This window comes from Heteronotia binoei, chromosome 8, assembly GCF_032191835.1.
Source record: "Heteronotia binoei isolate CCM8104 ecotype False Entrance Well chromosome 8, APGP_CSIRO_Hbin_v1, whole genome shotgun sequence".
Lineage (NCBI taxonomy): Eukaryota > Metazoa > Chordata > Lepidosauria > Squamata > Gekkonidae > Heteronotia > Heteronotia binoei.
The window spans coordinates 46389102-46494374 of record NC_083230.1 but is presented as its reverse complement, the minus strand read 5'-3'; the positions used below and the strand labels follow the sequence as shown (position 1 = coordinate 46494374).

Below are 105273 nucleotides of genomic sequence, written 5' to 3'. Positions count from 1 at the left end.
GTTCTGACTCATGAAAACTTATACTATAACACCTTTGTCAGTGGAGAACTGCCATGGTGAAGGGCTGGCCTAGATCTCAGAAACCTGAGTTCTAAAGTTGCTGTGCAATGGAAACAACCCAAGTGACCTGGGGTGCCTCACCCTGTCTCAGCCTAACCAATCTCACAGGGTTATTGCGTGATTAGAGTGGAGAAGGAGGGAACAATGTCCTAAGTCTCTCTGAATCATGACTGAGAAGAAAAGTAGAATACAAATAAAGTGTCATTTATTTATTTATTTATTCGTGATTTATATCCCACCCTTCCCACGAGTGGCTCACGAGTCATAGGAGGCTCTGTTGAATATTGTATATTTATTGAATAATAGAATGTGTTTCTCTGGCATAACACTGCACCCCACCTCAAAGAAAAGGAAGCTGCTAGCTAATTCCATGCTTGAGAGGAGACAACTGGAGTGTTACAACAGTCTTACTCTTAACAATTAAGGATACTTTTACACATTAGTCGCCTGCTTTGACATATTTATTGCTCCACTGTTTTTTCTGTAATTAAATCCAAACAAATTGTGACCTATAAACTTAGCTTGCTATTTAGTCTTTGCATATGTCAAAAAATCTTCATTAAGTTGTATGAAAATTTGCTGTTCCCCTATGTAGAGGCATCTGCCTCTATATATGAACTGTTAACTTCCATTGCTATGCGTCTGAGAAAGTGTGCCCTCACATGAAAGCGCATACCTTGAATAAACTTTTGTTGGTCTTAAAAATGCCACTGGACTCAGCATTTGTTCTACTACTGCCCTTCTGAATTTCTCAGGATTGGGCAAGAATGTTTGTCAGACAGCTCATACAAATACAGTTCGTCTGAAGGAGGAAAATGCGGGAAATAACTTGGATAGGAAAGTGAAGGAATATAAAGTACATTACAAAGAGACGGCACTTCTTATCCTTGAAGGACTTTGAGGGACAAGTTCTGCAGGCACAGCTTCTCCCTGAAAGAGCTGTAGTGGTAAAAATGACATAGGCAAATGTAGCTGTGTCAGAGCTCCCAAAAAAGAAAAATATTGAATGCAGAGATACAAATTATTATGAACGTTTCATAACTACTTCTATTGCAGTTGCTTCCCACCTTTAACTCATTGGGTGGCTTTGTTAGTTAGTTCTCCCTCTGAAATTCTTACTTCTTGTCTCTAAGGTGGTACTGTACTTGAATCTAACTGTTTTGAAATGCCTCTTCAAAATAAAGTTTTGCTCTTAATATCAGCTCCAGATGTGCTTTTGATGACTATCTTGAGGTGTTCATCCTCTGTCTGCAAAATGGACACATTTTTGGATGCATTTTCAAATTAATTTTTATACATTGACAAGTCTAAAAGCAATTTGGATCCTCATTGAGAATAAAAGCAGTAGCATAGCTTTGCCATAATCAAAGCTATGTTAAAATAAGAAAGTTGTTTTGCTCTCTCTCTGCCTTAGCTCGCATTCCCTGCATTTTACTCTTACACCAGAGAAGATTTACTTCCTGAATGTGAAAGAAAGGGTTATTATTGCCTACAGCAGCTGATGCCAAAGCTGGATTAACAATTAGGCCAAGCAGGCACTAGTCTATGGGCCTCCACACCTTTAGGGGCCCTGGGCTGGCTTTCCTCCTGCTTGCAGCCCTCCCAGCCTGCACAAGCAGCCAGCAACTGAGCTGCTCTTTGCCCAATTTGCCTGGTGCAGCTGCTGTTAGTGTTGTCACCAAGTTTGCCTCTCCCCTGCAGCTTAGTAAAAGAGGTTTTTAAGAAGGTTCCTGCAGGCTGCAGTGGGGGCGGTGGGGTGGGCACTCAGACTCTGAGATGATTTGCAAGGCGGCTCCCAAGATTTTGACTGCCTAGGGACCTCCACAGGGTTCAATCCAGTACCAGGGTTATGTCTACAGCAGGGGTGGCCAACGGTAGCTATCCAGATGTTTTGCCTACAACTCCCATCAGCCCCAACCAGCATGGCCAACAGCTGGTACATGTCTCACTGTTCTGAGTGTTCTGGAGAGAAATGTATTTCCCTTTGGGCTATGTCACACTTTTAAGAGTTTGGGGTCTCCAAAACTTCAGCATTCATTCCAAGAAGCTTCTCTATTGATAAAAAGGGAAGGAGCAGAGTGGTTAGTGAATGTGAAGCTAGCATAGAACAGAAGACCATATTACACCCTTGGGGATAGCAAAGATTAGAGTAGACTGTATCTTTTCCTAAGAAAGAGGAAGATTGATTTGGTGGTAGGGCCACATGAAGGAATTAAATTCCATAGAAATGAGGGGAATGGAAGCTGTTGGAATATGTACAAGTTGCTTACGCTTTCAGTCATTATAGAGTTAACTTTTATTGCTACTGAGTAGGAAATTACATAACTAGCCTTGTGACCAATTAAGATAGACTTTAGTTGGACTGGAGGAATTTGTAGGATGTAGTAAAATAAAGTGGACTGTTAACTTTTATTGGTAGATCACTGTGTTGCTTGAAGAAATTCTTCGATACAGTTGTTTTACATGCAAGTTTTACAACGCTTTGTTTGTGAATAGAAAGCAGCAGCCATTAAGCAGTTTGCCTTTAAAATGTAAAGATGTAATCTACTTTAGGCTAGATAGAAATGTTATTTTCTTTTCTCCAAAGTTCCCTTCCTTAACTTGTAAAGTTATTTCTCCTTTTCAGACTCAAACATGATGTCTGGCTCTTGCTTATTAATCTACATTTAAGAGTCACTGACTCCTCCCTATGATGTCACTGGATCCAATGCCTCTGGCCGAGCCCTAGCCGTGCCCCCCCCCTTCCGGAGAATTGAAAAGGCTACACCCTTGCAGCCTGGCCAAAAAATCAAGGTAATGGATCTGGTAGAATACTTTAACAGTAAAGAGTCCACTCTAGAATAACAGTCAAGATAGGTTTAGCTTAGAGGATTGCATGCATGCACCTTTACTTGTAAACCTGGTGATCCATTGTGTTTAGACTGTGTGTGGACATTTCTTTAAATAAATGTCTTATTATTTTGAATGCTGGAAGTTTGTTCTCTGTAACCACAATAAACCCCACTCAAAACAGAGGGAGGGAGGGAGGTGGTTGGTCAGGAGATCACCAGATACCCAGCAAGTGCAGTAAGTTATCCCTGTGAAGGCAAATTGGAGAGACAGCAGGAGATATGGGTTCTAGGAAGAGAATGTAAACGACAACAAAGAGTGCTAATAAATAGGTAGTGGTAGAAACAACAAGGGACCACTGCAGTGGTGTTGGGTGAGCTTGGAAGAACAGTGCACTGCTGGGTAGAGACCCAGGGCTTTTCTACATTGTCATTTTATTTGTTGTTAAGTTCCTGTCTCTTTAGGGATTTTTTTTGCTCCTGTTCTGCATGTGCTTTGCTTTCTCTAGTAGTAATAGTAAATTTGACATAAAAACAGGTTCATTTGCTTGCAGGTTAAACTACAGGGAAACATGTCAAATTGACCACTAGAGGGAGAAAACACATGCTGAACACAAAAGAAACCAGAAAAAATAGTAATTTAACAACCAATAAAATGACAATGGGGAAAAGCTCCCACAATTCTTAATGTTCCCTCTAAGCTCCACAGTTGCAAGCAAAAACTCTACCTCATGAGCAAAAACAGCTAGAACCATTAAAGTTATGAGTGAGTCTAAATTTGCCTGTGACATAACATTAACTTTTTAGAAGATTACTTCCATAACCCCGTAAAAATCTCAGAATAAATTATTTTAAATTGTATTTGAACTATATTTTAAGAATAATTTAAACATTATAAGAGAAAACAGAATCAAGCAGGGGCAGCCCACGTGGTGCCCTAAGCAAAGCCCCGCCCCACCACCCTCCTCCGCTATGCCCCCCCACCGCCCACACCCTTCCATGCCCCCCATAGGCTGCAGGCAAAGCTGGAGGAGAGGCCATGCACGCGCCAGCCAGCCGGCATCACTCCACCTCCCTCCTGGTTCCGGATGCCTTCCTCACCCTCCTCCAGCTTTGCCTGTGGTCTGCGGGAGTGGGGGAAGGATGTGAGCGGTGGTGCAGTGTGGGTGCCACAGAGGAGGATGGCAGGCGCCGCAGGTATTTGCCTATGGTGCCGGGAGGGGGGAGGAACCAATTCAGCACCCTGGGCAAATGCCTAATTTGCCTAGTGGCATGGCCACCACTGGAATCATGTCAAATTTCACCCACCCTTCTCCACCCTAGTCCACCATATCCTCTGAAAAACAGAGCTACTCATGGCCTCAGATCATTCCTGTGCTGAGCTTTAGAAAACACACCAACATTTGTGGGGAGGGAACTCTTACAGTTTACTTTGTGGGGGGGTTTTAGTGAAATATGACAACCAGCATTACAGTTAAAGTAAAACAGAGGAGGAACAATCACTGTCAGAACCCTGCATAACCTAACAAACAGGAATCATAGAATAAAAGTTGGAAGGGACCTCCAGGGTCATCTAGTCCAAACCTGTGCACAATGCAGGACAATCACAAGTACCTCCCTTTGCCCTCCCTCTCATTATCTGCCTAAGTTCACAGAATCAGCATTACTGTTAGATGGCCATCTAGCCTCTATTTAAAAACCTCCAAAAAAGGAAAGCCTACCACTTCATGAGGAAGCCTGTTCCACTGAGCAACTGCTCTGTCAGGAAGTTCTTCCTAATGTTTAGCCAGAAACTCTTTTGATTTAATTTCAACCCATTGGTTCTGGTCTGATTTTCTGGGGCAACAGAAAACAACTCCACTTCATCCTCTATATGACAGCCTCTCACGTACTTGAAGATGGTGATCGTATCACCTCTCAGTCATCTCTTCTCCAGGCTAAATATACCCAGCTCCTTCAACCTTTCCTCATACGACTTGGTCTCCAGTCCCCTCACCATTTTTGTTGGCCTCCTCTGGACACATTCCAGCTTGTCTATATCCTTCTTAAATTGTGGTGCCCAAAACTGAACACAATATTTTAGGTGAAGTCTAACCAGAGCAAAGCTATACCATCACTTCATTTGATCTCTCTTCTATACTGTCCTGTTTATACAACCCAAAATTGAATTTGCCTTTTTAGCCACGGCATCACATTGCTGACTCATGTTGAGTTTATGGTCCACTAAGACCCCCAGATCTTTATTGTACAAACTACTGCCAAGAAGTCTCTCCTATAATTATGCATTTGATTTATCTTACCTAAATGCTGAATTTTACATATATCCTCATTAAAATTCATGTTATTTGCTTTAGCCCAGTTTTCCAGCCTGTCAAAATAATATTGTATCTGTCTTCAACCATATTTGCTACCCCTCCAAATTTAGTATCATCTGCAAATTTAATGAGCATTCCCTTGATTCATCCAAATCATTGATAAAGATATTAAACTAAACAGGTCCAGCACAGATCCCTCAAGCACTCCATTTGTCACTCCTCTCCAAGAGGATGAGGAACCATTCACAAGCACTCTTTGGGTGCAATCTGTCAACCAGTTACTGATTCACCTAACAGTAACAGGATCCAAACCACAGGATCATTTTATCAACAAGAATAGTATATGGAACCTTATCAAAAGCCTTACTGAAATCAAGAGAAATTATGTCTACAGCAGGGGTGGCCAACAGTAGCTCTCCAGATGTTTTTTGCCTACAACTCCCATCAGCCCCAACCAGCATGGCCAACAGCTGGGGCTGATGGGAGTTGTAGGCAAAAAACATATGGAGAGCTACCGTTGGCCACCCCTGGTCTACAGTATTCCCTTGATCCAGCAAGGTAGTTAACTTTCTCAAAAAATGAGATTAGTCAGATATGACTTGTTCTAAAGAAACCCATTCTGGCTCTTAGTAATCACCGCCATCTTTTCTTAAATGCTCAAGGACTGACTATTTGTTCTAAAACTTTTCCTGGTATGGACATCAACCTGACAGGTCAGGAGTTACCTGGATCTTCCTTTTTCCCTTATTGAAGATGGGGACATTTGCCCACCTCCAGTCTTCTGACACTTCACGGGATCAAGAATTCTTAAAAATAATGACCAAAGACTCAGAAATTAAGTCTGCACATTCTTTTAAAACCCTTGGATGCAGTTCATCTGTCCCTAAGGACTTAGTTTCATAAATAAATAAATTTACTTCATTTAAATAAACTAGTTTATGTACAACTATGCCAACTCCACCCTGAGCCCTACGAGGAATAGGCAGAACAGAAATATACTAAAAAATAAATAAATAAAATCCTAGGTTGCAACCCCCTTCCCTCATCATGTGTTTTGAGCACCTTTTGTCTCACAAGAGAAGACTGAGGAAAGCTAGGAACTAAGCAGTTCTGCCCTCTCTTCTTCACCTGTTACAATCCCACTTTTCTGTCCCTGAAATGGGCCTACCATGTCCTTGCTCTTTATCTTACTTTGTACCTAAGTTGTTTTATTTGTTGTTTTTAGCATCTCTCACTAGCTTAAGCTCATACTGAGCTTTGACTTTCCTAACTTTTTCTACAAGCACTGGTTATTTGTTTATATTTATCCTTGGTTATGAAGCCCTCCTTCCATTTCCTAAATGAGTCTTTTTTTATTTCTCAAGTCCTTAGAAAGCTGTTTATGGAACCACCTTGGCTTCTTTAGGCTCCTCTCAATTTCTCTTCTAATGAGAACTGTGACTGTGCCTTCAATAGTTTACTTTTAAGAACTGAGATTTTAGCACTTGTGCACCTCCAAGTACCTAGGAGTAAACATCTACAGGATTGTGCTATATAGTGTTACCAATAGATGTATATAAAAAAAATTATCCCTTTATGAGAGGCCTATTCTGTGGAAATGAGCAGCTGAAGTTTTTCATGATTTAAACAAGTGGAGACCTGCAAGAAACTTGTAGGGAGGGTGCATCCCATCTCTCCCTTTACTTACTTTCCTCTTCCTCCTTCTTGAACAGTCTTCCTCCTCTTTCTCACTGACTCCACTTCTGTCAATCTGCCCCCGTACCTCTTTTTCTTCCAGTCCCCAAGGCTCCATCTCACTGACCTTGCAGGTTGACAGCCACACAACTCCAAGCCTCCCCTCCCCCACCACACAAACATTGGCCTTGGGAGATCATTAAATGTGCAGTTCTTGATCTCCAAGGCTTCCCCCCCCCCCTCCACGATGGCCTTGGAGGTAGAAAGCTGCACACCTCCAAGCCTTTCCTCCTGACACTGGCCTTGGCGATCAAGAGCTGTATACCTCCCAATCTTTGAGGCTTGTCTCCCTGCCCCCCCCCCCCACACACACATCTCAGAAATTGAGAGCTGTGTGACTCCTGATCTTCAAGGCTTCACACTCACACGCAGAGAGAGAAGCCTCAGAGATTGAGAGCTCCATAGCTCCAGATCTCCAAGTCTTGTCCCTCCCACCCATAATGGCCTCAGAGGTCAAAAGCTGCACAGCTCCCAGCCTCCCAACATTGGTATCGCTATCACTGATGTCCTGCTCACAGGGTCATCCCTGGGGGGTGGCTGGACCCTAGGGCATCCATATCAATCAGCAGTAGCTGCTACCCAAGGCCTCAGACAGAGAAGGAGGAGGTTACAACATAGGTTGTCCTCCTCTCCTGTCACCAGCTTATCATCAAGAGGAGACCCTCTTCTCTCTGGACAACAGCACTCCAAATCTCGAGTCCAATGTAAGCTTTGTGACTGTAATTGTACTTGGCCAGGGTTTTTTCCAGTGTTTAAGTACAGAATACCCCATACACACCCAGGTGCTTTCCCCTCCCCCCCCCCCAAATCCTGGCTTCCAGAAGTCAGGTCAGGCAGAGGGCAACAGGTGTGGTTTGCTGCTTGCTTGGCCCTTTCTTCAATGGGCTTGGTGGCCTCCGGCCTTTCCTCCTTTCCCTGATGGCTGAGATGATCTGATAGCAGAGCTTCAGCAACAGACCTCGGGAACCCAGAACAGCGTCCTCCCCCCCTGGGCTGCCCACCAGTTGAGAGAGACCAGACCTGCTGCATGGTCCAGACAGCTGAGCTAGATGCAACTCCTCGTTTTCAGACCCAGCTCCAGGGTGTGAGAGCTGTTCTAGGCCTTTTTTTTCTCAAGGCCAATGCCATCACAGCACGCTGGTGCCACCAACTTAGAAGGGAAAGGTAAGTGTGCAGATAAAGCCTTTTATTGGAGGGGGGATTTAAACTCCTTCCTGAATGCATTTTTTTAATACTTTTCAGGTGTTTTTGCACTCATGAGGTCACGAAAGTTGTAGAAAAAAACTGTTTGGGGAAAGTGGATTTAGATATCCACAGATAGGGGGCACACTTGGGAATTATTAGATATATAGATAACATTTCATTAAGCCTTTATTAAAGGGAAAGGACCTTTTTCCTCCAAGCATTTGATAACCCTATTTTCATATCAGTCATTGGGTCTACCCAATGATGTGAAGAATGCTTCCTGTTTCTGGCTGAAAAGCACATATTTGTTGAGATCTCATTTCCTCATTTCTATTTTGTTCTTTATTGTGTGTCAAGCTTGAGTAGGTACAGCTTAAAAGATATGTGGTGGGGGGAGGGAAATCAGTCTTTTAATTATTAGGATGTTTAGAACAAGAACCCCGTGGCACAGAGTGTTAAAGCTCTGCTCAAGACCTGAGTTCGATCCCCGGCGGAAGCTGGGTTTTCAGGTAGCCAGCTCGAGGTTGACTCAGCCTTCCATCCTTCCAATTTCGGTAAAATGAGTACCCAGCTTGCTGGGGGGGAATGTAGATGACTGGGGAAGGCAATGGCAAACCACCTCGTAAAAAGTCTGCCATGAAAACGTCGTGAAAGCAATGTCACCCCAGAGTCGGAAACGACTGGTGTTTGCACAGGGGACCTTTCCTTTCCTTTAGAACAAGTAGTAAGACACACCTTTCACAGTGCCAAGTGCTCAGACAGTGAAGCACACCTATGAAGGACCTCAGTCAGCCATTGTACATGTTAAATAATGACTGGGAAGGATGTCAGGATCGGAATCTGGAATTTCTAAACAGGCCTGAGCATGATAAATCACATTCTGACTCACCAGCTATTGGAGGTAATTGTGCTGCCTCTGTTCGTTAAAATGGATGTTCTACCTTGCAAAAAATTACAACTTGAAATGGCTATTTATGATTATGATATTGGATTTATACCCTGCCCTATGAATCTCAGAGTCTCAGAGCAGCTCACAATCTCCTCTACCTTCCTCACCCACAACAAATACCCTGTGAGGTAGGTGGTGCTGAGAGAGCTCTCCCAGAAGCTGCCCTTTCACGGACAACTCTGTGAGAGCTATGGCTGAACCAAGGCCATTCCAGCAGCTGCAAGTAGAGGAGTGAGGAATCAAACCGGGTTCTCCCAGATAAGAGTCCACACACTTAACCACTACACCAAACTGGCTCCCAACCAATCCTAACTTCTTCTTATAGCCTGATCCCAAATATTTTAATACATTCCCCATCTCCTTGAACAGAAAAGGTACCCAGGCTGTTTCCCTCTGGAGGAGAGAACATTGGAAACTTATGATTTTTTCTAGTAATTGCTCTGTTTACACAGACAGAGCACACCTACTAACATGTAAAATTCTCAAATATTCTTCATTCCCTCCTCCCTTAAATACATACCCTAAGCGCTTTAGCCAATGCCTAGCAGTGGCTCTATCTTACTCAGAATCTAAACTGCCATTTCTTTTACACACAGACAGCCAACTATTCTTCTCCTTCACATAGGTAGAAAGTTTTCCACTTCTAAACACTGATGAGAGACTTGAACAAAGCCATTTTCTGACACCTGAGGACCATCTAGGTCAGGGGTGTCAAACATGCGGCCTAAGGGCCGAATTAGGCCCCCAGAGGGCTTTTATCAGGTCCGCAAGTCTGCTTCTTTCTCCCTCTCTCTTGCTTCTTTCTGTGTCACAACTTGTTTTGCCAGCATTTCTCAACTGCACAGAAGCTACAGAGTAAAGCCTCTATTTCCCCCATTTAGTTGAGGATCCTCTCTTGGGGAGGAAGTGGGGGGGGGGGAGAGAGCTTGCTTTGATACTGACCACAATATTGCAAGATGCTAATACTTTAAGCATCTTGCAATATTTTAGAGGGGTTTTTTTAAAAAAATTGTGTTTTGTTTCCTTTATAAAGTTTTTATCTGCTACCTGGCATTACATTTTATGACACACATCACACGGCCCAACAAGGTCTCATTTATGTCAGATCCGACCCTCATAACAAATGAGTTCAACACCCCTGATCTAGGTACTTTCTGTGGTGATTAAAACACATTCCCTCCAGTGTTCCCTCTAAGATGAGTTAGTGTAAGCTAGCTCACAGCTTTTTAGCCTCCAGCTCACACATATTTGTCTTAGCTCAGGAAGGATGGCCCAGAGCACAGTAATTTATGCAGTAGCTCACAACTTTAATACCAGTAGCTCACAACTTTAATGCCAGCAGCTCACAAAGCAGAATTTTTGCTCACAAGACTCCACAGCTTAGAGGGAACATTTTCCTCTCTTTTGTCATGTAGGACAAACTGGTCCACAGTGATCAAAGGCGAGCTAAAACACTAAATCAAAAACAAATCAGATATAACTACTTCAGACATGCATAGTCATTTCTTGATGTTGCAGAGTTAAATAGTTATTTGGACAGGTTCATGAGCCACCACAGATTAAAAAAATTACAAGTCTCATATTACTTCACACAGCATTTCTAATGCAGTCTGTATTGGGTTAAATGTAAAAAAGGAAAAATCAATTGCCTTGGAAGCACAGAAGCTTTGTACAGTATCCTTAATCCTCTACATTTCCTGATTAAAGGGGAAATGCTGATCGAAAAAATTAAAAAAATAACCCGACTGCAATGGTAACAAGAAAAAGAAATTTTACAAAAATAGAAGCACATCTTACGTGACATATTCATGTAAGTACATTTAAATAATTGTAAACAAATTAACTTCAAAAAAAGGTTAACTTGTTACAGCTCCTAGCCCTGGTTAAAGAGAGAAGGGATTGCAGTAAAATTCTGTACAAAGTAGCCTTTGAGCAGACTTCGGAGGATGGTAGAAGACAGGAGGGCCTGGTGTGATTTTGTCCATGGGGTCGCAAAGAGTCGGACTCAACTGTGCAAGTGAACAACAAGTAGATAATTGCACTCCACATCAATTAGTCTTAATCAGGAATCAGCCTAAGGTGATATTGTTGGTCTTAAAGATGTCACTGTACTTGGATTTTGTTCAGTTGCAAGCAACAATCCTAGCTGCTGGTCATCTGACTTCAGCAGGTTTGAAAGAAAGCCAATTGATTAAAAAAGCATAAACATACAAGCCAAATAATTTGGTCAATTTAAAAATTAACAGATATTAACAACTATACATGTATTTATTTCACAATAGATTAAAAAGATATTGGCCCTTACAATAGCCTGTTATCATTGATGATATACACCAAAGAGTGACAAATCCTGACCCTGACCAGATGTTCTGTGGCCCAGTTGCCATTCCTCAGTGGTCAAACTAATAGCATTGCAACAGCTACTAATAATATAACATTCATTTATCAAACTGACCAAGAAGAAGTTATTCTGATGATTGTCTATGATCAAGGGAAAGAATACTAATCAAAAATCTTGCTCTAAAGAATTTACAGCCATGAGCAGGTACACATATTCCTATAGCATTGATTCAATTTGCACCTTTCTCTTTGGTCAGAAAAGTTCTGTATAGCCAGGAGCCGATAAAGATGCCTTCCTCTTTAGCATTACTCCCTAATTTTACTCCACCATAATTTTTTGTGGCCTAGATGAGCATTCGAGTCCATGAAACATTATGCTTCTATAAACTGGCAAGCCTTTAAAGTAACCATCAGTCTAGTGGTAACTAGATCGTTTCAATTGGATAGCCAATAGCAATGTACTGACTACAGACCAAAACGTTCTTCCAGGATATAGTATTTTGCAGATCAAAGCTCATTTCATCAGATATACTGCTTTGAGTCAAGTAAGTTTATAACCTGAAAAATGCTGGTCTTTATAGTGTTCTACTGAACTCGAGCGGTGTTCTGTTTACTAGAACTTCGTTGTCGAAACCTTATGACAAGGATTTAATACTTCACGCGCTCCAGAGCTGAGTCTCCGGGCCGGCCCACACATACCCCCACCCCTCCAAAAGCTACGCATAACTTAAACGCAGCTACTGAAGTACAGAAAAGAAGCCTGCAAGTATCGTCTAGGGACAGCCGCCACTATAAGAAGTTTGGCCTGTAGAAGGCAACTGCTGCCAATACCGAGCATTGAAGAGATGGCGGAAATTGTGGCAACAAAGAACCAGTAGGCGGGATATACAGCCGCGGGGGGTGGGGAGGAAGTCTACCGGTCACGTGACAGCTCTTTCAGTTCCCCCTCCCTTCTAACATCGCTCAAGAAGGGGGCGGGGGACGTACGCATTCCTTGCCCGCTCTCTCTCGTGACTGTCTCGCGCTCAGGTGCCGGTCTCGCGCGCCGCTCTCTCCCCCTCCCCCGCGTCAAGCCGTGTTTGCAGAATGGCTCGCGCCGCAGGCTTTGCATGGTCTCTCTCGCTGCTATTGACCCTCCTTGGTTTCAGCGCCGGCGTCCATAAGGCGCGAAAGCCTAACGTGGTGCTTATTGTAACAGATGACCAAGACGCCTGCCTCGGCGGAATGGTGACTGCGCTTGTTTTTAAGTGTCTGTGTGAGGGGCCTGTGGGGGAAGAGGGAAGGCTGCGAGTGGCGGAGAAGGCTTTTGGAATTCGGTGAGGTGGAAAGTGTAGTAGCTTTATTTTGGATGAGGCCCAAGTCGCGGGAATAAATACTTTCAGGGCACTCATGGCCGGGGGAGAGAAACATCATTTCAGTTTGCTCTTTGGGATGCGTAAATAAAGGCCCTTTCATCTGTGAGCTTTAAAGCTTTACCCTTTGGGATTACATTGGAATTGGCAGCGACGGAGCACCGGGATGCATGGGGCACCCTAACTCCTTTTCTTATCCATCCTTTGCGAGATCCAAGTGTAGACAGCGCTTTGTTATGCAGGTGCTTTCAGGTCTGTGCTCAAGCACCTGGTAGTTTTGGGGAAAGGACTGAGAACATTTGCCGGTGTTGGCTCTTAGCTTGCAGTGACTTGGGGGGTGTATGCATGTGTAGATGGAATTGTGTGAATTGGTTGGTAACAGAGTTCTGCCTCTAGTATGTAGCCGCAATTGTTCAAAAAGGGGGGGAGGTGTTTGCATACAGCTGAATGTTGCATTATGGAAGCATACACACAAGTTTTATCCACAACTTCCCTGTTCCCTGGTTCCAGCCCAATAAGGTACATCATCAGTGATGTGCTGTTCATCCACTTATTGTTTCTGTTATTGTCAGTTTTCGGTTAGATAGTGTTGGCTATTGGTCATGGAGTACTGTCACTACACAAGGTCCATTCAAGCACTTGTCTCCTCACCCTGCAGTGTTGGCCACATGTGTATCTGGGGGTATTTCAAGTAAGGGGAATGGTACAGGTAAAACATAAGAGGAGCCATGTTGGATCAGGCCAATGGCTCGTCCAGTCCAACACTCTGTGTCACACAGTGGCCAAAAAAACCAGGTGCCATCAGGAGGTCCACCGGTGGGGCCAGGATGCTAGAAGCCCTCCCACTGTGGCCCCTCCAAGCACCAAGAATACAGAGCACCACTGTCTGGACAGAGCGTTCCAATAATACTGTAGCTAATAGCCACTGATGGATCTCTGCTCTTTTGTAAGCTTTGAAATTTACTTTAAAATGCCACCTTCCATTGTTAAAGTAAGACCAGTCAAAAAGAGTTTATTATTATTTGTATTTACAAATCACTCAACCTCTGTTGCTGCAAGGCTCTGGTTGATGTACAAGAAAGCTTAAGCCCCTTTCCTCACACACTGTAGTAGTGATCTGAGCCCAGCTCTCCTGCCTCATGTGTCTGTCTAAACTAGGACCTCTCAATGCCTGTCTGCTTGACAGAACTTAGAATGGTGGTGGGGTGTTTATGTTACCTTGGATGTTAAACTATAGATTTAAAAATTGCTTCCCTTCACAAGAAACCTTTTAAAGGAAAGTTTCAGATTATAATTGTGGATCTTGTATGTGAGGTTGACACTTTGGGTTTAATAAGAATTCAGTTGCTAGAGAAAATTGTTCTCCTTTATATGTTTATGTACAGTTTTAAACTCCCTTTTTCCTTTTCATGAGTTGGGAGTGATCAGTACAGATTCTGATTGGATCTTTATTATTTCCACCTTTTTGACCTCTTCCCCTCCCAGCCTGTGAATGTAGCGAGCAGTCAGAATTGGAGTTATTTATTATTCACTACTGGATGGCTATAATGTTCTGTAACTTGCTTTTTAAAATTGGTTTTATTTTGTTGTAGTTTTATATATGTTGTACATCAACCAGAGCCTTGCAGCAGCAGAGATTGGGTGATTTATAAATACAAATAATAATACTGTTTTTGATTGGTCTCACTTTAACAATGGAAGATGGCATTTTAAAATAAATTTCAAAGCTTACAAAAGGTTATGTTTTACTGTATACATAACCTTTGAAATATTATACTGTATACTTAGTTTTATAAGAAGTTTTTATATTTAATTTTTGGTAGGAAGAAACTATCTCTTTATTGGTTAGTTTTATTAAAATGTAAAAACTAGTTTAAAAACTAGTAGCAGGCTGTTAATGCCAACCATTTAGTGGAAAAGAGTAAGAGTCCTGTAGTACCTTACCTTAAAGACTAACAAAATTTGTGGTAGGGAATGAGCTTTCATGAGTCACTGTTCACTTCTTGAGCAGATACATCCCAAGAAGTGAGTAGTGACTAATAAAAGCTCATACCTTGCCACAAATTTTGTTAGTCTTTAAGATGCCGCTGGACTCTTAACTCTTTTCTGCTGCTACAGAGTAACATAGCTACCCATCTTGAGCTATTTAGTGTCACATAGGGAACATAAGAACATAAGAACATAAGAGAAGCCATGTTGGATCAGGCCAACGGCCCATCAAGTCCAACACTCTGTGTCACACAGTGGCAAAAAATGTTATATACACACATACACTGTGGCTAATAGCCACTGGTGGACCTGTGCTCCATACACTGTGGCTAATAGCCACTGATGGACCTGTGCTCCATATTTTTATCTAAACCCCTCTTGAAGGTGGCTATACTTGTGGCCGCCACCACCTCCTGTGGCAGTGAATTCCACATGTTAATCACCCTTTGGGTGAAGAAGTACTTCCTTTTATCCGTCTTAACCTGTCTGCTCAGCAATTTCATCGAATGCCCACGAGTTCTTGTATTGTGAGAAAGGGAGAAAAGTACTTCTTTCTCTACTTTCTCCATTCCATGCATTATCTTGTAAACCTCTATCATGTCACCCCGCAGTCGACGTTTCTCCAAGCTAAAGAGTCCCAAGCGTTTCAACCTTTCTTCATAGGGAAAGTGCTCCAGCCCTTTAATCATTCTAGTTGCCCTTCTCTGCACCTTCTCTAAAGCTATAATATCCTTTCTGAGGTGCGGCGACCAGAACTGCACACAGTACTCCAAATGAGACCGCACCATCGATTTATACAGGGGCATTATGATACTGGCTGATTTGTTTTCAATTCCCTTCCTAATAATTCCCAGCATGGCATTGGCCTTTTTTATTGCAAACGCACACTGTCTTGACACTTTCAGTGAGTTATCTATCATGACCCCAAGATCTCTCTCTTGATCAGTCTCTGCCAGTTCACACCCCATCAACTTGTATTTGTAGCTGGGATTCTTAGCCCCAATGTGCATTACTTTGCACTTGGCCACATTGAACCGCATCTGCCACGTTGACGCCCACTCACCCAGCCTCAACAGATCCCTTTGGAGTTCCTCACAATCCTCTCTGGTTCTCACCACCCTGAACAATTTAGTGTCATCCGCAAACTTGGCCACTTCACTGCTCACTCCGAACTCTAAAAGTACTTTCAAAGGAACTTTCAAAGTAGAGATGAGGTTATCAATTCAGGGACTGCTTATGTGTAAGAATTTCAGTGATTGAAATGTTGTTTGACTTACGTTGGGCTGTTCTTTTTTCTGAATTACCTAAATGAAAGGCAAACTTGGAAGATCTGTTTTAAGAGTAAGAAGTACTTGTCCCTAAAGGAGCCTATCCGAGCTAGCATCAGCAAAATAATTTAGAACAATCCTATGCAGTTTCTCCAGTCTAATAAATTGGCTCTGTCTGAATTAGCTCTGCATAGGATTGTACTGTTAATGTTTCATAAGTAAGCCACCTTGAGTCCTAGGTAAGAAATAGGTACAAATCTTCTAAATAACTAAACTCAGGGCTTTTTTGATAGAAAAAGCCCAGCAGGGACTCATTTGCATATTAGGCCACACCCTCCGACATCACCGGTGTTTCATATGGGGCTTTTTTGCAGAAAAAGCCCAGCAGGAACTTATTTGCATATTAGGCCACACCTCTACCACCAAGCCAGCCAGAACTGCGTTCCTGCTAAAAAAAAGCCCTGACTAAACTTAATATTTAAAATGTTTTGATGCTTAATTAAATGCAACATTGATTTTAACTAGAATAGTTCTGGTATTCAGTTCAGCCTCGGGGAAGAAATCCAAAACACGTCAGTTTCCCAAAGTCTTACCACATCTGTAGTTATTTATACTTTCATTCTGTATTGCAGACGCCACTGAAAAAGACCAATGCCCTTATTGCAGAGAAGGGGATAAGCTTCTCCAATGCTGTAAGTACTGAAATCAATACATACATTTGTGAACAATACAAGCAAGTGAGAATTTTTTGTGTGGATCCCATAAGAAAATCTAAAAGGGTTGGGAAAGGAGGTGGTGATCTGTGCGTAATTTAGTGAAGGTAGGGGCAGAGCTGTCATACAGCATCAGGTGGAAATGATGCTTTTTAATAGATGTGATATTAGTATATCTGGTTAAATTGTAGTTTTCTGAACTTTTTTTGCCAGAATGATTTTTTTTAACCAGTCAGAGATTAGATCATGTATTTTTGAGGGACAGAGAAACAGAAAAGGCACTTGGAGGTCTGTCCTGTTTTACATCCACATTTGTTTACTTGATAATCTTGGATTGATGATCATTGTATGCTAGAGGGCATTCCTCCACTTGCAGTAAGCATTGTGAATTTACTGTGGATACTACATCTCAATTTATCCTTGCTCAGCCATAATCTTAGTATACTTTTATAGTTAGCAGTTGTTTTGTGTCAGTTCCCAGGCAATAAAATAGAAAAATTGGTAGGTCTCCTCAAGCTGTTTAGGCTGAATATAGTATGGATTGTGTGTTCCTTTGCACATCATCTAGTGTCAGAAAATGCTAGAATATTAGAAAGGAAGATGAGATAGAGACTGAGATGGAATCATATTAGAAATAAAGCATTAGGAAACTTCTGTATGACCCAGGTTTCGATAAACTCTTAAATGGCTGAGCTGGCTAGTTTTCTCATACTTTTACGTTTTGACACTCATCTGCCATTGGCATTCTGTTGCTGCCTTCATCATCAGTCTTATACTTTTTAAATTTACAAATGAATATTTTTCTACATACCTGGAGAGGCTTCTGGTTATCCTTATCTTGGGGTCGCCCCCATTTTTCTACCATATTAATGGACATTTGACCATCTGTTGTAATGAGTGACATTTCTGTCTATTTCTTAGCTTATTTCCCTTTACTTTTGTTTTCTAGTATGTACCCAGTGCATTGTGCTGTCCCAGCAGAGCCAGCATTTTAACAGGAAAATATCCACATAATCACCATGTTGTCAATAACACTCTGGAGGGAAACTGCAGCAGCAAATCCTGGCAGAAGATGCAGGAACCATATACTTTTCCAGCTATTCTGAAGTCTATGTGTGGCTATCAGACCTTCTTTGCTGGGAAATACTTGAATGAGGTATCATTTTATATACTATGCTAGATATTGCCTGAGGGTTTTTAAAAATGTAAGTTATTTGTAGTTAGAGGAATTTAATACATTTTAAAGTTACTTCTGCATATTTAAGGGATTATTTGCAAAACAGAAGAAATAAGAATTTAATTTTCATGAAAAGGAAGGCTTGGTTTATTATAATTGTCCAGAACAGACAGAATAAATAAACTTAGTAAGGTATCAGCCAAACAAACAAACAAACCCCCCCCCCCCTGTTTCTGGATTCACTTTATAAGGTTCTGTGGCTTTTTTGTTCTACAAAATTCTGGAGACCTTGAGTATCTGCGGGGGGCAGAGGTGGCTACTAGGGAAAGGGGAGGGCAGGGACCAATCCACTGCCTGTCTTTTCTGTATCTGTCTTATATACTAAAGGCTACAGTCATTCTGCAAACCTAGATGTATGTGAGAGCTAGCAGTCAAATTGAGAAATTGCCACCAGTGTTTCCTCTAAGCTGAGTTAGCGTGATCTCGTTTACAGATTTTTAGCCTCCAGCTCACACATTTTTGTCTTAGCTCAGGTAGGATGACCCCAGAGCACAATAATTTATGCAGTAGCTCACAACGTAGAATTTTTGCTCACAAGACTCTGCGCTTAGAGGAAATATTAATTGCCACTCATAATTTTGATAGATTTGTAAGCCCATATATATGGGATGCAGGTGGTTATAGTCTTCCAAGCAACATAGCAACAGCATTTTAGCTTGCTGAAGACTCAAAAGCAAAAGTGTTTGTGTATGAAATATCTGCAGCTCTGTACTTTAACACAGTAATTGGTTATAAAATCTCTGCGATAGAGAATGCAATTCTTCTATTTCAGATGACAAACTAAGATGCATAATAATAACCTGTCATCCATGAGAGACTTAGTTGAGAGAATCATGCTTGTTAGTCATTTAATGTTTGATTCTTTCAGTATGGAGCAGATGATGCTGGAGGAATTGGCCATGTTCCTCCTGGGTGGAGTTTCTGGTATGCATTGGTAAGTGTTAAATATTTCTAGCTTACTTTCATGTATTTAAAAATCTTAATTTTATGGAACACTGACATACTTCTAGAATGATGGTAACAAACCTGGAAAAATGATTTTTAAAATTTCATATGATGTTCATTTTAATAATGCTTATTTTTGGAGACTATTAAATGCATTTTTATCCAAGATTTTGATGCATTGCAATCACGCTGCTTTAATCATAACTGACTTGTCCATGCAGTTCAATTTGTAGAGGACTGCAGTGACCCAATTGGAAATCTTTAATGCATATAAAAAGAGCTTTGGTTGTCTTCCACAGGAAAAAAATTCGAAGTACTACAATTACACACTTTCAGTAAATGGAGAAGCACGAAAGCATGGTGAGAACTACAGTGTCGATTACCTGACAGATGTACTGGTGAGAATTTTTTCAGTTGTTGCTCTGTAAAGCACATTACTGCTTGCTTCTCTGACCGTTATGGCTTCAGTGTTATGCAAGAAGCTCAACCTATTTAACAGGAAACTCAGTGAATCAAGTTCTTGAATGTAAACAGACTTTGTGAGTCTTATGGTGCAATCTGCCGCACTCTGCTTTTTTCAGATACACTTGTAGTGTAACACAGGTCTTACCCTGTTTTCTTCCTTACTCTCAGTTTTGCATGTTAGGGCTTTATTTCAGACTACTCCAAGCCTTAGTAAAGGAAGTGTGTTCTTTTGTTTGAATTACCAGATCATAGTTGGGGCCATTGTTCTGACTCTGGAATCTATACCACTTAGAGGGTGATGAAAAATGAAAGCAGATAAGCAGTTTTAAATGCAGATCTGTATGTACGTGTGGAAGCTCATGTCTTGGGTTCTAAACTGTGATATGTACAAATCCTGGTTGGTGCAGTGTCTGAACTGAGCCTATGTGATGGCTCTTAGTTCTTGTCAAAACTGAAATTTTGGGGGCAAGCAGAAGAGCTTAAGGAAAATGAGGTTTCATATATTTGCAAGTATTCAGTTGCAGTGGCTACCCCTCGTGAAAGATATGGAAAGGTTGGTTTAGAATTCAGGAAGATGTTTTTAAGTTATAGATTTGTAAACTGTTAGATCAGTACTTGGCACCAGTCTATAACAAATAAGTTCTTGATATATTAAGAACAAGTATTTGTTCAGGTGATGTTAGTTTTTGAAGTTTCAGATGCGTAGGACTTGCTTATATGCTAGGTTTACTTTCTTCAAAAGCAGCTAAACAAACTTCTGTAGTTGTAAAGTTCATCCATATATATTGGCTTTATTTTAGAGAATGGGCAGCAACATATTCATAAGAGGAGCAAATCATGCTTTCTGAGTATACCCCCAGATATGTCAAGATGCATGTAAAATACATTAATTTTTTTAACCATGGTATATCAAAATATTTGTGAAAAATTAACAGACAATGTTGGCCATCATAAGAATCTGCAAAGTCTAAACTGAACATAATTTAAGGAATTAATTTTAAGAGTTACTGAACCTAGAATGTCAGCCAAAGTCAGTTATGTCTTACTTTTGGAGATTCTGAAAGACTACTGTTGTTGTTTGAATTTGTTGTAATGAAATAGAATTTTCATAATTTATTGCAATGTAAGGGAATATTTGAATTTTGGATTATTTTGTTCTTTGGCGCATGATTCTCTTTTAAGCAAAAGTTTTTTTATTAGAATTATAACTAACTCTTTTAAACTGTTAGTAAAAACAGTAAGGTATCAAAAGGTAAAATCTGAGCAAATAATTCAGTTTCCATAGTGCTGTAATAGAAGCATTTTAAATTGATTTAAGTCAGTTCCAGCATATGATGTGGCAATGTATATTTGGTCAGATAATGACTGCTTGAAGTGGAGTTCAATCAACATAAATGTTTGAGGTAGGGAGTTCTCCTTTCTACCAGGGGAGGATATCAGCATGCCATGCTTTGACAAAGTATTTTTTTATATAGACAACTATTTTAATAATAGCATTGGAACTCATAACCTCAATCTGTGTTCAGGCCAACATGTCTTTGGATTTTCTGAAATATAAATCCAACTTTGAGCCTTTCTTCATGATGATAGCAACTCCGGCACCACACTCACCATGGGTAGCTGCTCCTCAGTACCAGAAGAGCTTCCAGAATGTCAGTGCTCCAAGAAGCAGTAATTTCAATATTCATGGAAAGGTATGAATTCTTCTTTTCAAATAAGCTGACATTAAATATGATGTTCACTGGAAGTAAGTAATAAGTCTTGATTTCAGTTTTTTAAGAGTTGAGAAAAATTATGAGTTCAAGACATAAATTATTCTGTGTAAATCACAGTGAGTCTGTGGAGTTTTCCATGTTTCAGTACTGACTTGGAAATATAATTTGTAAATGGGATAAGCATGGTGTTTTTATTGTTTATTTTGAACTCTTAGGTTAAGAACATAAGAGAAGCCATGTTGGATCAGGCCAATGGCTCATCCAGTCCAACACTCTGTGCCAAAAAAATTATATATATATATAAATTATATTATATATATATATATATATAAATTATACACACACACACACACTGTGGCTAATAGCCACTGATGGACCTCTGCTCCATATTGTTATCTAACCCCCTCTTGAAGCTGTCTATGCTTGTAGCCACCACCACCACCTCCTGTGGCAGTGAATTCCACATGTTAATCACCCTTTGGGTGAAGTACTTCCTTTTATTCGTTTTAACCCGACTGCTCAGCAATTTCATCGAATGCCCATGAGTTCTTGTATTGTGAGAAAGGACTTCTTTCTCTACTTTCTCCATCCCATGCATAATCTTGTGAACCTCTATCATGTCACCCCTCAGTTTACGTTTCTCCAAGCTAAAAAGCCCCAAGCATTTTAACCTTTCTTCATAGAGAATGTGTTCCAACCCTTTAATCGTTCTAGTTGCCGTTTTCTGGACTTTTACCAATGCTATAATATCCTTTTTGAGGTGCGGTGACCAGAATTGCACACAGTATTCCAAATGAGACCGCACCATCGATTTATACAGGGGCATTATGATACTGGCTGATTTGTTTTCAATTCCCTTCCTAATAATTCCCAGCATGGCGTTGGCCTTTTTTATTGCAGTCGCACACTGTCTTGACATTTTCAGTGAGTTATCTACCACGACCCCAAGATCTCTCTCTTGGTCAGTCTCACACCCCATCAACTTGTATTTGTAGCTGGGATTCTTGGCCCCAATGTGCATTACTTTGCACTTGGCCACAATGATCCTCATCTGCCACGTTGACGCCCACTCACCCAGCCTCAACAGATCCCTTTGGAGTGCCACACAATCCTCTCTGGTTCTCGCCACCCTGAACAATTTAGTGTCATCTGCAAACTTGGCCGCTTCACTGCTCACTACCAACTCCAAATCATTTATGAACAAGTTAAAGAGCATGGGACCCAGTACTGAGCCCTGCAGCACCTTACTGCTTACCATCCTCCACTGAGAAGACTGCACATTTATACTCACTCTCTGCTTCCTATTAATTAGCCAGTTTTTGAGCCACAAGAGGACCTGTCCTTTTACTCCATGACTCTCGAGCTTTCTAAGGAGCCTTTTATGAGGAACTTTATCAAAAGCTTTCTGGAAGGCAAGATAAACAACATCTATTGGGTCTCCTTTGTCCACATGTTTGTTCACCCCCTCAAAGAAATGTAACAGGTTAGTGAGGCAAGATCTTCCCTTACAGAACCCATGCAGAGTCTTCCTCAATGACCTGTGTTCATCAATGTGCCTACTCATTCTGTCCTTGATAATGGTTTCTACCAACTTTCCCAGTATTGAAGTCAGACTGACTGGCCTGTAATTTCCTGGATCTCCTCTGGAACCCTTTTTAAAGATGGCGGTGACATTTGCTACCTTCCACTCCTCAGGAACGGAGGCAGATATCTATGAAAGATTACATATTTTTGTCAGAATATCCACAAGTTCAACTTTGAGTTCTTTCAGAACTCTTGGATGTATGCCATCCGGACCTGGTGACTTATTAGTTTTTAATTCATCTATCAGTTGTAGGACCTCCTCTTTTGTCACCTCAATCTGACTCTGGTCTTTCAGCACCCCTTCCAAAATTAGTGGTTCTGGAGCAGGCAGACACTTCTCATCTTCCACAGTGAAGACGGAGGCAAATGGTATTCTGGATCAGCCATTTCCTTATCCTCCTTCAGTAATCCTTTTACCCCTTGGTCATCCAAGGGCCCCACTGCTTCCCTGGGTGGTTTCCTGTTTCTAATATATTTGAATAAATTTTTATTGTTGGTCTTTATGTTTTTTGCAATATGCTCTTCATAGTCTCTTTTGCCTGCCTGATCACAGTCTTGCATTTGATTTGCCACAGCCTGTGTTCCCTTTTATTAATCTCACTTGGACTAGCTTTCCACCGCTTAAAGGAGTCCTTCTTTATTTTTTACAGCTTCCATTACTTTGTTTACTAACTATGCAGGCCTTTTCTTATATCTGTTTATGCCTTTCCTAACTTGTATATATTTTATCTGAGCTTCTAGGATTGTAGTTTTAAATAGCCTCCAAGCTTCCCCAAGGGTTTTGACTGTATTTACCTTTCCTTTCAGTTTCCTCTTCACATGCCTCCTCATCTCAGAGAATTTACTCCTTTTAAAGTTAAACATGGTTGTGCTGGTCTTTTGGGGCAACTCTCTATTTATACAAATGGTGACATCAATAACATTATGGTCACTGCTCCCAAGTGGTGCGATCACTTTTACATCTCTCACCAAGTCTTGGGCATTACTTAGGACCAAATCCAGGATCGCCCCACCCCTGGTAGGTTCTGAGACCATCTGCGCCATAGCAAAGTCATTGAGAGCATCAAGAAACCCAATCTCTTTGCAATAAGACCAGAACACATATTGACCCAATCAATCTGTGGGTAGTTAAAATCACCTATTACGACACAGTTTTTACGTTTAGCCACTATTTTAATCCTTCCATCATATTATAATTGTCCTCTATCTTTTGATTTGGTGGGCGATAACAAACTCCTATAGTTAAATTTCCTTTTGGGCCCTCTATTTCAACCCAAAGCATTTCTAGAAGGGAATCTAATTCTCTGACCTCAGTCTTACTGGACCGTATACCCTCTCTGACATACAGAGCCAACCCACCTCCAACCCTTCCCTCCCTATCCTTCCGATATAACTTATATCTAGGAATCACCGTGTCCCACTGATTCTCCTCATTCCACCAAGTTTCTGAAATTCCCACAATGTCTGTGTTTTCTCCCAACACTAAACATTCCAACTCACCAATTTTACTTCGAACACTTCTAGCATTTGCTTACAAACATCTATAATTTCCCAGGCAAGCTAGACCCGCAACCTTCCTCCTGCCACCTCGAGACTTTGGCAGACAGTCCATACTGTTTGTCACCATCACAGTGGACAACTCTGATCCATTACCCGGTAGAAAAGTAACAGCTAACCCTTCATCTCTTTGAGATGAGTCCTTCCGAACCAGAGACATTTCATCTCCTGTCGGCTTTCCCCCAAGATTTAGTTTAAAAACTGCTCTGCCACCTTTTTGATTTTAAGCGCCAGCAGCCTGGTTCCATCTGGGGACAAGTGGAGACCGTCACTTTTGTACAGCTCCTACTTGTTCCAGAAAGCATCCCAGTGCCTAACAAACTTAAACCCTTCCTCCTTACACCATCATCTCATCCACACATTGAGACTTCTAATTTGTGCCTGTCTCTCCTGCCCTGCACATGGAACAGGTAGCACTTCTGAGAAGGCTACCTTGGAGGTCCTGGCCTTAAGTCTCCCGCCTAGCAGCCTAAATTTTTCTTCCAGGACCTCACGACTGCATTTCCCCACATTGTTGGTGCCAACATGCACCACGAGCACTGGCTCCTCCCCAGCACTGTCTATCAGCCTATCTACTACACACGTAATGTCTGCTTCCTTCGCAGCAGGCAGGCAAGTCATCATATGGTCAGTACGCGGTTTTGCCACCTAGCTGTCTGCTTGCCTAAGGATCGAATCACCAACTACCAAGACCCCCCCTCTCTCCCTGCCCAGGGATGGTTCCTTGGCTTGAAAGGATGCATGCTCACCAACTGAAGAAGACGCCCCTTCTGAGGGCGCATTCCCCTTATCCTCAGCACAGTGCCCTGTTCCCTCTCGACCCTCATGCTCCCTGGCAGCAACGGGGCTACCACGTTCAGAGCGGGGCTCATTTAATACACCCCCGAGAGTCTTCCCCAAGTGCCTAACTGACTGTCTCTGCTTCTCCAGGTCAGTCACCTCGACCTCAAGGGTACGAGCTCGTTCCCTGAGGACCAGGAGCACCTTGCATCGAGCGCACACCCAAGACTCCTGTCCTATGGGCAGATAGTCATACATGTGACACTCAGTGTAAAACACTGGAAAGTCCCCACCCCCCTGCTGGCATTCTGCCTTCATGATAGCTTTAAAAATATATATATATACAGTCCCCTTTAAATCCTGTTTGTTTATGTGGCTCCCCTTCTGGAGGGTCAACTTACCTTATAGAGAGAGCACAAGGAAATTAGGGATCTGGGTTCCTGGTCCTTACAGAGCCCCCAGGCTAAGAGCCACAGGCCCAGAGCCCTTTAGCTCTCTGGCAAGGCACAGCTTAGAAATGCAAAGAGGGTGGGGAATACAGCCACTCCTAATCAATCAGCAACAATCACCTTCACCTTCAGCCCACTCAACCAAACAAACAGCAGTTCCCCAGCAACCACAAACTCAGAATTTTCAGCAGTCACACAAACTCAGACATTCTCAGCAACTTCCCCAGCTGCTCACCCTTATATCAGTTATTCTCTGCTCTATCTCAGAGCTTCTCTGCTCTCTCTCAGAACTCTCTGAAATGTGCTCAGCCTCTGGCAAGGCGCAGCTTAACAATGCAAAGAGGGTGGGGAACACAGCCACTCCTAATCAATCAGCAACAATCACCTTCAATCACCTTCACCTTCAGCCCACTCAACCAAACAAACAGCAGTTCCCCAACAACCACAAACTCAGAATTTTCAGCAGTCACACAAACTCAGAAATTCTCAGCAACTTCCCCAGCTGCTCATCCTTATATCAGTTATTCCTGATATAAAGGGTGCCAGCCCTTTGAACAAGATGGCGGCGGCGGTAGAAGCCTAGCGCTGGGGCTCCCGCCGTTCAATAACTATAACAACTGAATAACTAATACTAACAGACATAGCAACTAAACTAAACAACATCAACAAAATAACAACAACCACTCGAACAACTGTGGTGCAGCAGCAGAGACGAAGAACAACGGCGGCCCGACCGGGAGCAAAGTAACTCACCGAAGACCGACTGGCCTAGCGCTGCGGTGGAGGTGAGGCGCGACCACGGACTGCCGTGGAGAGCTTGCCCCGGTGAGGAGAGACTGAGCTGACGAGGCCTAGCGAGACGTCGGAGGCCGGGAGTGAGGCCAGCTGAGGGCGCCGCGGACGAGCCGCGGGGGTTGGTGTATATCAGAGCCGCACGCGAAGAGCTCGCCCTGGTGAGACGTTGGGGGCTGAGAGCGAGGGCGACGGAGGGCGCCGACTTTGGGCGTCGCGAGCGTGCTGCGGGGGTCGGAAGGCAACAGAGCCGAGCGGAGAGAGCTCGCTCGGTGAGACGCTGGAGGCCGGGGTCGAGGGCCAGTTGAGAATGTTGTGGGCGAGTCTCGGGGGCTGCGAAGTGGTGGAGCGGCGCGTGGAGAGCGCGCGGGGAGCGGCGGCCAAACAGCGGGCCACCCCGAGAACGGAGACTAGGTGGAAACTAGGAGGGCGCTCTCTAGCCCCTGCCTTCGACCTCCCACCTCTTGCTCCCCCCCCCCTCTTTTTCATCAACCCGTCTTACCCTCCACCTCCCCCTCCGACTGATCATTAAAACGCCATACAACACAACTGACCAGCGACTTGGGCAACCCCAATAGAGAAGCCCTGTACGGGGCTCAGGGGAGCTCAGTTTGCACACGGAATAAACAACATTGGCGTGGATCAGAGAGACACAAATCATCAATGTGGAAGACCATAGAAGAGATCGCCTCCCTCATCTCTCCTCCAGACTGTAACACCTGCACTTGCACTTTAAAACACCCAAGCCTAATAAACCAGGCGGACAATGGACAACGTGCAATCTATTCCTTAACGACTGACCAATGGCCTGATTATCAACAGAACTGTCATAATTTTATTGTTAATTAATTTATTAGGATATTTTAACTCAATCAATTGGTAAATTAGATTTAATATATATTTATATATATTGGAATGCATTTATTGATTCTCAGTTTCTAAGAATGAGGGGTGGGGAGGGAGGATATTTATTGATACTGGGAGGATTAAATTTATAGAAGTTTTTGTAGCAATTGATTGAAATAGACTGGGGAGGGCAACTAAATTAATTAAATTAATTAATTCAAGGTATAGGAAGTGGGCCAAGTGGTGGGAGTCAGAGAGGTTAGTAAGAGGATAAGCTAAAACGACAGACCAGGAGAGAATTGGCAAATAAGATCTGAGAATTTTACCCAGTGCAACCGCAATGTCTGGCCAAGGGATTCCAGTGCTCCTGGGGAGGGGAAGGTATGACGGTGGGAGTAGACAGTTATTCAAAGGAAGGAGACAGAGACAAAAAGGGGCTCGGCCACCTTCCAGTCTACTTCCCATCCCAACGGTGGCAGGTAGTGGGGCCAAGAGGAATGGCTCGCCTCTGTCATTGGTGTTATGCAACGCCAGGTCCGTAAACAACAAGACTGCGATCCTGAGGGAGTTTCTGCTCCAACAGGACGTGGACCTGGCTTGCGTGACCGAGACCTGGGTGAGGGAAGGGGAGACAGTGGCTCTCTCCCAAATGGCCCCCCCGGGATACTCGGTCTTTCACCAATCGCGGACCAGCGGGCGGGGGGGAGGAGTGGCGTTACACATACGGGAGGATTACTCCTTTCGGGCCCTCCCGGACCCAAGGATCGATGGTATTGAATGTGCCGGTTTGGCGTGGGATGCCGGAGAGGGGTTGGCAGTCTGGTTGGTGTACCGTCCGCCTAACGCACCAACCGGCGCCTTACCATCACTATTGGAGGCAGTGGCGGGCTGGGCGTTGAGGTTCCCAAGGCTTATGGTCTTGGGTGACTTCAACGTCCATGCCGACGACACGGCCTCCACTCAGGCGATGGACCTAGTGTCTTCCATGGCGACACTGGGGCTCTCTCAATTTGTTACGACTCCCACGCACCAAGCCGGACACACACTAGACCTGATCTTTGCGTCCGGGATTTCAGTGAGCGATATCGCGCTGGAAGAGGTACCATGGTCGGATCACCTAGCCCTTAAGGCTCGTGTGGGGACGCCACCCCAACCCTGTATGGGCGGAGAGCCTATTTTGGCTCGCCCTCGGAGCCTGATGGACCCGGAACGGTTCCAAACGGCCCTGAGGGAACCCTGGCCCACTAGCAATTCCCTCGATGGCCTTGTGGAAACCTGGCAAGACCGACTAACCAGGGCCATTGACGAAATAGCACCCCGGCGCCCTCTGCGCCCTCGTAGGAGGTTGGCCCCATGGTACACCTTGGAATTGCGCCAACTCAAACAAGGGCTCAGACGACTAGAGAGGCAGTGGAGACATACTCGGGACGAAGCAATGAGAACATCCTACAGAACGCTTATGAAGTCGTATGAGATGGCAGTCAAGGCCGCAAAGAAAAATTACTTTGCAGCCAAGATTGCATCCGCAGATTCGCGCCCAGCACAACTGTTTAGAATAATTGGGGACCTTATAACTTTGCCACAAGGCAAACCAAACATTAGAGAATTGGAGATTGGCTGTGAGGCATTTGCGAAATATTTTGCGGATAAAATCTCATTGCTCCGCCAAGTCCTGCCTACCACCTTGGAAACAGTGAGTGAAATTGAGGCTCCGTGCCTGTCTTCGGGGTTGGTCCTGGATCGCTTCGACCCGCTCGACCTGGAGGAAGTCGATGGGATCCTCTCCGCTGCTCGCCCAACAACATGTGATTTGGATCCTTGCCCCTCTTGGCTGATTAAATCTTGCCAGAGGGAGCTCAGAAGTCCTCTACGGGACATCATAAATAGATCCCTCGTAGAGGGGCACTTCCCAACGCCTCTGAAAGAGGCGTTGGTTCGCCCTCTCTTAAAAAAATGTACAGCAGACCCGGCCGAATTGGCGAATTACCGTCCGGTGTCTAATCTACCATTCCTAGGCAAAATTATTGAGAGGGCAGTGGCGTTGCAGCTACAGAGGTTCCTAGATGACGCTTCCGTCCTTGACCCGTGCCAGTCTGGGTTCCGACCGGGCCACGGGACGGAGACAGTGCTGGTCGCCTTGGTGGATGACCTCCAGCGGCATCTGGATCGGGGCGGCTCTGCGGTACTGATGTTATTAGACCTGTCGGCGGCATTTGATACAGTCGACCATCAGTTACTAAAGCACTGCCTTGCCGACATAGGGGTTAGGGGGCTGGCCTTACAGTGGCTTTCCTCCTTCCTCTCTGATCGGGGACAAAGGGTGGCCATTGGGGGCGAGCGATCCCAGAGGCACACACTTGATTGTGGGGTGCCTCAGGGAGCAGTTCTCTCCCCAATGCTGTTTAACATTTATATGCGCCCCCTTGCCCAGATTGTCCGGAGGTTTGGGCTGGGTTGCCATCAATATGCAGATGACACCCAGCTCTATCTACTAATGGACGGCCGGCCTGGCTCCGCCCCAGGGAACCTGGATCGGGCCTTGCAGGCTGTAGCGGCGTGGCTTAGATTGAGTGGGTTGAAGTTGAACCCAGCGAAGACAGAGGTCCTTTGCGTGGGTCGCGGCGCCCAGGGAGGGGAAATAGCTCTCCCAACCTTCGACGGCGCACCATTGGAACCAGTGCGCCAGGTAAAGAGTTTGGGTGTTTTACTGGAGCCTTCATTATCAATGGAGGCCCAGATAGCAGCCACTGCCAAGTCAGCATTCTTTCATCTGAAGCGGGCAAGGCAGTTGGCCCCCTTCCTGGAACGCCGCGACCTCGCAACAGTGATCCATGCAACGGTCACCTCAAGATTGGACTACTGTAATGCCCTCTACTTGGGGCTACCTCTGTGCCGGACTCGGAAGCTGCAGCTAGTGCAGAATGCGGCGGCCAGGCTGTTACTGGGGCTCCCGAAATGGGAGCACATACAGCCGGGGCTGCGCGGACTGCACTGGCTGCCAGTTATCTACCGAGTCCAGTACAAAGTGTTGGTTATTACCTTTAAAGCCCTATATGGCCGAGGACCTGCCTACCTAAGGGACCGTCTCTCCCCGTATGAACCCCAGAGGGCACTGAGGTCAGCAAGTAAAAACAAAATGACCATCCCTGGGCCGAGAGAGGCCAAACTCCAAAACACCAGAGTACGAGCCTTTTCAGTTGCGGCACCTGCACTGTGGAACCAGCTCCCGGAGGAGGTGCGGGCCCTGCGGAACCTCGACCAGTTCCGCAGGGCCTGCAAGACTGCCCTTTTTAGACACGCCTATAATGATACGGACTGCTGAGTTGCAATGAACGAAGAACCGCCATCTCTAACACCATTTAAACTGGCAGATTCAGCGCCAGAACAGCTATTACTGCCAGATATATATATAATGTAATGTAAAATTAAGTATTTTAACTGAATTAACGGGTTTTTATATGTGTAATTTTAATTGCTAATCTAATGTTTTATTATTTATGTTAATATATTACTTACTGTTAGCCGCCCTGAGCCGCTTTGCGGGGAGGGCGGGGTAGAAATAAAATTTATTATTATTATTATTATTATTATTATTCTCTGCTCTATCTCAGAACTCTCTGTTCCAAATACATGCTTGATTTTATAATGCAGATAGATTCATAGAATACAGAGAATAACAGTTTGAAGTGGATATGAGTAATCTGATGCTGAAATTAGATGTGTTCGGAATCTGACGAAAGGACAAGCTTTCGTCAGATGGTTTAATGGGGAGAGGTTAATGGATGTCCCATATAGTATGTCACCCTATAGCAGCAGAAGTAACTGTTTATAGTATTTCACTGTGAATCAGATATTGGAAGATTCCTTATTGTATGTTTGGTTCAAGAAAATGATGCGCCAGCCTATCTTCTTTACAGTGATAATCATGTACCCAGTGTTGAGCTAAACTGGCATTCCAGCTTCTTCTGTTGCTAAATGAAGTGTCTTGAAAGTTATTTATCCTTTGATTACTGTTGGATAGTCTAGTATGAGGCAAGCAGTTGTACATGGTTTTCTCTGAAAAACAGATGCCCACACATATTCTTAACTAGTTTGGTGCAGCTCATGCGAATCTCTAAATGAAAATGAAGGCCACATAACTCTCCCCCTCATAGGATGAGAAGAATAAGATCTATCTCAAGTTCCTGGTGTATTCTGTTTCTTGGCTTCTGCTGTTCAAGGTCTTGTCTTCCTGTTCAAGGTCCTAGTATTGAAGGTCTTCTGATGTGTTTTTACCCCTGGGAAATCTTGTCCATAGCCCGGTGATAAGCTCATGGTCAGACAATATACTTTCTTTAAAGGAAAATGAGCATTGCTTTTAGGACTTCCATTATACAACTTTAGACCAAATTCCTTTTGTAGAAGAACCTGGTTTAACATAAAAATTCATGTTTAGACTTCTTGAAGTGAACTTGCTTCAGAGGAATATACCATCAGGAGGAGCAAGTAATAAACTGGTAAACTGGACAGTAGCAGTCGCTTAACACAAAAAGAGGTGCCATTTAGATTTTTGCATTGTACAGTATAGTATTGTAGAGTTTCCTGTATTACTGGATCCTAAACTGGATAGCACAGGCTTGCCCGATTCTATTAGATCTCAGAATCTATTCAGTCCTGGGTCTTAATGTGGAGACAGGTAATGGCAAACCACCTCCAGATGTCTCTTGCCTTGAAAGCTCTATGTGGTCACTATAAGTCAGCTATGATTTGATGGCACTTCCTACCACCTCTAGATCACCTGGATGCATTTGGATTTGTGTGTGTGTGTGTTTTGACTACAGCTATAAACTAGGAGTTGCATTTCTTACAACTTGGTAACATTTGATTTATAACCCTTTCCCAAGGACTCGGTGTTGCTTAAAATTCACAAGTACAGAGGCTACAACTCTTTTTACGCTATGCTGTCCAAAGGCTAGAAATAAAAAGGTTTTGCAAGGGATTTTTTTATTATGGTTTAATATGTACTAATAATTAATTATTACTGACCTGAAGACTTGAGTACAGGGCAGGAAATACATCTACAGTAATGTATTTGTGTGTCTCACAGGACAAACATTGGCTCATCAGGCAAGCAAAGACTCCAATGATTAATTCGTCAATACAATTTCTAGATGATGCTTTTAGGAAAAGGTAGGAAAGTTTACTATGTGTTTGAGTTTTCTTGCAAAACCAAGAACAGGTAGTGTCACATTGTCAGACACAAGCTTTGAAAAATGTTTTTGATTGCTTCAGTTTGGATAGCTGTAATAAGTTGACTGCTGTAACCTCTGTGAAAGTAAATAATTCACTTCCTTCCTTTGTCCTAACCAAAGAGTCATCCAGATGTCCAGGATTGTTGAATAATGTAGACACTGTGTTACTTACATATCTGTTAGAAGGTATAGGCTGTACTCACAGTTCTAGTGTTGGATAGATTAGCACAGTTTGCTGATATTTGTAAAGCTAGGCACTGTATCCTGATGGTTTGTCCACTGTTTATTGCCCTATGTGGCATTTTATGCATTGATATTTAAGTTCTGGTCTTTGGCCGTAATAAAACCGAAACTGAACAGGTAGTGTCTATAGGCCTTTTGTTGTTTGGTTCTATTTCAGGTTAGTAAATCTTGTGAATTAGAATATAAACTCATTTCCATAACATTATACATTTTAAAATAATGGTTCTCAACAAATAACCAAATGTAATTGCCCTAATAGTAGCTGTTCAAAGGAAAGAGAAAATGTTGCACTTTTAAAAAGCACATTAAGGATGTTTTAAAGGTCAGCATTACTTGAAAACTGTATCCTTGCAAGTTATCTTAAAAATTCACTCTGTTGCACTTTGAGCTAGTTTGTTCCTAGCCTTGTCTATAGTTGTTTCTAAATAGGTGAGAATGCAGACTTTGTTTAGCCTTAGGTCAGATGAATAATGGCACAAAAGGTTTGTTCAGTGTTCTGCATTTTAGAAGTATAAAACAGTTCAGTTCTGAAAACTCAAGTTTTGTTTCAAACTGTGAAATGTGCATCAGACTAGACTGTACAGGCTATTAATTTTATAAAGCTTCACTGGTAATAATCCTGTTTATATATAGGTGGCAGACTCTACTATCAGTGGATGATATGGTAGAAAAACTTGTGAAGAGGCTGCAATCCCATGGAGAACTGGACAATACATACATCTTTTTCACATCTGACAATGGCTTTCATACAGGTAAAAGTGGCTGGCAACACTGAGTGTTTAAAAGTCTTCAGTTAAATGCTGCAGCTTCCACTTACTTCATGAAGCCCTGGGAGCCAAGATGTCTGGAGACGAGCAACAAAATTATCAGAAGAGGTGTATAAGCAAGAGGAATTAGAGAAAATAATCTATTTTAACTCCAGATCAATGTCTTGTAGTGTTCACTTATCTGTAAATTTAGTTATTTCCTCCTGTTTCTAATGTCCCTAGATTTTATGATTGAGCTACTGGAAGTCAGAATGACCATGATCTTGGGATGGGAGTTTTTTTGAGTTTTTTTAGTCATGATAATAGACACACTGTGTTACACATAGCACTTCCATATGTGCATTTGTAATACTTTCAAAAAAGGATTACAGCCAATCCTGGAAATTGATTGAGAATGTCAGATGGATTGTGGCCTTGGAAATAATTGGCAGACACATTTGAGTGTTTTTCTCTAGAAGTCGTTCTCCTCATTTTCCCAAAAATGCTAGTTGGCATAGCAGACTTTGAAAAAAGTGCCAGAGAATCTAAACTAAAATGTATCTGAAATTAGGCACACCTGAAGAAGAAGCATCTGACCAAAACTTAGGATCCAGAATACCATTTGTAGAACTAATTTGCACCCCACCCTTGTTGAAGCTCACTGTCTCCCAAATTAAAGGGACATTCAAAGTGTTCAGAAGTGCCCTTCAGGCAGCAGAAGACAACCATAGGTCCCCAAAAGTATGAAAACTTGTTAATTGTAAGATTTTATTATAAACCATGTATGTCAAATTTATGGTTTTCTTCCATAGGCCAGTTTTCTTTACCTATTGACAAACGTCAGCTTTATGAGTTTGACATCAAAGTTCCATTGTTGGTTCGAGGACCAGGGATCAAACCCAACCAAACAAATAAGGTACAGTGCTGTTTGTCTTTTGTAAGCTACTTTTAAGTCCCCACTGGGGAGAAAAACAGGATACTGCTTTTGTGAGTGGTACAATGCAGTTTATGGTATGGTTTCATAGAAGGACTGTTCATAACGTAGATGTTCAGGAATTGGTTAGTGGAGTTGATAACGTGAATATAATATTCTGCTATTTAGGGTCTAATATGTATTTTTGCTGTGGTTGGAAATGCAGACCTCTAAGGTGAGGGCTGGATGGGTGAGTGAAATGTGTTATGATTGGATGGTAGCAGAATTGACAGGTGTTTTTCCTGAGAGGGTTTGTGTCAGAAGAGAAGGGAAAGGGAGTTTGATTGAAGGAAGTGTTGTGAACTGAGAGAAGTCTGTGTTCTTTGTGTAGAAGGTATTAGCCTAAGTGGCAAATGGTGAAAATAGGTCTTCGTAACTAGGTCTATTTAGGGAACTTTTAGAAAGAAAGAAGACCTGCCTTTCTGTTGCAGTCAAGGAGCTAGTATTCTTAAGGAAACCATTATGCTTTTGAACCACACTGAAACTATTATGTTGTTATACTTAAATTATAAACGCTATTTTTGTTTAATAGAAACAACTGTTTTATTTAGAATAAAGGAATCCTTTTTACCTCACAGCTACCCCCATGCACTGATTTCTCTTTTATTTTACCCACTGTAACTAAGCCTTCATGTTCTGCTGGTTAAACTAAGAATTCTAAGGTGCCATTACAGGCGTTAAATACCAGGGGTTTCATAAAGGGGGTAAAATATGACAATGAAGTAAAATAAAGCATGTAGAAAGAACTGCAGTAGTATAGTATGAAATTACTGGCACTTCTTTTCAAATCTGCTGAACTGCCATTGCTTCTGTCTCACCTCTGCAAAGTAGTACATAAAGGTCTAACCTTTAGAGGGATACCACCTAAGGGGACAGTAACAGTGTACGTAGGAGTGTTAAGAACAATTGGCAGTTCAGCTGCTCTCCTGAATCTCTGGCAATATGTATTTGTAATTCTTTTGAGGTACAGTAGAAAATTGCACCAGTGACAGAAGTTAATGTGATAGCTAATACATTTGTGTTTTTTGTGTCGTTATTTGCTTTATCTGAGTCTTAATTAGAAAATCTATTATCTCCCCCCCCCCCTTGCCTTCTAGATGCTTGTGGCAAACATTGACTTGGGTCCGACTATATTAGATATTGCAGGCTATGATCTAAATAAAACACAGATGGATGGGATGTCACTGTTACCACTAATGGTAAGTAAACAGATGGACTATTACAGGGGTGAACAAACCTGCTTCATGCAAGAGCCACATAGACTAAATGCCAGGCGCTTGAGAGCCACAACTTGAGAGGCAGGTTTAGGGGAGTAGCCTAAAAGTGACATCACAGCAAGGGGTGGGGTTTGGTGCCAGATATGACATAATCAGAAGGGATGAAGCCTAGGGATTGCCATCACTTGACCTTTGACCTATTACATTTTCAGTGATCTTTGAAGGGAATAAACTGTCCAAGATAGTTATTTGGATTCTGTGATTTTTTAATTGAAAGTGATATATTTTGGCATTTGCTCCGACAATTGGTGACAAATAGAAAGGGGGCTAGGGGGAGGGGGTGGAAAGAAAGAAATGGGGGGGGGGAGAATAGATGGAGGAGGAAGAAAGAGAAATGGAAAAAGAGTAAAAGGTGAAAAAAAAGAAATGAAAAGAGAGAAAATAGATGGGAAGGAAGGACGGAAGAGTGAGGGGTAGGGTGAGAGGTATGGAAAGAGACAGTGAAGGAGGCAAAAAGAGAAAAATTGAAAGAAAAAAATAGAGAGGGAGGGAGGAGGAAAGAGAAAGGGGTAGGGTGAGAGAAAGATGGAAAGAGTGAAGGTGGAGAGAGAGAGACAGAAAATAGTTGAAGGAAGGAAGGAGATGAGAGAAAGAGATGAGTAAAAAGTGAATAGCTGGGAGGATGGGGGGGAAACAAAGCCAACTCACCACTGAAAAGACTCCCATGCACCCAGCCAAAGCTCCCTGAACTGCGCCACTGCATGGAGGAGGAAGTTATTCCCTAGGACCATGTGCATTCTGCTGCTTGCAGCCGCGCACCCCCCGCCCCCCATACCAAGACCTCCCACCCAGCCAGCAAAAGAATCCTGAGTGGCCACACCACTGCGGAAGTGCACATGGCCTGTGGAGGAGAAAGTTCTTCCCCCAAGACCATGTACATGATGCTGCCACTGGCTTCACTGCTTGGAGCCCCCCTCCAGCACCAAGAAGACTCCCACCTGCCAGCAGAAGCACCCCAAGTAGCCACGCCACTGTGTGAGTGCACATGACCCACAGAGGAGGAAGTTCTTCCTTTGGGACCATGTACATGCTGCCACAGCCAGACCCACTGCTTGCAGACCTCCCCCCCCAGCACCAAGAAGACTGCCACCCACCCGCAAAGGCACCCCAATTGATTGCGCTGCCACGGGAGTGCACATGGCCTGCAGAGGAGGAAGTGCTTCCCCAGGACCATTTTCATGCTGCCACTTCCAGCCCTCCACCCCGCCCCCCCAGCAACAAGAAGACTGCCACCCACCAGCATAAGCTCTCCAAGGGACTGCACTGCCATGGGAGTGCACATGGTCCATGAAGGAGGAAGTTCTTCCCCTGGGACCATGTGCATGCTGCCGCTGGATCCTCTGCTTGTTACTGTCCCTCACCCTCGCCAGCACTAAGATCTCCCACCCAGCCAGCAAATGTACCCTGAGTGGCTGTGCTGCCACGGGGAGTGCACATGGCCTACAGAGAAGGAAGTTTTTCTCCCAGGACTATATACATCCCAGTTCTACCATTTGCAGCCGACCCCTCCCCCCAGCACCAAGACCTCCCACCTGCCCAGCAAAAGCTCCCCAAGCAGACACACCGCCGCAGGAGTGCAAATGGCCCATGGAGGTGGAAGTTCTCCCCCTGGGACCATGTGCATGCTGCTGCTTCCAGCTCCCCAGTACCAAGACTTCCCATCAACCCAGTTCATCTAGGCCCAATTTAGGGCTGCTTAGAGTTGGGGTGGGGCTTAGCTACCATGGAAAGGGCCTCCTGGCTGCCCACCCACCCTTTGCTAGAAAAAAGTAATGGATCTCTACTTTCAAAGTGGGGACATGGAGGGGGCAAGGGGGAGGCGCAGGGGGGGACACTTGCAAGCTGCACCGGACTTCTTGGAAGAGCCACATGCAGCTCGTGAGCTGCAGTTGGCCATCCCTGGACTATTAATTGGTATTCTTGTAACTGCATTACAATGGTGCAGGATTTTTTGTGCAAGGGTTCTGTGTGTGTGTGAATATAATAAAATGGATCATCATCTGTGCCCCCTCTTTTGCTGATATTTTCACCCCTTATTAAGAAGAATGATTGGTATATTTCTTGACAAGAAGCTATTTTTAAATTAGAAGGGAAGGAGTTTGAATCTTGATGCAGCTTGGCCCTCTAACTTGTCATAAAATGAAGTGAAGCGCTGTTCAGGACAAATTTCAGGACATAGAAGTGGTATATGTTGTAGCATGCAAGAATGGCATAACATATGCATGATGAAGTATACATCTTGGGGGAAGGGCGGGATATAAATCGTAAATAAACTAAACTAAATCTGACTTCTGCAGTTTTCATTGTGACTCTTTCAGAGACAGCACCTTTAGGCAAGTTTCAGGTAATTAAAATATTTTTCAGTATGTATGGTTTGTGTTAAGTTGTTCAAAGTTGCATCAGTGCTTCATCATACTATAAGATGTTTTTCCATGGCTATCACATGTTCAAGCTTAATCTCTACAATTATGATGGCTAGAAGCAATTTTATCTAAGCAGTTTACCTTCTATACATTTTGTGAGGTCATGAGAAAGAAAATCACCTACCTGTTCTGCTTTCTTGTAGAGAGGAGACACAAATGTGACCTGGAGATCAGATGCTTTGGTTGAATACCAAGGAGAAGGGCATAACAGCAGTGATCCTACCTGTCCTGCCCTCGGGCCTGGTGTCACAGTAAGTGTTTCTAAAAACTGTTTTCTACATTCTAAGTATAAGGTTGAGAATAACTGTGAGGGTTGGGAAATATTAGGAGTTTTATCTTAGAGATGAGATTTAAACACAGTATGAGAGATAAGAAGTATTAAAGTAAATCTGGAAGTAATTTCAGGAGTCAGTGGTGTGGTTAGAGATGCATACCCCATTCCCTTTTAATTTATGCTTCTGAGAAGTGCTGCTCAGTCTAACAACTTGTTTTTATAGCATTGTTTTCCAGATTGTGTTTGTGAAGATGCTTACAACAACACATATGCATGTGTAAGGACACTCTCAGCTTTGTGGAATCTGCAGTACTGTGAATTTGATGATCGGGAGGTAATACTTGGTTCTCTTGTATCTTCTTGGCTATATAGTGTTAACACTAATTCCTTCAGTACTCACTAAATAAAATACATAGAAAGTATAAGAAGAAGAAGATATTGGATTTATATCCCGTCCTCCACTCCGCAGAGTCTAGGAGCGGCTCACAATCTCCTTTCCCTTCCTCCCCCACAACAGACACCCTGTGAGGTGGGTGGGGCTGGAGAGGGCTCTCACAGCAGCTGCCCTTTCAAGGACAACTCCTACCAGAGCTATGGCTGACCCAAGGCCATTCCAGCAGGTGCAAGTGGAGGAGTGGGGAATCAAACCCGGTTCTCCCAGATAAGAGTCCGCGCACTTAACCACTACACCAAACTGGCTCTCCCTGGCATAACAGGTATGAGAGTTTCTGTAAGAGGAAATATTTGTTCTGGGATTTACATAAATCCTTTTTGGAACTAGATCGATCATGTAGATCATTATCATTAATCATCTGAATTCAGTATGGTTACCTAATGCAGGTAGAAAAACATTGTATTATCCAACGTGCAATAAGAAGGGCCCTTTTATATCTGTATATTTAGTCTTCCTCTTTGAATTTTATTACAGTTATACAGATAAGAAACTTCAGATTATCTTTAGATATTATAGTCTAACAAGCTGCTTACCTGCTCTATTCTGAGTGGTCATCTATGCAGTCACACAAGAACTTGACCCTCTGCAGAGTCACAACTAGAATTTTTAGAGCTTAGTTTTAGAGCTATTTTAGGTGTTCAGGAAATAAATAGCCTCTGTTAGATTTGCTAGCCCAGAGCTACACTTCATCTTTTCAAGTAAATTATTTCTTTACTGCTTCTGCCTCAAGATCTATGTGCAATCTGAAAGCAGAATCTTGTGCTACAAAGGTATTTTAAGGAAATTGTGTGAGATTTGGCGCACAAAGTCTTGTTGTTCCACCACGACTTGCCTGCCGATTTTGATAGTATGCAAACTGGAGGCCCCTTGGTCATCTTCGCTGGATTCAGTTTTTGAACTGTTACTTTTCCTCTTAAAGTCCAAAACTGATCCTCCAGTGGGCATGTTTCAGTTAAACTTTAATTTTATTTGATTGTGGTGCCTTAAGCTTGAATCTTTGGCAGTCATATCTTGTTTTTTTGAAGTAAACAGTATTTCCGTGGTACTGCAGATGTTTCACCATGTAGCTGAAACCAGACAAGTGATAGACTTTGCATAGGTCTGAATTTGCCCTAATCTGATAGGTGAAAACTTGATCTAAGATAAATCCTCATGTTGCCATTTTCTTTACTGAACATAACTTGGGTAAACTGTAAAACAAGGCCTGGCTGTAGCTCTAATTAGTGAGCAGATTTCATTAGGTCCAAAGCTAGGCTTGTTCCATGGGAAAATGTGCTGTATTATATAGCTTCACATCTAGATTTATTTTTGTAATGCTGCTGAGTGAAAAATGCTTGTTTGCCGAAATCATATAATATGTCATACAGCCCCACTTTGCACTTCTGCAGGTATTTGTTGAAGTTTACAACTTGACTGCTGATCCACACCAGCTAAACAATATTGCAAAAACAATAGATCAAGAAATCTTAGAAAAAATGAACTATCGACTAATGATGTTGCAGTCCTGTTCTGGATCAACTTGCCGCACACCAGGAGTCTTTGACCCAGGGTAAACTTCAGTCTTTGGTGATTAATTTTGTAACAGCTTATTAACTCATTTGGCAAGAATATTTGTCCTGCATATTTCTCATGTCCCTCAAAACCTTTTCCTCTTAAATATAGCTGTAAATGTTTTAAGTTAATATCCCTCTAAGTGGGACAAGCTAGAATGTATTTGCTCTGCAGAAAACAACAACAAATATGCATCTTTTAAAAGCACATAAAAATGCTTCTTTGGGTGTGACTAGATATATAAACACTGAAAGGTTTACAAGTGTCATGTAGTTTAAACCCTTGCAACAGATAGATCAGTTTGTGACCAGCTGCTTTTAATACTAAACTGGGAACATCACTGTAGAAACTGTTGCTTTCACAAGCTGTCTACAGAGTATGCCTTACATATAGTCTTCATTTGTTTTAGTGAGGACTTGTTAAAACAAATGTGTTTCATTTAGATCTACAAATGTACAGTGTGTGTGCGCATATATACAAGTGTAAATGTCTTTGCTTTTTAATATGTATGAGGGTTTTTTTGTTTTTATAATACTTGCTTTAACTGTTGTTATTTATTGCACTTGATTAAGTGCCCCATCCTGGCATATGCTAGGCTCTGGGTGATATATAGCATGTATTATAAAACAACCTACAAAGTAAAAAAACAGCATAACAAATTGAATTTGAAACATCTTTGAAGAACCCAGATGACACCCTATGGGTTTTTATCTACCTTCTGGACTACCAGGGCATCATTGGGAGGAGGGTGGGGGGAGAACTTACAAAGCATCTGGGGAGAGGAGTAGAAAATGGAAAGTGTCAGCCAGATGGCAAACCATTGCTGTCCTCAGCCAAGATCCTGCAGGACCCTGATGTAATCTGGCAGAAAGTTCCACCAGGTGAGGGCAAGTACCGAAAAGGCCCTGGCCTTGGTCGAAGACAGGCAGATCTCCTTAGGGCCGGGGAGCACCAGAAATAGGTTGTTGAAGCTATTGGATATTACAGCAAGGATTGTTACTACTAGAGTACATTGCTCTTCCAGGGACATAGTGGAGGAGACAGTTCTACAGATATGTTGGTCCCAGACCACTCAAGGCCTTAAAGGTCAAAACCAGAGTCTTGAATCTGACTTGGTATTCCACTAGGAGCCTTTTAGCTATGTGCCATCTGTGGCGTTTCCGTTAAGACTCATGACACAACATTCTGGACCCTTTGGCGCTTCAGGTCAATCTCAAGGGTAGGCCAGTGTAGAGTGAGTTATAGTAGTCTAGTCCGAAGGTGAATGTTGCTTGGATCACTGTGGCTAGGTCCAAGAGCGACAGGAAAGGAGCCAGTTGTCAGGCTTGGCAAAGATGAAAAAACACTACCTTGGCAATATACATGACCCAGGCCTCCATTGAAAGGGAGGTATCCAGCGTCACGCCCAGGCTCTTGACAGACTGCGCTAGTGTTAATGGCGCCCCATCAAGAACTGGGACCGCTTTGTCAGTGGGGGGGCATCCTCATTGATAGCTTCAGCGAGATGGGAGTTCCAGTCTCCTCTCAGCTTTTCTGAGAGCCAGTTTGGTGTAGTAGTTAAGTGTGCGGACTCTTATCTGGGAGAACCGGGTTTGATTCCCCATTCCTCCACTTGAACGGCCTTGGGTCAGCCATAGCTCTGGCAGAGGTTGTCCTTGTAAGGGCAGCTGCTGTGAGAGCCCTCTCCAGCCCCACCCACCTCACAGGGTGTCTGTTGTGGGGGAGGAAGGTAAAGGAGATTGTGAGCCGCTCTGAGACTCTTCGGAGTGGAGGGCGGGATATAAATCCAATATCATCTTCTTATCTAATGGAAGGCTTCAGATCCCACAGAGCATTTTGAAACCCAATTGGTTCCATTAGTCTCCACAGGTGAGCATAAATTAGTTCACCACCTAGACAGGGAGGAGTGGCAATGCCCAGCCTGGCCTTCAAAACTAAGTGGTCCAACCATGGCACTTCTTCTTTTGAAGTCAAATCTACATCCTCCCCATGACAACTATCAGAAACATTGACGTGCATCTTGGATTTTTTTTGGTTGAAAAATGTATGGAATTGATTTTATTGTATATTGTTTTTTAATATCTTATGTGGTTTTTAACTGTTGTTAGCTGCCCTGAGCCTATTAGGGGGAGGGTGGGATATAAATTTGATAAAATAAATAAAAAATAAACAATCAAATCCAGGATGTGGCCTGCTTGATGTGTAGGAGCTGAAACAAATTGGGAGAGTCCTAGTGCTGCCATCAGAGACACCAGGTCTGAGACTTGTGTGGAGGCATCAGATCCATCTGTGTGGATGTTGAAGTCCCCAAGAATCAGCAGTCTCAGGAACTCCCAAGGTCCACCCCCAGCTACTGCCTCCAACAAGCTCAGAATGCTATCTGCTGGTGTGCTGGCAGTCAGTATACCAGACAGACAGCCAAACTCTCCTCAGTATCCCACACCAGACCAACACAATCACTCCTGGTGTTCTCTGGGATGGGGAATGGCTTGAAGGAGAAAGGTCCCCAGATTATTAATGCCACCCCATCCCTCTGCCCCCAAGTTTGAGACTGAATGGAGAACAAAGAAACCTGGTGGGGTAAATTCCTTCGTTAAGCTGCTTTGATGATGATGATGATGATGATGATGATGGGACAGAAGGTTGTGGGATTGAAATTTTGTAAATAAAGTAAAAACAAAAGCAGTACAGTATTGTTGCAGTGTACTGTAGACTAGCTTTACAGAGATAAAGCAGATTTTGTGATGTATGATGAGAACTAGTATTAGAATAGCCTGCTGTAACAATTCTTATACCAAAGCTCATTTGCTCTTCCCTACTCTCCATCTCCCCAGATACAGGTTCAATCCACATCTGATGTTCAGCAATCATGGAGCTGCACCTCGCAGACTTTTCACACGTTCCTTGTAGCTGCATCCACTAGCCCGTTTGCCCATTTCTTCAAAGTCACTGCAGCAGATCTGCCTAGTTCATTCTGACCACACTTTTAAAAAACTGGATTAGTTGGCTTTGTTTGAAGAAAACAACTTCCAGCTGGTTACCGTGTGCAATACATGTATATTACAGACATGGTTAATCTGGGTTGTTACTGAAGTACAGTGTTAACTTGATATTAATCTGATTTACTGTTTTGTAAATGAGATTGTTAACTGCTTAAAAACTTAATGTGTGGGAAGGAAGTTGTGAGGAAACTGGGGCAGGGATAGAGAAGTTATGCTGCACCTGTCCCATAGCCAGTGGCAACAATCAATCTCTTTGTAGTTGGAGCCACTACCTAACAAGCTTTATGTGTGGTTCTGGATGGTGTTTTTGCTTTTAAGTCTAGTTTAATTAAATTAACCAGGAAGGTTGCCATCCATTGTCTTCTCAGCTGCCCAATCTGAGCTGGAGTTGCTGATTAGCACTTGTTTGCCTTGCACTGACTTCATAGTACTAGCTTTCAAATCTGAACCAAACCAGTGAATGGACACTATTCCCAAAAGCACCTCAACATCCAACATTTTGTTCTGAGCAGTAACAAACAAGGGTGATGTGAATGCAAAACTAATTGTCTTTCTCAAGAGTTGCAAATACTAATTTAGCAATTTACAACAGAAAATGAGGTTGTCCCAGAAAGTTGTTTTGGGATCAAAAATTAATTAGGTTAAGTCTGCACTAAGAGCCCTTTATGCTAAAGGATTGCAAGTTGTATCTTGTTAGCACTCAAGTTTGATGCTTGGGAAAATAATGGTTAGTTCATATCTGTTTACTGATGTGAAATACAGTTTCAGCACTTTCAGAAATTAGAAGCTACTAATTTTTTAACGCATTAGCCTTTAATTATCCTAAAAGTGATGGATTACCAGTTAAACATATGTGTAGCTATGGGGTACATCTTATGCAATGAAGAATTTGTGTCCCATCTTGAGTGAAGTAGGTGACACAGCAATAGAAGCTCTTTTCAATGTGGAAATCTCTTGCTAAATTGACAGCAGAGAGGTTTAGGGTCAAATGCCATTCCCTTACGTAGTAGGAAAAAACAGCATGCCTTTTACCTGAAACAAGTAATATCATTAGCCAGGAACGGTTAGTCAGAACTGACTCCTTACAAAAGCAGCTTCCTTTGTAATAGGCTGTGCCTGGTCATCTGTAAAGTAGGCTGAATCAGTTGTGGCATTTTGGAAGTGGTGTGATGCATGGAAATTGCTCACTCTAGATTTAAGCTGTTGCTGTTCATATAACGGGAGCTTAAAATCAGTTCACACTGAGGCATATATCGCCACCTGTCTCAGAATACACATGGAACATTTTTGTTCCAGTCTTGGTTTCAGGAAGAAAGCTTTTCAGATGAGATCAACAACTTATTTCTTCTAGTGTGTGGTAATTGAACCCTGTGAGCTATGTCTCTCTGAACATTTGAACTGGATCTTACAACTACAGGAAGCTAAATACAGGCTCTCTGTGCACATTGCATCAGGTACAAGGAGTGTTAATATACCAAGAAGCTGCCTTTTTAAAAAAAAAAGATTCAGAAGGAATGACTGGTAAATACTGAAAGGGGAATGCCTTCTTTGGAACTCATGTATGCCACTTGGAGCAGAACATAATTTGTAATCAGACATAAGATGAATCCTTCACCATTGAATTAGTCTCACAGCTGATTTGTCAGAGTTCATCTGATAGAAGTGGAAATTTTGGGATTTACTTATAAAGAACATAAAAGCCAATCAAGATGAATAACAGCAAATTGCAAGTTTCTCATACGAAACAGTTGCTAATAAAGATTAGTTTACTAAATTGCTCAATTTGATGTCTGTTCTAGTTTTCAGAGGAAATATATGTAAATAGTACTGTTGCAAGCCACAACTTTAATCTAGCAAATCAAAATTCATTAGGTATCTTAATAACCACCTTTGAAAATAGCAACTGTTAGCAGCCTAAAGGAACACAATTGGACACTTTCAGGTACAGCTTTAAACCAGCATTATGATTTTGTGCATAATTCATCATGTTCCCCCACTCCCAGTTGTACCACAAAAAGGTCTATATCCTTGGTTTTCCCTGTATTATTTTCCTGCTGTTTTTAGTGATCTTGTTCTTTAGATGAGAAATTGAGTGTATCATCATATTGTCACTAACTTTTGTCCTATGTTTTGTTTTCTGTTTAATGCATGATATAAGTACGTATTCTCTCTCAACCTTTATTTGTACAGTAGCCCAGAATTAACTGTATAGCATTTTAGCAGCCTTCTTGGTGAGCCACTAACAAGTAATTTGAATACATACACTGCATTGTGTGTGTAAAGTTTTGAATTTCAGGTCTGTAAGGGCAAAGGTACAGTACTTTGTGGCCGTTAACAGCAAAAAGACCATAGGACTAAGTAATGCTTTCCCACAACTAACATGCCACTCTAAAGTTTATTCTCAAAATTATTCAACAAGTGCAAAACCAGGCTTTCTTAAAGGCAACTTATTTTGGAAATCTGGTACTTTCAGTTCATGTATCATAACAACCTCTGATCTCCCTGTGGTTGCAGCATCCTTCTTTGGCACTTTCCCTCCTTCAGGACAAAAGGATAGTTTAAGTATTTAATGGTGCTTGAAGCCATGAAATCGGATGTTCTGTTTTAAGGCCTCTCTATTCCTCATGTGTTCTCTTAATGAAAAGACAATGTGTACATGCCAGCTTTCTTGTTCATGAACCATAGCATTTAGAAAGTGCCCTTTGAAGGACCCCGTGTATTGCTGCACTTTTAGGTTTCTGTATACAACAAATTGTGAATTAAAATGAAAGACAAATTGTTCAGCAGTTTGTCAGTTATCGAGTGGGTATTTATTCTGGCTAATGCAGTTCTTTGGATGTGTGAAACAGATTTATACAAGGAACCTTTTTAAGTCCATAATGGTTTTGAAAACTGCATCGATATTACCTGGTATACTTGCTAAATTTCTGACATTTCTCCATTGAAGTCCTCACATCCTTTTAAAGTAATTTTACAATTTTGTCTGTTCTCACCTGGATAGACAAAGCTTGCTTGATCTCATGAGATCTCAGAAGCTAAGCATAATCAGCTGTGGTTAGTATTTGGCTGGGGATCTTCCAGGAAACACCAGGGTTGCAACACAAAGGCAGACAATGGAAAACCTCCTCTGAACATCTCATGCCTTGAAAACCCTATGGGTTGCTGCAGGTCAGCTGTGACTTGAGAGCACTTTCAGCCACAAATCATCAGTTTTACAGGATCTTTTCGTAGTTTAAGGCACCACCAGTTTCTTGTGTTTCATTATTTTTAAAAAATGAAATGGAGTAATGCAAATCAAGGAAGCAACAGCCTCAGGTTGCAAGATCTGAGCAAGGCTGTTTATAGGATATTTTGGAGGTCAGTCAGTCATGAGGTTGCCATGAGTCAGAAGTGACTTGACAGCACTTCACACAAGCTGCTTTTTTAAAAAAGCTTTCAAATATTTTAAATATAAATTACCATCAGTTTAAGAATTATCAGAGTCTTCCATTAACTTCTCAGTACACAGTAAATTAATCCAGAAGAACAGCCTGTATTACTAGAGCAAAGCGTGAGTCCAGCAGCACTTTTTTAAGACCAGCAAAGTTTTATTGATGGTATAAACTTTTGTGTGCAAGTACACTCTTTCAGACACATTACTATTACAGATATATTCTGAATATGAGGAGCAAGACCTTTGATGAGCAGGCTCTATGGAGGATGCTTCATCTACTTGACTAGAAAGAAGCATTTTTTTAGAAATTCCAGATGATGAATGACTGCAGCAGTAAGGGGGAAATCATTCTGGCCTCTGTCCAAATAATTGTCTATTTTCACATAGCTGATTAGAAGGTACACAGTTTACACCATCCCTTGCTCTCTCAAGGGGTAGAAAAAGTAATTAGGGGACATGAAGATGACAGATGTGTTGCGCTTGTTCATAGAGTGTTTCAAAATTAACCAGTTCAACCTTCGGAGGTGGGGAAGAGCAAAGGAATGGTGGAAGTAAAACCTTATTTGAACAATGAGAGCAAGTTGCTCAATATGCTAAAATGAACTTCCAGGTGCCATTTACTCTTCTGGATCAGGATCTGTCTGCAAAGCAGTGGAAGAGTGTATATACAGCACTCTTGGTTTCCCAGGCCATGCTCTTGCTTGATGCATTAACTAACAAGCAACCAGTAAAGAATAATGGTGAAATGAATCCAGGCACCCAGTTATCTACAACAACACATCTGTGCTGCTGGAAATGAAAATACTGGTAATACGCAGTGTATACACACGACCTGCTTCTATGTGAAACCATCATTGTATCAATACTATAATTGTTAATTTAGTCAATAATTCAATAGTCAAAACCAACATCAACTATATCAACTTCAGCTTTAATGATAGAATCACAACATTTTAATAAAATCTTTGAAGGGATTCAAATCTCCCCTATAAAAAGAACAGCTTTTCAAAATAATAAATAATAGTTTCTTTTAAAAAGAACAAAACCTCTTTTTCAGTGTTCCCTACACTGTCTTCATTTATGTTTCATTCAGGTACCCCAGAAAATATATAGACTTTGCAACACATATTTGACAGATCAATACTTAAATAATTTTTGAAGTCTTTCGGTATCACTGCCCTATTTTAAATTAAATAAAAGCTGAAGTAGCCAGTGTTTATGCATTTTTTTAAAAAAAATCTCTTAAGAATGAACAAATCCTTTCCTCCCACTCCTACTTAAACCTGTAGTGCATAAGACACCAATAAGATACTTGGAGTAAAGAAACAAAATTTCAAGTAAAAACTAAGATTCACATACTTTAAAATTGCTCTTTCTGGACTCAAACAGTAATTCTGAACAACAAATGTTAGATATTTAACTGCAAACAATGACTGTCATGTATACAATTAAATGAATCATAGAGCCAGTTCTGATCTGTTCTCACATGCTATATGTCAAAAAGCCCATACCTAAAATAACATTTTACCAGAAGCAATATTTAAAATGCATGCCACAGGAATTGCACTACTGTGTGTGGTAGAATATCCTGGGTGGAGGCACTCTGATGCCCCCTTTATGAAGAAATGGGCACAGTAAAATGTAATTGCTTTCAATTCTGCAGGGCTGTTTGCTGCCACAACAGAGGAACAGTAATCTAAATTGGCCTGTAAGTGTGCTATAGAACTTGTAGGGAACTTATTCTGATTTATCTATAAGCATCCCTGTGCCACTATGTTCCCAATAAACTCCAATACAAAATACTGTCATGTTATGTGGAAAAGAAGATAAAAAATGGTAATGTGATCACTAATTGTACTGTTAATGCTTCAAAATATCAAGATTGTCTTGGTGTGTTTCTTTTGGTGAAAGGAGGGACAAAAGCAGCTAGGTTTAAAAATGAAGGCACATTTCCCAAGAGAACGTATCTTAGTGTTGCATATATTACCCACTAGGTGGCACTAAAGTGGCAGGCAAATTTCAAAAATATTGGCCAGATAATTAAGAGGGAAACTGCTGCTCATTATTGGGGGGGGAAACACCTCAAAACACTATGCAGTTTTTCAAATAATTGTTTTTTCCCAGGTGGCTAAAAAAAGAATACTTAGATTTTGAACAAATTTTCATACAGTTATATAGAAGATCTGTATTGCACACTGTATCTTTGATTTTGCTTAGCATATATACTTAGATAATATTTTTGGACAAAAATATATAGTTCTTCATAGGTAAGATTCTCTTCCTCCTCTATTTACCTTGCACTTCAGTTGAACAGTACACAGAACCCTAAGCTTCTGAACTATTTATAGTTTACTCAGAAACCACAAATATCCCAGCCTACTTAAGAATACAAAATATAAATAGGTCTAAATCCAGCAATCCATCAGCAGAAGGCACTATCTCCAACAGTCTTTTCTCACCCCAGGAAGGCTGATTCGGGGAGGGGGGGGGGCTGTGGTGAAGAAGGGAAGGGGACAAAATTGTCCAACTCCTGACTGGAGCTCTACATTCATGCAGATCAGTTTTTCCAGGATTAGAGAAGGACTGCTGGGAGGAAGAGAATAAGGCAAATATCCATAATCCTCATGCTCTTAGAGCTTGGGACTCAACCCACGGATTTTCAAAAACAAGAGACATTACTATTTTATATGTGCCCAGAACAATTCTACTGCACCTTCAGACAATTGGTGAATCAAACAAATTCTGGATTATTTCTTTACTGTTTATTTTTGCTCATGAAAACTTCAGCTAAATACTTAGCAGATCACCATGCTAACAGTAGACTTGAACCAATGCATCCCCACATCACTTTTTTAAAAGTAGCAATTCCGTTTTCTGCATATGTAGTTCAGTTTCTACTATAATAAATCTCATATCAAAACTAACCTTGAATATATTAATTTCAGCAACTCTGAACTCCCCATCTTCTTTCCAACACAAAAACAGACTTCCAGGATGACCTGTTTCTCTCTTCCATTTCTTTTTCTCTACCTCTGACCTTCTTTCCAACTTCCTCTCTACCTTCTCCAGTAAAGATTGCTTTAACACCTGCACAATATTGGAAATCATTTCTGTTTCCTTATGATAAAAATGATTTCTTTACAGCTAGAGATCTGGAACATTCCTTAATCAAAATTATACTTTGATTTATAGAAAGAGAACTCAAATTACCCACTTTTTTCCAAAAGCCCCAAATTATTATTAAAGCAATTAATGTCTGTTTCATGCTGTCTCTTTTCAAAGACATATCACACAATCACAGTGAGTACAAAGAAACCTTGGAAAGACACAAACACCACAAGAGAGAGATCTGCAAGCAATACATACTGCCACTTCTCTCTCTATATATGCAAGATAAGAATGTGATTCCTGGGACCTCTTTGGAAAAGTTCTCTCTTGGTTTAAAGAGGCAACCACCCTTGCCATGTGTTTACTAGTTTTGGCATTTCACATATGTATTTGGTAATGCAATTTTTCCTGAGTGTTCTTTGGCCCCATTTTAACCCAGCTGCCAAACCCCACTAAGGGCTCCTTCAAGTTTGTCTCTGTATGCTGCATAGCGCCTGTTTAAATTTTGTAATTGCTCATCTTCTTCTTTGTCCAGGATACGCAAGAAGTTGTGTAGTTCAGGTAGGCTAAAGGCTTCCCACTACAAGAAAAAAAGGGTACACGAGTTAATATAACTCACAAGTAGTATTTTCAGTTCCCATAATTAAATATCCAATAACAGTTTAGGACTTTTCCCCCGTTGTCATTCTCACCTTTATTCTGCATACTATCTGATCAGAGAAACCTGTGCATTCTTAAAGGACTTGGTATCACAAGCAAATTAAATGAAGTGAACCGGTAGGAACCTCTATACCCACAAGTTTCATGTAGTGTTTCCCATAATGAAAAATGATCTTGAAAATACCATAAACACACCATGCAAATCCTAAAGAAAATCCATGTGATACCATTTATTAGGATCAACCCAAACAACACTGTATTACATGGGTTCTGTTCCTGTTTTCTGATTTTACCTTGGACCAACATGGCAGCCTAGAACTTTTTTTTTACTTTTAAGCTCAACTTTATGAACTACTAAGAATAAGGCGCATTGTGAAGAAAAATACAACGGGCTCTACAAAGAGGCTCCGGGCGAGTGCCCCCCCCCTTGCTATCTTCCCACCTACCCAATTGAAGGCATTCACTCCCCCCATCTCAAGGGGTGCTGATCTCTGCCATCTGGAGAGCAGCTGTAATTCTGAATGATCCCCAGCTGCCACCTGGAGGTTGTGCAACAAAAAAGCCACACAGACCAAAGACTGAAAAAGAAGCAATAGCTTCGTGTATAGAATACCTCTTCTACAATATAATGTCCAATAAAGATGGCTTCTCCAATTAATGTAGAAAAGTCATTCTTTACTCATATCCAAAAATTCCAAAATTTATGTAGAAATTCCTTAATACAGGCTTTCATAAAAGTTCATAGAAATTCTGGAATTGCACAATGTATGCAGCAGATATTTACAATTCCGGAGAACAGCAAATGCTGAGAAAATGAGATAAAAATTATTTCTAGTGTGATGAGTGAAGCATATGAATAGGAAAATTAGCTTGCATAAAGCTGTAATGCAAAACAGGAGCTCTTTAGACCTGTTGTGCCTGTAAGCTGGTTGTGATAATTGTTTAAACATCTCCTGCATACATTGTGCAATTGCAGAATTTCTATGAACTTTTATGAAATCCTGTATTAATGAATTTCTACATAAATTTTGGAATTTTGGATTTGAGTAAAGAATGAATTTTCTACATTGATTGGAGAAGGCATCTTTATTGGACATTATATTGTTTGAGAATACTTGATATTGTAGAATAGGTATTTCTATACACAGAGCTATTGCCACCTGGAGGTTGGCAACAGAGATTCCCCAGGGGGAAATGGCATTGTACCTGTCTGAGACTCACCTTTCCTCAACCCCACCCTCTCCAAGCTCCACCCCTTAAATCTTCAGGAATTTCATAACAAAGTTGGAAAGCCTATCTCCTTCCCTTTATCTGCCCTTCTGACTTCAAGTTTCTATCACTTCCCCCCTCTAGGCGGCCTCTATATAGGCAAAAGACAGTTTTTCTTCACAGTGGGGTGAGGAACCAAGGCAGCTTACATCATTCTCCTCTCCCTGCTTTGATCTGCACAACAACCCTGTGAGGTAGATTAGGCCCGGAAGTGTGTGACTGGTCCAAAATCACCCAGTCAACACTGGACCTGCTGGGCTTGCAAAAAAAAACAACATTCCGCCACTTGGGGGTGTAATTCTATGCTTCACATCAGTCCTGTTATTTGGCTGGCATTGCCAAAATGGCACTGGGTTCTGCTGAGGGGATGTACTAAAAAAAAAATGACACGATTGCCCATTGGAAACAATGGAGAGGCCTGAAAGCCCACTGGAGATAATGGGAGCTGGGAGTGCCAACTGGCTTGCATGGGCTCAATTTAAATACATCACAGCACAAAACAGTTGCAATGAAAATACAAAGCCAACTGTAAATTAATGTTTCTGGGTCCAGGCAAACTGGTTTGGGGCTGGAATAACAGGTCCCAGAGTGGAAAGATGACCCCAGAAATAGAATTAGTGCTCTGGGACTGGAATGACAGCCCTCCCAAGTGGAACTACAGCCCACTAGAGTAGCAGAAGTGTTCTGGGATTGAAATGATAGCCTCTAGGAGTAGCAGAAGTGCTGGTTTTGCACTGCCAGAGTGGCCCTGGATCTACTGGGCAAATTGCACTGGTTCTGCTGGGTTTGCAAAAATGACCCCCTCTAGAAAGAAGCTCTGGGAGAGTGCTCCCCATTGTTGCTGTCTTCCCATCCACCCACCCAAGTGAAGGCATTCACTTCCCCCCCACCTCGAGAGGTGCTGATCTCTGCCAACTGAAGAACAGTTGTAATCCTGAGTGATCTCCAGCCATCACTTGGAGATTGGCAGCAGTGATTCCCCAGGGGAAATGACATTGTACCTGTCTGAAATCCCACCCTTTCTCAAACCCTACCCTCTCCAGGCCCCACTCCTTAAATATTCAGGAATTTCTTAAGGCGTTGGCAACCCTATCTCCTTCGCTTTATCTACCCCTCTGACTTCAGCTTTCCCCCACCTTCCCCCTCCCTGCAGACTCTACAGAAACTGTCTTTCTCCACAGTGGTGGGGGGTAAGACCAAGGCAGCTTACATCATTCTCCTCTCACAACCCCGTGAGGCTGAAAGTCTGTGACTGGTTCAAAACTATCCAGTCCACTCCCACAGCAAGCACCTGAGTCTGGCAGGCCCCACTCTGAAGGCCTGACTCCTCTGCCCTCCTCAGACTCCACCACCAAACATGGAACTGGCAACCATAGTCAGGACTGGCCCCAATGAGTTCTGCCTCAGAGGCCTGTAGTGAGACCTTTCAGACCAACAGTCTCTCTCTAATGAAGCTGCTGGCCTTAAGCACAGGACTTCAATCTTTCTCTCTCTCTCTCTCTCTCTCTCTCTCTCTCTCTGTATTTGGTCTGTTGGCACAGGACACCATTTTTTCCCCTTTCCAAAGGAGTTCTCAGCCAATCAAAAGAAGCCTTTCTCTGGCTTGTCTCCCGCCTTATCCCTCCCTCACTCAGTCTAGGTTATGGCTTCTTTTTGTGCTCTGTGAATCAGTGCAACAGGCAGCTCAGCCAATGAGAGAGCAGGGAGAGCCAATAACTGCCAGAACTAAGGTTGGTTGCATTTCACTGAATCAGCTTTGCTGGCTAGCAACAGCCATTTGGGTGGGAGAGAGGAGCAGGCTGAACCACTGGCACGCAAGTACTCTTGATTGATAGTTTGATGGGCCAAAGATTGATGCAGTGCAGTCCCACCCAGTCCCAACCAATGAGGGAACTGGGATTTCCCAACATGAAATCAGTTTTATGTTTATAGATAAACTGCCAGGAGGAAAAGGAAAGAACATGGGTGAAGAGCTTATTAAAACATTCTTCTTCATACAAACAATTCTATATAATAGCCATTTCCAGCAAGACAGCTATACACAAGAACTAAGGATTCCATCCCACTTGGATTATGGCTGACCACCAAACAGCTTTCCAGTTGTGTGCCATGGGCCTAAGTACAGCTGATCTCGGAGCAAGATATGCCTCATCAGTAACCCTAGGAACCCTTAAGGTCTTTTCCAGCCATGGAGTTGGAGCCATACTAATGTTTCCACAGGTGCAGTGTTTATGTTTAATTCGATTTATACCCCGCCCTCCCTGCCAAGGCGGGCTCAGGTGCAAGGACTTTTGTCCACAAAGTATGATTTTCCTACCTATCATTGCAGCCTCAAATGCCCCCTGAAATCCTGGGGGAGAGGGAGCCCTCAAGAACATAAGTTTGTGGGGTGTTTCAGGCTGTTGTGAGGAAGAGGAGATGGGAAACTTGTACTCAGTGGCTAAAAATCCTTGCATCTGTGAAAACGTTTAGTCTGGACCCTGCACATTAGGAGCACAGATGCAACTTACCAAAACGTCTCCAGTTTCATGCTCACGCAAAACAAAACTAAGCATATCTGTTCTTGGGCCTGCCATCAATCGCAAATAGAGAGGATGTTCCATTTCTGAAAGCTTGCACATATAAACTGCAGGCAAGAAAAATATTATAAAAACAAAGATTAAATATACACTTGGGGATTTCATGTAAGATATGGTCAAGCACCACACCTATATAAGCCCTCCCCATACAAAACCATATCCTGCTATACAAACCAAGTATTACAAGCATATGCTTGGGGGGAGGGGGTTTGAGGGAGGGGTGCCTAGTTCCAGCCAACTTATAGCGACCCCTCTTGGGGTTTTCAAGGAATTGACATTCAGAGGTTTACCATTGCCCTGTCCCTGCTTAGCAGCCCTTGACTTCCTTGGTGGTCTTCCATCCAAACACTAGCCAGGGCTGACACTGCTTTGCTTCCAAGATATGGGATGGACTATGCTGGGCTACCTACCCCAGTCAGGGGATGCAATAATTGCTACTACTAATACCAAATGAAACATCTGTGAGCAAAAACTAACCCACCCCCAATGTTTTCAAAGAAAGGCAAGGAAAGCTATGGAATTACTGAGAGAGGAGACAATTTGTTTCAGCACAGGAAAAAAGCTTATTAAGTATGTGTGAATAGGTACCCTAGTAACATTCATTACCCATCTCTTTGCCAAAACTTACTTACCTGAAAAAGCTAGGGAATAGCCATGACCTGGATAGCCCAGGCAAGCCCAATCTCATCAGATCTTGGAAACTAAGCAGAGTTGACTGGGGTTAGTACTTGGATGGGAGACCTCCTTTGGAATACCCAGTCGAGAGGACAGGGGCAGGCTCTAATCAGCCACCTCTCTGAACATCCTCCAGGCCCCCAATAAGTTGACATGACTTCTAAGTACAAATACACACACAATATAAAAGGTTAAAAAAAAGGTAAAGGTAGTCCCCTGTGCAAGCACAGAGTCGTTACCAACCCATGGGGTGATGTCACATCATGATGTTTTCTTGGCAGACTTTTTGTTACAGGGTGGTTTGCCATTGCCTTCCCCCAGCAAGCTGAGTACTCATTTTACTGACCTCAGAAGGATGGAAGGCTGAGTCAACCTTGAGCTGGCTACCCATACAATATACCCCCACCCCCAAAAAACCCTAGGGAATAGAATTCTGGTCAACTGACATGTGTAGGGTCATCATGTGTAGTGGATACAGTTGCATAAGATCTGAGAAATCCAAATCCCTGGTTTGCCACAGCAGCTCAACTGGGTGACTCTAGAGCAGTCACTCATTAAGCCTAACCTACCTCACAGGGTAGTTTTAAGGATGAAGCAGTCAGCTCCACACCCCAGCCAAGAAAGAGAGTCTAGAATCTACCTGCCTGGAAGAGGAAGGTTAAACAAAATCATCCAGCTGCCTGCTGTTGCTGCCTAGAACCTCACAAGACTTTTGCTTGAAGTCTATACCTCTTTGCTGGAGCAGATCCATGATCCAGCAGTTTCTGCTCGAGACAGAATTGCATCATCATCTTTCCCAGGGCTTCTAGGATAAAGCCTGGATTCCTGAAGGGGCGAGGTTGCCACTTTGGGGGAGCCACGTCATTGGGGATATGAGGGCAAGGGCCTGTATAGAGCCACAGCAGCCCCACAGGCAGGAATTTTTGAGTGGAGGGGCATTAAAGGAACATCAGGGGTTAGTCACTAAATAAATATAATTTATTGCTCCATAGCTGGTAACCTGTGAGGCACCACAAGGTCCATATTATCCCCTAATCTAATTAATATCTATATGAAACCACTGAGAGAGGTCATCAGGAGGTATGGCTGCAATATTTCAAAAATGCAGAAGATAGCCAGTTCTACCTTTCTTTTCTGCCTAATTCTGGTGATATTGTTGATGTTCTGAACCAGTGCTTTGAGTCAGTAATTGGCTGGATGAGTGTGAACAAGCTGATACTGAATCCTGACAAAACAGGTTCTCTGGGCTAATAGAAAGGCAGACCAGGGACTTCAGATCCCCCGTCTTGGATAGGGTTATACTTCCCTTAAAAAGCCAGGTTCTTAGCTTGCGAGTGCTGCTTGACACAGTGGTGATCTTAGACAACCAGGTGGTTGTTGTGGCTTGGAGTGTGTTTGCCCAGCTCCAGCTGTTGTGTCAAATGTGTCTGTTCCTGGGCCAATCAGATCTAGCCACAGTGATCCATGCCTTACTTGTAGCTAGACAGAAATGCTGCAATGCACTCTGCTTGAGGCTGCCCTTGAAGAATGTATGGAAGCTGCAGCTAGTGTAGAATGCTGCAACAAGATTGCTGATCAGGGCCAGCTAACAGGAGCATATGTCCTCCCCCCCCAATACTACAGAAATTACATTGATTACCAATCTGCTCCTGAGCCCAACGCAAGGTAGTTTTTGTCCTTTAAGACCCTAAATGACTTGGGATTGCAGTATCCAAGGGACTGTCTTCTCTCATACATTCCTGAGAATTAAGATGGTGGAGAGATGACCTCTTGACTGTCCCATCAATTAAAGATTCTTGTTTGGTGGGTACACAAGAGAAAGCCTTTTCTGTGGCAGCCCCATAACTATGGAATACCTTCCCAAGTGACGTATACTTGGCTCCTTCGTTGTTGATCCTCAGCCGAAAGAGCCACAGTTTGGCCACCCCTGATCTATGGGAAGGTGCTTGTGACTTTTACTGGACAAGATTTGCTCACTTTCATCCTCTCCTCTTACTCCTCCAACTGACTTCAGATCTCTTTGAGAAGGTATAGTTCAAATCTGTATACTGCAATATTCAACTCACTATTAAGAAAACTTAAAACATGTTTTCTTTCTATTCATGCAGTGTTATCATAGTCATATAAAGTGACAAATTAGTGGCATGAAATCTAAATATAGTTCCTTGTACATAATTTTATCTTCCAAATATGATCCCAAAGTAGGTATTTACTCGCATAACTAATATTCTAGTCTCAAGACACTTTGGGGCCAAACTGAGCATGACTTGGGAGAACCATTATTAAAATCCCTCAGGGATGACTTCAAATAACTTCCAGCGATCAAAGGGTGGAAGGAATTAATTCTGTACCTCTTTCCCAAATCTCTCTTCCCTCCCCTTATTTGATCCATGGGACTGCATCATACATGAAAGTGATTTTCACAAAGGAAACAACATTGGAAGAGAGCCTAGAGTCCCCTTCCCCCCACATCACAGGTTTCAGCCTGAAGTAAGAATGAATTCCAGAGTGGCAAAGAATCTATGTTATTCAAATAACATATAAATAATCTGGTTTATCATAAAGTCTGGATTTAATGCAAACAGGGTTTATTAAGGAAAGGTGAGACATTAATATTTTAATAAGTTTAAACAGGAGGTTATAAATATATCCAATAAGTAATACACATGGTCAATTGTAACTATCAATACACTGACTAAAAAGCTGCTTTTCTATATCAAAATTATTTTTCTATTTTAAAAGAATTATTTTTCAAGTTAACTTTTACAAACGCTGCCATAAAGCATGTGGTATATTTCTTATTGTAGGCTTCCTATTACTCTTAAAGGAACACAAAGTTATTGCAAAAGGTAGGAGCCAAGAAAGGAAAATGCCATTCCATATGAGTGATCCTGTGCTTCCGTTCAATACTCTACGAGTACCTGAGCTCTACCACATGTATGCAGTTCTCAAAATTACAAGTATTTACAATGCTCAAAAGCATATCTCGCTCCTGCAAAGTTCTCGGCAATTACAGTCCAATCTTATTTTCAAACACATATGCATAAGATCTTAGCCTGAGCCTGAGCTTTTAGTACAGTGAATTTTACTTCTTATCCTCACATATGTTCAGAAAGAGCCAAACCATATCAGTCTTGACTGCAATAATTCTGAAGTAGTTGTAGCCTGCATGACTAAAATTATATTAAGCAAGATAAAAAACACTTAAAATAGGAAACCAGATAGAAATGCACACAGATTAATAAACTAACCTTTTCCCAAACTACTCCGCTTACCAGGGTCTCTCCTCCATGCTCCTCTGCATTTCACCTTCAAATCAGTGTTATGCAGTCATCTCATGAAACCTATTCTCTCCACCCCAAACACATGATCAGTGTCATTTAGCTCAAACATTCAAAAGATCAAAAGTCATACCTTGATCTTCCCTGTGACAACGTTTGTAAAGCGCAAATTTAGCAGGATTATCAGCCACCAAAAACTTTTTGAGCAAAGCCTCAATAACTTCACGGACAGTATTAGTGCTGCTGATGTGAAGCGTATTCATATATCCTTTAGGTAAGTAAAAAGCTGTCTCATCATTCATGATGTTGTTCCCTTGATTCACAGAAGCTCGTACCATGATAGGCCTGCACAATTCCATCTGAACTTTGATAAAGCCAGTGTACTCCTCATTGGAGTTCTATAACAAAGCACATAATGAAATCACCAAAATCTCTTATATAATTTTGTTCTGAATGACACATGATGCTTTCTAAATATGGCATAAACATAGAAGCATGACTGGAGAAACTCATGGACTCAAAGATGTTCGTAACATTTTAGTCCATAGGTAAAAAAACAAACCAAAACATCTGCTGAATCTATGGTGTTTGTTATGGGGGGGGGGGGAGAATCAATATTATCATGCTTTTGTTTTAGAGCAATATAATGCTTTAAAGAAGCATTGGCATGTATTAACCATGCAATTGCATTAACTTTATAGTGCTTCTTTGGATTTTTGCTGTTCCCCTCCCCCCCCCAACCACACACACACTGTTGATGAGCCAGGAGCAAACTTTCAGGGGGCTCAGTGGACTATGATAGGACAAGGACATGGCAAAGTTCTGTTCTGCAAAGCCCATGGACAGCTGGATATGCTCCATTAATTATCCAATAATAATTGTATGAAACAATTTGCTTGAAAACCCAGAGTATATTTGAATGCTGACAGCGTACTTGATCATGTATTTATTACCACAGATGGTGTGACTAAATATTTTTATTTATTTATTTTATTACACTTATATCCCGCCATCCCGACAGGAAACCCGAGAAAGCACCATCCTGTAACAAGCATCCTTTCACTTCAGGCCTATTGTGTGATGCTTTAAAAACCACTTGTGCTGAGTATCATCACATTTTTAGTGGAAAAATTTGCTACTGAGAGAACACTCTGCAATATACCTATTTTTATGTGGCAAAAACATTGTAATAATTTTCTAGTTCCCTCCATAGATCCTTTGTGATTACTGTTTTGTTTTTGTTTTTTAAAGTCCCACAAGTCTTACCAAGGTCATCTTTAGCTTGTCGGTAACATCTGAATTGTAAATTTGGATTTTTTCCTTGATTGCTTCTTTGGTGAGGTAACTATGCGTTTCTTTCTCTTTCTGAACATCCTATAGCAAGACAAGTCAACATAAAAGAGTGTTTAAAATACCAAACATATAGTGTGAGTGTCTTTAAAAGACAGATACTATGCAATAGACATGTAACAGAATGTCCCACATAAAGGTTCGTAGTTTAAACAGCTATATCACAATATATATTCTGCAACATTTTCTGTAATATAGCATTAACCTTTAATGATTTGCATGACATGGAGCAAGGAAGCAGAACTTTTCCTAATGCTCTTATCAGACCTATATGATGCTCCAAGATGCAATCCTCTCTAAACATTGCATCATGCAGAAGTGCCAATTACTCATGCTGCTGCTGCTGCTTCTCTTGCTCTCCAACAACCAAGACATCTATAAAATCAACATACTGTTTAGAGCGCAGGAATGCAAAGCAGCAGCAAAAGTGGTGCATCTTGATAACTGCTTTGCTCATTAATTCAAAACATGCTCAGATGTAGCTATGTTACTAACTCCATACAAAGTGTATTGAGAGAACATCATAGTATTATTACCTGTTCAAAGCAATGCAGACTTTTCAAAAGTGCCATTACTGATATAGTTTGAGGCATTCTGCATTTGAATACAACTGTATCTTCAAAGGGCACAATTATAAAGCCAGCATCTGCTATGGCAGTAATAGAGGTTTATATCACCACCTAGCTACTACAAAGGTCACTGGCAACCTATCCCACCTCAAACTAATTCCTCAGGCTTTCTGCCATCCTAACTGAAGCATTTTAGAGCTCTTAGCAGCATTATTAATGTATTCATGTATTCTTCCAAGTATGCGCTCTTCTCTAAACATGACACTATCCAAATAATAAAAAAACCATTCTGAAGAACAAGAACATAGAATGATCAGCTACTTACACTACACTTATTGGATTTCTAGTACCCAGATATAGCCATGCTCTAAAACAGTGTTTCCCAAAGTGGGCAATATTGCCCCCTGGGGGGTGCTGGAACGATCCGGGGGGGGGGGGGGCGGAAATAGCTTTGGGTGCAATTGGGGGGTATTGAATAAAAATAAGGGGGCGATGGAAGCATAAAGGGAGAAAAGAAGTGAAGAGGGTGGGAGGTGTCAAAACATCACATTTCTGGGAGGGGTCCAGAATTTCTAATTTAGAGAAAAATTCCAATTAACAAAAATAGAGGGTTCCTTTTTGTCCGCTACTTAGTGCAAATTCACCCAATTAGACTAGTAATGAGGACCAGAACTCCTTCCAATTAAAATATAAGAAGGATGCAGTTTATTTACAAGACAGAATAAAAAAATAGAGGTGTAGAGACAAACAAGAAAGACAGAAACAAAAAAACCTTACTAGTCTATCCTAACCAATACTTGCTATAGCTAGTAGCTTCTCAAGGTTGCTTGCAGTTTCTCTCTCAGCTCAAGTCAGGACAGTGGAAGCACTGAGGCAATTACACAAACTTCTCTGAAGAGTTTCAACCTGTAGCTTGCTCCTCACCAGGTTTTATGCAGAGCATCAAGCTTCTTACAGTCCTCTGGTTACCAGGTGGTTGCTTCTGTTGATTTCAGCCAATCGCAATGCCCCAGACACAGAGACCGATTTCCCACTCGCCTTACACTGCTCTCAAGCTCCTCTTCTCAGTGAGGCTTTCCTCCGATTCCACACTATCTGCCCCAGGGCTGCAGCTAGCGTCCGCTTTTATGCACCACAAACAGAAACCGGGTTTTAGAAGTTTCTGCTTGCAGCACAAAAAAACTGAAGGTAGCTGCAGCCCCAGGGCAGATGTGTGAAATTGGAGGGGAGCCCCGTTGAGAAGAGGAGCTTGAGAGCGGCGTAAGACGAGTGGGAAAATGGTCAGAGCATCTTCTGCAGGGTCAGCACATGGGAGTAGGTGGGTAGGGGACCACCTAGGGTGCCACCCTGCCAGGGGGCACTGCTGGCACCCCTTTACTCCCCCTTCCCCTGTGACACGATTGTGTCAGCCAGCAGGCAAGTCAAGAGTCCCAGGCAGTGCTGCCATGCCACTGCTTTTCTTTGCAGGGCAAACATTGCCTGCGCTTGGCAGAGGCTTCCAAGGAAGCCTCCAAAGACTGCCCCATTTTACCACTGCCCGCTGCTTTCAGGTTGAAAGTGGCTGGGCGGGGCACCTTCCCATTGCATTAGTTGGAGCTGACAAGGGGAGGGTGGATAATAATTATAAAGAAATTTTGAAAATTCTCTTGTGTATGGGAATGTTACTATGGTTGATTTTATAAAATAATTTTAGAATTTCAAGCTTCAAAGTATCTTCTTTACAACATCTTTGTTTACTCTGTGTGCAAATATGTCACTGCATCTTTTAGTCCACTTCTTGAAGATAGATTTCCAGGGGGGGCGCTGCAAAACTTTTTTTCTGAAAAGGGGGCGTTAGGCCAAATAAGTTTGGGAACCTCTGCTCTAAAACATATTCTCTTCACGCACGCGCACACATGCACACACATTTTATTCTAAATTGCATGCTGATTAATTTAGTCCACTGTAAATCTTTTCCCTAAGCATCGGATATCTTCCAGAAAGCACTGGTTCAGAACCCACAGTAAAAACTAATGCTACATTTCTCTCTTATGCACAAACACCATATATAGTATGAAACTGTTTCAGCTCTCAACTTTATTTATCAGACACATCTATTTAAAGGTCTTGGCTTGCAATTCTTCTACCTAGACACTACTAATATAGAATGAAAATGAACAGATACTACATAAATAGAAGAACAAGGTTGGAATTCAGTGGCATCTTCAAGGCCAACAAAACTTTATTCAAGGTATAAGCTTTCATGTGCAAGCACACTTCTTCAGATAGTGAAACAGAATTTCCTCAGCCATTACGTACTTGGAGGAGGGGGTAGTTGCCTGGTAGTTGCCAATTAGAGTAAAGACAGAGACAGAAAACAAAAGTATTACCAGTCATGCATATAGGTGGAGGGTGAGCAGTAAATTATCATACAGCATAATGAAGATGTTTAACAGATTCAGGGGTCAAACAGAGAAGAAAAAAAATAAACCAAGATTGGAGACTGATGTATCCTTAATTGTGGAAAGCTGAGAGTAATTGACTGAGACCCGTCATCTCTTCTCAAGCATAGAGGTGATTTCACAGCATATTCTTTGATTTATACCCCGCCCCCGTCCCCAGACCAGAGAAGTACATTCTGATTTCCACTATTCATTATGTTACATTATTACATATATATTATTTGTAATAATAGATACTACATTTATCTATTATTACAAATAAGAGATAAAATAAAATGGCCCTTCTGAGGGATTGGTGAGAATACAGATGTAAGGGCTGAAGGAGGTTAGCATATGTAGTGAGATAAGAATCCAATACCCCTGTTAAGTCCTGGGGGCTCCATTATTCTGAATGTTGTAATAATTTGTAACTCAGCAATTTGCCTTTCTAGCCTGTTCCTGAAGTTCCTTTGCAATAAAATAGCTACTATGAGGTCACCCATTGAATGTCCTGGAAGGCTGAAGGTTTTTCTACAGGTTTTCAGTGCTGTGATTCCTGATGTAAGATTTTTGTCCATTTATCTTTTGGTGTAGGGTATGACCTGTTTGTCCTATGTAGAGAACAGAAGGGCATTGTTGGATTTAATGGCATATATAATGTTAGAAAACAAGCATGTAAATAGACCTGAGATGGTGTAGAGGATGTTGCTAGATCCAGTCTGGGTGTATGTGCCAGCAAAGTTGGTATCTGGATTTATTGCAAGCTCTGGTACCAGTGTCCATGTTCAAATTAGATGTTGCATTATTGTGCATGAGGAGTTGTTTGAGACTGGGTAAGGGATAATCGACCAAGTAAACTAATTCAGTCTAAGCTGCTACCAAGTCTATCAAGATTTTAGTTCTCAAATATCTAACATACAGGCTGTTCCAAAAAGCCTTAGGAACAAGAAATTCTGAGAACAAAACATTCAAGACTTAATGCTGAGTAAAACAATGGGGTGCAAGATGCTTGAAATCAGTACCCATAAGCATCACTTGGCCTATACATATTATCTGGGGTGCATTCAGCTCTTAATCTTGTATCTGAGGCCCTTAAAGACATAGAGGTAAACACCAAAATTAGTCATTAACTAGGAATTAAGCCTGTTGTGGAGAAAAACACAAAAGATGTAGAAAGAGGCTCTGGCGAGTGCCCCTTCCCTTGCTGTCTTTCCACCCACCCAAGTGAAAGCATTCAGTTCCCCCTCACACCTCAAGGGGAGCTGATCTCTGCCATCTGGAGAACAACTGTAATTCTGAATGACCTCCAGACCTCACCTGGAGATTGGCAACAGTGATTCTGCAGGAGGAATGGCTGTTGGAGGGTGGAGTCTATGGTATTGTACCTGTCTGAGGTTCCATCCCTTCGTAAACACACCCTCTCCAGGCTCCACACCTCAAATCTTCAGGAATTTTCCAACCCGGAGTCGGCAACTGCTAAGTCACACTGGCTGTCATAGGGGGGCTGCTGCTGAACAGGAGCAAGCAGCCAGGCCTAGTTAAGTCGTGTCAGTCAGGTCACATCAAGTCACCCAGAGAGTAGGGTAGCCAACCTTCAAGTGGAGCCTAAAGATTCCCTGGGATCACAACTGAACTCTAGACAACAGATCTCTCTCTGCATCCTGGAGAAAATAACTGCTTCGGAGGGTGGACTTGAGGCCGCTCCTTTTACTGACAAAAGTTGGTTGCCTAGCAACAGCCTCTGGCTAGGGACAAGGCTGAGAGAAGGAGGGAGAGAGGGAGTGAAAAGAAAGAGCCACAGCCTCTGAGGAAACACTCTCAGCAGCTTGCTGCCTAGTCGCATTATGACGGCAGTGGCTCCCTGATTATTTCTGCAGCCTTCGGAGAATTTGTGTGCTGGGAGGTCATCTGTATAGCCTGTTCATTGGGTGGCAGAGGCCTTTTGTCAGTGACACTTTTTGTGAGGCCAGTTAACAAACAAGACACAGAGAAGAGTTGGAGATGTGGCTGTCTCTGAGGTAAGACTGTTTGGGTGGTTTGTTCAACATTCCCAGGCCTGTAGAAGGTGAGAACAGGGGAGTCAGCCAATGGGAGGCCAGAGACACTGAGTGAGCCGTGATGCACCCATAAGCCAATGGGAGAGCACCATTTGGCCGCCACCACAGAGGAATTATTATTATAGATGATACAAATAAATGCACACTCACTCCTGACCAGAAATCAAAGCCTGTCTAAATATGTCAACTTTGTGACATCCTAGTAATACCAGTTAATTGTATTTCCCTTTCCTTCATGGAATACAGAAAATATGCTTTGGAAAGCTTCACTAAAAGATTAAAAAAAAAAAAGTTCCCTGTGTAAGCACCAGTAATTTCAGACTCTGGGGTGATGTCGCATCACAATGTTTTCACGGCAGACTTTTTACAGGGTGGTTTGCCATTGCCTTCTCCAATCATCTACACTTTACCCCCCCCCCACCGCAAGCTGGGTACTCATTTTACTGACCTTGGAAGGATGGAAGGCTGAGTCAACCTTGAGCCAGCTATCTGAGCCCAGCTTCCGCTAGGATTGAGCTCAGGTTGTGAGCAGAGCTTGGGCTGCAATACTGCAGCTTACCACTCTGTACCACGGGGCCAAACAAAGTGAACCAAAAATATAAAACAAGCTGTGTTTGTCCATCTACGAGAGAGAACACAAAACATGTATGTATTTGTGAAATTGAAGTAACAAATCAAGTTTGTAATCTCACTCCAAAATCACCAGTTCTGTCATGCCCTATATGGCTGTGCTATGACTGCTGGCATGCAACCCAGTTCTAAACAGAGAGGACTGTTTAAAGTCTAAAGACTAAAAGGCAACAAGCAGCTTTCAGAGTCCTGGCACATGATTTTTATCAAGCCACAGCAGGTTACATACATTATAAATCAAATAAAGGCTTTTCCCCCCTGGTACACACTTTTCATACTCTGCATATGAAGTTTCAAGACACTCGGAAAGGGTATCCAACCATGCAACTCACCTTTCTGGATAGTATCCAATGAAATGTTTCATACCCAGGATGGAAATTCTTGTCATGAACATTACCTCAGCATCTAAACTCTGAAAATTTATCCATCACATCAGTATTCTAACCCACCCTCCAGAAAGCTCAGGTTGAAAAACACAAATAAATTCAAGTAATAGACAGGATGAGAGGGTTAATGGCTTGTCCAAAGCTATCCCTAGGGTGTACCCATTACACTATCCATTATTATAATGTCCTGGCTATGGTGCACTTCAATTGTTTTCACGAAGCTCTTATTTCATATAATACATGACTTGTATTGGCAATACACAGGCTTCCCAGCAATACTACAACGGAGCTTCTTAGTTTTAAGCCACCCAGAAGAACATAAGAGAAGCCATATTGGATCAGGCCAATGGCCCATACAATCCAACACTGTGTGTCACACAGTGGCCAAAAAACCCAGGTGCCATCAGGAGGTCTGTCAGTGGGGCCAGGACACTAGAAGCCCTCAGGGCACTGTTCCCAACCCCACCCCAGCACCAAGAATTCAGAGCATCACTGTGGGGTGTCATAATAGAGGTTTATGAAATTACACATGGTGCTAAGAGAAGTTCTTCTCCCTCTCCCAACTTACTAGAATTTGAGGGAATCCAATGAAGCTGATGAGCACTACATTCAGGACAGACAAAGGGAAAGACTTTGTGAAAGACTTCACTTTGTGAAGAAGTTGCACAGGCATACTGCAAGTATCATTGCTAAATGGGAAGTTATCATGATCTCTTTTCATCTCTCTGTCACCTCTTTAAATGCATAGCTCCTCGGGGACCAATTGATGCTCACAGACAACTGAAGGGAAATATTGGGTCAAAACTAGGGATGGACACAAACCAGGAAAATGAAGGTTCATCCCAGTTCATGAGGTCCCACAAACCAGGATGAACCTCCCCCACTTCATTGGTTTGGGTTCATGCAGGGCTTTTTTTGTAGAACTTATTTGCATATTAAGCCACACCGCTGACACCAAGCCAGCTGGAACTGCGTTCCTGCCCAAAAAAAGTTGACATGTGGAAGTGGAGTCCAAGCAGCAACTCCAGTTGCTCAGATTCCACTTGAACCTGCTGCTTGGACTCCATTCCTTCATACCACCGTCAACATTTATTTAAAGGGAACTTTTAAATGTCTTCCCTGTTCACTCACTGAGTTGCGCCATCTCTTTAAATGCATTGTCTAAGCTCCACCAACAGTGCCAGTGTACCTGCAAATATGGACCCATCTGGGAGGTTTGTGGGGGCTCATGCGGGTGGGATGGCACAAACCAAGGTTCATGAACCAGGCCCAGATTTCAATTTGTAATTTGGTTTGTGCACAGCAAGGGTTGCTGCAGTGCTTTAGTTCTCATGGCCCTTTCTTATACACACAGGAAATGCTGGTTGCCACTTTGGGGTAAGGAAGCAATTTTCTCCCGGTCAGTTTGGCCAGGGATCTTGAAGGGTTGGGTTTTGTTTTTTTGCCATCATCTGGGCATTAAGCAGGGTCACCGGGAGGGGGGTGTGGTACTTGCTTTGTTCAGGGGGTTGGACTAGACCAGGGGTCCTCAACCTTTTTAAATAGGGGGCCAGTTCACTGTCCCTCAGACTGTTGGAGGGCCGAACTGCCGTTACTGTACAAGGCCGCGGGCCGTTAGTTCTCCGTCTTCTGCATCTCTCTCCCTTCCCCACACCACACACCCTGGCCTGGAAACTCACCTCACCTTGGTATCACCTCACACTCTGTCTCCGCCACCTCAGCCCAGTGCCGGAAGTGTGCGTTGCTAATGCAAGTTTAGGTTGAACGTCACTTCCGGTCTGATTTTGCCATAACCCGGCGGGCCGCATAAACGTCCTCAGCGGGCCGCATCTGGCCCGCGGGCCGTAGGTTGAGGACCCCTGGACTAGACTGTCACAGTAGTTATTCTGTTTAAAAGGTAAATACATAAATAATAAGAGTAATAATAATACATTTATTTTATGATATACTTCTTCTGTGCCCCTCAGCTTTATGTGCCTGAGGCCAAATTACAGCTCTGCATGGAGAAAAACAGGTTGGAAACCATAGTGGCAGCACCTGTAATTAGTATATAAGGAAACCATGAAGGATTTCCAAGGGACCTGCCAATCTGAAGCAGTGTACAGGAAAGAGGGAGAGGGTTATGCATGAAGGCCCAGGAACATTATTGTTAGTATCATAACCCCAATTAATGAAATGCCAATATCCAGGGCTTTTTTGTAGCAAGAACTCCTTTGCATATTAGGCCACGCCCCCTGGTGTAGCCAATCCTCCAAGAGCTTACAGTAGGCCCTGTAAGCTCTTGGAGCTGGACTCTCTGGCTACATCAGGAGTGTGTGGCCTGGTACTCAAAGGAGTTCCTGCTACCAAAAAAGGCCCTGCCAATATCCAAAATTGCAAAAATTATCATTAACATCAATCTCAGCATTTCTCTAATGCAAAATTTCTACATATATACATCATACGTCTCACAAATCATATCAGAAACCAGTGTGTTCATAAGTCCAAAAGTCTATTCCAGTTTAAACATGAATGCCACAAACAGGAAATAGAAATTCCACAGACTGCCTCTGAAGAATAGACAGATACCATCCAAACAAGGAGTTGCCTCCTTGTTTGGGACGGTATCTGTTTTTTCTTCAGAGGCAGTTGGTACCCTAGGAAGTGAAGATAAATGGTTTGATTACAATTTTGGATATTGGCATTTTGTTAACTGGGGTTATGATACCAACAGTATTGTTCCAGAGCAGGGGTGGTCAAACTTGCTTAACGTAAGAGCCATGTAGAATAAACATCAGATGTTTGAAAGCTGCAAGACAGACAGATGGAAGGAAGGGAGGAGGGGGAGGAAGGAGGGAGTGGAAAGAAAGCAACTTTAACTTCAAATGCATTCTCCAAGCCAGCCGATGGGGTGTGGGGGGGGGTTCAAGAGCCACATAGTATGTGTGAAAGAGCCACATGTGGCTCCCGAGCCACAGAATGGCCACCCCTGGACTAGATGATCCTGGAGTTCCCTATGACTCTATGATTCCTAGCTGGAACCTGTCAAGCATTGGTATTTCAAATAACCAAGCGCTTGTTTGATACATAGATTCGTTTATTGAGAATCCGGTACTTGCCCAAAGTCCAATACCTTGGAAGTGATACAAAGTTTTACACAGTATAGATTCTTAAAGGCTACTTCAAAAGGGATAGGAGAGATAGCTTCAAACCATAACATACAGATGTGAATTGCAACAGATGTTCAAAGGGTACTACTGACTACCATTATGTGATTACAACTTCTTCCTGTTCCCAGGCATTCCTGTCTTTCTGATAAGATGTGTGAATGGGAACTGTTCGGGGGAGGCGCCTTTCTTCTTTCATCAAAGTTACTTGCATATTCTAAATCCTCTACCAGGGGTGAGAAAAAAAGAAGAAAGAAGAAAGAAAGTGGGGGGGGGGGAGACAAGCTTTGAAATGCAAGCATGAGAGGGAATAGTTTTAAGGCACAGAGGAAATGGCTTCCAATACCTATATTGATTTAATACACAGAAATAGCATCCTTGACAGAACCAGGTTTTGCCTGATTAATGCTGCATCAGTTTACACAGTGCTAGCAAGGTTACAGCTGTCTGAGATATGTCTTGAGCAAAAACACAAAAGAAGGCAAAGTATGTGGTGTGACAGAAAGAAGGAAAGAATTTCCCAGGCAAAGGGAGCAGTCTGCCTGATAACAGGTGAAGTAGGAAGAAGAGAGCAGTAACTATGAGAACTAGGCTGAGAAAAGAGCGATACCCAAGTCTTGTGTACCAGGCCAGGCAAGACAGAAAGCACCCACAATTTCCTGTGCTGATAACAGAAAAAGAGTGCGAACTTAGAAGCATGGGCCAACAAAATATTGGCCAACAGCGGCGACTGTGCTGGTGCTGGGAAGGGAACCGGAAACTGGAGAGCTAAAGCTTCCAGAAACCAGCAACCCTCGAAGGTGTGCTTATTCCAGCTTGAGCTGGATGAGGCTGTGTTGAGAAGAGGAACTGGAGACTGGACAGCTAATGCCCCCAGAAACCAGCTACCCTCGAAGGCGTGCTTAATCCAGTTTGAGCTAGACGCGGGGGCGTCCTCCGGAGGGGGATACTGGCCCCTAAAACCATCAGGAGAATAGGGGCTAATTTCCATCATTGACCCCAGCCATATCCCCCACAAAGATACCATCACAGTTACAGCTGGCACAAAGAACATGAGCTCATTTTTGTTGTTGCCGTCTGCCCGCAGAAAACCCACACCTCCGCTCCCATTTACACTACGGCGAAGCCCCGGGAGAATGCAGCTAAGCCTCTGGGAGCAAAAATCATCATTGCCCACAATAGACAAAAACTAGACTAAGTGGGTTTCCGAGGCTTTATCAGAGGATCATCAGGGCTTGAAGCTGCCAGTCGAGAGCCGAGGCAGCCATTGCTGCTGCTATAACTTTCGAAACTGCCCACTGCACTTTACACTTGTAATCTTCATCAGTATTTGCGTATCTTTTCTGTTCATTGTTTGGTAATTTTACCACTCCACTGATGGAACTCTCCTCCTTAGTTTTCCACTTATATGAACTGCTTCTAATCAGATTAATTAACTTTGCTACACTGATAATTGCTAAACGATTTAATTAATTGAAGGTGAAAGGGGAGTATCTTTTTAGCTGGGAGAACTGGACTAATGTACTGGAGCCTAAACTGTATTATAAATATCAATTGGGACCTTGTAATAGCTGCTAATTAAATTGAAGGAACTTAATTGGAGGAGCAGAATAGGTTGGGGGGAGAGATCTGATCATTCAAATTGACAAACTATTAATTAATTGGTAGTAGGGACCAAATTAGATTTTTTTTCTTTTTTTCTTTCTTTAGATTAGGCTAGAAGTAGGACAAGTTAAAGAAAGGCATTAGGAATAAGTATAAATATAGAAAATTATTAGAAATATAGGTGCAGGAGTCCGAATCTTAGCTCTAGTGTAGATTAGAATATGAAAGACCTACTGTGTACTTTGCCAGATGTTAGCAGGGCCTTTTTGGGACAAATAGCGCTGCGTGGGGGAAGCAATGTTAGGGTCGGGGATCCCGGTCATAATTGGGTAGGGAAGGTATGACGATGGGCATAGGCTATGAAGACAAGGAGGGAGCCGGAGATATGGAAATGCTTGGACTCCCTCCAATCTATGTCCCATCCCGAGGCATGCTGATTGTGGGGCTAAGATGAATTACCCATCTCCTTCACTGGTGTTTATTAATGCCAGGTCCATTAATAATAAGACTGCTATGCTGCGAGATTTCATCGCGGAGCAGCAAATGGACCTGGCATGTGTGACAAAAACCTGGGTACGGGAGAGTGAAACTGTTGCCTTGAACCAGCTTACCCTGCCCGGGTTTCTCGTCCTCCACCTGTCTCGGACAAGTGGGCGGGGGGGGGGGAGGGAGTTGCTGTGACATCTGAGACTCCTTTTCTTTCAGGGCGCTCCCTGACCTGAACATAGAGTGTACTGGTCTGATGTGGGAAGCTGTGGAGAGTGTGGCGATCTGGGTGGTGTACCGACCACCTAGGACACCACCAGAGACCTTGCCTGCCCTGCTGGATGCGGCATCCACCTGGGCATTGGACTTTCACAGACTTTTAGCTCTGGGGATTTCAATGTCCATGTTGATGACGTGACGTCCATGCAGGCTGAGGACCTGGTGTCGTCCATGGAGGCACTGGGACTCAGCCAAATTGTATCGACTCCCACACACCGGGCTGGACACACGCTGGATCTGATCTTCGGGGCAGGGATACTGGTACATCTGGTAACAGCAGATGCTGTTCCATGGTCAGACCACTATGCCTTGAAAGTCCGGCTGGACCTGCAACCCCACCCCCGTTTAGGCAGAGAGCAGATTTATGCTCTCCTGCATAGCCAAATAGATCCAGAGCGCTTCCAGGAGGCCTTGCAGGATCAGATGCCCCCTGGTGGGTCGATAGATGAGCTTGTGGAGGAATGGTATTCCCGGCTCTCCACTGCCATCAACGACATCGCCCCCCAGCGCCCTCTTCGCTGTCATGCCAAGGCAGCACCCTGGTACTCCTTGGACGTGTAAGGATGAAACGACAGCTTAGATGGTTAGAGCGAATGTGATGGCGTGCTCGTGATGAAGAGTCCAGAACCTCTTATAGAACGTTTATGAAAGTCTATGAGAAGGCTGTGAAGGGGGACTTTTGGTTTTGGCGGTTTGCCTTTGAAAGTGGCTTGGACCGTCATGTCCTGAGCCGCCTTCAAATCGGTGCATTGAGGGGTCGCCCTCGAAGGTAGACTCGACTCTGGGGCACAGGAAGGGTCGCAGAAGGCAGGGGAATCGGAGCGATGGATCAGGAATGCCATCTGAAGCGGCTGCTTCCCGATCCCGCTCTTCCCAAGCCTCAGCGTCCCGATCGCCATTTTTAAATGGCCAGAAGTCAGACACTGGCTTTACTTCTCCTTTCAACACTCTGCATTCTGGATCTTCAATCAACTTAAAGATAAATTACATGGATTCTTCTACTAGTGTAAGTTCTGACTATTATATTTCTTCTGGATGTGTGTCAGAGATGCAGGAATAAAGAAGCTGCAGACTTTAAGTGAGGCAAAAGATTGAGAAAGGTGGGGGGGGGGACTCTCCTTCAGGGCTTGCAAAAGTTTCTGCCTATTCTGAACACTGAAATTACCTACAGGAGACTACACTAATCTGTATCATATACGAGACTTGGTGCCTGAACTTAATTGATTTATTGTATTTGGTGGAAGGAAGAAGAAACTTTGACTTTGGAGAAAAGATTCCTATTGATAAGTGTATATGGATGTTAAAAGGCTTGGCTGTAAGATTTTTTTGAAACAGAAGCTGAAGCTTTGAAGTGTTTAAACTGTACCTACAAGTTGGTGCTTACTTGGCATTATACTGTAGGTTTTTTGGTTGTAAGAAGATTTTTTTATTCTTATTTTTATCTGTGGATGTTAAGGATGTAATTATTTTCTTTTGGATATAGCTCTTAGAGTTGTTTTTTATTTTTATTTTTCCCTTGGTTTACTTGTGATTGGATTATTTTTACCTGTGGATTACCTTTTACCTGTGGATTTTTTTTCTCATTGCTACTGGTTGGATTACTTTGGGGGGGGGGGGTTCTCTCTTTTTGGTTCTTCTGGATTTTTTTTTCTTGCTTGTTGGGATTATTGTTTTTCAGTTTGCATTATTGTTCTGCAACCAATTTTGGTTCTCATTTTTGGGATTATAAATAGGGTATTCAGCCCTGGATTACAAAGCTATATTTGCCTTGGAAAGTCGAGGTGGAGAGTTGGTTTGCCTTTGAACTAATGCTGATGGAAATTATTGGACAGTGAATTGTGGTCTGCTGTTTTGTCTATTGAATATCTACTGTGGTGAACGTTGTGTTTGTCAATAGCTTCGGTGCTGTTTTCACTAACACAAATTGAGAGAAACTAGAAACCTGTTTTTTTTTTAGAACTATTTGGCAAAAATAGAACTCTTTGGAGAAGATTATTCTTTTGCTAAAACAGAACACAGAACTTTAAAACAAATGTTGAAGAGATTTTTTTGAACTGATGACTCTGAGTGTGCTTACATTAATAGCAATGGATAGTGAAGCAGGGGCCATTCACAAGGAACCGCCCCCCAAAAAAAGAAATCAAAGGAGGGAAACCATCTTATTCACCTGGTGGCCAATCGGACCCAGGGAAATTTGCACCTATGCAAGGTGACATGAAAGAATGGCAAACTACTTTAATGACTACTATAACACGGATGGCAAGTAAAACAGACAATATAGATGAACAGATGACAGAGATCAAACAAGAACTTAGGGAGAATAGTAGACAGACAGCGGAGACCAACAAAGCCTTAAAAGCACTAGAGGGTCAGGTGACAGAGAATATTCAAAAAGTGGAACATTTGGGAAAAGAACAGACCTTACAAGATTCTAGACTCCTGCAGTTGGAAGTAGATAAAGCGACTTACATGTTGAGGTTTCAAAACATACCAGAAGAGAAAAATGAAGATTTACAGAAAATATTAAGTGAAGCCTTGGCTGAAATTTTACAGGTGACTCCTCAGAGGATGGAGGATGAGTTTGACCAAGTCAGAAGGGTGCCATCGAGTTACACAAGACGAAACAAACTACATAATGAAGTCCATTTGAGGCTGGCAAGAAAAAAGATTAAAGATGACATCTTGAAACAAGTAAGAGATGGTGGTGATAGCTGGAAATACGGTGAAAATTTTAAGACAGGTTCCTTGGCCAGTGAGACAAAAAAGGAGAGAATACCAAGCACTAACAGATTTTCTGAGAGGAAGAGAGATACCCTACATGTGGCTAATGCCAGAAGGCCTTCTTTTTACGAACCAGGAGAATAGGTATAGGATTAACTCCACTTTTAAAGCTCAGAATTTTTTGAAAAGTATAAAGAAGAAAGAAAGCAAAGAGAAGGATGATGATGAGGAGCAATAAGAAGAAGGTTCTGGTGATGAAGATCCAAACCAACTACGGAGATATCATACAAGACAACAGTCCAAAAAAGATAAGAAAGATAGTGATAAACAAAACCCATAATGGCTTCAATTAATGTAAATGGACTTAATTCTCCTGATAAAAGGAGAAAGACATTTAGATATTTGACAAAAATGGAAATGGATATAATTTGCTTACAGAAAACTCATATCTTAACCAAAGATCAATTTTTTTTTTGAAGAATAAAAAACTTGGCAATTTATTTACAGCTAAAGGTTTATACAAAAAGAAAAGGGGAGTAGCAATTTATATTAAAGACAAATTTAACCCACAACTGCAATTTGCTTCTGAAGATGGTAGAATTTTATTAGTGGAAATCACAGTGGACAATAGGAAAATCTTGCTCGCAAACATCTATGCTCCAAATGACCATCAAGAGAAATTTTTTCAAGATTTGCGTCTTAAATTATCAAATCTGAAGTATGTGGAATATTGTCTAATAGGAGATTTCAATGCAGTGTCTGACAGTTGGATAAAAAAACACATAAACAGATTAAAACTAAAAGTCCTCAGCTTCCGATAAACTTTTGGAAATTAGCAGAAGAAATGGAGTTGGTGGACGTTTGGAGAACAAGATACCCCAATTCTAGAGATTTTACTTACTATTCTCCTAGTCACCAAACCTGGTCAAGAATTGATATGTGTTGGCTCTCTACATGCTTGATTAAAGACTTAGTGGACACAGAGATTCAAACAAGAGTTATATCAGATCAGAGCCCTGTAATGATAAAATTAAAAAGTGCACGGATAAGAAGACCATGGAAGTTAAATACTGCAATTTTGAAAGAGAAAGTTTTTCTTAAAGAAACTAAACTAGAAATGGAATCTTTCTTTAAACAAAATATAACACATGAAGTAAAGATGCAAACAGTTTGGGATACTGCAAAAGCTTTTTACAGGGGCCTTGCTATTAGATACTGCATTAAAAAAAAGAAAGAAAGAGCTGAAAGTTACCATAATTTAATGTCACAAATGGGAGAAGCTGAGAAGAATCTTAAAAAGCATCCAACAAAGTATGAATTTCAAAAAAGGTGAAAGAAATGCAACACAAAATGAATTTAATTCTTATGGAAGAGGTGGAGATCAAATTAAGGTATGCTAAACAAAAAATTTTTGAGCATGCCAATAAGCCTGGAAGGTGGTTGGCCTATAGGATGAGAAAAGAGAAGGTTAAAAGAATAATTACAACATTGAGAAATCTCAAAAACAAGAAATACGACAAATTGTAGAACAATTTTATAAAAAACTGTATGAAGACAAGCAAGTTGATAAAACAAACTTAGAAGAATATGTTAAACAAAATAACCTTAATAAATTCACAGAAGAACAACAAAAAAAATTGAATGAACCTATAACGATAAGGGAGCTTGGAGAGGGCATTAACTGCCCAAAAGAATGGCAAATCACCGGGACCAGATGGACTACCGGCAGAGTTCTATAAAGCCTATGAAGAATCTTTACTTCTACCATTTAAACACCTCATTGAAAAGATACAGGAAGAAGGCCAAATTCCAAACTCATGGCAAGAAGCTACGATATCTTCGATTCCAAAAGAAGATAATGAGTTGAAAGATATTAAAAATTACTGTCCAATTTCCCTTTTAAATATGGATTATAAAATTTTTGCTGCAATATTGGCACAACATTTGAAGAAAGTTTTGCAATCTACAATACATTAAGACCAAGCAGGATTTTTCCCAAAAAGATACTTGAAAGATAATGTCAGAACAGTTTGTAATATTTTAGAATATTATGAAAGCCATCCAGAGAAACAATTGGCTTTAATTTGCCTATTTGCTAAGAAGGCATTTGACAATCTTCGTTGGCAGTTTATGTTACAGCAATTGAAAAGTATGGAATGTGGGGAAAAATTTTTGAGAACAGTAGAAGCAATATACTTCCTGCAAAATGCTAGGATGACAGTGAATGGTGAACTAACAGAAACAATATACAAAAAGGTACAAGACAAGACTGTCCACTGTCACCTCTACTCTTCATTTTATCTTTAAAGGTATTGAACAATCAGATAAGAGAAGATTTAAGCATAAAGGGTGCTGTGATAAAAAATGAACAATACAAACTTAGAGCATTTGCTGATGACCTAGTTCTTATATTAGAACAACCAATGGATTCTATAGACTGTCTCATAAACAAGATTAAACAATTTGGTTGTTGGGCAGGATTAAAGATTAATTACTATAAAACAAAATTTCTGACCAAGAACATGACAGCAGAACAAATTCAGCTTTTTCAGCAAAAATCAGGATTTCTTCATGAAAAAAGAATTAAATATTTAGGTGTGGTGATTTCAAATAGATGTAGCAATCTAAAAGCAGACAACTAGGATAAATTACTTAAACTCAAAAAGACTTGGAAAAATGGTATGACTTGAACTTATCTTTAATGGGAAGAATAGCTCTGATAAAAATGAATGTTTTACCAAGACTATTATTTCTTTTTCAAACTATTCCAATATTCCTAAACAGTGGATTTTTTCTAGAGCTAAATAAGATGGTTGTCAAATATGTGTGGCAAGGCAAAAAATCCAGAATTAAATTAAAGACTTTGCAGGATTCCAAATTAAGAGCAGGTATGGGTCACCCAGACTGGCAATTGTACTATAAAGCATCTGTACTGTTGTGGATAGGAGACTGGATGTTGTTGAAGGATAAAAGACAATTGTTGTTAGAAGGACACAATTTGACCATGGGATGGCATGTTTACTTGAAGGCCACTCTTATTTTAAGAATCATTGGTTTCGGAAATCTTTATAACATACCTGGTCATGGTTAAAGCCTAAAATCTATTCAAAAGTTCCAAGATGGGTTTCACCAGTAGAAGCATTTACTCACCCAAATCTTTTAAAAGCAAACCAGAATTACAGATATGATGATTACTAAAGAAAGAACTAGAAAATATGGATATGAAAATGAATTGGTGGATGAGAATGCAAGCTGAATCCAGATATGCTAAAGACAAGGTGATAGGCTTCACTAGTGAACAATACTTATTTGATAAAATTCTTTTGGGATGACAGAAAAAGTTAATTTCCAAACTATATGCATATCTACTTCAAATGAATACACAAGATGAAGTTTTAAAGGATCGCATGGTTCAATGGGCGAAAAAATTGGTTATAACATTACACTAGAACAGAGGGAAAGATTGTGGAAATTCAATGTTAAACTAACTAGGTCCGTGACTTCTAAAAAAAACCTCAATAAAATGTTTTATAGATGGTACTTGACCCCACAGAAACTGTGCAAGATCTATACTAACATGTCTAATAAATGTTGGAAGTGCACCAAACAAATTGGTACTTTTTACCATATGTGGTGGACGTGTGAGATGGTGAAAGGCTACTGGAAAATGGTACACGAAATGTTACAGAAGATTATGAAAACTCAGATACATTTTAAGCCAGAACTTTTTTATTGAACATATTTCCAGAGAATTATTCTAAAGAAATGAGAGACATATTGGCACATTTTAACACTGCAGTTAGAATCCTTTTGACGCAGAAATGGAAATGTCAGGCAATTCCCTCAAAAATGGATTTGGTGGGAAAAGTTTTGGAGACTGCAGAGCTTGACTTTTTATCCCAACTGATAGCTGGGAAATCTAAAGAAGAAGCGAGAAAAACTGGATGAAATTTTGTTTGATTGGACACTCAAGACTCTTAAGATTCTCTGGTGTGATCTGATTTCTTTTTCTTTTTTCCTGTGTTTATATTATATTTATCTTTTAATGAATTTTCAAATTTATTTTGAATAAAATTGGCAAACTACTAGAATATAACTAAAGATCTATATTATATAACTTTAAAATCCGCTTGAACATTCTGGATTCCTGGCAGGTGTACAGCTGTCAGGAATATGTTTTGAGCAATGCTCCAACGCCAGAGGGATAAGGACCGTCTGCAAAGGCAGACGGAAGCAGTGCCCCCCTGTCGATTGACATAAAATACGGTGGCCATGTTGTCTGAGGTGACCTGGACGTGCAGACTGCAAAGAGACAGTAGAAAAGACTTGAGTGCCCTGTGGACCACCAAAAGTTCTAGATAACTGATGTGTAGAGACTTTTCGTAGTCTGTCCACTGCCCTTGCCCCGTCAGAGTTCCAAAGTGGGCTCCCCAACCCCACCTCAAAGCATTGGTCATGACAATGGCCAATGGGGGGTGTCCTTATGAATGGCATTCCCGCCAGAAGATGTTTCATTTTCCACCACTCAAGAGATGGGAGAATGCCGTGTGGAATGGCAAGTAGAGTCATTTGGTGTTGTTGATGCAGGCAGAAAGTCCACACAAACCATAGCTGCAGAGGGGTCTCATGTGGAGTCTCACAAGACACAGGACAGAGGTTGTAGCAGCCATAAATCCCAGCATGTGCTGGAAAGTGAAAGCTGTTTGGGTAAGGTGTGAAATGATGGCAGAGGCCAGAGACTGAATGCGGTGGGCTCTGTCTACTGAAAGGTAGGCCTTGTGGGATACCGTGGATAGGCGTGCGCCTATGAATTGCATGTCCTGCATTGGAATCGGATTGGATTTTGTCAAGTTGACTTGAAGACCCAATGAAGACAGGAGAAGTAGAATGGTAGAGATGTCTTTTTGGAGTTGCTCTTTGGATTGAGCCACAATGAGCAGGTCGTCTATGTAAGGATATATGGAAATTTTTTGTTGGCGAAGTGTCGCCCCCACCACCGCCATGCACTTTGTGAAAACTCTTGGTGCAGTCGAGAGACCGAAGGGAAGGGAGCAAAACTGGTAGTGTTGATCCCCAACGGCAAACCTCAAGAATCTTCTGTGATGATGGTTGATTGTAAGGTGGAAGTAGGCATCTCTAAGGTCTATCAACGCTATCCAAGCATTTTTTTGGATCAACAGAAGGATAATCGGAATTTTTTGTACTGTACATGGCGATTAAGCTTGTAAAGGTCCAGTATCGGACGTTGTCCTCCATCTCTCTTTGGTACCAGGAAGTATCGGGAATAGAACCCTGTGCAATGGAACTGCAGTGGAACTGGTTCTTCGGCTGCCTTGTCCAGCAAGGTGCAGATCTCCGTTTGAAGTGGGAGGGATGGAGGAGTACGTATGAATTGATGGAGCTTCGGAGGAGAATCGAACTCTATGGTGTAGCCCTTGTGGATTATCGCCAGGACCCATATGGGGTAAAAAGGAAACAGTCTCGTGATGCTGGATGGATGTTGTGGTGGTGGTGGTGGTGGAGGAGGAGATGTTACTAGGAAGTCAAAGGGACTGTTTCGAAGCAGGAGTCATCTTCTTTGTGGTCTGTGTACGAGTTTGTTGATGGTAGGGTTGTTTGCGCTTCCAGTAGTCAGCCTGCTTTGGTGAGTGGGGACATTTATAGTAAGACGGTTTCCAAATTCTCTACTGATTAGGTTGAGTTTGTTGTTGACTGACTCCCAATCTCCTAGCCTTTTTTTCTACTATCATCGACAGTAGTCAGGGTGTCGTCGGTTGTTGCATTAAAAAGGCCCTGACTGTCAAAGGGCAGGTCCTCGATTTTAAATTTAATGTCTGGTTGCAGTGAGGAGGATCGAAGCCAGGCATGGCGACGCAAAGCGATGGATGTGGCCGTGGTCTTGGATGAGCAAGCCACAGCATGATGAACCGTGTTAATCTGTTGCTTGCTAACCCAGAAAATTTCTTGCAGAAGTTGTGATGCTTGCTTCTGTGCAGAATCCGGTAGAGAAGGAACCAGAGTAGTTAACTGAAAAGTTAAATTAAAGGTGTAAGCTGAAAAATATGCTAAATAATTATGAATTTTAGAGGTGGCAGCTGTGAGAGAATAAATCTTTCTCCCTAAGGTGTCGAGTTTTTTCCCTTCCTTCTCAGGTGGGACCAGGTGACGTGTCTGTTTGGACTTTGATGAGGAATGCATAATCATGGAATTGGGTGCAGGATGATTGAACAGGAACTTAGAATCCAGTGCATGGATTTTATATAATGATTCAACCCTCTTAGATGTAGGAGGAACCGATGCAGGCTTATCCCAAACCTCTTTTAGGCCTTGGAGGTGAACAGGAATCGTTGGAAGGAAAGATCCAGCAGGTAGGTCAGCGTGGACTAAGTCATGGACCACATCCGATACTCTAGGCAAATCAGTAGTGAGCTTTATATTGAGGGTATTTGCCATGTTGGTTAGGAGGTCTAAATAGGCCTTGGAGCCCTCTGATAGTGAGAGATCGGTCGGTTTAGTTATGTCAGAAAAAGGCGATGTGGGTGCGGATCCCGCAGATTGAGAAGAATCAGAGTGTTCAGCGTCAGACTCTTCAGGTACGTCCATAGGTGTGGTTGGACGGTCGTGTGAAGGCTTGGTCGATATCGATATAGCCTTATCTGGAAGGGTAGGTTGACCAGGTTGATCTATCTGTTGTTTAGATGGAACGGACTGGGCAGAGGTCGAAGCCACCGGTGATAGTGGTTTCGAATCCTGGCTGTAATGTCTGCGTCAATGAGAAGATGAACCCTTGTGGTATCGGGGGTAGTAGACTTCCTCACGGTACCAAGGTCAATGGAGCTCATAGGAAAGCAATCTAGAAATCCTATAGTGCTGCCGGTTGTGGAGACGAGGGTGATCCGGACCATGATGGACTGTAATAACAATAACAATCCCTGCGTCGGCCTGGAGGTTTAGTCTAATCTGAACGGCGGTTAAGAAGAAACTGGGTGGGTGGAGACTGTGGGTCAGTATAGACTTGTGTGGAAAGATCTTTGTATGTTGGTGACCATGTAGCGGAGATCGTGAATGACATCCATCATGGGTTTGAGTTGAAGACTCTCGATATAGTGGAGAAACGGCTGAGTCCTTAAAGGTGCGAGGCGCCGACACTTCATGGAAGAAATGGAGTCCAAGGAGATTAGCTCGCTGTCCTCGAAATCAAAGTGATGGTTCAAGAGATTCAGCAGCATGATGTCTTCTGCAGTGATTCGTGGACAGAAGGGGATCATGATTGAATGTGGATGACCTCGTCGGTTATGACATCAATGGGAGTCGAGAGTTCTGCTGGAACATTAGGTGCCAATGATACCGCAGGCGTCATCAGATATCTTAGTATGTTTTTCAGACTTATGCTTGCTGGGAGCCAATGCCATGGAAGCTGCCGATCGAACCACGTCCCTTTTTGGAGTTAGGAAAGGTGGCGAAGTATGAGACCTGGAATTGTGGGGCATCACAGGCCACAGAAAAGATTCCAAAAGGTGGCTTTTGAGTCGAGCAGCACGATTCTTTTAGGCCTGCTTTCCTAATTGGCTGCAGTGAGCACAAGTGTCAACTCTGAGTAACAATACCAGTCGAAGAATGAAGAAAGAAAAGGTCGTCAGTGGAGAAGAATTGAGGAGACGCAACGAGGATTGAGGAGACGCAATGAGGTAGGTCTAATCTGAACGGCGGTTAAGAAGAAACTGGGTGGGTGGAGCGCCTTCCCCTCGCTACAGGCATGCACAGTGGATGCCTGCTCCCCAGATCGAGAGGGACTGCACGCCAAAATAAACACCTAGGCTAGCTTTGAATTCTCTGAGGTCGTGTTCATTTCCAGGTGGAAAACCCATGTGTGGGACTGCACAGAGACCACAATGAAGATCAAGTTATTCTCCCATCTTGCAGGAAAAGGTTATCAGGAAACATACAGTAAAAAGCTTTGTTCTTCAGTAAGTACACAGAATGATGTGTGTTGATTCTGTAACAAGGTTCAAAAACTTTCTTCATTTCTAAGCACTAATTTCCCTATTTACATGCACAGGAAACCAAGCCACAAGGAAATAGCAGTGCTCCACCTTTCCTTAAAATCAAGACTTCAAGGTAAAACTTACCATCAAGGCATGTGGAACCTATTGTTCCTCAAGTGAAAAAAAGGCAAGATTCTAAAAATTGTACCTACATATTTTTTAAAATACACTGTTTTTTTCCAACTACAATAAAAAAAATCAGCTCTCAATAACTTGCAAGACAAATTTGAGATACCCTACTTTTTAAGAATATGAGTTTTATTTTCCTTCAAAGATATGAACTGCTTCACAGTTTATGTTCTTTAATAAAGTCTGCATTTTTACAAAAACATCTTATGAACAATGCTCTTTAGTCCATGTCTATTTGCATGCAAACAGTGAACATAAAAGTATGATAAACATTTCTAAAGGAGACTAAAGTTAGTCTAATCCAGAATTCCAATCACAGCCACCTACACATTCCACCCACCTGTACATATTACTACAATATTTTCAGCTGTATTAAGGGAAATGGCTCTAATGTCTGTCATTCAAGCACAGACTAACCACATTCTCTGTCCACGAGCCATGTTGACTTTATACCTCATGTACATTCTATTTTTATCCAACAATTTCAAGCATTTTAGGAAGTGTATTCCATTCTTCTGCATGGTATGTTCCCTCTACACTGTTCAACAGCTCCATAAGATCATGTTTGAAGCCACAGCCAGTTACAGCGTCAAAATAAATTGCCTTCTAATTACTGAACCTTACGTACATGCTGCTAGTGAAACCTGATTATTTAATGAAGGCAGGGAGACGTTCCAAAGCTGTAAATATGGGAATAAGAATAGAAATACTTGGTCTCATGATGTGCAGAGTACTAGACCACTAGAGGCTAATAATTCCCCATGTTTTTCATACAGAGGAGGAAAACTATTGATACTCCTGAATGATGAATAGTATATTCTTTGAATTAAGTTTTCTAGCCCCATAAAATACATTAACCCACTGATAATCTAGCATTTCTGTTTATAAAGTAATTTGTTGGCAGTGCAAAGTCAGCTGTATTGTGAAAGTATTGGGATCCAATCAGTGGCTGCCCCTGTGCCAAACCCAGAAATTGCAGCTGGTGCAGAACGCCGCCGCCCGGTTGTTATTGGGGCTCCCAAGATGGGAGCACATCCAGCCGGGACTCCGGGCTCTGCACTGGCTGCCAATACTCTACCGAGTTCGGTACAAGGTACTGGTCATTACCTTTAAAGCCCTATATAGCCTAGGACCTGCCTACCTGAGGGACCGTCTCTCCCATACGTTCCCCAGAGAGTACTGAGATCGGGAACTCAAAATCCCGATCGGGAACTCAAAATCTCCTTGTTCTCCCCAGGCCAAAGGAAGCCCATTTGAAAACTACAAGGGATAGGGCCTTCTCCGTAATGACCCCTTCCTGGTGGAACCAGCTCCGTAATGACCCCTTCCTGGTGGAACCAGCTGCCGGAAGAGGTAAGGGCCCTGCGGGACCTTGCTCAATTCCGCAGGGCCTGTAAAACAACCCTCTTCCAGTTGGCATATAATTAACTGTGAGCAGAATGCCTGAATATTAAATCTTAAACATCTTAAACATCAGATTACCGAATATTGGAAATTTGAAGGACTGATTTAAGTAATAGTAGCATAGTGTATATCGATGTGAGTTTTATGTATTTTTAGGCTTTTATGTATTTTATTGTATAATTTTAATTGTATTTAAATCGACCTTTGTTAGCTTTTATTGTTGTAAGCCGCCCTGAGCCCACCTCGGTGGGGTAGGGCGGGATATAAATCGAATAAAGTAAGTAAAGTAAAGTAAAGTAAGACAGTCCTCTTCCGGCTGGCCCACAACTAACCGGCACTGAAACTTGAACTGAGTGTAGCTGTAAGATCGCTGTATGGTTTTAATGTTTTAAGTTTATAACCGTGATAAATGTCTAGTTTTTTTAACTATGTAAATTATGAAATGTTAACCTTTATGCTTAATTTTATATTCTTATGTTAGTTTTTATATGTTGTAAGCCGCCCTGAGCCACCTGGTGGGAAGGGCGGGATATAAATTACAAATAAATAAATAAATAAAGGTGCACTATAATTGAGGTTTAGGGGAATATAAATTCAAACTACCGTTGGCTGTTACAACTTGCCAAGCAGCCAGTAGGCACAAATACTAATTAATCTAATACAGTGTTCATAAATTGGAAACCATATTAACAAAACTGAACTAGAGAGGCAACAAGAATTAAATCGACTATATAAACCATACCTCGTAATATGCAAGAGACACTGAAAGATTACATAGCCTTTCATGCAGTTTGAGATCATCTATTGACTTTAATATAACCGGCCACTGTCAGGAAAAGATTACAGATACCATTCATTTCCATCCAGTGAAAGCCAAATAATACATGTGCAGAAAAGATAGCTAGCCACCTCTAATTGGTACATTCACCTTATTTGACAACACTTTACTCATTTGCTCCAAATTGTATCAAAGATTACCTGGGAGCATTCTTATTTTGGGAGTAAAAGATGTTTTCATTTTAAATACAATATTGTGCTAACCAGCCTTTTCCTCCAATTTGATTATACTGCTCTGCTTTATTTTCATTCTTATTATTCCCCATTTAATTATTACAGCTATGCACTAGTGTCAGGATGTGAACTAGGCATGGGTATGAACCAAATATGAACTGAGATTTGTGCTAAAAATGGCCAATTTGTGGTTCGTTACAAATTGGATCGGCAAATGGTGCTGCATAAAAAATAAAAACAAAATGTCTTGGTTTTGGAGCGGTTTGTCTGTGTCATTATCAGTGCGGGATCCTTCTTGAGCACTGCAACATGCCTGGAGCAATGATGTCACCCAAAAGTGAATCTCAAGACAAGGCTGAGGTGGTGGTGCTGCTAAAAGCATGTCCTGGATGAATGCATTCCCCCAAAAATTAATAGACTGGGGCTGCTGCTGGATCTTGACCTGCAGTAGAGGCTCATATCTCTTCCATGTCACACAGAGCCATTTATCAACATCAGCCTAATCATCATCATCTGCCCTTCCCAAAATGAACTCAGGGCAGGTTACTACAGGTTACATAACATTAAAAACCAATTAATATATAATCATTAAAAACAGTTAAAACAGTGGAACAATTAAAAGATGGCAACAAGGGAAGAACAAATTCAGAATGGATAGAGCAAATTCAAAATCCCCCCCGTAAAATGGAGAGATGGTAGGTAGGAGTACACCACTCATATCGTATTAAAACTCCACATGGGGCAGATGGTCAGGGCAACTTCTGTGCAAGGAGACCAAATAACTGGCTGTCCACTGTCTCAACCAAAAGCCTGGTAGAACAGCTGTTTTACAGGCCCTGCATATCTACAATAAGTTCCACAAGACCCTGATCTCAGATGAGAGCATATTCCACCAGGTAGCAGCCAAGGCTAAGTGGACATCCTTTGGGCCAGGGACAACCAGTAGATGTTGATCCGTGGAGCACAAGGCTCTCAGGGGAGGGGGTATATAGGGAGAGATGGTCCCTCAGATATCTGGTCCCAGCCTGCTCAGAGCTTTAAAGTTAATACCAACACTTTGAAGGAAATCCGGTACTCAACTGGTAGCCCGTGCAACTGGCGCAGCACCAGCTGAATACAAGCCCACACGGGCGTCGCAGTCAGCAGGTGAGCTGCTGTGTTTTGAACCAGTGGGCGTTTCCAGGTCAGGTTCAAGGGTAAGCCCACATAGAGTTTCTTACAGTAATCTAACCTGGAAGTGACCATTGCAGCTCCAGGCAGAGAGATACAGAACCAATTGCCTGATCTGCTGATATACCAGCTATGACTATTCCTCAGAATGCCTGAAATGCCTGATCTGGTCATGATGATCCACTCTGTCATCACACCCATCTTAGATTACTATAACTTACTTTATATATCACCTGTGAAACTGCTGAGAAACTTTTATTGCCCCAAAATGCAGCAACCACCTTGTTTATCAGTCTGGACTGTACCACCTCTGTACTGTACTAATTAGTTGCTTGCTTGTTTCCAGGAACAATTCAAAACTCTAGCGTTTGAAGTTCTTTAGTCTAGAACATACATATCTGAAGGACTATCTCTCACTAAAAAACACACATACCTGGTAAGAACTGGCCAACATACACTATTAGTAATTATTTCATCTGCCAGGTTATCACAAGGGTTTTAAATCCAAAACCTTCACATCTTTAGTTTCTGTTCTCTGGAATCATGTGCAAAACTAACTACTCCAAGAAGCCCAAAGATTCTGAGTTCTTATTTTAGAAGTACATTAAAATAAAATGTTTTATAAGATTGCTAGGGAGAAGCTTGGAAGGAGCACACTGTATGATTTAATCAACAAACCTGCCTATGGTTTACTGTATTGGACTTTGAAACATTCCTGCAATGGCAGCAGCAGTACCACTTAATGCTGGGCTTACTGGAGACATGAAAACTTACAAACCACTTCTTCAGGAGAGGGACGGTGGCTCAATGGCAGAGTATCTGCTTAGTAAGCAGAAGGTCCCAGGTTCAATCCCCGGCATCTCCAACAAAAAAGGGTCCAGGGAAATAGGTGTGAAAAACCTCAGCTTGAGACCCTGGAGAGCCGCTGCCAGTCTGAGAAGACAATACTGACTTTGATGGACCAAGGGTCTGATTCAGTATAAAGCAGCTTCATATGTTCATGTTCATATGTTCAAAGCAAAAACAATTGAGAGGGACAGGACTTAAGGAAAAAGGAGTCTCAGAAATTCAGCATCACGAAATGTATCCTTAACTTACATCTACATCCTGGAAAATGCTTCAATGGCTAAGTATCCATCATGTAACAAGAAAAAAAAGGCATGTGTATTCTCAGGCTGAGAATGTAATATCTTACTTACCAGGCATTCAGCCCTGCAACTCAGAGTGGTGGGACATACTTTTCAGCAGACGTGAAGAGGATTGTACTGCCAGAACCTCCCTATACAAAATTCATTTTTCAGCTACAGATTTACTGGAGGCAGACCCACACTTTAATAAATTATAGCAGCTACTAGAAGCAGGACTGGCGTACTGGTAATTTCACACCAGCCCCTCCACCCAGAAACTGGGGTAGGAGCAGCCAGCAAAGCACTTGCTGCAGCACGGCAGGATTCCTAACATTTGTCCCCCCACCCCCACTTCCCCTAGGCGGACTCAGTCTGGTGTGTCTGCTAGCAAGAGAAGGCAGTTCATCAGAGATAACAGCTGCTTAGTCTCATCAGAGATGGCAATGCTGTGGGCTTTGTGAAATTGGATGGATTAGCCTTATCCAGAACAAGCTCCTTAAAAATGCTCTGCCTTGCACATGTATGCATGTATGTTCATTCACACATGCATGCCCTCAGTTTCCCAAAGTCAAGAGCCTCTGTTCCCTCTCTGCACACGTGATCCAGGTGACTGTGCTCCTGTGTTCAACTACGGATTTATGGATTCCCTGGTTTTTATAGTTCTCATCATTTGAGACCCACACTGAATATTTAGTTGGAGACACCTAAAATTACAAATTTTGAACCCTAACTAAGTAAACTATGACAGAGATAGAGAAATTAGCATAATGTGCAATTTTTATGCATAGTTTCTTCTCTCTGAATTTTTCTCCTACAAGAAACTTAGGTGCTGTCGCCACTAGCTAGTTCTTTCTCCCAGTCTATGGAAAACTCACCTGACCTGGACTCCCCAAGCTAAACCAATCTTGTCAGATCTCAGGAGGTATGCAGGGTAAGCTCTGGCTAGTATTTGGATGGGAGACCTCCAAAGAATATCAGGGTTGTAACACGGAGGCAGGCAGTGGGAAACCACCTCTAAATGTCTCTTGCCTTGAAAACCCTGTGCAGTTGTCATGTGACTTGACAGAACTTTCCAGCACTATAGAAAACCCAGTAAGAGCTTTACAGTATGGGAGACGGAAGGGAGGGAGAGAGGAAAAGGTTTTGTTTAGGATCAAGCACTTTAATTTATTAAACCTAAAAATGATCACCTAACACATGAAATGTGCTTTTTCTTCCACTTTTGTCTCTTAAATATATAGATTTTGAGCTAGCAGTAGGGAAACTGACATAGGAAGGAGGAGAGATAGAAAGGACCCCTGAAATATATAGCAGGGAGAGGGGAGGGGAAAACAATTATAACATAACATTGAAAACGCTGCTTAATCTTGAGTTTAATGGCAACCTGTTCATGAATTCTAAACACAACCTGTGGGGAAGCAGGAGACTGCAATCATCGAGTGATTGGGTTAAGACATTCTGCACATTATCAGAAGCAGTGTACTTGCCTTACTTTTTCATCCCTGCTACTGAAAATAGAAGTCCTAGGCTAGGCCTTGATGAAGTCTTGGCACAAAATAGGCAATAAAAGCTAGTCTGTAAAAGAGGGGAATTGTGGGAAAGAATCTTTTTATATGTTTGCACATATGTTTGGTTGTAGTATTCAGATGGACTTAAAACTTCTTAAGAGCAAGAAGATGGGGTTTTAAATATGGGATGTAAACAACAACTATTCTTGCTTCTTAATTATGTGGAGGGAGGGGAACTTGCAGTTGTTCAGCAGTGATGGAAAAACATTCTGCATGTGTTCAGAGATACTGTCATTATTTCCTGCTTAGGAATTCTGATGTAGGGGCAAGTTGCACAGGTCCATGTTTCAGGGCTCCTCAGTAACTGTAAATGGGAACACCATCCTCTAAAATGTATATATACAACCAAGTTCATACACATGTGTTAATATTCAGTTTAAACAATAGAACACTGAACAAGGAGATGAAAGCAGTTTCTACAAGCAGTTTGCAGTCTGGATAAGCCTTTGAAATTTTCAAAACTGTTCATGTTACATATGCCATTCAGCAACTAGAGTACAGGGGGTGGTATCTCGCAACAGCTCTTGATTTTTCCCAGTGGCTGCTAGAAATAGTTGACACAGTATGGACTTTTTTCTATTAAAAGCAATGATATGTAACCTCACAATATTTTACAACACTTTGCAGAATTACAAACCAAGAGAACACTTCATTATTAACCTATGCAATTAACCAACTGAACCAAATCACACGTAATAGCTCCATGGCAACAATGAAAGCACTCTTTAGGATGACCTTTTCAGGATGGCCTTCAACTAGCGAAAATTAGTGGAAAACTGTGACAAAACTAGATATGCTGCTAGAAATGCTTTTACTCTTGAAATGTTTTTACTGCTGAAATTTATTGAAATCTGTTATAACGCCATATTATTATTATTATGTGAATTTTAATATTTTGTAATTGTTTTAACCGTGTTTTATAATTGCAACTGATGTAATGTGTGTTTTATGCTGTGAGCCGCCCTGAGCCTGCTTCGGCGGGGAGGGCGGGATAGAAATAAAAAATTATTATTATTATTATTATCTTTAGAACAAAATTCTATATATGGGCAGTTCACTAAATAAAACATTCCATAATTACCCCGTCTGTTTATCTCTGTAGGTTTAAGTACCTGAAAGTTATTTTAGTTTTACATATGAAAGGAATCAGGAATGTTTAACCAATCAGATCATACAACTCACTGAACATCCTAATCTTTGTGTTTATAAACCAAGGGAAATAGGAACCTGTTCTCATACTGAGTACCAAATCACAAAATCCACACAAATCTTCATGGAAGAAATGCAGAATGCCAGGAAATAGGCCCTCTAAATCCTATCAGCAATTCAACCAGAATTTCAAGTGCTATTGTGCCTGTTTCAGATCCACTAAAAAACAGGGATATGTAGTCAAAAGGAGAGGGGGGGGAGTTTGCAATACCATATATAACATAAATCCTCAAGTTACTTCTACTTTGTTCAAGATTATTTGAACATGTTAACACTCATAAAACAGAAAAGCCAAGAAAGTGTTTTAAAAATCCTATTCTTGTTGCCAGATTATGCTAGTTACTTGAACAATCACAGGGCTTTTTCAGGTGCTTTACAGCTAACCAAGCGTCTTCCTTCAATCAATATTTCAAATAATGAAAATGGACCACCTGCAAGATGTGATCTGTAGGCAAATTAAGGTGGATTGAAAAACAGAGCAAGGTTTCTGATGACTGAAGAAGTAGGCATGCATATGAAAGCTTACACTCTGAATAAAACTCTGTTGGTCTTAAAGGAGCTACTGGACTCCTACTTTGTTCTATTGCTTGGTAGAAAAAGCCCAGCAGGAATTCATTTACATATTAGGCCACACCCCCTGACACCAAGCCAGCCAGAACTGTGTTCCTGCTCAAAAAAAAGCCCTGCTCTTCTTCAGTTAGTACCTTCTTTACAGAATGGAACCAAACTGCAGTTCTGGTCAAAATTTTGTGCTAATGCATAAATAAAGCAGTTGAGAAAGGTTCCAATACCAAGGCTTTTTTTTTTTTTTTGAGCAGGAACGCACAAGAACGCAGTTCCAGCTGGCTTGGCACAAGGGGGTGTGGCCTAATATGCAAATTAGTTCTACAAAAGCCCTGTGTGAGATAACTGAGGCATAATGTGTGGCCTATTATGCAAATGAGTTCTTGCTCAGCTTTTTCTACAAAAAAACCCCTGTGCAATACTATTATTTGAATGCAAGTATAAAGCATTGGAAGTATCCCAAAATAGTAGAAAAAACAATAGCCAGACATTACTGAATAACATGGATATCTTTTATATCTTTTCCAACTTGCTTTAATCAAGACAAAATAGAAAATTAGATTTTCCATCCACAATCATCATAAAATGGTTGGATATACTGTCTAAAAAGCTTTAGGGATGTTTATCAAGCTATTTAAAGAAAGAATGAAGCTATAAACAGGCAATATTAAAGTATATTTAAAGGGAAATTACCAATATGCCCAGTTTATGAGATCCACCATTTATTACTGTCGTTAACAAATGGTATCATTTTATGTTAATAAGCTAAGAAAAGAGGAGCTGTGCTTAAGAAATCCTTATATAAGCAACCTACTACACAGTCAATTGTCTGAAGGAATGTCTTGCTTTTATTCAACAACATATTTATTTATTTACGGTATTTTATATCCCGCCTTCCCCGCTGAAGCAGGCTCAGGGCAGCTCACAGTATAAAACCACAACACACAAAACCATACATATTATAAAATTATACATTCAATAATTAAAACAGTCAAAATAATTTGGTGCTAGTCTCTTTGATGTCATATTACCTACCATAAGGATGCAATTACCAAACACAGTGTTTGCACTCACAAAGGTTTAAATAGTTAAAGCCAAAGACAGGAAGTAGAATCATAGAGTTGGAAGTGACCTCCAAGGTCATCTAGTCCAATCCCCTGCACAATGCAGGAAATTCACAAATTCACCCTAACCCTACATTCACAGAATCAACATTACTGTCAGTTGGCCATCTAGTCTCTGTTTTAAAGAAGGAGAACCCACCACCTTCCAAGGAAGCCTGTTCCACTGAGGAACAGCTCTGTCAGAAAGTGCTTAACCGGAATGTTTAACCGGAAACTCTCCTGATTTAATTTCAATGCACTGGTTCTGGTCCAATTTTGGGGGGCAACAGAAAACAACTCTGCGCCACTCTCAATATGACAACCCTTCAAGTATTTGAAGATGGTGATCTTATCACCTCTCGGTTGTCTCTTCTCCAGGTTAAACATACCCAGCTCCTTCAACCTTTCCTCATAGAACTTGGTCTCCAGACCCTAAACTATGTACATTGCCCTCCCTCTAGACATGTTTCAGCTTGTCTATATTCTTCTTAAATTGTGGTGCCCAAAACTGAACAAAACACACTAGGTGAAGTCTAACCAGAGCAAATTAAAGTGATACCATCACTCTGTGCAATCTGGACACAATATTTCTGTTGATACAGCCCCAAATTGAATTTGCCTTCTAAGCTACAGCTTCACACTGCTGACTCATGTTCAGTGCATGATCCACTAAGACCTCTAGATCCTTTTTGCACATACTATTGGCAAGATCCTATAATTATGCATTTGAATTTTCCTACCTAAATCCAGAACTTTACATGTATCCCTGTTAAAATTTATTTTATTGGTTTTAGACCAGTTTTCCAGCCTGTCAAGACCATCTTGTATCTGTCATTGACCATATTTGCTACCCCTCCCTATTCAGTATCATCTGGAAATTTAATAAGCACTCCCTCAATTCCTTCATCCAAATCATTTATAAAGAGATTAAACAAAAGAGGTTCCAGGACAGATTCTTGAAGCACACCCCTTGTCACTCCTCTCCAAGTGGAACCATTCGCAAGCACTCTTTGGGTGAAATCTGTCAACCAGTTATAGATCCACCTAACAATAATAGGACACAAACCACATTTTAACAACTTGTCAACAAGAACGTTATGTGGAACTTTATCAAAAGCCTTACTGAAATCAAGATAAACTACGTCTGCAGCATTCTCCTGATTCAGCAAGTCAGACTTGATTTTAGCCTGAGAAATCCATGCTGGCTCTCAGTAATCACAGCCATCTTTTCTAAATGCTCAAGGACTAACTGTTTTAAAGATTAGTTCTAAAACTTTTTAAGGTATGAACATAAAGCTGACGGATCGGTAGATCCTTCTTTTCTCCTTTCTTGAAAATGGAGACAACATTTGCCAGCCTCCAGTCTTCCAGCACCTCTCCTGTTCTCCAAGAATTCTTAAAAATAATGGACAGAGGCTGAGAAATTACATCCACAAGTTCTTTTAGTACCCTTGGATGCAGTTCACCTGGCCCCAAGGACTTAGTTTCATTTAGATAAACTAGGTGTTTATCTAAATGAACCTAGGCTGCAAATTCCTTCCCTCATCATGTGTTCTGTTTCTGACGTCCTGAGCACCATTTTCCTCACAAGAGAAGACTAAGGAAAAGTAGGAATTGAACAATTCCTGATGACACCATCTACATAATCATTCATTTGCAGTATTCTTCTTTCCTGTCCTAAGCCTTCAACAGAAAGAACTGACGAAAACACAACCTGCACTCCTAGGTCCTTGACCTTCTTACCCAGAGTCACAAAGTCCCTTTTAGTACGTTCTGGGCTGCGCCAGGTAATATCATTTGTTCCCACATGGATCAGCAGGAAAGGATAATAATCTGTGGGCTTGATGAGTCTTCCTACCCTTTCAGTCATGCCCTGGATGTGTGCAGCTGGTAGACAGCATACCTCTCAAGACGACAAGTCTGGTTGACACACTTTAGGTTCTACCCTTCTAAGCAGAGAATCCCCAATTAACAGCACATACTGTCTCCTACATTGGAGAGCAGAAGCTCAAGTGCTCTAATCCATGAAGGCCTGAAAATCTTTACCAGACATGCTGCTGCAATCTATTCTAAATTTCAGATCCAATCGAAATTAGTTCTGTTTATCTTGTACCTCCCTGAAAACTCCACTGCTGAACTGCCCCTCAAGACTACTTGTGAAAAGCGATTCACATTCCTACAAAGTCCCCAGGCCAGAACCCCACACTAAGAGCCACCGGGCAAGAGCCCTTTAGTTTACGCCTCTGGTGAGGAGAAGCCTTGCAATTTAAAGGCTCATAGCCCCCACTTCTAACTCAACAGCCAGAGCAACAGTAGAGGGCGGGGCCAGCAACCACCCCCAGGCAAATAGCCCCTCCTCCCTCAGCAACAAACCAGATAAAAAAACACACAGAAGCAATCAGAAACCCCTATCCAGCAGACACCAAGCACTCATGAAGTTCTCTCATACAGCAACCCTCACACAGTTCTCTCACATAGCAACTTCAGTTAATGTTCCCCATCATTTTAGAAAAACAAAATTAACACTCACCTCACCAGCAGTTCTGTCCCAGCTCCTAGCACAGCTGAGACACTTAAGTAAGGCAGTCTAATCAGGTACAGCATACTAGTAATGAAATGGCTGATCTCTGGCTTGCCACAACTGTTAAAATGCTGCCCAACCTGCTATAGCCTTTCTTCACTCTATCTAGGTATGAAAGGAAGTTCAAGAATTTTTGTCCTTTGTACATGAAGCATTCTCAACGCTCAACACATAATTTTCAGACACATGAAGCCGCATGTACTGAGAAGCCACATATACTGATACTATCTGTATATCAAGGTTAGTACTGTCTCCTCTGACTGGAAGTAGCTCTCAATCAGAGGTCTTTTTTATCACCTACTATCCAATCCTTTTAACCAGATATGTGAGAATTGAGCTGGGGACCTTCCATATGGCAAGCAGATGCTCTACCACTGAGCTACAGTCTTTGCTCATATACATAGAGTGAATCCTAAACAATTGACTTAAATATAGTCTATACGTACTATACAGATTATTCAAAAAACTACTATTAGGTAATTACTATTAGGTGTGAACAGTTAGGCATTCATATCAATGCCTTATTAATATTTTTATTATAATATAGGTTTATTTTGATTTACTATATCTTGATACAGGAATAATTGCCTTTATTTTAATTTTGTATTAATGTTGACCTATGTCCTTGAATAGAAAATGGCCTGCGTGTCTACATACATCTATATAGCTTAAAACCCTTCCATGATTTTTTTATTATATGTATGTAAGTATTTGTGCTTGTTTTTAATTTGTTTCCATAAGATTAATTGTATACACATATTGATATTTACGTGTTTACTTCAAAAAATTAATAAAAAATATTAAGAGAGAAACAATTGACCTGTGGCCTTCCGACATTCAGATGTAGTTAATATCTTATTTTTATATATCCCAAACACAGGTACTTTCTGAAGACCATGAGTCTTACTTGGAAAAGTTTTTAAAGCTAAAAAAGAGAAAACATATACACTTGAAATCTTTAAATAGACAGAGGAATACCAACAGTTTACAGTGCCAACTCCATAAATCTAGAATAGTTACACTGCCCAGCCCAAAGAGCTTACAGATGGGTGTGCCAGTTTGTATTTCCTTCTTCCTCTGACCTCAACACTCATGTGCTCTTCCCCTCTTTCAAAGGGATACTCAGGCATACAGACTGCAGCAGCAAGCAGTTCTTACAAAACTGCTTTTCTCCAGTGCTCCTTCAACAATGCAAAAATAATTCATTTTCAGAGAAAAGTAATAAGTACCTCAAGATTACAATCTTCAAATATCTTGCTCCAGAATAATTCAACAGGTTGTAACATCCTTAAAGATGAATCAGGATTTGGGGCAGTAATGGTATACTGTTCAGTACTGCCACAAATAGTGAGCAAAAAGGCCTACAATTTAATTAAAATTTTGGCACTTTTTTCAGTGCTCAAAGCACATAACATGTGATAACCAAGTAAAAACGGTTAACCAAGTAATCAGTGCAACAGCAGTGTTAATACAGAGCGGTATTTTCTTTATCCTTCAAGTAAATTCTGAAAAAATGTAAATAAGAAAAAAATGCAATATCAACGTGAATCATTCTTGAAAGGCCTCAGGGGTTTTTTTTTGCTTGGAGCAAGAGAAGAGGAAGGAACAAAAACACCAAAAAGCAGGAAAGCAGTTTGATAACATCTTCATAACAGTAAAGACCTCTACCCTTAAATTGATCTGCACTAGTGAAATATATGAATATTTTAGCTATTTGAGATACTATTAACACAAGATGCAATGCTTACTCCTTGATTCCTGGACTTAAGACTCCCAGCTTCTAAAAGCTTATTAAAAGCCAAAGGTAGAAAGGCATGCCCATCTGCAGGATATGACAAGACTTTGTGTTGCTATTCACAACCCGTCTGAAGTTCACTCACAAATTCCTTCAACTATACACCTTTAAAGTTACAACTTTGTCTGCCTTGATATCCCCAATATACCCTTGTTAATGACTGCATGTCTGGGACAGTCTACTCATGGGGTCAGTCCTCTGGGGCTCTTCAACCTCTTCAAATCAATCTGCTCATTCTCTCTTAACCCTCATTTTTGTTTTCAATTCTGCCAACTCTTTCTTTCTCTCAAATCCCAACCATGAAATCTCTTGCATATAAAACCTCAAAAAAGACAAAGAAGAAAGAAAAGACAAACTCCATATTTCTGCCAGATTATCTTGCTTCTTCCCGTTCTTCCTCCACCCTCAAGTCAAGCTTTGAGTTACATGGGGCAAGTACTTCCTTCTCTACAGCACGACGTACACCAATGGTGCCTATATAATACATATAGTTATAAGTAACAAATTTCACTGGCCTTCCTTATCTATGAATTCCTGCCCACACTGGTTAGTGGTTGTAATACAGGCCAGACACTGCCCAACTGTGATCTCAAAGGATCCTGCCAAGCATTACTTACAGACTTCTAGCAGCTGTTACAATCCTTGGATACTGAAAAGTCACTGAGGAATAGCCCCAGCCAACTTCTCCAGTAATGGAAGGGACAGATTATGCTTACCTTAGAGCCTCACATCCAAACCAAGTGAGCATTTACAATGCTACATTCTTAACCACTGTTGTCATCCTGATCCTGTGTTTAATGCCATTCTAATTTTAAAAACAATGCTTGGCAATACACCAGGCCTTGTCTTTTCCCCTACCAACCAGCAGAAAAGCTATGTCATCCTATGATTCAGAAAGAATCTGTAGTTCTGACAAAACTTCAACTAAGCTAGAGTACATTTAGTTAAAACAAGTTAAAAAGCTTAACAGTGCAATTGGATGCAGCTGGAACAGGTCCGTGCCGAATACCCTAGAGATCCCCTGAAGCGTAATATTAACAAATAGGGGATCTTCAAGTACTTCAAAGGGCACCTCACTGTTCCCTCAACCACTATTTTCTTTCTCTCTTCTCTGAATGCTGTTATAGTGTCTCACTTTTCCTGTTTCCACCCATCCTTCCTAACCCCAACCTACCTTTATCTGCCCTATTTTCAGCTTTTCCTACCTCCAGCAGTCTTCCTGAAAAAACTGCACCAAGCAGGGCCCCATGGAAATCTTAAGTGATTGCAAATGTGTTTTATTTTTAAAAAAGATTTCATTTTTTTCTTTAAATGTAGTTTTTTTTCCCCTCAACTTTGAAAAAAAATCTGTCTTGTCTGCCCAAATACCTGGATTTAAGCCTCCACAGTGAGAATTAGATATTGATGAGAGCACTAGATGAAAAGCACTAATGCAGGTGTGTCACACAAAACAGCATCAAAACTGCAAGGAACTTCCCAAGGCACCAACACCATATTTACTATGGCTACTGAAGTACAAAACGCACCACCAACAGCTCTACATTGTACAACAGCCCTACGCTGGTAAGTGCTTTTCATTCCTAAGCATTACACTAAAAAGAGGGCTGGAATAATTTGTGCCACCTCTGAATGTTCTTAATGAAACAAAGCAAATTAGAACCGTTAGTTTAAAGACTGCACCGTCTAAATACGTTCCTGCCTTTATTAGCATTATAGACCGACTGAAACTTTGCACGTGGAAATTCTCTTACGGCCGAACAAGACCTTTTGGCACAAGAAATAACCTTGAACGAGGGCCGCGGCATGCCTGAGGCAGTCTACTCATGGGCAGTCTTTTACGCCCTTTCCCATAATTCCTATAATTACTTAGGGAGAGTCATGGCTGTAAGGCTATGTGGCTTTACAAATCACGCGAAGAGTCAGATTTATAAAACCACTTTCTATCCCACCGGGAGGCTTCCCCCTTCCACGCCCTCAGACAAGATTCCCGAGAAAGCAAGGCTTCGCGTTACCCTACAAAGTCAGCGCAACGATCGCTGAGATTTGCACGTGGATTTTAACAGGGTAAAGAGAGAGACAGACATAGCGAGCGGGCGGCCGGCCAAAACTGGCCGTTTGGCTTCGCTTCCCAGACACTGCTCCCTGGGACCGACGGTAATCCACAGCTCTACTCAGCCACAGCAGACAAACGCTGAAACGCGGAACAGTAAGAGGGCGCCTCAGAAAGCGGCCCTTTCCTACCGAAGTAGACGGAGCAAAGACTTCCGCGGAACACGTGCGAGCTGTCGCGGAAGGTGCGGCCTATGGCGGGTCAGGCCAGGGCAAAGCGCTTGGCGTAGGTTAGGACCGGGGCAAGCCCCAGGATTCACGCTGGCCCAGCGTGGCACCGGGGGCTAGAGATGAAGTTGGAACTCCGCCACACTCACTTGCAGACTTTGCTTGGCTTTGCAGAGGGGACTCCTGAAAAAAGACGTGCGGGCGGTGAAGAAAAACTCCTCGGACTCCGATTCTTCCCAGCTGCTGTAGCCGCTGCTCATGCTGCTAGTCCAAGTCATGGGCGCTGCCCGCCGCCGCTGTGCCTGCAGGGGCTCCGAGGCGTCCCATCAGCCGCCGCATGGGGACCCGCCGCAAGGCAGCCGGCTAAGGAGCTCCGGTTGCTGCCGCAGCCTCCTTGGCGGCGCACTGTGACCAGCTTGCTAGCAAGTCACACAGAGCAGGGCGGTCCTGGCTTAGCCAGCACCGCCTCCCGCCCGGTCTGTCCCTCCTCCGAGCTTCCCTTGGCTTCCTGCTCTCAGCTACCTGCCTGAGAACTGGGGACTCCAGCAGGGTGCGCGCTTCCCTCATTCCTTTTGAATTTGGACTTAGCAGGTAGCAGCACTTCCTGGGCTTTGATTCTGTGGACATGCTCTCAAAGGACTTTGGTCTTGAGAGCAACTTCTGGTCTTTTGCAAAGTGCTCGCCCTTGTGGTCTGCCTAAGATAGCCATCATTTTGCTCTTTATAGTCATGCAAAAACGCATAAAAAGAAAGAACAAGCGTTACCAGATGTCTCTTATTGTAAAGAGCTGTTCCTTGCTTTAAGAGCATCACTGACATCACAATAGGTTTCCCTTAGGTCAGTGGTGGCGAACCTATGGCACAAGTGCCAGAGGCGGCACTTGGAGCCCTTTCTGTGGGCATGCGCGCTCCCTCCCGCCCCCGCACACAGGAGGCTCTGGAGTCATATCTCATTGAAGCTCCTCCTCTCCCCAAACTCGGGCTCCTTCCCCCAAATCTCCAGGTATTTCCCAACCCAAACCTGGCAACCCTAACTGAGCTTCCTTCAGAGAGACAACAGGGCACTCCAACCTTTTTGAGCTCGTGGGCACCTTTGGAATTCTGATGTGGGGGGTGCAACCACAATGCAGCCCCCAAGAACAACACACAGAGGAAAATTCCTTGCAGGTGTTCCTGCAGTTTTAGTGAGGGGGTTAGATGGGACCCACTAGAGCAGGGGTGACCAAACTTGCTTAACATATGAGCCACATAGAATAATGTTAATGTGATTTTAAACTCTGTATAATTTTATGAAATGTTGTTAGCCGCCCTGAGCCCGCCTCGGTGGGGAGGGCAGGATATAAATAAAATTTTATTATTATTATTATTATAAATGTCAGATGCATGAGAGCCACCAGACACAAATGTCAGATGTCTGAGAGAAGGAGGGGGGGAGGGAAGGAAGGAAGGAAGGAGCAAAAATAGGTGGGGAGGGAGAGAAAGAGGTGGAAAGCAAGCAACTTGAACTTTAAATCCATTCTCCAAGCCACTGGCTGGCTTGGCTTGAAGAAGTGGTTTAAAGAGACAAATGCCTTCTCTGGTGGGGGCTTCAAGAGCCACACGATACGTGTGAAAGAGCCACGTTTGGCTCCTGAGCCACAATTTGGCCTCCCCTGCACTAGAGAGATGGGTATAAGGCAGCTTCACGTTTTCATGTGGCCAAGACCTGGTTACGTTTCATATTTCAAAACTGTTGTGGCACAGTCCAAGCTGAAAAGAGCATGGGTGTGTGGGGATGGCAGGGGGGAGGAGAGATCAGGACCTTGGATCAAGCACATGTTTTTGAAGGGATGTTGATTTATTGCAGGAAATGTTGGATCCCACTAATCTGGCAGAAACAATGGCCGGGATTGCCTCTGGTTTAGGAGTGGAAAGGGAGGAACTGCAGGCTTCCTTGCTTTCAAATACGATGCTTCTGATAGCAGTATCTGAGCAGAGCTCTTTCAAGCTACAGGGACCATAAGACAAATTGTTGATAAGCTGTTTTTGAACTGTTGCCCTGCTGTTCTGGTTTCTCAGAGCATCCCTGACAAGTGTTTGTCTAGCCGTTGCTTAAAGACTGCCAGTGAGAGGGTCGATTGCACTGTTGAACAACTTTTACTGTTAAAGTTCTGACTCAAGAGATTCTTCAATGGCAACACAATCTGCATCGCTATTATTAGAACTGTAAGTGTATTTTCTTCTTTATGCTGACTTTTAAGGCATCTTCATTGACAAGCAGGAAAACGGAGTACTGAGGCTGAAGCAGAACTCAAGTGGAGGCAAAAGTTAGAGACCGCGGGGGGGGGGGGGGAGACCCTCTCTCCCTCTCCTTCAAGGCTTCCAAAAGTTTCTGCTATTTTGGTGATATTATAATACTTGCATGAGGAGAAGCACACCAGTTTCTAGATACAGAAGAGACTTGATGGCTGAACTTAATTAAGCTGTTTTAAATTTACGTCTGGGGAAAAAGATTTGACTTTCGGAAAGTTGTGTATAAACATATGTGGATGTGAAGGGCAGTTGGCTTAAGAAATAATTTGCAGCTTAAACTGAAGTGTTCTAAATAAATTTATATGAGCCCCAATTTGACTCTTACACTCTAGTGGGTATTGTATATTAATCTATAAAACACAACAGGATTCTTGGTTGAAAGAAGAACATTTGTACAATTTTTAAAGTGGATTATAATTCCTTGCTGTTGGATTTTATGGATATAACCTTTTCGAAGATTGAAGAAGATATTGGATTTGTATCCCGCCCTCCACTCCAAAGAGTCTCAGAGTGGCTCACAGTCTCCTTTACCTTCCTCCCCACAACAGACACCCTGTGAGGTGGGTGGGGCTGGAGAGGGCTCTCACAGCAGCTGCCCTTTCAAGGACAACCTCTGCCAGAGCTATGGCTGACCCAAGGCCATGCAAGCAGGTGCAAGTAGAGGAGTGGGGAATCAAACCCAGTTCTACCCAGAGAAGAGTCTGCACACTTAACCACTACTCCAAACTGGCTCTCTGTCTTTTAACTCTCTCTCTTTTAATTTTGTTGGGGGGTTTTTCTTCTTAATTTTTGGTTTGAATATTTTTGTTATGGTTTGAATATCTTTGGTCTTGGATTTGATTTTTCATTTTCCCTTTCTTTGCCCATCAAAGTTGGAGGGTTTTTTATTTTTACTGTTTTTTCTTCCTTTTTTGCTGAGACTGCTTGGTTTTACCTTCCCCTTGGATTATTGGTTTAATTTTAACCTTTGATCTTATTTTTGGGATTACAAATAGGGCATTCAGCCCTGGATTATAAATTTATGCTCTGAAGCTGTTGAAAGACCTAACAGTGACTTGGACTGCAAGTGCACTTCCATTGGCAAAGGACTGGCTATAGTGAATTGTGTTTGTTGTAGCAAACTAAATTGTTGTGGTTTGGTGGTATTAACTGTGTTCTTCTAAAAAGTCTCTGTTTATTATCAGTTAAACTATTGTTTGGGGTATGAAGGCTGTTTTCCTTTCAAAACTATTTCATAATAAGGACACTGTCTGGCAGAGTTTAGCTTATCTGTTATAAACAGGATTACTGTGTTCCAAAACAAATTTTGAAAAGGCAGCACATAGATTAGGTGGCTATGAGTGTATTTAATTTAATAAGAATGGGAAATAAAGCTGCGATTGGTTTCAAAGAAACAGTAAAGAAAAAAGAAAATTGAGAAGGAAAGCCACCAATATCTTCACCTAGTGCTCCATCCGGGCCAGGGAAATTTACAACTATGCAAGGTGACATGAAAGAGATGCAAAATACCTTATTGACTGCCATTGCACAACTAACTAGTAAAGTAGAAAATATTGGTGAACAGATGGCAGAAATCAAACAAGAGCTTTTGGAGAATAGCAAGCAGACAGCAGAGACTAACAAAGCCCTAAAAGTATTAGATGTCCAGGTGACAGAATATACAAAAGGTGGAACAACTGGGAAAAGAACAGAACATACATGAATCTAGACTCTTGCAGTTGGAAGTGGAGCAAGCTGCGTATATGTTGAGGTTTCAAAACATACCAGAAGCGAAAACTGAAGATGTGCAGAAAATACTAAGTGAAGCCTTGGCTGAAATTCTACAGGTGACTCCTCAAAGGATGGAAGAAGAGTTTGATCATGTAAGATGAGTGCCATCAAGTTATACAAGATGGAACAAATTACCTAGCGAAGTGCACTTGAAACTAACAAGAAAGAAGACCAGAGAGGATATTTTGAAGCAAGCAAGAGACGAACCTGTGATGATAGCTGGAAACATGGTGAAAATTTTAAAATCTCACCTTGGCCAGTGAGACAAAAGAGGAGAGTATCAACCACTAACAGATTTTCTGAGAGAAAGAGAAATACCCTACACATGGCTAATGCCAAAAGGCCTTCTTTTTATTTATCAGGATAATAGGTACAGGATAAATTCCATTTTTAAAGCTCAGAATTTTTTTGATAGAGTGAAGGAAAAAGAGGGCAAGAAAAAGAAAGCTGATGAAGAAGAGCAAGAAAGTTCTGGTGAAGAGAATCCAAATGAAGCACGGAGATATCAGACAAGACAGCATACCAAAAAGATTAAAAAGATAGTGATAAGGAAAACCCATAATGGCTTCAATAGTCTCTATTAATGTGAATGGACTCAACTCTCCTGCCAAAAGGAGAAAAACTTTCAGATAATTGACAACATTAGAAATGGATATAATTTGTTTGCAAGAAACTCATATTGTGACTAAAGATCAATATCTTTTGAAAAATAAGAAATTTGGTAGCCTATTTACAGCAACAGACAAGACTAAAAAGAAAAGGAAAGTGGCAATATATATTAAGGATAAATTCAACTCACGACTGCAGTACGCTTCTGAAGATGGAAGAATTCTATTAGTGGAAATTATAGTGGATAATAAAAAAAAATTTATTGGCAAATATTTATGCACCAAATGATCAACAGGAAAATTTTTTTCAAGACCTACATCTTAAATTATCAAATTTGGAATATGCAGAATATTGTTTGATAGGAGATTTTAATGCAGTCTCTGATAGACAGATGGACTGCAAAAACAGATGAAAAGCAAAAGCCCTCAATTGCCAATAAGTTGTTGGAAACTAGCAGAAGAATTGGATCTGGTTGACGTATGGAGAACAAGATATCCAAATTCTAAAGACTTTACCTACTATTCCCATAGCCTATTATTCCCATAACTTGGTCAAGAATTGACATGTGTTGGCTTTCTACAAATATGGTTAAAGACTTAATTGAGACAGAAATTCAAACGAGTCATTTCAGATCATAGCCCTGTAATGATAAAGTTCAAAGGTACATGAATTAGACGATCATGGAGGTTAAACACCTCAATTTTGAAAGATAAAGACTTTCTTAAGAAATCTAAGGCTGAAATGAAGTCCTTCTTTAAGCAAAACATAACGCAAGATGTAAAGATGCAAGTGGTTTGGGATACTGCTAAAGCCTATTTTAGGGGCCTCGCAATTAGATATAGTGCCAAGAAAAAGAAAGAAAGAATTGAAAACTTCAAAAATTAATGTCACAAGCTGGAGAAGCTGAAAAGAATTTTAAAAAACAACCAACAAGATATGAGTTTCAAAAGAAGGTGAAAGACATTCAATATCAATTGAACTTGTTACTCATGGAGAAGATGGAAATAAAACTGAGGTATGACAGACAAAATCTTTTGGAACATGCCAATAAGTCTGGAAGGTGGTTGGCCTACAGGATGAGAAAATAAAAGGTCAAAAGAATAATTTCGGTTTTGAAAAATGAGAATAATAAAGAGAAAGCTCAAAAACAAGAGATATGTCAAATTGTGGAACAGTTTTATAAACAATTATATGAAGGTAAGCAAGTTCACAAAACAGACTTAGAAGATTACATTAAGCAAAACAACCTTAATAAATTTACAGAGGAACAGCAAAAAATTTTAAATGAAGCAATAACAATAAGAGAACTTGGAGATATAATGGAATCCCAAAAGAATGGCAAGGCCCGGGTCCAGATGGACTACCTGTGGAATTTTATAAAGCCTATGAGGAATCTTTATTGTTACCATTTAAGCGTCTTTTGGAAAAGATTCAAGATGAAGGCCAGATACCAGCTTCATGGCAGGAAGCTACAATATTTCTAATCCCAAAAGAAGATGTGGATCTGAAAGATATTAAAAACTATCGTCCAATCTCTCTTTTAAACGTGAATTATAACATTTTTGCTGCAATATTGGCTCAACATTTGAAGAAAGTTCTACAGTCTATAATATATCAAGATCAAGCTGGGTTTCTTCCTAGAAGATATTTGAAAGACAATGTTAGAACAGTTTGTAATATTTTGGAATACTATGAAACTCATCCAGAGAAACAATTGGCTTTAATTTGTTTGGATGCCGAGAAGGCCTTCGATAATGTTCGTTGGCAATTTATGTTACAGCAACTGAAAGGCATGGAATGTGGTGAAAACTTTCTGAGAGCAGTAGAAGCAATATACTCTCTCCAAAGAGCAAGGGTGACAGTGAACGGTGAATTAACAGAAGCAATTAATATTCAAAAAGGTACAAGACAAGACTGTCCGCTGTCACTACTACTTTTCATTCTATCTCTAGAGATACTGAACAACCAGATAAAAGAAGATGCAAGCATCAAGGGAGCAGTGATAAAAGGTGAACAATATAAATTGAGAGCTTTTGCAGACAACCTAGTTTTTATATTAGAACAACCAATAGGTTCAATAGACTGTCTTATAAATAAGATCACACAGTTTGGGTACTGGGCAGGACTGAAGATCAATTATCATAAAACTAAATTCCTGACAAAGAACATGACGATGGATCAAATTCTTCACCAAAAATCAGGGTTTTTGTATGAGAAAAGAATTAAATATCTAGGTGTACTTATCTCAAATAAGTGCAGCAATCTAAAAATACACAACAAAGAAATTTAAAAAGATTTGGAAAAATGGCATGACTTGAACATCCCTAATGGGAAGAATAGCCTCAATAAAAATGAACATTCTTCCAAGGTTACTATTTTTGTACCAAACTATTCCAGTATTTCTAAATAGTGCGTTTTTTCAAGAATTGAACAAGATGGTCTCCAAATATGTTTGGCCAGGCAAGAAACCGAGAATTAAATTAAAGTCTTTGCAAAACTCCAAATTAAGAGCAGGCATGGGCCTATCAAAATGGCAACTGTACTATAAGACTGTGCTCTTGTGGGTAAGAGACTGGGTACTAAGAGACAATTGTTGTTAGAGAAACATGACCTCACTATGGGGTGGCATGTGTACCTATGGTATCAAAGACTTGAAGGACATTCTTATTTTAAGAACCATTGGTTTCGA

General features: G+C 41.8%; 2 protein-coding genes across 2 annotated transcripts; one reads left to right on the top strand and one right to left on the bottom strand.

Annotated features, from left to right (window-relative positions):
• Nucleotides 1-12381: 12381 nt before the first annotated feature.
• GNS (glucosamine (N-acetyl)-6-sulfatase) lies at nt 12382-46063 on the top strand. Its single transcript, XM_060244989.1, has 14 exons — nt 12382-12638; nt 16653-16712; nt 17683-17889; nt 18839-18904; nt 19215-19313; nt 20907-21074; nt 32190-32272; nt 33211-33329; nt 34136-34239; nt 35394-35495; nt 38140-38247; nt 38494-38604; nt 40113-40273; nt 43110-46063. The coding sequence occupies exons 1-14, from the start codon at nt 12498-12500 to the stop codon at nt 43183-43185; spliced, it is 1605 nt and encodes a 534-aa protein (XP_060100972.1). The 5' UTR covers nt 12382-12497; the 3' UTR covers nt 43186-46063.
• A 1559-nt stretch (nt 46064-47622) lies between these two features.
• On the bottom strand, nt 47623-98449 carry RASSF3 (Ras association domain family member 3). The gene is made up of 5 exons (XM_060244988.1): nt 98064-98449; nt 59549-59656; nt 58416-58680; nt 54258-54373; nt 47623-50398 (listed from the first exon to the last, which is right to left on the bottom strand). Exons 1-5 carry the CDS (start codon nt 98190-98192, stop codon nt 50249-50251), a joined length of 768 nt encoding a protein of 255 aa, XP_060100971.1. The 5' UTR covers nt 98193-98449; the 3' UTR covers nt 47623-50248.
• Nucleotides 98450-105273: the final 6824 nt, after the last annotated feature.

Coding starts and splice junctions, on each gene's coding strand:
- GNS (XM_060244989.1), top strand. CDS start 12,498: ATGGCTCGCGCCGCAGGCTTTGCATGGTCTCTCTCGCTGCTATTGACC. Junction 12,639..16,652: donor ACGCCTGCCTCGGCGGAATG/GTGACTGCGCTT, acceptor TCTGTATTGCAG/ACGCCACTGAAAAAGACCAA. Junction 34,240..35,393: donor AACCCAACCAAACAAATAAG/GTACAGTGCTGT, acceptor CTTGCCTTCTAG/ATGCTTGTGGCAAACATTGA.
- RASSF3 (XM_060244988.1), bottom strand. CDS start 98,192: ATGACTTGGACTAGCAGCATGAGCAGCGGCTACAGCAGCTGGGAAGAA. Junction 58,681..59,548: donor ACAAGCTAAAGATGACCTTG/GTAAGACTTGTG, acceptor GCTTTGTTATAG/AACTCCAATGAGGAGTACAC. Junction 54,374..58,415: donor TTGTCACAGGGAAGATCAAG/GTATGACTTTTG, acceptor TCTTGCCTGCAG/TTTATATGTGCAAGCTTTCA.